The sequence below is a fragment of the Mytilus trossulus genome, chromosome 6 (genome assembly GCF_036588685.1).
Source record: "Mytilus trossulus isolate FHL-02 chromosome 6, PNRI_Mtr1.1.1.hap1, whole genome shotgun sequence".
NCBI classification, from domain to species: Eukaryota; Metazoa; Mollusca; class Bivalvia; order Mytilida; family Mytilidae; genus Mytilus; species Mytilus trossulus.
This window is the reverse complement of record NC_086378.1, coordinates 34,182,258-34,318,865: the sequence shown is the minus strand read 5'-3', so window position 1 is coordinate 34,318,865 and position 136,608 is coordinate 34,182,258. Positions and strand designations below refer to the sequence as shown.

The following is a 136,608-nucleotide window of genomic DNA, read 5'->3' as shown; positions in this document are numbered from 1 at the left end:
CAAGATAAATAAAGGCAACAGTAGTATAACGCTGTTCGAATTCATAAATCGATAGAGAAACAAGCATGTGTCCACAGTACACGGATACCCCACTCGCACCATCAATTTCTACAGTGGACCGTGAAGGTGGGGGTAAAACTCTAATTTTGCATTGAAATTAAAATAATCATATCAAAGGGAACGTGTGTAATAAGTTTCAAGTTGATTGGACTTCAATTTCATCAAAAACTACCTTGGCCAAAAACTTTAACCTGAAACTTGCACTCTCATTTTATATGTTCAGTGGACCATGACATTAGGGTAAAAATCTAATTTGGCATTACAATTTGAAAGATAATATCATAGGGAACATGTGTACTTAGTTTGAAGTTGGTTGGATTTCAACTTCATCAAAAACTACCTTGACCAAAAACTTTAACCTGTAGCGGGACAACCGAACGAACTATGACTATACAATAGATATACATGATAAAACTGAAGTGGTGACTAGAACAAAAACGGATGAAATACAAAAAGTCACTGTCTTGTTAGCAATAACCAGTGTTACGCTTAAAGTGACGTCACATTTGAATTAAAAAACGAGTTCCCAAAATTAAGAAAGAATTAAGATTAAGTTCAAGATTAGATTTGTATGACTTTTCTAACGTTTATTATTAACTGTGAAAATTGCAATACAAATTACTATCAAATTGTAGTCGAAATTTGATAATTAATTGTATTATTTAGCTATGTCGGTGTTCCTCTGAATCCAACTGTAAACCAAATATATAGTGCATATTTTGTTGATCCAAACTATAATCTAATAAATGAACTGGATGATCAATTATCTTTACCATAATACACGAATATAATAGAAAAAAATAATAAGATGTATAACTACAAACGTTAAGACATTCGACAAAATCCGATGACAATAACAAATATAACATCGAAACTAAATAAATGAATTTGGGATGAAAAAATATCATGCCACGTCTAATAGCAATGCGAATTCACACTCAGCAAAACAGTCACAATCAGAAATAAGTCACGTTCGGTAATAAAAACTGGTGGTCACAGACCATGTTTTTTTGTAATCACAGCTGTTTCATATCGATTATATAGGGAAATCGTAATTTGTCCTTATTGGGGAAACATTAAACGATAGAATCGGTTAAAATAGACAACTAACGAGATTTTTGTCTTTCAATCAAAAACTTTGGTTTTAATAAATAATGTCTGATGACGAATTTACCGATGAAATAACCCAAGTCCGAAATATCAAACAAATGGGTCACGGACCTATTTTTTTTTTTTTTGATAAAATCCTATAAAACACGAGCTGTAGAGTAGTGCAATCAAATTTAATACAACAAACAATTAGGTATATATGCCCTTGATTTTAAAATGTCTTTTTCAAAACAAAAATTAAAAACGGTTAACGAAACTCAACTTTATTTTTTAGTCATTCTTAAAATTTCAAGGTGTTTCCGTTGCGTGCTTAATGATACTTGGTAAACTATTTTCAAACCAAAAACAAAACAGTATGTCTGCAACATGCCCAGAAAATGTATTACCTTAATATACATATATTGAACCAATTATCATCAATTTAACTTGATCCCGTAGACAAATAATTACCCAACACGATAATGTCATCAGCACAACGGAATGCACAGATTCAACTCAAAAATCAAAACTAAATAATAGTACGATCGATTCAACGAGGGTTAATTGTATAGATTGTAAGACTGCTTATTGTGCGAATTCCTTTTCGGCCAAAAACTGTTTAGCCATTCCATAAAGAATATAGGCACCTTCTGTAAAATTACAATCAGCGATTAAATAATTTTCCTTCATAACCAATTGTAGACAATGCAGAGAATTTTGACATTGTTTGACATTATTGAGATGAAAGTGACAAAGAAAATTGAGGAAATAAGCATAGGCTTCAGATGAAAATTTTTCTGGGCTCTCCGAGTTGTTCATTTGTAGTTCATCTGGTGATAACGTAGAATTGATCTTAAATAGTATATAATCGACAAACATTATTTTCTGTAAATAAGCAAAACTCTTCTTCTGGAATAATGGCATTTTTAGCAACTTGAAATGGATTTCCGACATAGTCCTGTGCCGATGAAGTTTATCGGAAGTACATTTCGATACAGAATAAAAAATGATGCGTAATGCTTTTGTGTATTGTTTTGTCTTATAGAAAAGCGAAGCTACCATCAGCCATCCAGATACAGCATCATGGTAGATACTCTGTAACAGAGTACTTAGACAGAATTTGTACTGTTTATATTTGTATTTGTTATGTCTGATTGTACTGTCCAGATATACTGGTATACACTGAGCAAGTCCATGACAATATATAGATGTGTAGTATGTATGTAAGTATTGAATTGAAGATTGCTGACTCGAAAGCTTCTGCATTATCCTGTTGTTGTTTGTGTTAGATTCATCTTGCATTAGAGAACAAATTGCCCCTTCTAAAGACTTAGATTCCATTAATTTTCCAATTTCCTTGACGAATAACGTATGTGGTTCGCTCTCATTACTCCACGTTGTAGCAGAAATTTGATCTGAAAATAAGATGCATCTCCAACCATAACTATTTAACGTTTTCAGTTTCTCAAAAGTATTTCACGAGCGCGACCCTCTATTTTGTTCTCGAACATGTTGTTCTCTATAATGAAATAGTGCGAACAAACTGAGTGTTCAACACAATAAAGCAGCCTGCTGAAACATTGCATAAAGCAAGGTATTATGTTATCAGGTTTCCATACGTAATATGGCAGTTCTTCTGATATCCAGAAAACAATTGTTTTCATAAAATAAGAATAGAGTAAATCTTTACATTCCGAGAAAGAAGCTATTACATCTTTCAAAATAATTTTTAAGAGAGCATAACACAGAAGTTGAGTGTGTGCAAATGTATTTACTAGAAGTTTTTCACCAACGGAAAAAGATACTCGGCATTCTAGATCCTCTTTTGATGACCTCTTAACTCCGATCGGTACAAAAAGGACTCCGTGTTTTGTTATACATTTTTTGACATTATCACTTGGCCATGAGTTACTTGATCTCGTTATCCATTGTACTGCAGGTGATATCCACGTTTTACAATGTAAACAAGAGGCAGCGCCAAGCGATTCATCTTTGTCAGTTATACACGGTCCATGAATTGTAGCTACTTTATTCATTTCATCAGTTATAAGCCACTATTTGTATAATGAACTCGAAAAATAAAAATTACCATTATGTTCTACATAGCAATCAAAATCAGCCAGATTTCTGCTACGATCTCGTCTCAACTGAGTATAACCAGGATTTGTATACTTTCTTTCCATTGAAAAATATGTTATATTTGGATTAAATCGGGGTTTTGAATCTTCATAAACCTCAACATTTTTACAAACATACATCATATCTAGATCACTGCCTCGCATATCAAGTCCTTCGCCAAAGCTTCCACTTGTAATAACTATCATCGAATTGGTACTTGCCAAATCGTCCCTGACTGCGTTCATCAATCTGATTGTATTAACATGATCTTCTGTTCCAACTATATTTTGACACAGATAACGATACAGTGCTAGTGACATGTTTTTTGTGATAGTGTCTGTAATAATTTAGAAAAAAAACTATTTGAATAATATCTTTTCATACAACTTTAATAGCAAAATGTGTTTAGATATATAGATAGATTATAAAGCTTTCAAATATCTACTTTGCGTTTCACTCGAATAAAAATGTTTACTATTATGTTCACCACAGTATATAATATCAAAAAAAAATATATTCCCCTGGAAACAAATCGAATATTGAAATGAAATGTTACATTTATAATACTGAGTGATATTAAAGTTAAAAAAATAACTGAATTCAAGTCAAGAAAGAGCTCCTGAATTATAACAGGCAACTACAGTTTGTCGGTCTTCAAACCTGATAAAGCAATTAGATTAATTAATATACAAACTAAGGTAAAACCTTGTTGTTATCACATTTTCACGAATCAGAAAGACAATTGAAAGTTGACAAAAAACGAGAGTTGAAACTCTAAAATAAGGGAAAAGCATCAATTTTGTTATTTATTCACTCGGTTCTTATAAAGCTTTAACATCGCTATCAATAAATAAAAAAACAACAGCTATGAATGGAGACATTTTTTTTCTAATAATGATATTGATTGATTGGATTATTGTTAGTTAGATTCACAGTTGACATTACGTATTCAGAGACGCATATTTCATTTTATTGATGTTTGTGTGACATCAAGTGACACACACTTAAAGCACTGTCCTGATTGAAAGAATGTTAAAGGCTCACATTTTCCTCCTACAAATAACATGGAAGCAGGTTGACAATGCTTATATGAAGGGTACCATTCTGCTCTGTCACCTTCTGGAAACAAATCGAATATTGAAATGAAATGTTACATTTATAATACTGAGTGATATTAAAGTAAAAAATAACTGAATTCGAGTCAAGAAAGAGCTCCTGACTTATAAGATCTTATAACAGGCAGCTGCAGTTTGTCGGTCCTCAAACCTGATAAATCAATTATATTAATTAATATACACACTAAGGTAAAACCTTGTTGTTATCACATTCACACGAATCGGAGAGACAATTGAAAGTAGACACAAAAAAGAGAGTTGAAACACTAAAATAAGGGAAAAGCATGAATTTTGTTATTTATTCACTCGGTTCTTTAAAAGCTTTAACATCGCTATCAATAAATAAAAAAACAACAGCTATGAATGGAGACATTTTTTTTCTAATAATGATATTGATTGATTGGATTATTGTTAGTTAGATTCACAGTTGACATTACGTATTCAGAGACGCATATTTCATTTTATTGATGTTTGTGTGACATCAAGTGACACACACTTAAAGCACTGTCCTGATTGAAAGAATGTTAAAGGCTTACATTTTCCTCCTACAAAAAAAGAGGCAACATGGGAAGCAGATTGACAATGCTTATACGAAGGGTACCAATCTGCTCTGTTCACGACCATAGTACGATTCTAGCACGCCCTTGCCGTCTTCGTCACGATCTTCTTACGACCTGACTACATTCGTACTACGACCATCATTCTCATTGTCATTTTCACAAAAAAATTATTAAATTTCTCCAGGTTTTGTTTATAATTAGAACATCTTGTCCATTTTCTCTTACTGCTCAACCATGCCTCTCGTTTTAATATACTTGTAGATTAGACCGTTAATTTTCCCGTTTGAATGGTTTTACAATTTTTGGAGCCCTTAATAGCTTGCTGTTCGGTGTGAGCCAAGGTTCCGTGTTGAAGACCGTACATTAACCTATAATGCTTTACTTTTATAAATTGTGACTTGGATGGAGAGTTGTCTCATTGGTAATCATACCACATCTCTCGTTGTATATTTGGTGGGGATTGCTGTCCTCTGTTTATGTAGTTCATACGTGTTTCTCGTTTTAATATATATTAGACCGTTGGTTTCCCCGTATAAATGGGTTCACACTAGTTACACTAGTACTTTTTGGGGCCCTTTATAGCTTGCTGTTCGGTGTGAGCCAAGGCTCCGTGTTGAAGGCCGTACCTTGGCCTATAATGGTTTACTTTTATAAATTGTTACTTGGATGGAGATTTGTCTGATTGGCAAGCATACCACATCTTCCTATATATCTATTGACACATATGTGTCATCTCTGCTATCGTTTACTAAAACATCGTCATTTGAGTTTGATGGACCAGCAATTGGTTGACTTGTGTAATTTAGGTTGGATTGGTCGGTCTGACATCTCTGCTTGATCAGAATTCGTTACTAGCATACATGTAGCTCCCTCTGCCTCTACATCAAACCCTACCACCACGCCCATGTGTTCAACTATAGCAGTCATCACGTGCCTTTTGTGACGTCACGCATCACCCGTACCAAGCCCAAGTAAAATGTATAGAAATGCATAAGGGCTTTCTGGAATCGATGAAATACATTACTTTAAGTTCATGATACTAAAAGTGTGGGTCTATATAGTAATTCCTCGTATATTTAAAAATATAAGTATTCCTTTTGGAAAAGTTAAAATTTTGATCTTCTCCCTTCCAAATGCTTTTGAAAATTTGTCTTGTTGCCTCGATAGTTCACACTGTTAAATCATACAACTACGATAAATATTGGATTTTCTGTCGTGTTTAACCTTAAATTGCGATTCAAACAAAACAGATTGAATAATTGTGGGTCTATGTGCTTATTCTTATATTCATAAATATTTGAAATATCGTATATGGAATAGTTTAATTTTCTATTATGTCCCTTCCAAATTGATTTGAAAATAGGCTATTTTCAGAAAATCTGGTTTTTTGTGGCATGACTGTATTGTTTCCGAGAAATCTACGTATTAATCAGAAATAGAAGGAATGGAACTGTATCGATATGGAACACGTTCTTGACGTAATTGCCGAGAGAGTAATAAGATCGCGGTATGAACGTAGTATAATCGTGGTAAGAACGTGCTTTAATTGCAGTAGAATCGTGGAAAGATCGTGTTGCAATCAGACAACTCGTGGTATGGTCGTAGTGAGCACAAGATTAGCGTAGAAAGATCTTGATAAGCGTAGTGATGTCGCAGAATAAGTGCGGTGAGAACGTGGAATAATCGTAGCGGGATCGTTGTAGAAGCGTAATGAGGACGTACTTAGCATCGTGAAAGCAACGAAAATTTACATTTTCATGCCGCCCGTACTGAGACCTCACCACGATCTGAATTTATTTTAGATCGCGATGAGCGTGGTGCTATCGTGGTTTAGTGGGACTGGGGCTTGATATGTAACTCATCATGTTTAACTCACAAACTAAAATTCAGCCCAATATCTGAAAGCGTTTAAAACAAAAGTCCGCATAACTGTGATTTTCAACAATTTATCCAATTCCAAAGCCCGTATTTTCGTCCAAAATTAGCAGAGCGAATCGAACCTTAAACTTGATCTGTATCTCATCATTTTTAACTCACATACCAAAAACTTGGCTAATATCTGAAGGTGTTTAGAATAAAACTGCGTATAATGGTTTGTTGCGGAATGACTGAATGGCCGAATGACGGACAAGGATGAAACTATATGGCCCCAACAACTTTGTTGCGGGGCCATAAAAAGAACTATCTTACAAGAAAGCATTTAAAATTTAATTAATTCGGTTGATTTTTTCTAAATATGGAATATCTACGGTTAAAATGTTTATATCTAACCTCTTCACTTTCGTTTTGTAAACATATCTTCCAATGATTTATCATCTATGTTGAAAAACATCCAATAGAAACTTACACTAAAAGTAAAGAATGAAATATATTTTTTTAACATTACATTCAAAGATGTAAGAATATAAAGATTAAAGAAATTATTTACCTGCCATCTCAGTAGCCAGTTGAGGATGAGTTGTGAAAGGTGTATTCCGATGAATTCAATTTCGTTTAAATTGTAACAAAATGAAACATTAGACGTATTACGAAATAGTATTTTCTTCACGGTTGACATATTACACTATAAAAGTCCGTTTTTGTGGTGAATAAACTCATCATAGATACCAGGACTAAATTTAGTATATACGCCAGACGCGCGTTTCGTCTCAAAGACTCATCAGTGACGCTCGAATCCAAAAAAGTTAAAAAGATCAAATAAATTACGTAGGGTACTAAATAAAATTTGTAATGAAAAATTAATGTTTATTTTTTTTCTGAAAATCTTATACCCGCAAGCCTCTTTAATTAAGTCGTTCATCTGTGTCAATACTAAGGTAAAGCTCTCGGGGGGGGGGGGGGGGGGGAAGAAAGGGCACTTCAATACTTTATTGATAGGGGTTCCGCTGGTGTTCTTTACCCTACCCTTTTCATATAATTTAGATTTAGAAAATGTATACCTTTTTAGAGAAGTGTATTTGTATACATGCATATGTAGTTAAACAACACTGGATTGATGTCAAAGTATAATACTAGGAATATAAATGTTCCTTATAAAAGATCTTCTTCCGGAAACATCATTATAGACAATTTCTTCATAAATATTCAAACACGAAACCAAAACAGTATGAGAAACGGTAACATATTTACCAATAAAAAAAGAAGATGTGTTATGATTCCCAAATGAGACAAATCTCCACAAGAGACCAAATTACACAGAGTTAACAACTATAACAAAAAAATACATTGTTAAACAATTTAAACGAAAAAACTAACGGCCTAATTTAGGTAAAAAATTGAACGAAAAACAATTATGTAACACATAAACAAACGACAACCACTGAATTACAGGCTATATGAAAAAGGTATACATTTTCTAAATCTAAATTAAATGAAAATGGTAGGGTACAGAACACCAGCGGCACCCCTATCAATAAAGTATTGAAGTGCCCCCTCCCCCCCCAAAGATCTTTACCTTAATATTGACACAGATGAACGACTTAATTAAGGAGGCTTGCGGGTATAAGATTTTCAGAAAAAAATAAACATTAATTTTCCATTACAAATTTTATTTAGTACCTTAAGTAGTTGTTACTTTATCATATGGAACAAAAATCATTCCAAAAAATCCATTCGTATTTGCCCCAGGTGACTTTTAAAATGTAGATGTCATTAAAAAAGCTTCTTATTATCTCCCTTTGGTGCAGAAATACTATTTTTTGGCATTAAAATTGAAATATCTTTTTTAATTCATCGGTGACCTATATTTTTTTTATTGTTGTTTTCGAATACGCTGTACATAAACTAAATAATTGTAAAATTTAAGCGATTTCTGTAATTTAGTTCTTTTTTTATTTCGAAATTACCGCTATTTCTCCTATTAGCATGATTAGTTTAACAGAAAAAAAAGAAAATTAACAAAAATGTATGCTTCTTTCGAAGGCAGATTGTTCAGCGTAAATGAACGGTGACCCCATTTTTCATTTCATTTTTCTATTAAGTATAAGATAAAGTTCATTTACAGCAAAATAACTGGATAACTTCAACTTCCATTTTCCCCTTTCTAAGCAGTAACCTATTGTCTGCTTCATCGTATGGTGCTACATATCTCAACTTATAAGTCATCCCCAAGCATGTTCTCACTATACGGACTTCATATACAAGGTTTTGCTCCTTATGTAGAAACTGCCCCAAACAAAGTAATGAGGATGTAAGATCAAAATGACCCTACGAAATTTAATGAACACCATCACAAATTGGTTGATCCATACGACGAGTTTGTGTCGAAACTGACTAATTACATGTTACCAACGTCTTAGGTTGTGGTTTAACATCTTTGTCATCGGTATGCTAAGTACCGAACGTGACCTATTTCCAAGTATGACTGTGTTATCGAGTGTGAATTTGCATTGCTATACGACGTATCTCGGTATTTAATACATCCAATTGGGATGGTGTGTCATATCTTGGTTTGAGTTCTGTATTTTCGGTACATTTTACATTTGTCTTATTTGTCAGTATGACCGAGTCAATTTCCATTTTCCGTGTGATTAAAAAAAAACCATCCTCACAGCATTCATTTAAAATAATCTTATGGAGCTACCATTAAAAGTATTGAAGTGCCCCTCCAACCCCCCCACCCCCCCCCCCCCCCCCCCCCAGAGATCTGAAAAAGGTATACATTTTCTAAATCTAAATTATATGAAAAGGGTAGGGTACAGAACACCAGCGGAACCCCTATCAATTATGTATTGAAGTGCCCCCCTCCCCCCCGAGATCTTTACCTCAATAATGACACAGATTAACGACCTAATTAAGGAGGCTCGCGGGTATAAGATTTTCAGAAAAAAAATAAACGTTCATTTTCCATTACAAATTTTATTTAGTACCTTAAGTAGTTGTTACTTTATCATATGGTACAAAAATCATTCCAAAATATCAATTCCTGCTTGGCCCAGGTGACTTTTAAAATGTAGATATCATTTAAAAAGCTTCTTTTTATCTCCCTTTGGTGCAAAAATACTATTTCTTTTGCATTAAAATTGAAATATCCTTTTTAACTCATCGGTGACCTATATTTTTATGCCCCACCTACGATAGTAGAGGGGCATTATGTTTTCTAGTCTGTGCGTCCGTTCGTTCGTTCGTTCGTCCGTTCGTTCGTTCGTTCGTTCGTCCGTCCGTCTGTTACACTTCAGGTTAAAGTTTTTGGGTCAAGATAGTTTTAAATGAAGTTGAAGTCCAATCAACTTGAAACTTAGTATACATGTTCCCTTTGATAAGATCATTCTAATATAAATGCCAAATTAGAGAATTTATTCCAATTTCACGGTCCAGTAAACAAAGAAAATGATAGTGCGAGTGGGCAATCCGTGTACAGTGGACACATTCTTGTTTATTGTTGTACGCTGTACATAAACTAAATAATTGTAAAATTTAAGCGATTTCTGTAATTTGGTTCTTTTTTTATTTCGATATTACCGCTATTTCTCCTATTAAAAAAAAGAAAATTAACAAAAATGTATGCTTCTTTCGAATGCAGATTGTTCAGCGTAAATGAACGGTAACCCCATTTTTTATTTCATTTTTCTATTAAGTATAAGATAAAGTTCATTTATAGCAAAATAACTGGATAACTTCAACTTCCATTTTCCCCTTTCTAAGCAGTAACATATCATATGCTTCGTCGTATGGTGCTACATCTCAAATTATAAGTCATCCCCAAGCATGTTCTCACTATACGGACTTCAGATACAAGGTTTTGCTCCTTATGTAGAAACTGCCCCAAACAAAGTAATGAGGATTTAAGATTAAAATGACACAACGAAATTTAATAAACACCATCACGAATTGGTTGATCCATACGACGAGTTTGTGTCGAAACTGACTAATTACATGCTACCAACGTCTTAGGTTGTGGTTTAACATCTATGTCATCGGTATGCTAAGTACCGAACGTGACCTATTTCCAAGTATGACTGTGTTATCGCGTGTGAATTTGCATTGCTATACGACGTATCTCGGTATTTAATACATCCAATTGGGATGGTGTGTCATGTCTGGTTGTTTATGGTTTGAATTCTGTATTTTCGGTACATTTTACATTTGTCTTATTTGTCAGTATGGTCGAGTTAATTTCCATTTTCCGTGTTGTGTGATTCCAAAAAAGAATAACGTCCTCACAGCATTCATTTAAAATAATCTTACGGAGCTACCATTTGATTTTTATGTAGGGCTAGGATGAAATTAAAAAGGAGAAAAGGGGAGGACATGAGTTTTGAGTTAGAAATAAAGAAGGCAGTATGAGCAACTTGGGGAAAAAAGGCCGGATGATAATATATATGTAATTAAGTCACGATAAACTTCTTTAAATTAAGACAGGACCGAAAAATGTGAAACATAAATAGGCTGGCCAGAAATTACAACGAAAAATAAATGCGAGACTAAATTTTTCATTCTAGCCCCCCTTACTGGACCAACTCCTTTATCTCAGATAACAGTTAACAACACCTTGAAAAAGGCCAAAACAGGTTAATATAAAAATGTAAACCACCCCCACCCCTTCCCAACCCACCCCACCCCTAACCACCTAATTAATGTTCGGACAATCTTGGCTTGATAGTTCTGGTGTGCCAACGGTTGTTCTAGGCCACAAATAGTAAACGAAACAGTCTTGTTTTGACAACTTAAGGTGGTGAATTATTTTAATATCTGTATTATACCGGTAATTAATCTTATTTTTTTTATTTAATGATCTAAAACACAGCTTTTGAACAAGATTGGCATAAAAGTGTGAGGCAAATAACAAATCAAAGATTGCATCATTCAACACTGACCCAAATTCGAATTTTGTATTTTGTCATTTGTTTCTTTCAATATAATTACTAATATACCCCCGTTCCAAATACAATTATCAAACTCCCGTTCCCGTGAGGGGCATACTGTATGACCTATGTCTGTTCGTCTTTATTTATGTCCATCTAATGAAATTCCATCTCAAATTTTCGCATTGCACAAATCAAGAGCTTCCTAAAAGTTATCGGTCTCCGTGTGAAAATGGTATACTGTTTAATTCAGTTTCGAATTTGTCGATTCTCAACTTTCTATTTACCAAATATTTAGTTATGTGAACACATTATTGTCATGCATGACATTTCCCCGGCATTTTTATAGGAAACAACTAACAAAAACTTCCTGAAATTTATTAGCATTCTTTATATGAATATAATATATATACTCTGCGTCAAACTTGGAATCTTTTGAGTTAGAGGAAATGTCTATCACAATTTGTTCTTATTTTATATTATGGTCTCGAGATTCATGCTGTCCTCTCGCTTTATACATCGGAATCACTTAAGAACCTTACACCACTGGTTCTGCTGTTGTGCGGGAATCCATTTTCAATCTAGGGAGTTCTAATCAAATTGTCCCTTTGCCTTTTAGTTACTTTTCCAAATCTCCTTCGTGGAACATTTCTGTAAATGCATCGTACGTGCCTTTACGACAGATACTATAGCTACTCTGCAATCAATTCCAACTTCATTTTACTTTTTCCATCTTCATTTTACTTTTTTCCATCCTCATTTTACTTTTTCCATCTTCATGCCTAATAAATCATGTACTGTGTTACAACTCTAAATTCTACTGACGAGGAAAGGTAACATTAGGCCACTGAAAGCTGAATGTTTAGTTCAGTCTAGGTGGCCGTGTGGTTTAGAGCGCTGGACACAGTACATGCGATGTTTCTCAATATCCCAATAGCATGAGTTTGAATCCCGGTGAGGGAAGAACAAAGTTTTGCGTCCGGAAATTTGCAGATTAACATTGGTGTGCTGATATTTAGAGTAATTAATTAGAGTCAAAAAATACTTATATACACGAGTATTATTGAGTTTCAGATAATTGATCCTGAAAATTCTGTTTATCGATTACTTCTATATTCGATGTTCCTGATGGAAAAACATATTTGTAACTCGTATATATCGGACACATTAGAATCCTGTTAGCCATATCAGACCTTCAATCTGGATAAATGTAACAGTTGCATCACTACGTATGTACTTGTTCAGTACATTCATTTAGTGTTTATTTTTATTTTAATTAATCTGTTCTTGAACAGAATACCAAACTGTAATATCATATAAATTTATTATTCCTTTTATCTCTACGGTCAATATAATAGTGGAAGTTTCTGCGTTGATAATTGTGACTCTAAAACAAAGCAAAATACAAATCAAAGTTCACATCAAGTTACTGAACGCAGACCTGATATAAATCCCATTTCATCCTTCTCCTAAGGGTGGGAAATGATGTTTCGGTTGTTGCTCTTAGAAGATCCGGATATGATATGAATATCTTTCACGACAGTTACTGTAATGCGTTAAATCTGGCGTCCAAACATAAAGTGTCGGCATCTGAATAAATACTGACTGACTGTTGTAGGAACATAGACTGTTCATTAGGCAGTTTGAACTGCTTAAATACGTCATTTGCCTTCTTACTTTCACGACAGTTACTGCAATGCGTCAAATCTTGCATCCAACATCTCCTGACTTTGGCATTATAAGATATGGATACGACATCCTTAGGCATAGTTGCATATGAGAGATAGAGTGTCGGTATCTAAATAACTACTGGCATAACTACTGGCTGACTGTCGTAAAAACATAGACTATTTGTTATGAGGTCTGGACCGCTTACTAACGTCATTTGCCTTGTTAGTCTTTCGAGGGGTGGCATTAGTCGAGGTTATAGTTTCATATTCAATGCATACATCTATCGACCTTTTTGGGAATCTTAGATGTTGGAGATATCAGTAAAAAGATGCGATCTCCTAGTGTTTTGAGCAAGTTATGAGAGTTAATCAAATTTGCACACCCTTATATAGAATCTTGTAGCAGTCATGTAAACTCGTGTATGACTCTAGAAGAAAAAAGACATGGCTTCCTCCACCTCATTTTTATACATATACCTCGAATTTGAAATAAGAGGCTATCTCAGTACTAGATTTGTTTTCTTCAAATTACATATTTCCCCTCCCTTAGCAGCAGTATACAAACTTCACGATTCATTCGGTATTCCAAAGGTTTCTGCTGCTAATCACACTTTATTAAACGTCACCAGTGTCTGCGCAGAAAGTTGGTGTACCAGTGTTAATATTTAACTTGAGTTGATTAGAAAAATCCCATCCGTTATATCATATATGTAGAATATCGGATTCAGACGACGTCCGATGTTTTTTCATTTTATAAACAGAACCAGGTACCCCTCCGTCCAAGGGAGTCTATGGAATAGAATTATCGTCACTTAAGTCTTCTTATGACACGTCTACTGCTGGTCTTTTCCTTTTTAGCCATGGAGATGTTTATTTTCGACATATGAGTTAAAATGTACTACTAGTATCTTTCGCCCTTCTTTTGCCAAAGTATTATTTGTTTAGCTGTGCGGGATGAACAAGTACGAAGCCACTTCCAGTTAGGTTGTGAACGTTGTATTAGTAGCCTCATTTTCCAGTGGCATCAGTGCGTGTTAAAAAAGACATTCAGATTGTAAATAAAAGCAACAGTAGTATACCGCTGTTCAATAAACAAAGATATCGTAGTTGACAAGTCTGAGATTTCTAACATAAGTCTTATTGTATTGTACTGCTATAACAATTTTGTCAAATTCTTACTGCTCAAATGATCCTTGACAGAACGATATGTGGCCAGTTTTCTATAATAGAGTAGACTGGTCCTTTACCTGATTTTAGAAATGTGAAGAGTGTATGATGAATTTTGTTATCTATTAATCATGTGTTTCTTTGTCTAATATGTTCTCCTATTCATTTGTATTGTAGTCCTGTTATATCCTGTTGTCATTTCAATGTTATATTTAACATTGCCATTAAAGTGCGATATTTGGCATGCCACAAAACCAGGTTCAAACCACCATTGTTTTCCCATTAAAAATGTCCTGTACCAAGTCAGGAAGATGGCCATTGTTATATTATTATTCGTTTCTGTGTGTGTTACATTTTAACGTTGCGTCGTTTGTTTTCTCTTATTTTTGAGTGTAAATTCACATTGCGATAAGACGTGTCACGGTACTTGTCTATCCCAAATTGATGTATTTGGTTTTGATGTTATATTTGTTATTCTCGTGGGATTTTGTCTGATGCTTGGTCCGTTTCTGTGTGTGTTACATTTCAGTGTTGTGTCGTTGTTCTCCTCTTATATTTAATGCGTTTCCTTCGGTTTTAGTTCGTTACCCCGATTTTGTTTTTTGTCCATGGATTTATGGGTTTTGAACAGCAGTATACTACTGTTGCCTTTATATATCACGTTTATTTGTGATTATTTTATATTCAGAGTTGTTTACGTGCAGGGACCTTGGTACGGTAAAAAATAAGGAGTCGTCGAGATCAACTTCTTCAAAATGAATCCGTAATATACACCAGCACTGTTAAATGGGCCACCTCTGCATGACCTATATTTAAGGATAGTAGAAGTCGAGATGACAATATTTCTATATCAGACTCAATTCTTTTATGTCGAAAACCGAACCGTATAATGTGTATAATGATGGTCATTTCTTATCAACACAAGTTATCAGACATTTGACCTTAAATGTCATGGCTAGTTTATTCGTGACTAACAAACATTAATTCAACATTCCAACAAATACTCAGACCTAATGATACCCACAAACCAGAAAAATCCGATGATTATGAAAGTACGAACTTATTAACAATCTTCGTGAAATATCGTTTACGCGATATTAAAAAAATACAACAAGGTTATGCAAACGACCTTCTTGTCCCTCATCTTTTCTCATATCATTGTGTTGTGTATAAACAAATTAGTCCTTTATAGTACATCATAGAGACATAAACAATTAACAAATAACAGAAAGCACATAAAAACACCCAATATCAAATATGAAAGTTTAAGATTCAGTTACATAAAAAAAAAACATGTCAGTATCAACAAACTATTAAAAGAAACCAATTACATAAACTTCGCCCTATGAAAATAAAAGAGTGTACTTGAAACATTTTATACGTTTCCATTTTTTATTCCAATCAAATTTATTTTGAATTAAAATGTATAAAATGCTTTTTTCATTGATTGTCAGCATTAAAATTTCCATTGTGATTTTTCACTTCAAGAACTACCGTCCCTTCAAATATAGTACAGTACTATGGAAATTTGCCTTCATTCACAAACCATGGGAGTGTAAATATAAGTATCCATTTTTCAACTTTGAGATTACATGATATAGTCACTTTCTTATATTCTAAATATCAACACTATTCTTTAAAACCTAAATATGTATGTGAAACATATAAAGACACTAAAGGACTGTTACAGCATAAATGTCAATATATGTTTACACCCACTGGTAAGTAATTAGTGCACTCGGAAGTCGCAGAAATGTGCACGGGTGTAGGAGGTAACAGTCGTCCAGATAAACCTACTATAGGTCAAACACAATTCTACTAAGATATGCAAATTGTCTGACTTCTGTAATTGATAAGGCTTACATATATAAGCCCTTGTATTCCATTGATAAGAAAACTTTTTCGTTTTGACTTTTCGTAAACCGCCTTAAGATGTTCCGAAATATCGGATTTCTTCTGGCATCTTTCGCAGTGCTGACAACGGCTCAAGGTAGGATTTTATTAATTGTTCATGTTTATTTATTTAATTTTGAGGTAACCTAACTTCGTTGATGATTTTAAGACTTTACTTTCTTGTTGGCAAATTTTCACTAAATGATTTCAATAGAAATTTTATACTATGAACTATGTACTAAATAGTAAAGGTATATATTAAGTGTCTAAAATATAAGGGTTTGGATGATTGAAGTCTAATAAAGCCACTATCAGATCATAGGAACTATAATAAGGAACCTGATCACAAGATTCGCAGTAAAATATCAGAATATATTGTTTGAAACGAAGACTGCGCTCTTGTAACCAATGGGGAATGGATGACTCTTTACAGGACCTAGCCTACCAAACAAGCAGTTGTGTAATTACTGGGTGAAGGAATTATAAATCGGAGTGTTCATATACCTTTGCCAAAAGGATGAGTTTACAAAAAAGTGAACTTAAATGATAGCTATGCTTGGTGAATGGACATACATATAAATTTACAGTGTGATCATGATTGGCTTTGCTGCTTTATATTTGTTTTGCCATGCATTTCGTCCTGAGAGTAGCCAAACTCGCATCTGAACGTATAGCTGAAGTAATCATGACTACATGGATCGAATAAAGTTATGTAGCAGAATTTTAATAGTGAAAGGAGTTTAAGTCTGAAGTCTGGATCTACCAGAGGACCAAAATAAAGCATTGAATGGAAGAACACTTATTACAAGCTATTCTTAGCTATACATAGAATAGCACAGCGTTATTTGTTTTAAACATTGGTACAAGTAGTAAATGTTTTCATTATGTAATGCTAGTTTAAACATATTTTATTGTTCAAAATTACTAAAGGATCAGACACAAGTTATACAACTAAGTAATATTTATGGCCGTTAAGCTTAAAATACTTGTACGATAAATTGATGTGGCATAATAAGTTAGCTGCTTTAAGATAGTTGCTACTGTCGGATACTTGGACCATCGAATGTCAACTGTAATTGATATCGGTTTTACTGAGATACCCTGTGAAAACATTACATAATTGTTTGAATACTGAAGATAATTTTTAACGATTTTCCCTTCCATAGAACTACAAACCTGTGTTGTCTTTATATAAATGTATCAGAAATGATTACTTTTAAAAAAATAAAACGGATTTTTTTTTTCTCAATCGATTTATGAATTTCGAACAGCGGTATACTGCTGTTGCCTTTATAAATGATAAAAAATGACTTTCTGGAAAGTTATAATTGTACGGTCATAAGACTTCTGAAACAGTTTTACCAACTAGCTGTTTTAATACTTTGTATGAAACTAGTAAATTAATTCAGAAACCTGTATTTAAAATTAAAAATAAAACTACTTTCGTGTATCTGCTTTTACCTTATACATATTAATTTTTCATCCCTGATATTTATTAACTTTTTCCATATTTCTTTGTTTTTCTCCATTTAATTTTTGATGACAGTAAATAGAATTAAACTGGTTGTCATTTGTGTTAATAACAAATGCAATTAATTAAGTTGATAAGTTTTTGTTTCCATTGTTAAAGTTTATGCACTCTGGTTATCTAAGTATCCTTATCAGAGGTCTATTGACCTTGTCGGAATAATAGCATATGTAGTCGACAGGATTGGCTGGTATCACGAGTTCTGTTATCAAACTCCTCAAAAGGTTATTTCTAAATCAGTCCATCAAAACCACAGATATAATGTTCCTCTTCTATTGACCAAAACAATATGGAAAGGAATGTTAAGCATTTAGCGAATTTTTATTTAAAAACGATACAGAATATGACACCTAATGTTACCCATTTGTTTTTAATAATAAATCATTATTTGACAAGATGTAGAGAAAACAACAAATGTTTACCATAAATGTTTGACAACAATGTACGGGGGTCTGATTAGTGTCCCAATCCACTCATATCTCTTAGAAGCTAACAAGTTTTCAATGCATTGCATATTCTCAATGATAAACTATTATCTACAAGATATAGAGAAATTAACAAATGCTTAACATAAATGTTTCACAACAATGCATGCCAATGCATGCTCTGATTTTTGTCCTAGTTCACGCATATATCTTTATCAGCAAACAAAATTGTCAATGCCCTTTTCATTCTCAATGATGAACGATTATTTGACAAGATATAGAGAAATTAACAAAAGCTAAACATTAATATATATTTAACAACAATGTATGGTGCTCTGATTTTTGTCCTAGTTCATGCATATCTCTTTATCAGCAAACAAAATCCGTAGACAACGTTATCATCAATATGCCATACTTTATTGTTTTATATGGTGACTTTAAAAATGTCATTAACTATACAATTATTATTTACATAAAATAAAATATAGGACAATTTACAACATGTAAGTTTGAACATACGCTTTAAGCTTATCTCAAAAAAATAATTTGTACATGCTTTTTCTAGCATAAATTATGCTTTGAGCTTTTAATTTTTTTTTGGAAAACTTTATATATTGCTGAAGCTTATTGGTACTTGCGTTATTTGGCTTCCTTGTTTATCCATGACATTGATATATTGTGTTGAGCATATTTCTTTTACTTGTGAGAATTGATTGAAATCGACTTGTGTAAACCTTTTATTGTCCTTATCATGCATGAAACATTTGCCACTGGATGTTAAGCAACCAAAAATCAATCAATGTTGTTCAACACTTTTGATTTTGAGAAACAGTTATTTAAAGGTAACTTATCTTTTTAATCATAATTTTTTAAAATTTACGATATTTAAGACAAAAAAACATAAAATAATGTTCGATGATTATCCTGTCTACTCCTAAAATGTTCCAAGAAAATATAAATGTGGATGTTTTGTACAGTTAAAAGTTTGAATAACTAACTAACTTTCTTTGTGGGAATTTTGTCTAACAATGCAATTCTTAAGCTTTGCCTTTGCTTTATCAATATGCTGTGATATTGCTTCGTTGACGGAAGCTGCTTAACTATAACCATGGTTTGATTCTATTGAAATTGTTGAGATTTAACTTTTTCTATACTAGTATTCTTCTAAAAGCAGTATTATACGAATTCATTTGTGTTTACAAATTGAAAAGTGAATATAACATTGAATTATATCGAGCATAATCTATTCTATGAAAACACTGCAAATCATTTTTAAATTTTATATTCAACAACAATATCAAGTAATTTATTAGAGTCTCGCCTCTTTAAAACATTTAATATAAAATAATGAAAAAGAAAATATCAAAATAAAAACATATAACCTATGGAATTGAGAAAATTTCCATTTTACAATTCAAAATATTTTGGATGAGATTTGAGTTGCTATTTGTGTTCAACAGCATGTATACCTCAGGACATTGTTTTTATGGTGGATACCTCCGTCGGAGTTGGAGCAGACAATTTCCGAAAGGAGCTAGACTTTGTAAAATCTACTGTAAACAATTATAACATATCCCCGCAGTGTATTCATGTCGGCATAATAACGTTTAGTGGCCATGTATACCATAATATAAAACTTGGTTCTTATGGTACCAAGGCAGAAATTATGTCCGCCATCGATCAAATACAATACCAACCAGGTCGACGGTACACTACTGAAGCCATTAAGTATTTACAATCGAACGCATTTGGCCAACTTGCTGGTGGCAGGAGCAATGCAGCTCATATAGGCGTTCTAGTAACAAATGGACAGCCTATTAATAATCTAGCATTCCAACAAGAAGCCGGGAAAGCAAGGGACAGTGGAATTAGACTGTATACGGTTGGAATCGGACAGGGACATCATCAAAATGAACTAATGTTAGCTTCTACCTATCCTCAAAACAGACATTCAATGAGTGCTCAAAACTTTGACGCTCTCGGTGATTTAGCATATCCGCTTGCAACTAAAACGATTAAAGGTGAGTATAACAAAACAAATATTGTATATGTGTACTTATATTATGTGGGGGAGGGGGGGTCTGTTCGTTTATGAAAGCTCAGCTTGAAAGATGACAGATTCATAGGTAATCATAGGAAAAAAGAGAAAAAAAAATAAAAATTACTAGAAGCATGAGTTCCTTAATGCCATAACATGGCATATTTCTATTGATTGATGCTGTATATCATTGTATAATTATCTGTGTATGTTCATTTAAACATTCTTTTCAAATATTTCAGTATTCTTCAGAAAAATTACTTAATCCATAATATTCAAATTTCAGACGGCCAGCAACTTCCATCAGCATCAGGTCAGTTTAGTATAAACAAAATATGGACGCAGAGGTTTCTATTGTTAAAACAAAAATGAACATAGAGGTTTTTATTGTTAAAACAAAAATGAACATAGAGGTTTTTATTGTTAAAACACAAAAACATAGTATTTCGGCGTTACTCTCAAGTTGTGTATACACTGGTTAAAGTATATTATTCGCAATGTCGTCAAAGTTTTGTATACACTGGTTAAAGTAATGTTATTCGCGATATCCAAACTCTTAAATTTAAGAATACATACGGATACAAATTTTAGTTTTTCAGTAAGAGTATTAACCAGCGTCTATTTACTTATGCATGTCTATGTTTTCATGTTGACTAATAAAAACGTTAAACAGTATCAATTTAATGATCCGATAAAAAAAATGAGAAAAATAGCACAACCTTGAAACTAACACACTAATTAATATCAAAGTCTTTAAAGGATTCAATGGGGTCGAATTATTTACTTGCAAGTGAATGATTAATGAGCGATGTTTCTGAAATTATTTTGAAATAAATTAACTTAACTGACTGCTTAAAGCGAATTATTGTTTCGCTATTGCTAATACCCATTGAAAATAAATTCGCGTAGCTAATTCCCATTGAAAATAAATTCGGAATATTTTTGTAACTTATACGTTTTTTTTTCTTTAGGATGCTTACAAAAAGCAGATTTAGTTTTCGTAGTAGATGGATCAGGTAGTATCGGACCAGCAAATTTTGTAAAACTACAAACATTTCTAAAGGACATAGTTACTCAACTAAATGTCGGAAATAATGCTGTGCATGTTGGAGTCATGAAGTTTAGTAACTATCCATCAATTGAGTTCCCATTGGATATGCATTTATCACGTCAAGAAGTGATGAAGGCTATCGACAATATCAACTATGTTGGTGGTGGTACTAATACTGCTGAGGCTATTACCTACATGGACCATCAGATGTTCTCCCAAAAGAGCGGAGCGAGATCAAATGTTCCAAGAATTGCTGTAGTTATTACAGATGGTAGATCCTCTAATCCGACAAACACTGCAAATGCTGCAAATCAAGCCAGAGTTGATAATATCGGAGTTATGTCCGTTGGAATAGGCGCTGGAGTAGATCGATCAGAGTTGAATGCAATTGCTGATAACCCTGACAGTCAGAATTCATTTATGGTCAACAACTATGATCAACTGAAATCAATTGTAACACAGATTGTAAACAGAGCATGTCAAGGTATTCTTATATGGAGTTTTTTTTTCGAATTTTGCAAATCACATATTTTTTGGTAAATGTAATCATAACTGTTTTACTTATTCATCTCGTGTCTGTATTTATTATTCACAGCTGTAATATATTGATTAATATTTTTTCTTCGTTTTTTTTATCTTTCACTACGTCCTTTCAAAAGTTTTGGTTTGTAACCCGGATTTTGTTTTCTCTTAATCAGTTTATAACTTTTAAACACCGGTATACTACATGTACTATTGCCTTTATTTCTCACAACTAAAAAAACTACTATTATTTGATTTATTTATGCTTAATAATCAAGTTTTTTTGTTTCTTTACAGTAAGAGCTACACAACCAGTACCAACAGTAAGAGCACCAGGTTAGTATTTCAACTGACATATGACAAAACACATGGGACAATGAATAAATAGAAAATAACGTACAATCAAAATATATAGACCGAAAAATTATGCGGCTTACTATCTAAAATTCATTAGTTCTCTATAATTTAGATACTAATAATTCCTGCCATTCAGATTTTGTAAGTTTACAGTTGAATCAGGTGTACTGTGTTTTTATATCACATGCTTAAAAGTGCTGTCTCATAAATGTTTGAACAAAATCTAAGGATCTAGGAATGCATAAGCTTCACAGATGTAATTCGGTCGGAGACATTTAAATGGTAAAGAATGAAATCACTTAAAACCGATGTGGAATTTGCAGGAATGAATAAGTCCATTAGAAGTCCATTTATGTTCATCTTTTTTTAAAAGTTTTCAATAGGTGCATGTGTGAAGTTAAAAGTCATAACTTGTAGTTTAAAAATGTCTAGCTAAATAAAATATATGAACAGTGGGCACTGAATTAAATTAGTGTCTCCTACATGACAGTCTTGAACATTAGAACTCAATATTAAATACATGACACAGCTAATTTCAGTGGTTGGTATAAAGGTTGGCTGTCACTGTGCACCACAGTTCAACATAGAATCATATGGCGGAAAAACAGAGGACTCTTTTTGTCCGAATACACTGTCAAACATCCAAACAAACTATCCATACTGATCTGTGTTCACACTTGTTCTTCTTTTAAATAATTACTTAAATGAATAACGTTGTTGCTCACTTGTTATATCTAGGTGGTACCCTGCCTCCAGATCCATGCCAAGACGTACAGGCAAACTGTCAGAGTTTCCAAGACAACATGTGCTACGATTATGCACCATGGGCTAAAGATAACTGTGCAAGATTCTGCGGATTCTGTAAACGTAAGTAGTGATTTTTTTGTTTTTAGCAATGGAAAAGTAGAGAAGTAAGCTTTTTTCAATTATCTAAAAAAAATTGTGAAATATGCTATATTTTTTAATGAGATTATCTTTATATATAGATAAACTTATAAAGTTACATTTGTTCATTTTATTGTTATATTTTGGTGATGTTGTACCCTTTTAGCTGACTGGATAGATAAACTTATTTATAGAAATATCAATATTTCTTTATTTCGGAAACATATATTTACCCTATACTACACCTACTCGACGAAATTCTCATCGTCTGGGAATGACAGAGAAAAGTCATAAATTTTACGTAATGTTTTTTTATTCAACCTATTAAACTAGAAAGTTTTTATTTTGTGGTGTTTTTTAAGTCAAATATTATTTATCTATTTTTCTTTTCAGTTTATGAATCTTTTCTTGTTTGTGTCTTTTTGAATCTTAATGTTTTAATTTCAAATTTTAATCCACAGCCCTATACACCACCGCACCACCACCATGTATTGACGTATTAAACAATTGTGCTAACTATGGACTGTTCGTGTGCCATGATAAGAGATACAAATCTTGGGCTAGTCAAAACTGTAGGAGGTTCTGTGGATTATGTGGTAAGGATAACAATGCTCTTAAACGAGGGGTGAAAAGGGAGGGTATCTGCACGGAAGAACGCGAAATAAAATTGCAATTTTACGATCAATGAACAATTAAAAATTTCCTGCACGTTGATCTTTTTGGCGATTTCACGAAACACGGGGAATAACAAACCTTTTTCACGGCTGCACGTGAAATAAAATAGCAAAACATATTGCACGAAAATAACCCTTTACCGTGACCCTCTTCAAATTTGTACTTGTTTTGGCTTTCTAACTATTTTGATCTGAGCGTCACTGATGGGTCTTATGTAGACGGAACGCGCATCTGGCATATCAAAGTATATATATAATCCTGGTATCTATGATAAGTAATTAATAACTTAGGGTTTAACCTCACTGTCTGACTGTTTAACGGCAAAGACGTGTTAAAAAAGAGGCGTTTGACTGCCACCAGTTAGATTTATAAATATATGCAGCCACGCAGAAATCGAATGTTTAGTCTGATGCCTTTTCACAAGTTTGTTTCCATTGACTATCTCACTTGTGTTGATATATAGAATAACCAAAATATTTCAAACTTAGATGGATTTGGCTATACTTGTTGGTCCTTTTGGATTATAGCTCTTCATCTTTTATATAAGCTTTGGATTTTAAATATTTTGGCAACGAGCATCACTGAAAAGACATGTATTGTCGAAATGCGCATCTGGTGCAGGAAAATTTGGTACCGTTAATGTTATTGTACTCAAATAATAATCAGAAAGTAGATCATATTATATGGTTTGCAAGACCGAATGTTCCTTAATTACTCGCTGTATAATGTTAAATCTGTTTCTTTTCCTCAGGCACTGAGAATGGAGCAATCGGATTTTGTAAGTTTTTAACTTCTTTACTTTATAGAAAAACACTTTACGCCCATTTGGGCCAATACATATGTCAAAATATGATGTCGAAAATCATAAGCAATCCCCAACAATAAGTTTTACAAATTCATGTTTTTTTTTATCGCTAATAAATTAAAGTCATAAGAAACCTGAAATTAAAAAAAATAATGCATATGTTTTTTATAACTCAATGGATAGTTTTCATTATAAAACTTATGTACATATACCTTTTTCTGAAGAAAATTCTTTATTTTATTCATATTTAGAAGAAGTTTACTTTATTTTAATTTCCAGGAAGCAATTCCCCCGACATATTTTCCGTATGCAAAGTGACCTCAGTGTGACCCATCTCGTAAAAATCCGGTGATCGCAATACGCAAGGATGTCCTTAAAATAAACTATTATCTGAATTTACATGTTAAACACGTGCTCAATTTCCATGCTTTTTGTTGATTGTTGACAAACAGGTGACAATCGTTAAACTTCGGCTTCAAAACACGAACTTTAATTACTTGCCACATTTTCACAACAACACTGACCGATTGAAAAAAAATTGACGATTATACGAAATTTATGCGAAAAAAATGATAAATTCGTGCACAGAAGATTATGATGTTTGTATGCATTGGTTCAAAAATTGGAAGAACATTATTTTTCACCGGTCACTCGTTTCTTATGACTTAAACATTTTACAATAAAACAACAAGAGTTAAAAAAAAAACCCAACACCTTTGAATTTATCAAAGTACCGTTAAACAAGTTAATATCATCCTAGAACTGAAAACCGTATTTTCACCTCACCTCACCTATCCTATTCATGCCGGTTGGCAGTTAAGGCCCTAGATTACCCTTTTTTCACCTCACCTCACCTATCCTCTTCATGCCGGTCGGTATTTAAGGCCCTAGATAACCTTATTTTCACCTCACGCCCTAGATAACCTTATTTTCATCTCACCTCACCTATTCTCTTCATGCCGGTCGGTATTCGCCATTAAAGTGCGAGGTTTGGCATGCCATAAAACCAGGTTCAACCCACCACTTTTATTCCCCTTTAAAAGTGTCCTGTACCAAGTCAGGAAGATGGCCGTTGTTATAATATTGTTTGTTTCTGTGTGTGTGTTGCATTTTAACGTTGAGTCGTTTGTGTTTTCTCTTATTTTTGAGATAAGACGTGGCACGGTACTTGTCTATCCCTAATTCATATATTTGGTTTTGATGTTATATTTGTTATTCTCGTGGTGTTTTGTCTGTTGCTAGGTCCGTTTCGGTGTTGTGTCGTTGTTCTCCTCTTATATTTAATGCGTTTCCCTCGGTTTTAGTTTGTTACCCCGATTTTGTTTTTTGTCCATGGATTTATGAGTTTTGAACAGCGGTATAGTACTGTTGCCTTTATTTAAGGCCCTAGATAACCTTATTTTCATCTCACCTCACCTATTCTCTTCATGCCGGTCGGTATTTAAGGCCCTAGATAACCTTATTTTCACCTCACGCCCTAGATAACCTTATTTTCATCTCACCTCACCTATTCTCTTCATGCCGGTCGGTATTCGCCATTAAAGTGCGAGGTTTGGCATGCCATAAAACCAGGTTCAACCCACCACTTTTATTCCCCTTTAAAAGTGTCCTGTACCAAGTCAGGAAGATGGCCATTGTTATAATATTGTTTGTTTCTGTGTGTGTGTTGCATTTTAACGTTGAGTCGTTTGTGTTTTCTCTTATTTTTGAGATAAGACGTGGCACGGTACTTGTCTATCCCTAATTCATATATTTGGTTTTGATGTTATATTTGTTATTCTCGTGGTGTTTTGTCTGTTGCTAGGTCCGTTTCGGTGTTGTGTCGTTGTTCTCCTCTTATATTTAATGCGTTTCCCTCGGTTTTAGTTTGTTACCCCGATTTTGTTTTTTGTCCATGGATTTATGAGTTTTGAACAGCGGTATAGTACTGTTGCCTTTATTTAAGGCCCTAGATAACCTTATTTTCATCTCACCTCACCTATTCTCTTCATGCCGGTCGGTATTTAAGGCCCTAGATAACCTTATTTTCATTTCACCTCAACTATTCTCTTCATGCCGGTCGTTATTTAAGGCCCTAGATAACCGATATAACCTTATTTTCATCTCACTTCACCTTTTCTCTTCGTGCCGGTCGGCATTTAAGGCCCTAGATAACCTTATTCAGTCAACGATAAATTAACCTAGTGTATCTGTGATCTAATAATCTTTACTATATATTTCAGATGGCAAATGTTATTACAAGGGACAGTCATATCAGCATGGTCAGAAATGGACCGACGGATGTGATTATGAATGTGTCTGCGAAGACGGAGCTACTGGACGATACAAGTGTTACAACAAGTCAGTCTCGATAATTGCTTATCACATTATTTAATTTATTTTACAGTTTACATTTCAGTCTCGTATTTAATTTTGAAGCAATTTACCCACATTTTGACTATTTTATTTATTATGTTTGTTTAGGTCACGCATCATTGTAAATATAACGGAATTTGATGAGACTGTCAATAAAAGTGAGAGGTTTAGCGCTATAAAACCAGGTTTAATCCACCATTTTTTACATTTGAAAATGCCTGTACCAAGTCGGGAATATGACAGTTCTTTTCCATTCGTCTTTTATGTGTTTTGTCATTTGATTTTGCCATGTGATTATGGACTTTTCGATTAGATTTTCCTCTGAGTTCAGTATTTTTGTGATTTTACTTTTGCATAGCAAAAACAAGGGAATGTCATAATCGTTAAGAGTTCGCTATTGTTACAGATGAAAGCAACGAGTTATAACTGGATCTTTTGTATTTTTATGGGTTTAAGGTTATTTTTTTAACTTTTGACCAAATTCTGTGCCCTGGCTTAAAAGACATTTATCAGCGTGTTTGCGAAAAAAGACATTTACTAAAATCATATTCAACATCATTGTGGTAAAAAATTCAAACAATAAATATCGAAGAACCATTGCAAGTTTTTTTTGCAAAACATATTAAATAAACTTAACTACAATGTACCTAACTTATACAGTAGTTTCTGAGTTTTGTTATTTCAGATGTCCACTTTACTACAACCTTCCAAATGAATGTACTTTAGTACGAAGTCCAACAAAATGCTGTCAACAACCTGTTTGCAACTTCAACCAAAACATACAATCATTCCAAAGTAACTCAATGGGTCGTACCCCTGCCGGCTTACGTAAGTTTCTGTTAACACTTAATAAGAAACTAACGAGGAAGCTGTAGTATGGTGAAAATTAGAAGTTTCGTTAAAACGTTTTATGAATGTTTGGTCAACAATGATCTTCAACTTCGTACTTTTTAGGTCTATTAACTACTTTGAATATTATGTTACTTTAACTGGTGGGTTCGTTTGTACACGAAATTAACGTGCGTATGGCGTTCACAATTATAGCAGCCTGGTTTCCTTGATGTGTTTTTGATAAGTAACTCGGAATTATCTATACTTTCATTGTTGAAGATGGGTTCTTTTCTTATGCTTTCAACTTTTTTACAGATGACATTTTTTTGTGCATCTTTTCTATGTCTATTTGAATATGGTAATCGGTGATCGGGAATTGTGATGCGTGTTGCATTGAACAATTAAAATAGTTCCTTACATTTTTCTGGATAATTTTTTTTCCCCACATTTTTTCAATAATACAAAATATAATTAATGCTTTTTTTTTTACATATTCAGTTTAACCGTTATCATCTGTGTAAACATGTGTTGTAAAACAAAAATGTCCACTTGTATTGATACTTGTATAGTATGTTGATAAAGTCTCCGCTTCTAATGACCATCGCTGAATTAAACTTTAAATAAGTTCATATTTACTCCTTTCTTGTGGGTATAGGAAAGAGAGTGCAACTGAATGTCGCTGGTATATTTAGGTTTAATGTCAAATAATTGAATTATTTCTTCCGTTTTCAGCTGTCTGCGCATACAAAGGAAAACAATACATTCAAGGTCAATCTTGGCAAGATGGTTGTGATTATCAGTGCACGTGCACCAATTCTGCCACAGGAGCATACAAATGCCAGGACTTGTAAGTATTTGATCATGACTTAATAATATGTTACTATATCTAAAGTAATGAGACTAATACGTCGACGGTTCCCTGAAAAAGGTGATTGAATCAGTGACTCAATCACCTTTCAAAAGTTTCAGGGAACCAGTGATTTACTCAACATAACATTATCTTTGTCTCAAAGAATTTTATTAATGGATTGGTCAGATGTCCCTTTTTAAGGGAAAAGAAGAGGAATATAATTTATTGTAACATCTATCTTTTCGGTTTAAGTCCGAAGGCAGATTGGATTCATTATAAAATATGAACACCTTCAGGCTTGACTTACCAACATTTACTGTGAGGGTGTCCCATATGACTGAGCAGGATTTAAAGATGCACACTACCACAGACTTTCCATCCGATGTCCCATTTCACAATCATGTTGTAAACACTGTGAACATTTCCATACCGTAGAAGTATGCATCAATCGTCACTGGTCAACTCTCTGGTCACTGACGATTGCGTTCAAATTTGATTTAAGGAGTTGTTGATGAATTTATTCTTTGTCCAGAATATACTTAAATACTTGAGATAGAGTAAACTAGTTGACCGTGAACTGACCGCTTACTTCCAATAAACCGGATCCGCTCTACAAACATGGGTTAGACTGTTAGTTTTGTAACATAAAGGTGAAGAAGTTTTTTTTACAGCATAAATTTGTTTTGAAAAGTTAGTATTTAAACAATGTTTTCGATAATTTTATTATAATTTTGTGTAGAAATAATGATTTTTAAAGATAAACCGATTGTGTTGATTGTTTTCCTTACATTAAAAAAATGATACGTTTATTTAGAAATTTTAGATATATTTTTTTATCTGCCTTTTATTGACTTCCACAATAGTTTACATACTCACTGTGACCAGTGCCGGATCCAGATTTTTTTTCCTAAGTGTGGGCCCACTGGCTGCCCAAGAGGTGGCCCGCTCAAGACATGCTTCAGTGATTACCTAGCTATATATAAATCAAACAATGTTTTCCCAGAAAAGGGGGCGGGGCAGAGCCAGTATTACCAAGCATTTGTATATTACTAGTATAACATTCCTTGGTATGACAATAGCCATATGATACACCATTGATAGATGTATACCTTTTTATTGCACAGTGTATTGATAATATTCATGATATTAATTTTAGAATTATTTGTACCAGGGAAAGAAATTTGATTGAAAGTGAAGTTCACTGAATTTTCTCCAGTAAAAAGAATTCTTGTTTACCAGACAATTTAAGGATATAGTTTATAGTTTTAAATAAGTTTAAAAAATATATTTAAGAGGTTGTCTATTTAATATAGAAAATTAAAACTGAATGAAAATGGATGCCTAAAAGAACATCTAACCGAAGACATATATTATTATATGTCTCTGATCAAACTGAATTCTGCCTTGTGCTGTATTCTAACTTTTACAATTTGCTATACTACGAGATAAACTTTTTATAAGATAGTTTAGACAGCTTTAATACATTATATGAGTGTATCTCAAACTCTCTATAACCAAAGATTTGTATAGTAATACAATTTTTGGTCTGACAAACTAAATGTCAAACAAAAAGTAATTCAGTCAGACAGAATTTTAAACATTTTTTAGTTGAAAATTTAGTAGAAAAGTTAAATTCATTATTTCAGTCAGACAAACCCTCCATGTACAACAGTTTGGCACAAACTGTTGTAAAGTAAAATGTCTGATTGCGGTCTACACCCTTAGCCACTAGTGCAATGCCCCAGACTAGTAAATATTAGTAAATTTTATATAGTCTGATAGGGACAAATTTTGATATTTAGTTTCCTGACTAGTAGATGAAAAAGTTTTAGCGCAGACTGTGATTGGTCAATCATGTCAGCAGAAGCTAGAGGTAATTTTTTTTTTAAATGCTTTAATTTGACTCTTGATTATTGAACAGATGCCCTCAATACACCTCAATTCCACCATACTGTCATATGACCAAACAGAATGGAGAATGCTGTTCTAAACCAGTCTGTGATTTTACCACCCAACAAGGAAGCTTCTCAGGAACTGGATCAATTAGTGGGAAAGGAGTTGGTAAGATGACAGTTAATATTACTAGTGTTTCCTTTAGCTTTTGAAAAGGGCAGGGTATTTTTTCTCAGATAGCACTCTTAGCGTGATTGGCTACATTTTAGGGGCACCCTTTGCACGAAGAACTACACTTTTAACGCACTATTTACATAGATATATAGAATATAGATATGAAGGCACTGTAAAAGATAAGAATTTAATCAAATGTACCATTGTCTCATACAATTGTATTTATTGGTAAGAAATAAAGATATGTCAATTACTATTAGGTTGTTAATTTAATTCCTTTAGGTAATAAAATTATCACTTCTAGACTTTTGACCATGTTCATTGTGCAACTGCCTCATTTGAGACTGATTGCCCCCTTAACCTTTGACAGACCATGGACAAATTCACCATTAATTTAACATTGATTTTCTTGTTTAAAAAAATAATTAATGATTATGTGATTAAATTGGCATGAGGGGCCTCATCTTTTTTTATCTTTCTATTTTTTTTCAGCTTCCACACCAACAACACCTCCTCCATGTATTGATGTAGCTCCAAACTGTGTAAGATATGGAAAGAAAACATGTACAGACTTCGCTGGATGGGCAACTGACAACTGCAGAAAATATTGTGATATGTGTAGTAAGTACATGTACACTTGACCTAGGCTAAGATATACAGTGAAACCGGATTAAACCGAACCCTGAATAAACTGGAAACCTGTCTAATCCAAACTTGTTCTGAAGACCAATCTTATCACATCTTATGCAGTGTGAACCTGATGAAACCCAATACCTGCCAAAACCGAAAACAAAATCTCAAGTCCGGAAAGAGTTCGGTTTAGACAGGTTTTACTGTAATACAATCTTCTTTTACAGAGGTCACGAAAAAGTTTCAATCCTGTTAGTCTTGAGCGTCCAAAATGAGGTTCAGTAAACTGAATACTTCAATCAAGCTTTCAAGGGCATATACATGTATCCTCGTTCAATAGCTTAGTATATTAGAATAAAAACAATTATAATTTTTATGAGATTCGATAAGTTCCCTTTTGCTTAAAAAAAAACATTGAGATTTTTAGAAGCAGGAAAGTACATGTACATGTATGTAGGAATAATTATTTGTTTAAGATTGATAACTGGCCGAAAAATATATTTTTCAAAATTAAACATATATTATAATGATGTTACAAGTAATGGAATATTAAAAAAAAAAGCACAGATAAAATAATTTCTCTAATACTTTATCAATTTATCCCTTTCTGCACCTATTGTTTAAAAAAAATTTAATCAATGTGTGGTTCGTTTGGTCTCAGTACGTCATTGGTTAAAATCTGATTATGCAACAAATTTTCTTGCTTTGCTCTGTAATTCCTATTGTGACGGCATGAAAAAAGGCGACCATGCCTGATGACGTCACATAAAAAGAACACATCTTTTTGCAGATCATTCGAAAAGAAGGAATAAGTTTGCCTGCATAATGTTAGAAAATCATCAGAGAAACAGATTCAACCACCAAATCTCGAGACAGTTAAATTTTCAAATTTAAAGCGTGAGGCTTGCTCGAGCGTTTTAAATATTTTTAATTTAACTGTCGAAAGTGGATAAATATTGTATTACACTCAATGCAGTGGTAGAATCTATATATATATGAAGGCTCACTATTATTTCCTTCTTCATTAATAATATGTTCTATATCTTTTTTTCAGATACTAAACCAACACCTGGACCAGATGGTTAGTATTTTATTGGGAGAATGCATATGGGAAGGGACTCCACACCCCTACCCTCACCCCAACTAACAAACCAACCAACCAACCTACTTTGTGAGATTTTGCACTCAATCATATATGATCCTTAAAAAAATTGTCTCCCTTCCTTCCCATATAAAATAAGAAGTAGTGACTTGATTGTAAATGAGTAAACTATTCACCAGTTTAATGATGTGGATGTCAAAAATTAAATGTCACTTTATAGCCTTCAATATGACCTAAACTCTTACTGTATAGTCTGTTATAAAAGGCCCCAAAATAACATAATGTGATACGATTCAAATGAAAAAAACTAGGATAAAACAAATGAAAAAAAACCAATTATGACAGACAGCCACCAAAGGTAACCATTAAATAACAGGCTCCTGACTTGGGACAAACACATGTATAATGTGGCTTGGTAAGGCATGTTTGTGAGTGCTCAATCATGTTCTCCAAGACTTTTATATATGCATATATACATTTTGATTGAAAAACCTATATTGGGAGGCAGAGCAAAAATTTCAGAAAAGAGATGTCTACATTTATAAGTACATGAAGTGCTATATAAGTTATAATGGCTTCCTGAGAAGAATAGCCAAATCATTGAAAATAAATTTTGTTTCAGATTTTGAAAAAAAAATATAATTAAGCAAATTATCAGGTTAAACTTGACAAGGATATGAAAATCCCCCTTATGGAACTATATATGTAGGTTAAGTTAAGGCATACTGGGTAGATCTTTTACATATCCAACTCCTAGTGTGCCTAGTTTGAGGACCTTGTAGGAGCCCTTTTTTAAAATCCAAGATCAGCATCTAGGCCATCTATACATGTAAATAATGATTTGTTTCTCAACAGAAAAATGTATGTTCAATGGAGAAGAATACAGTCAAGGACAAGGTTGGATGATTAGCTGTGATACACAGTGTGTATGTGAAGATGCTATTTATGGCTACTACAGGTGTACAAATATGTAAGTTAATGTGTACTATAGGTGTACAAATATGTAAGTTAATGTGTAACTTCTAAGGATCTAACTCATTATTTTTCACTTAAAATTTGTTACATCCAAGATGTTATAAGGCAAACAAATATACATGTATGTTGGTTCCAACCCCTGGCTTATTTTAACAAACTTATGCATCAATATCTGAGAAATTAGGATAAAAGCTTTTAAGAAGTGGGAGGTTTATTAAAGATCATATAAAGACATATATATATACAACACCTAAAAGTGTTTCTGAAGTTTGCCAAATGTTTAGTAACTGTAGTGGCGCCAGCTATATTTTTTTATAATTATTATATACTTTGAATTCAGCTGCCCCAAATACAGCAATTTACCTACTGGTTGTTATGAAACAAAAAAATCTGGTGATTGTTGTGCCTCAGTACAATGTGATTCTGGATCCATACTGACCTCAACCAACAACCTCGGAACAATTGGCAGTGGAGGACTGATCGTAGTCAAAAATCCAAATCAGCCTCAGATCATACCCACAGCACCAGGTGGAGCCACTCCACAACCTGGTACAGGAGGAACTGGAATGCAAGCACCTACTCTTCGTAAGTAAAATTTACTTTTGTCTGAATAAATTGAGATGCTAAATGTTAAGGATGTACGTAGGTGATTTTTTTTTTAAATCAAGCTGACTCTGACTTTTACTTTATGTTTGCATTTGTATTATTGGGTCTCAAATCCAAAGAAAAGAAATTAAGAATCTTCAAAACTTTTGGTAAATGACCTTTTATGAGCTATTGGAGTCTTATAAGAAAAAAAATGGGTGTTATGGGGCAAAAGATTTTACACTGTATTGATGGAAAAAGCAAAGAGTCTGAACAATAACATCTGACACAAATTCCAAAACCTCAACTAGGTATATCCTTAATGTGGGTCTCATTGGGGTCTAAGCGTGACGCGGGATTGCTGATTTTTTGTAAGCGTGACACGTGAAAATCAAATTATTCTGTCGTGAAAAAGGGAAATGAGGTCCAGTGGGACCCGGAAACAACAATAAAAAAATGAGAATTGCTTACGTACATCTATAGTGTAAGTGGGATACGGGAATCTGACAAAACAGTAAGCAGGATCTGGGATCAGAACCCCCCAATGAGACCCCCTTAATGAGATGGGAGCCAGACAATTTGATCAGTCTTACATAGACAGCCAGAGCTTTTCCTCTTGAATTTTATAAATTTGGGATGAACTCTGATATATTTCCTACATAGTATGATTAATATTAAATTAAGAAGATGTGGTATGATTCCCAGTGAGACAACTCTCCTCCAGGTAGCGCTGAAAGTATCAAAGCATTAGTTGAATGTGTAATACCTTATTTATTTGCTCTAGCTGTGCCTTATATTATATATATGGGAAAAAAGAAAGGTAGTTTGAAATAAAAACACTAATTAACTTTTTATTATAAAATACATTTTTATTTCTTAATCTGCACATGCATTTCTTAGTTTGTAATTGTTTTCTTTAACAGGTGGTTGTTTGTACAAGGGACAACTTTATCTTCAAGATCAAATGTGGGATGATGGGTGCCAGTTTAGTTGTGTATGTAAGAGTGCACAAACTGGATTCTATGAGTGTTCCTCAAAGTGAGATTTTATTGAGTTTTCACTGTATTATTGAAATGACATGATTTTATGAATTTTATAGAATCCCAGATACATGGAAATATATACATGTAATATCCTTTTTATCTATGTATAGAATAGATCACTGAAATTGAATTGGTTGTTCAAATGCACTATTTTGAATTTAGGATTATTCATGATTTTGACTAAGTTAATAGTATTAAATAGATTAGATCCCTGTTTTGTTTACTAGACAGTAATTCTTGTTTAGTTTTCTTCATGTATGAAATTAGTATTACATTTTTCTCAGTGGCTTTTTATCATGGCTTTCTGTTCAATTTGCTATTGCTTAAATTGTAGATGTCCATCTTACCCTAATCTCCCAGTTGGCTGTCACATGGAAGCAGACGACAGTGAACCATGCTGCCAGAAACCAGTATGCATTGACCCCAAGACTCCAGTGATCCCAATATTTAACCAGGGAACTACAGGACAAGGTGTAGTACGACCACCCAGTATTACCGATCTCTACAACAACACTTACCAGGTTCATTACACAATGTTATATGGTAACCAGACTGTTGCCCCACCTACTGCCCCATCAGCAACAAATAGACCAGGAATTGGTAAGCACAATTGTATACTAATATACTTACAGTCTCTGGCTGCTATGGTAGTGTTAGGATGATGCCTGGGCCGATATCGAAACGGCCATGTATTAATCTTTTTTTAAACTCTCTCATGGGATCATATACAGGAAAATGATTGATTCACCTGGAGTTTAAATTTTAAGGAGTAGACTTGTTCATGATAACATTTTTCCAATTTTCTTTTCCCCTAAAATGGCCTTTTTCTAATTTTTTCTTTCGAATTAGAATAGCTCTAAAGTAAAATATTTGTGATTTTATTTTAATTCTTTAATAGCACACATTTTAAAGTACATGTTCTTTACAAAATTTCCACTATTCAGAATTTTTATAAGGCAAACTACAAGATGAAAAAGTTTGTGCAACTTACATGTTAGTGTGAAAGGCACACTTCAGTTCAGTTCATGAATATTAACCCAATACAAAAAGTTACTGCAATGAAATCAAAAGAAAAAAAAAACATCCAAAAAATTTCACATTTTTCAAATTGATTCACTAATGATCAGTTTGATTCAGATTTATTTATGATCTTTTTCACCTTTGACTTATAAAAAAACCCAGTTCTTTTCATAATTTGATTTGTTTTTATCATCTAGGATATTGTGAATATAAAGGCAAGAGATATAACCAAGGACAAAATTGGGATGATGGCTGTGATTATAAATGTGTCTGTGAAGATGCTTCAATTGGAAAATGGAGATGTAGAGAAAGGTTAGCATACACAAGAGATATCTTATACTGTGGATTCATTTATTTTCGTGGGTACCTATTTTCGTGGATTGCAGAATCTTGCCTCTTTGTTGATATGTGATTTTGTGATTCTGCCAAATTTTGCATACAACCTAATAGAAATTTGTATTTTGTTGAACATTTAAATTTGTGGTTGAACTGTAACCGTGAAACCTATGAAAAGGGGTATACAACGAATAATAATGAATCCACAGTAAATGTTGTTAAGACAACAGCTGTTTAACTTAAAGGGCTATTCCTTTAAAATGAATGTTGGAGGGTGGGCCGGAAAGTTTATTATTGAAAGTTGGTCATGGTTTTTTTTCAGTATGCTTCTATTACAATAATTCAAAATTATCTAAAAAAAAAAAAGGGTTCTTGGTTGTATGGGTATTTTGAATGTCCCTTTCTATCCTCACACATACATGCTCGGTGTAGTTTTGTTTGGTTACTAATACCATTATTTGTTTTTTGGTATTTGTTAATTTTTTGCCATGGTGTTATCACTTCATTTTTGACTTATGAGTTTGAATTTTGTATTTATTGCCTCGAGCTCTCTTTTACACAAAGTTAAATGGGAAGAACAGCCCTTAGATTCACATAAATAAACTTCCATGCATACATCGGTGTTAATGTTAAGTAACTCTATTACACATTCTTCTAGATTTAGATATACTGTAAATTTAGAATTTATTGCGGAAAATGAACAGGGTTATAATCCAAATAATTAAAATTTGCATTTTGAAATTTTTTATATGAATTAATTATGCCTTTTCTTGATATCGCAAAAATTTAAATCACATTCTACTCTAAAATGACACTTTCACAATAAATAATGCACGCACTAATTTCTGAATTTCACAGTTATGTAGCTAATTCTGGTATACATGGACATTATGAACCAGAATTTAATTTTGCAGGAGAAGTTTTGATTTATCAGATAGGAAACCTAATTAATCTTTGATCCATGATAACATAGATTTGAATTTAACCAAAATATTTTTTGCTGATTTGAACAGATGCAGGAAATATAATAACCTTCCACAGCAGTGTATTCTCCAACAATCTGTGGCTGACGCATGCTGTAACGAACCACACTGTGATTTCTCAGCTACTGGAAATTCTTTCACTGGTGCTATTACACGGACCATGGCACCAATTACACCACAACCAATCACAACAACACCAAGACCAACATCCCCTAAACCAAGTAAGTAAAACACATAAAAGTATAAAAAAAAAAGTTGTACATGTATTTACTCCTGATTTTCGAAAGTATTTGAAGGGAAGGGCGATATTGTCAAAAGTTTTAATTGTAGGGAAGAGAGATATTTAAATGTCAAAAGAATTTTTTGGGAAGGGAGATAATGTCATTATTATATGTGGGTAAGGGAGGTAATTTCATAATTATTTGTTGGTAAGGGAAATGATGCCAAAAGTTTGTGGGTAAGAGAAACAATGCAAGAATTAGTAGCGGGTAAGGGAGATAATGCAAAAACTATTAGTGGGTAAGGGAGATAATGCTAAAAGTATAAGTGGGTAAGAGAGATAATGCAAAAACAATTTGTGGGTAAGAGAGAAAACTGAGGATTAAGAGCAAAGACTGGCTTAAAAATGATATGTTCATATGCATTTAATTTTCCACTAAAAATGGGCGGAGAAAATATTAATTTGGTGTTTGAAGCACTTTTCGGGATTTATATTCATCAGTGATGCTCTCACCAGAAAATTTAAATGTATGAATAATGAAAATTAAACATTTGCCTACATCTCAAATTTACATGAATTTGGATGAATAAAAGATAGATTTTTCATACCTAAGTTATTCTATCAGAAATCAGATGTACATTGTTTTGTGATTTTAGAAATGTGTGTGTATGGTGGTAAACAATACTCACAAGGTCAGCAGTGGTATGATGGATGTAAATACAGGTGTACATGTGACAATGCACTCCTTGGCTTCTACAGGTGTACAAACAGGTATTGTAGGAATTAGAACATGTGATCTGGTTCAAATAGAAATTGACCTTATGCAAATGAATCCAAAATCATTTAAAAGTCTTATACATGTACATGTATCTGTGCAGTTGCATAAGGTCATTTTCTATTTGACACTGCTCATGGAATATTTTCTGTTTAACATTATCTCCCTTGTTGATTAGTATGGTATGTTTAAAACATAACGCTACTGGTGACAATTTTTATTGTAATATATTGTTTGATGGAGGTTTGCCATGTTTTATATGAGCTGTTTGAGGATTGAAACCAGTAGTTGATATGTAAAATGATTATTTATACATCTTTAAAAAAAAACTTTTTTTTGTACTTACATGGTTTTATGATTACTTATATATTATTTTTTTTTATAAAGCTCTAGCTGTAAAAGGGGCTGTTAAATTTTCAGCATGCTGGTTGTTTTGGTTTCACAATTTTATAAAAAACATTTAAATGGATGACGAAATGTGTTTATACTTGAGATAAACTTCGCAGTAAAATGTCTTTTTGCAAATATAGCGAAAAATTAAAAATGTAAAAATTTCCCAAATATATGGTTTAGCCTGCCATTTAAGAGTTGATAGGGGACAGGTTTCACCATGTATATTGGGTTTTGTATGTATATGTTTAATTGTATTACTTATAGAATATATTGTAGACTTCTTTAATAGGAATGTTTTAAGAGAACAAATAGATATAGGAAGATGTGGTATGAGGGCCAATGACTGATGAGACAACTCTTCATCCAAGTCACAATTTATAAAAGTAAACTTTTATTTTAAAATTCAGATGTCCAGAATACCAGAATGTTCCTGATGGTTGTTCCATGGTACCAGACACACAGGATCCTGTCTGCTGCAAAGTACCACAATGCAATTTTACTCCAGCTCCAGGTGTAAACACAGGAACTGGGGGCGTAGTAACCTTGTCACCAGGATCTTATCAAGGATCAGGCAATTCAGGAACAAATATTAACATTGGTGAGACTTAGTCTGTTGTTTTCTCTCAAAACTATCAGTTTCTGTGGATTCATTTATTTTCATTGGTACCAATTTTCGTGGATAAAAAAAAACTTGCAAATTCGTGGATATTTAATTTCATGGTTTTGCCAAAGTCTGCATATAGACCTAAACAAGTTTGTCATTCATTGAACATTTGATTTCGTGGTTCACCTGTTTTAACAAAATCCACGAAAATTGGTACCCCATGAATAATAATGAATCCACAGCATATGGGGGGGGGAATAAATCTAGTACATACCGGTACACCTATATACCTACCTTTAAGAAATCCTTTTTGTGTTTGACTAATTATATTTACCAGCACCTTTTTTAGTCTATTTGCTAAACTTGCTGTAGCTGTCTTATAGTCTACACACAAAAGTGTAATATGTCGCCAGTTCTTTAAAAAAAAAAATTGACTTACCCTCCTTTGGTATACAAGTAATGAGTCCCTGCCTTTGTGTGATAGAGAACTTTCCATATTCTAAAGCCTCATTTAAACATCTTACCAGTGGTATCTTAATACCATTCCAAAAGAACAAAAGAATTTATAAAACTTAACAGTAAATCCATCTATACCAGGTGATTTGGAGTTCTTCATAAGTTTAAGAGAAAAAAAAACATTCCTGCATTGTTAAAGGTCCGTCACAGGAACCCACCTCTTCCTCATTTGGTTTTGTAATAAAAGGATTATCATGTTAAAGAAATGTGTCCCTGTAAGTTTCAAGTAACAATGGTTTAAAACTAGTATATAATTTTTTAATTGTCTTTATACTTGACTCTTACTTCTTGGTTTTAGGTTATTGTTTGTACAAGGGACAGAAATATTCTCAAGATCAGAAATGGGATGATGGTTGTAATTACCATTGTTATTGTAAAGACGCAAGATCTGGCCTATACCAATGTGATGAAACGTAAGTACATGTACTGCAAATTTGTTTATTAGGCCTGACCTACAATAGTAGAGGGGCATTATGTTATATGGTCTGTTGGTCCTTTCGTTCATCTGTCTGTCCTTCTTCAGGTTAAAGTTTTTGGTCACGGTAGTTTTTAATGAAGTTGAAGCTCAATCAACTTGAAACTTAGTATACATAGATATAGGAAGATGTGGTGTGAGATACATGTTCTCTATGATATGATCTTTTTAATTTTAATGCCAAATTAGAGTTTTTACCCCAATTTCACAGTCCACTGAACATAGAAAATGATAGTATGAGTGGGGCATCCGTGTTCTATGGACACAATCATGTTCTTCATGGATGTCAAAAATTTGTGGATTCAGTAAAAAATACATTTTCATGGATATTTGATTTTGAGGTTTTGCAATGATTTCTTTACAAGCTATTTATATATTATTGAAAATTTGAATTTATATTTTCCCAAAGCTGTGAAATCAGCCAAAAATGGTACTCAACAAATTGTAATGAATCCATAGAATTATTTTTATTTTTTTTTAAACCTGTATTCCCTTATAGCACTTTATTAATAAGGGTACCAGATCCTTTCCTTATTATGTTTAATGGGAGGAAAGGAAATTATGAAATATTTCATATTTAGATTTATATATTTTCATGTAAGTAGAAATTATTTGAAGAGGGATTTTGTAAATATTCACATGTATTTGGAAAGGTTCTTATAGTACTTTATTAATAATATTATGAAATAGGAATCAAACTTTTTAAAATACGAAATTTTTTGAAAATTTATCATAATTTAAAAACAATCTATTTTGGCGTGGGCTTTAACATATAAAATTGAGAATGGAAATGGGGAATGTGTCAAAGAGACAACAACCCGACCAAATAAAAAAACACAACAGCAGAAGGTCACCAACAGGTCATCAATGGAGCAAGAAATTCCCGCAGCCGGAGGTGTCCTTCAGCTGGCCCCTAAACAAATATATACTAATATATGACCATACGGGATGAATGATAATTTATGTTCGGATTGTCTTTTTCAGTTGTCCTCGATATGGAAATCTGCCATACCCATGCACTCTAATAACAGACTTCAGAAACCCATGCTGTAAAGTACCAGACTGTCAGTTCAATGGAGGTCTTAATGAAATTACTGGAACTTTGACCCCTGCTCCACATCTTGGGCCTACTTTAGTGCCACCAATGCCAGGTCAAAGTGGACCATCAACACTAGCCCCAGTCCTGAGTGAGTAGTTAGAAATACACATATTGATCTTACATAATCATCCAAACTAGCCTCACTTCTGAGTAAGTAGTCACTACTCCACATGTGGGTCTTATATAGAAACTGTAAATATCAGGTCAGAATGCAGATTGGTTGTTCATCACTTTGTCCAGTGATCACTAACTTGTTAAGTCCTGCTTCACATGTAGGCATGATTGAAATTAGACAAACCTTCAAACCCTTTATTGGAATGGTCCTCTCAATCCTGGCCTAGAAGTCTGTAAGTAGTTCATCCTATTGAACACTGGAATAGCTTAGATTTCAGATAGATTAACATGAGTAAAAAAATTACAAAACACATGGAAATAACCAACATTTATAATCAATAGCTCTTGTCTTGCAATCAAAATAATGAGAGTGGCTGGGAAATTATCCAAGTTGACAACTTGTTATACTAGTATGCAGTGAGTAGTCTGTCCATTGCTAAACTTTTAGGTCTTTATGTGATGCTGCCAAAAACACTGTATTAATTAAATTGAGAATGGAAATGGGGAATGTGTCAGAGAGACAACAACCCGACCAAATAAAAAACAACAGCAGAAGGTCACCAACAGGTCTTCAATGCAGCGAGAAATTCCCGCACCCCGAGTCGTCCTTCAGCTGGCCCCTTTTTATAAATTAAAAAGAAAGCACTATTAACCTATTTTATAGAGCCTTTAAAAAAACTTTAATATTCTCGTTAAAAGTTTTGAAATGTTATGATTTGCGCAAGTGCTAACAATAAAAATGATTTTAGGGGAAAGTTTGGCAGAACTTAAATTTAATATCCTATTAAACAAACAATTCTAACTACTTTTCAGATTATTGTCTCTACAGTGGAGTTAGATATTACCAAGGACAGACCTGGGATGATGGTTGTGATAAGAGATGTAGATGTGATGATGCAACACAAGGATTCTACACTTGTAATGACAGGTAATTATCATTTAACTAGTTATTAAACCAGGTTTAATCCAACCTTTTTTACATTAGGACTTTACTAAATCTGGAATATGACAGTTGTTTTCCGTTTGGTTGATGTGTTTGAGCTTGAAATTGTGATTTTGCCATTTGATCAGGTACATTTTCCTTGGGGTTCTGTTTTTTTGTCAATTAAACCAGGTTTAATTCTACACTTGTAATGACAGGTAAATATCATTGAACTAGCTTTAACCCAGGTTTTATCCACAATTTTCTACATAAGGAATTAACCAAGCCTGAAATATGACAGTTGTTGTCCATTTGTTTGATACGTTTGAGTTTTTGATTTTGACAATTGACAACTGACATTACATTTTAAATTTTCCTTGGAGTTTTTGTCATTTGACTTTTTACTGTCAGTAAACTTTAACAGCAGGGATATATATATTGTGTATTATTCTTTATTTGGTTGTTTAATCAGTGAGTCTAGTGTTAATTATTAGATCATAACATGGATTTGCTATTTAATCAGATGAAACCGTATGAAAATGTTTGTTTTGTTTATCTGCATTGGAATTATGTACAGTTTGTTCTGAGCATTGCACAAAATTGTGTTTCTCTCTTTCCACAAGAATTCACACATGCAACCAGGTACCTCAAGAAGATAACTTATAAAATGCAGAAGTTCAGGATATGTGCATTCTATAAATTTTAAGTAAATATTTTATAATAACAAACCTTTTTAATTTATTTTTTTAGATGTCCAAAATATCCAACTCTTCCAAAGGATTGTACTTTGGTTACAGATCCCACTGATATTTGCTGCCAGAAACCAGAATGTAATTTCCAGTCTATCTTGAAAAATATCTCTGGAACAGTCCCCCCTAACTTGATTCCAACTCTCGCTCCACCTGCTATAATTACTGGACAGGTCAACACTCCAGCACCAACACCTGGCCCAGGACCAACACCAAAACCAATAAGTAAGTTTCAGATGTTTTTTTTCTTGTAAGTACATGAAGCTATTGTAAAGTAATCAATTACTGTAAACCAACTAATTTTCGAGAGCGATTTATTTTTGCAACTTTCGCGAGTGAAACAATATCGCAAATATAAATCGTTGCGAATATGTAAAACTTGGATTTTTACTTACATAACTTCACCGTGTAAATTTGAGAATTGCGAAATTTAATCGCTGTGAAATGGACTAGAAAGGGCTAAACGCGAAATAAAGTATCGGCAAAAAATAAATTGGTTTACAGTATACAGGAATATGCAAAAGATCAAGAGAAAAGTCACAGTATGGTAAAAACCAATTTAAGGTTGAAAAAAAATAGAATAATTTAAGAAGACCATTGGTTGTCTGCTTCTGCTATTTATCTTATAGAGTGATGAGTCCTTAGCCACATTTAGGGAATTTGATAATAGAACATATTTGTTCATTATTTGAACTATATACATATATCATAGTGGATTGCATTTTAGTAATAAGTTAGTTAAATGGTTCTTAAGATTTCAAGATTATGTCACAAGTGTAGAAATTGTAAAGATTTTCAATCACTTTTGTCTTGAATAATAGCTCAATAGAATAATCAAAAACACATCAGAAATCACATTGCACCAATTCTAACACATTTTTTTAAATTCATTTTAGCCAAATGTTTGTACAAGAATGCACAATACTCCCAGGGACAGAGATGGGATGACGGCTGCCAGTACACATGTGTGTGTGACGATGCAATGAAAGGAAAATATACTTGCACTGAAAAGTAATCTATACTTGATATAAACCTCCAACCTTATAAAAGTCGTTAAAAACATCCATCATCATACTTGATATTATCAAATATTTTAAACTTTCATCTTTAAGAAAGTTATGTTTATACCTCCGCTTTAAAAAAGGGGGGGTATACTTTTTTACCTCTGTCTGTTTCCGTCAGTCAGTCCGTCCTTCCCATGAATATTTTTCGTTGCATTTTTCTCAGGAACTACAATACAAGGATTTCTGAAATTTGGTTTCAGGGTTTATCTAAGTCAGCTATACCGTGTGATGCGTTTTCAGATTGATCACTCGACAACTTAACACTTGTATGATTTTACACATGATAGCCAAGTTGAAAATTTTCGTCACATTTTTCTCAGGAACTACAATACAAGGATTTCTGAAATTTGGTTTCAGGATTTATATAAGTCAGCTATACCGTGTGATGCGTTTTCAGATTCATCACTCGACAACTTCCTGTTTACCGAACACTTGCATATTTTTACACTATTAATATTATCCACTTGCGGCGGGGGTATCATCAGTGAGCAGTAGCTTGCAGTTTCACTTGTTTCTTGGTTGCTTGTGACTTATTGCTTCATATTTATAAACCTCAGATATCATATCTGATGATTATAATCTAGACCAATCAGAATGCTAGAATTCATTAAAATAATTTCCCAGGTAATGTTTAGTGATAGAAAAGTACCATTTTTTGTAGAATACTTTTAACTAAGATTAAGGATAAAATGAAAAATGGAAATACTGTTTAATGTTTTCCAATCAGAAACATATTGCTTACAAATAAAAACCTTTATATGTGTTAAATAAAACTGCAAACATTATATGTCTAAAAATAAATTGTGCTTACAGTATTTTGGACGTCAACAATAAGTTTTCTACTTTCAAGTTGTACTATTATTAATATTTTATTTATTGTTGCTTATATATAGGTGTCCAAAATGGCCAACCCTGCCACCACAATGTAGCTTACAGAAGGACCCAGCTAACCCATGTTGTTACAAACCAGAGTGCGTGTTCAACCCTAGTGTCAATGAATTAACAGGCAAAGGGACCACACAAGCCCCTCACCTTGGACCAACACTTGTACCCACACCATACACTGGATCACCCACAAGGGCTCCTTATGCTACACCAGCTTTACCTAAAGGTTTGTTTAGTGTCAGTGTGAATTATCATTGATATGGTCATAAATTAACTGTTCACAAAGCTTTGAATTTTTGAAAAAATACTAAGGCTTTTTTTTCTCACTCAGGAATAGATAACCTAAGCTGAATTTGGCAAAACTTTTAGGAATTTTTGGTGGTCAATGCTGTTCAACTTCGTACTTTATTTAGCCTTTTTAACTTTTTTGGTTTGATGTGCACAAATGAGTCTTTTGTAAACGTAATGTGGGTCTGGAGCAAATTGTAAATTTTAACCCTGGAATTCTATAATGAGTTTATTATTGAAAAACATGTAATGTGACTCATTAGTTCTTACTAGTTAGAGGTTAAATAAAAATAAAAATTGTGGATTTGTTAGTTTGTAGGGTACAGCTTTTTACAGAGTATTTATTTTTATTTATAGGCCATAGGAATATTTTTCGTGAAAATCAATATACACTAAAAAAAAAAAATATATAGACAGAAAATTAATAACTTGCAGAAATATTTCTTTGTATGAGCATTAATGGTTAGCTCTGTCCAGTTTATAAAGGAAAAAAATGATTCTAAGAATTTCTTTTTCTTCAATTAATGTATGATTCTTATCTATTGTAATTTATAAACTTTGTTATCAAAAAGCTTACTATAAGAAGTCTGTGCCAAACTGTTTAAGGGTTTGATTGACTGAAAAAGAAATTTGACCTTTTTACTATATTTTTAACTACTGTAAATTCAGAATTTATTGCATTCATTTATTATTGCAATTTCGTCATTCAAGACTAATATATGATTTTAATTTGGGCGATATTGAGAAAAATCCTCTGTTTAATTGTGATATAAAAAGAAATTAAAAGGCAAGTTTAAATTATTGCGATAATAACTCAGCAAATCTAAAAATTTCTGTCTGACATTTCTCGGTCAGAAAGTGTTGGGAGACCCTGCTATGTCATGTGATTTACTAAGTTTCATCATTTTTTGTTAATAAAAAACTGGATTTTCCAATTACCTTTGTAGCTGTATGTGTGTACAAAGGAAAGAGTTATACACAAGGACAGAACTGGTATGATAACTGTGATTACCAATGTACATGTGAAAATGCCATGCAAGGAATCTACAGATGTAGCAGAAGGTTAGTACTACTGTAAATTCAGAAATTATTGCGTGCATTTATAATTGCGATTTTGTTATTTAAGACTTAAATGCGATTTTAATTTTTACGATTTTGAGAAAAGTCCTGTTAAATTCATATAACATATTTCAAAATGCGAGTTTAAATTATTGCGTTTACAACTCATTCACATTTTTCGCAATAATAAAAACCTCGCATTAATTTCTGAATTTACAGTATATTTTTGTACAATGAGTCAGATTCTGAATTTATAATCACAATTATTCAATGGTTTTATAATAATAAACTGATTTGAAATTAAGATGTTATGTGTAAAATGTCAATCATATTTGAAAATCAAGCACATAATATTTTTTGAGCTACACCTCGTTTGACATCTAACAAATTGCTTTAATTTTTCTTCATTTATTTAGATGTGCAGAGTACACCAATATACCCAAGGAATGCACCCTAGTGGCTGACGATAGAGATCCACTCTGTTGTAAAGTACCACAATGCAACATTCCTCCCCAGTATAACAACCAGACTGGATACGTTCCAATCCCCACAGCACAACCGGGAATCCTTACCGGTGGATCTGTCACCAAGGCACCAACCCCAGGAACGACACAGGTACCAATACCAGGACAACCCAACCCAACACCAGGACCAACACCAGCTCCAAGAGGTTAGGATAAATTTATATTCAGATTAACAGTAGTACACAGGCACTTGTTTCTATCCATGGGAAGACCCACTATCAATGTATATTTATGTTGATAACTTTATAGTGGGTTTTCCCATGGATAGAAAAAAGTGCCTGTGAGTAGAAGTGTGGATTCATTATTGTTTGTTGGATACCAATTGTTTAGGGTGCAGAGTAATCACTCATACAAATGTTCACCAATTACAAAATTTTATATGCAGACATTGAAAAAATTCACTAATACCCCTGAAAGTAGCTTTGCCCAATCCACAAAAATTGGTATCCATGAAAATAAATAAATCCACTGTATATGTTTTTGCATCCCATCACATATTTTACTGTCAGAATCTCAGGTATATATAGTCTCTCTTGTACTAAAGTTCTTATACATTCTTGACTTGCAAATTTTTGGACTCGAGGGTTCCCAAATGCAGGTGAATCCAGAAAAGAGCTCCAAATATATGAAATCAGGCAATATTAACAGTTCTAGTTTCATCTTACCTTTTATGACACTTTATGTAACATTAAGTATTCTGTTTCTAATGACATATTTAAAGTTTAAAGATATAGTAAAATTGTGCTTATGTCCTTTTTAAGGGAAAAGACAGGTTTAATATGACACCAAAGAAAATCTTCCTTGAAATTGTCACGAGAAACATTAAATTGGTGAATTTATAAAAAAGAAATATCCAACAAAGAAAGCCTGTCTGTAACCTGCATAAAAGGTCATCTTTATCATGTGTTTTTTTTTCTTATTTTAGAAATCTGTATCTACAAGGGAAGAAGTTATACACAGGGACAGAAGTGGCAAGATGGCTGTGATTATGATTGTGAATGTACAAATGCTAAAATGGGTTTCTATAGATGTTCAGAGAAGTAAGTATTTAGTAGGAGGTAAACTTTTTTCCCCATTTTCATACATATAAACTTTCATGTCTAAGGATGGACTGTTTGCTGTGGTGAGTGTAAAGCAAACATATTTTTTCTTCATTTCAAATACTGTGGATTCATTTATTTTCGAGGATACCAATTTTCCTGGATAGAGGAAAAATTGCATATTCATTGTGGTTTTGGCAAAGTCTGCATACAAACCTATAGAAAATATGTTGTTTGTTGAACATTTAATTTTGTGGTTCAACTGTACCGACGAAATCCATGAAAATTGGTATCCAACGAATAATAATGAATCCACAGTATCCTTGCTTCAGCCAAGTCTATGTTCAACCAGTTGCACAATCCTCCTCAAAGATGATGAAGATATATGTACCTAAAAAAAATATCTTACTTTTTTGAAATTTAAGGATTTTGATATAAACTTTTTTTTTCTAAATTTGTATCACATTGTAGTCCACATTTTATCCCAGGGCTTGTTTTATGTAATATTTTTTTCATGTAAGATAGTAAAGGGTTTATTCTTTTCCAGTATGTGACTGTCTAATGGTTAATCAATGCATAGGTTGGTCCAACCCTTATCAGGATAAACTTCAGGTTTATGGCCATTCACCATGTAGTTATGGTCACATCAACTTGAAACAAATACATAGGTTAAATTTGTGAAATTTGAAAAAAAATGCTACTAAAATGTTTTAACTCAGATTTTGTGATTTGTTGATTGTTTGGGCACAGTGTCAAATGAACACATATTCTTGTTTCTTTTTGTATATAAATATATCATTATCTTGAACTACCTTGTCACTTATACTTTCTGTAATTCTTTCCATCTTAAAAAGACAACATTGTACACTTCCTTTGTAGATGTCCAAAATACACCAACTTACCAGCACAATGTCGATTGGTAGCTGACTATCTTAAGCCATGTTGTAAGAAACCGTATTGCGACTTCACAGGAACCAATGGACAGATCACTGGCACACTGACTCTAGCTCCAGGTATGGTTACGACCTTGGCACCACTTGCTCCCGGACAGACACGTGCACCAACTCCAGCACCTACTCCAAAAATGCCTGGTAAGATATTGTGTGTCATGATTTTTTTTATGCCCCATTTATGGGTTTTACATATTAAGGTTATTAAATACTATCAGATGATTAGAGTATTTTCAAGTTGCTCTTAATTTGGGTTGTAAACTATTTACTTGATTTTTAATAACATGAGCAACATGATAGGTGCCACATGTGGAGCAGGATCTGCCTAACCTTCTGGAGCACATGAGATCACCTCAAGATTTTGTGGGGTTAGTGTTGCTCAGTCTTGAGTTTTCTATGTTGTTTCTTGAGTACTAATATTTGTTTGTTTGTCTTATTCATTTTTGGCCATGATGTTGTCAGTTTGTTTTTGATTTATGAGTTTTGACTGTTCCTCTGGTATCTTTCACCCCTCTTTTAGCGTAGTCTGATTTAAAGTCTTTGCTGAAAGGATAAGTTCACCTTAAGAATTAACACTAGCAGCATGAAAGAGGCATGAATTAGCATTTAAGACATCTGGATGTAGTTTTGCAATGTATTTCTATGTTAACAATTCTTTTTATATAATTCCAAAATATTTTTGTAAACATATTAATTTCTGATGGATTCATGTGAAAATTTTAAGTATCATAGTTTGTTCTGAACATGCATGAAATATTTGCCACTGGATGTTAATCAACCAACAATAAATCAATAATGTAGTTTCTTTTCCTTTCGTATTTGTAGATACCTGTATGTACAATGGCGTACCTTTCAAACAAGGACAGACATGGGACGATGGATGTGATCTTAAATGTGTATGTGAAAATGGAAAGACAGGGTTCTACAGATGTTCAGACAGGTAAAATATCAACAAGTATAACAGTGAACTGGTTAATTCATTCATAAAAAAGATAATAGAATTGATCTTATATATTTAGCAGTACAACTGACCACACCACCCCTTAACAATCGAATCAGTAAATATTTTAACAACAACACATTGCCTTTCTTAGCACAAACACAATCTGCATGGATTGGAACCAAGAAATTGTTATTGAAAATTTCTCTGATGAAAGTTTGAAAAGACAAACCACTTTAAAATTTATGGCTACTAAGCAATGCTTGTTTCAGAAGCAATGTTTGAATGAAAAGTTTGCATTTCAATGTATTTCTCAGGTGAGCTAAATTAAAAATTAAAAATGAACTGTTTTTTAATTCAGATGTGCAAAATACCCAAGTGTACCTCAAGGATGTGTTTTAGTTACTGATCCATCAGACAGCTGCTGTCGTGTACCAAGTTGTAGTCCTCAGACACCACAACCAGGACAAACACCTTCTCTTGGCCCAGGAATGACACCAAATCCTAACCCAACACAGGTACCACCAATGATACCTACCGTACCAGCTGTTATTATTGGTGTGGGTGTGACACCTACACCACGCCCAGGAATGCCAACCCCTGCTACAAACAGTCCACCAATTCCAGTCTGTATGTACAAGGGAGTGACTTACACTCAAGGACAGAAATTCGATGACGGATGCGATCTTCATTGTGAATGTTTTGATGCCATCAATGGAAGATATAAATGTACAAAACGGTATGTAATATATATTGTTAGCTGTTATAAAATTTATAGAATATTTAAAAAATTTATATATAAACAATGATAAAGACACATACAAATGGTTTTTTTTTTAATTTTTCAAATTTTCTTGCTACATCTGAAGTACAGTTGAAAAATCTTTTCAATGTGTTATTTAGTGACAACCAAATTTGAGATTTCTAACTTTGGACTGACTGATTAACATTTAGAATGTGGAACTAGTTTTGTGAGAACTTAATTATGCTGTTTTGTCTTCATAATATACATTAACTTGTACATCCAAAAGTCGAAATAATAATGTTAACTATGATAACAAGATAATTGTAAAAACTTATTCCTTTTTTTTGAAATTTTGAAATTTTTGCTAATATAGTTATCTCCCCTGAACACAATTTGTCACATGACTATTTTATTTTTCAGTTGTCAGACCTATGTCAATCTACCTGCTGGCTGCAGACTATCTGTTGATCCAAATGATGCCTGCTGTAAGATTGCCACCTGTGCACCAACACCTGCACCAAACATGACACCTAATCCAATGAATACACTTGTTCCAAATCCAGGAAATACTGGTGGCCCAACTATTGCACCAAATCTTAGGACTACTCTTGTACCAAACCCATACACTGGAGTACCAACTTTAGCACCACAACCTAAAAGTAAGTCCTCATTAAATAATTTGTGTTTTAATTGTTTTCATTCTTTCATAGATATAAGAAGATGTGGTATGAGTTCCAATGACACAACTCTCCATCCAAGTCACAATTTATAAAAGTAAACCAAATACAATAGTTCAAAGTACGGTCTTAAACAGGGAGCCTTGGCTTACACAGCACAGCAAGCTATAAAGGGCCTCAAAAATCTCATATCTCATATTCATTTACTTATAAATGTAATGCCATAGCTTGAAATGTAGAGTCCCTTGGATGTGCAGGCACGAATATTCGGGTTCGTCGTGAATACAAATCAAATATTTGTAAGTAGATCTTAAATCAAGCAACAATCAGTTACCTTGTACTTAGCAAACCAAAAAAAAAAGTGTCACCTATAGGCAAAGTGATAAACATGTTTGTAGGATATCATCCCTCCTTCTCTACCTGTAGTTATGAATGTGTTCAAAAGTTTTTTAATTTAATGTACAATGTATTTGTTTTTCATTTAAAAGGATTTGCTAAACCTGTTCTAGTGCATGTATTAAAGGGAATAATATTTTACAATCTGTGTTTTTTGTAGATGTCTGTGTAATGAAAGGTCGTCAGTATACTCAAGGTCAGACTTGGTATGATGGCTGTGACAAGGTTTGTGTCTGTGAAGATGGTACAACTGGATTCTATAGATGTAGTGACAGGTACAAATGATTTACAGCAAAATTCAGTCATCTGTGCATCATTTTTCTAAAAAATCAATTTTTCTATTCTGAAAAAAAAAGAAAAAACTATTTGCTGTTGAATTCAGAGTTGTTGAAATGAAAAAAAATCTTCTGGTAACTTTATCTGAGATTTACTCAATGTCAGCTTATCAATTGGGTTTCAATAGTGGTAAAAAAAAAAATAATGTTTTATAGAAACCTAGAAGTTCTTGGGAAAGGGATTACAAAACATCTGTATGCAAATAAGTATATGCAAAGTAGAAAAAAGTTTTGAGAATTTGGATAAGACTCAAAATTGCTGAAAAAATTGTATTCCTGAAAAGTTTAATCAGTTTTATTTATATGTTATTGCTTATTTTACTTCCTAGCATTTTTTTTTCTTCAATTTTTTAAAAAAAGAAAATTTTGATAAAAGGTATATATATTTTTTTTATCAGATGTCGATCATACAAGAATGTTCCTCCTACCTGTACCATGGTACCAGATCCAAAAGACCCGCAATGTTGTCAACTTCCTCAATGTATCCCAGGAGTCAACGGTTACCCAACCCCCGTACCACAAGCCACACCACGTCCAGGAATGACTCAAGCACCACAGCTTGTGACAGGACAGCCATTAGGTTCAGTAACAGGCTTTGCACCAAGCCCTACACCAACACCTATGATTACCCCATCACCTATTCCAGGCCAGCCAACCCCATCCAGACAACCCACACCAGCTCCTAAAAGTAGGTTATAGTTTACACAAGTAGTTATTAAAGTGTGTAGTAATGGTCTTGCTCATGATCACTTCAGTTCATTTTTAATTAGAGTTTAAGCATTTTTTTTGTATTGAGGTTAATTCTGTTAATTCAGAAATTTTTGTGGAATTTATTATTACGATCTTTGAAAATGAATTATTTTGATTTCAGATAAATCAAAAATTGAAATTGTCTAGTCTTCATAATAAATATCTAAACTGATTAAAATTGTAATTGTTTAAAAGTCATTATGATAATAAATAATTAAAATGATAATATTTTAGTGGTATGTGTTATAAGTAAAATGATTATATTTTAGTGGTATGTGTATACAAGGGTAAAGCTTATGGACAAGGTCAGAGATGGCAGGATGGATGTGACTACAACTGTGAATGTACTGATGGTATGACAGGACATTATGAATGTACTGAAAGGTAAACAAATTAAGTCACTAATGTCTACTGTGGATTCTCTTTTTTTCGTGGGAATCTCTTTTGTAATTGATGAAAATTTGTTGTTGTATTGTCAAAGTCTACATACAACATTATAGTTACTGTGCCATTCATTGAACACTCAAATTCTTGATTCACCTGTACATATGAAATTCACAAAATAAATTGGTATCAATCCAATAATAAAGAATCCACAGTATTATTATAATCAATTATACTGTTCAATGACAAAATAATTGTAATCCAATAGAAATATTTTGTGTATAGTCTAACTTTATCAAATATGCAGAAAATTGACAATAACAAAGCTCTTTCAAAGAAAAAAAATATTGAAGGTTATCATATGCAAGTAAAAATGAAATGTGCAGTATATGTAATTAAAAGAGCAACCCAGTCAAACAAAAATCCAGATTCTCAGTGGAATGGTTAAAAAGTTTTGGAAATTTTGAAGCAATTTGTTTTTCTGACAAATTATTGAGTTTGTTTAGATATGGACCAAAAAGAGACAATTATCCACCAGTGACAAAATGACTTAGATGTAAGCAACTTTAGGCCTCCAACTGACCTTCATTAATGAACAGAAACATAAATTATAAAGCTGCATACAAACGAAGAAACATGTACCAATATCATAATTATGAATTTTTATTTTTGCAATATCTATCCAGTCGCCATTTTTGCAATGGTGAGTAATAAAATCATTGAAAAAACTTGTAAAATTTGCAATAGAGATTGATGCTTGTGTTATTTACTATTTCGTTAGACGTTCGTGTACTTATACTGGGTACTAAAATCATTGAAAAGAATTGTGAGTTTTAAGAGATTAAAATGTGTGGGTTTCCTATTCTTTTAGATGCCCATCTTATCCAGCTATTCCTCCATACTGCACCCTAGAGACCGATCCTAAAGATTTCTGTTGTCAGAGACCAGTTTGTAACTACGATAAACCAGTCATCATACCAACACCGGGACCAGTCAAACCAGTCACATTAGCTCCTAAACCAGGACAACCCACATTGGTGCCTACACCAGGACAGCCTGGTACCCAGACAACACAAGCACCACCTATTCTAGGTAAGATAAAATTAATATACCTATTATGTGTAATTTCAAGTAATAGAAAAATAATAATAAATTGATATTTTGATAAAAAAAAATCTGCCATCAGTATGAACTGACTACAGAAAAATTCTGTAATCTTGAAACTGTACAAATTAAGTTTTGGTAATACAATACAACAGCACCTAGTGTTTGTCCCGAACATGAAATCATTTCATAAAATTTGGTATCGTGTCTGATTTGACACTTTATATATATATAAGAACTGCACCAAAAAATAAAAGTGTTTTGCAGAACAAGTCAATTATTAATGTTTGTTTTGCAGCATTCTGTGTATACCAAGGTGTAGCATATAAACAAGGACAGAGCTGGCAAGTTGGTTGTGACAAGAATTGTAGATGTGATGATGCTGCCAGAAATATTTACAATTGTATGGATAGGTATGGATTTATATAACTGTCTGTGTTTGTACAAATGTAATGTGAAACCATTTTTGTTGTTAGAATATTGAAAAAAGACTGTATCAATGTTTGTCTGCCATTTTTTAAAATTTTGACACCTCAAAGCTAAAGGGATTATTGAATAACATCATTTTTACCAAAGTTTGGATCAAATATTGTAGAATTTTGTATAGCTATAAGGAATGCAGGATATGTTTGTATATTACATGACTATAATTCCCTCCTTTGATAATTTATCAAAAACTTTTCTTGAATTTTCACCCCTTTAAAAAATCCTATATCCAGGCCTTAAATGTTTCATTTATAATCATGTGGGCAATGTTTCATTTATTTCGACAGGGTTGTTAAAAGACCTTACTGAGGGTCTCACACAGTCAGTCAAAATTTGAGATTTATTTTTAAAGATAAATAGGCTACTGTAAACTGCATGGGCTTCCTAACTCTTTTAACTTATGATTTTTAATTCATCTTTGTTTTATAAAAATAATGAGACATGGTATGTTTGCCTATGAGACAACCATCCACAAAATATCAAATGAAGTGGATATAAGCAATAGATTGTTTTTTAATTGATTTTGTTTCTTCAAGCTAATATTAAAATATTATTTCAATATTTAAATTCTAATTCGTTAACTCAAACGAACATAAAATATTTATCAAATAACCACAAACTCTTACATGGGAGATGCCACTTGCAGAGACAAGCGCACATTTTATTATAAATATGAGTATAATATTGTTGAAAGTTCATATATCATATGTATATATATACAGCTATTAAGCAGCTTGTACTGGTTTCCCCATACTTGAGGTCCACGAATCTGAAAATAAATAATATGATTAATAATATTATTTATTTTGCAAAATGCTACTGTACACTTTGACTGCAATGGCTCGAATGACTTAAAACCATCTGAGTTCACTCGTGCATGAACTCAGTATCCCAATCAAACCGACCTTACTATAATTAACCAAACACGTGTTAACTATAAACAAACAACACTTTACATGTTCGACTTTGTACAACTTTGATAAATACATTTCAGATGCCCAAGTTACCAGTTACAACCAGGATGCACTTATGTAACAGACCCAGCAGATCCATGTTGTCAAGTACCCAGATGTCTCTCTACTCCCACACCTAAACCATATCTTACTCCAGGACCAGGACAACCAGGAATACCCACAGCACAACCAGGACAACCCACAATACAACCAGGACTTAACCCCACCGTTGGACCTAACTTCACACCTACTGTCACACCCTACCCACAACCTCTGGGTGTTACAGGGTCTGTCATTGGAAAACCACAAGTACCAAGTCTCCGAGGTAAGATTGCTGATCTCTGGTTAGTGGTTATGTTTTTACAAAAACCAGGGGTCTCTGTCATGAAACTCAATACCCAGGGTACAAGATTTGTGCCGGAATACCAAATCCAGTATTTTGATTGGTTGATTTCTGAGTCTAAGTACTTCAATTGTGCTCAAAAGTTTTACCTTGCAGGACCAGATTTTGACAAGTTTTGGTTATCTGGGATCCATTTATCCAATTTATGATTACTTAAAATTAAGCAATTATTCTATGCATGTTTTATTGCAATAGTTGGATAATCAACACAAATAAAAGTCTAAATATTGCAATATTAGAAAATGGTGCATCAAAATAATGCTATCAATTATTTTTTTTTAATAATCAATTTTTGCAATAATAAAGACATAACAAAGAAATCTAGATTTGCAGAATATGAAAGGTAGACACAGTTCATGACTGAATTTTGTAATTTTCTGTAATATTTTAAACTTTTACTCTGAATCATTCTGTAAAAAATTAAAAACTTATACTCTAAATCAAACTTCTAGAAATATTTTCTGCAGATAATCAGTCTGTCGTTAATTTACAACTGAACACTCATATTTTGTTAAACCTAAAATTGTTATTTTGAATTGTTTCACTAGACCTAATGATATTTTACAGGAACATGTGAATACATGGGTAAACAATATACCACAGGCCAGAAATGGGACGATGGTTGTAGATACCACTGTGTATGTACTGATGGCATGAGTGGTCAATACAAATGTGACGAAAGGTAAGATCTTCTTCTAAACAACTGAACCATGTTAGGACTATTCCATTAAAATGTATGTGGGAGGGTAGGAAGGCATGGGCCTTTTTTCAGAATGTGTCTATTAACATTATGCAAAATTTTCCAAAAAAAATGTTCTTGGTTTTAGGGATATTTAAAAGTCCCTTCTTTAACTCCCACATACATTTTAATGGAATAGCCCTTAGATATAGTAAACTGAGCAGGGCAAAAATGTTCATATTGCCATTATCTATTAAATTAGCTAGTAAATCTATCAAATAGTTTAGTCATATGATATTGGATGTATGACCTTAGTTGAGATTATTTTGCTAGTTTATGGATTTTTGTCTTTTATGTGTGTAAAAAACTAAGTTGAAAGTCTTTAGAATTTGGTATTGAAGGCTCTCTTCAGGTACACAAAAATACCTCCATCAGTAAAAACTGGATGCCACAATGTAACCAAGAGTAGTGAAAGTGGCATTAAACACCAATATTTATAATCCATCAGATTTTAGTATCAAAGTCAACAAAAGCAGCATGTCAACACACATGAATTAAATCTGTCAGAATTAGTCATAAATATATTGTTTTCCATTGTCTTATTTCAGATGCCCAAGATACCCACAGATCCCATCATACTGTGTTTTGGTACAGGATCAGAACGATCAGTGTTGTAAAGTTCCATCATGCAGTATCTTAGCACCAACACCAAATCCACCATTCAGCCCATCACCAAAACCAGGACAGCCCACTTTAGTACCAGGCTTGGGAACCACTTTGTCACCAATTATGACTCCACCAACTCAAGCTCCACAACCTGTCGTTAAGGGTGAGTTGTATGTCTGCTGCCAGATGTTGTTATCTGTTGAGAAATGATTAAAAGATGTATTTGTTTTCAAAGCTAATAACGCTACATGCTTTGTATTCGTATACAAAATAATAGTTTTTACTAATGATAAAAAAAGAGCCTTGAATAATATATATAACATTGCTATGAAGTCCTGACAGTAAATTAATAAAAGTTTTTTTCATCTTATCCAGGACTGTTAAAAATATTTTAGGTTTGAATATATTGATCACAGAATTTTTATGAATTGTCCCATTTGGTCCTTTTTGGGGACATTTTATCAAAAGTCAAGTCGTTTGGGAATGAAATGAATACTTATTTTATCTTTGCTTTTAAGGTGTCATTTAACAGGAACCTAGGGATCAGTTGTATTTTTTGTCTTTTAGATGTTTGTATTATGAGCGGAAAAGCTTACACTCAAGGACAGAAATGGGATGATGGATGTGACAGAATTTGTGTTTGTGACGACGGTAAAACTGGTCATTACTCATGTAAACAAAGGTCAGTTTGAATTGTTTATTTACATAATTTTATAATGTTTATTTTTCAAACCTTTTTATTAAAAAAAAATTCATAAAAAAAAATGGTTTATTACTGGTATTCATTTAGTTTTTCCTAAAAATAGTAGGACATAGAATCAAAGTCTTCTAAAATCCTTGTAGATAGCAATTGTTCTGAAGGTCTACATCATAAAAAAATTAAGAAAGAAAAAAGAAAGTTTGTGCAAAAATTGGTTAAAATTTCACAGGTTAACATTTTTTCTAACAAGAATAACTTGCTTAATTGGTTTTATTTAATTCTTTGTTTAGATGTCCAACCTACACAAACATCTCACCAACATGTATAATGGTAGCTGATCCATCAGACCCTGTCTGCTGCAAGATCCCACAATGTGCCAGTCCAAACAATTCCACCATTCCACCAGGAGTATTTGGACAAGTCACCGGACTCAACCCTACACCAATGCCAAACTTGCAACCAACACCAGGAGGAATGAACACACCAGTGCCACAGCCAAACCTTAACCCCACACCATACCCAGGTGGCACCTATGCACCAGGCATGATTCCATCACAGATTCCAACACTTGTACCAAATCCAAATTTGACACCAAACCCAAATCCAACTCCAATGCCACAGCCAAGTAAGTTTGTAGTCAAAAAATGTTTATTACATTATTAAATGTAACTAACAACTTTGAACTTTGTTTATAATTGCATATTACAAACAAACAAAAAATAGATAAAAAAAAAAAATTATCAACTTTAATGTCAAGATGGTTTATTTGTTGATTTTACTTTTTGGGGCCTAGTGAAAATATAATGTATACATGTTTTTTTTTAAATTTGTCATTTAAAAAAACCCATCAAATTTAAATTAAAAAAATCGTTTTAGTGTGTGTTAAAATTCACAGTTTTGATTTATTGAGTAATCCATAAAAAATATAGTACATGAATGATTTAGTTTCATTAGGAGCTAAATGTGTGGTTTGTTTTTATTTGTTTACAGAAGTGTGTGTATACAATGGCCAACAATATACCCAGGGACAGAAATGGAGAGACGGTTGTAAATATAACTGTGTATGTGAAAATGGCATGACTGGAAAATACACATGTACTGATATGTAAGTACACTTATAAAGATGTCTTATTAATTTTGATTACGTTTGTGTTTATGTTGGGTGATGGAACAGGGTAATTTATTAAAACTCCAACTATTTTTAAGGGTAAGATTGCATTCATGCAAATCAAAACCCTTATGTTGGTGGCTTGAAAGTTATCAAGACTTTTTCACTACTTTTGACAAATGCAAAACATAGCACATGAGCACACATTCTATACATCTTCTCCAAGATCATTTCAACAAACTCTCTCAATAAACATAAACTCAGATTTCTCAAACATAAGTTTTTAAGAAAATTACTTAAATTGTGCATTGTGCATTTATCTAGTATCTGTTGATTGTGAAAGCAAGATTTTGAATTGGAGTTATCTTTCTTTGTTCATAAACAAAATAATGGATTGACTTGTAGCAGTGCGATCAGCATGAAAAAAGAGTTAATATGTAATCCTTACATCTGTCTTCCATCTCAATAATACTGTTCATCAAATGTTTTACATGAGAAGTTTATTTACTGTCTCACTTTGCTACACAGTTGCTAGATAAACTCTATTTGTAACAGTAAAATCTACATTTTTCAATACCAAGCTTAAATGCAGTACAGTTTTCTCCAAAATTTCATTGCAATTTGATACAGATAATTGGTTAGAAAACATGTATAGAGCAATGAAACAAAAGATATGCCTGTTTATTCAATACTTTGATTTAATATTTTCAGATGTGCAAGATACCCACCACTACCAGCCAACTGTAGAATGGTTTATGATGCTTCAAATCCATGTTGTAAGAAACCAGATTGTTCCAACCCAACACCAAACCCTCTGACACCATCACCAGGACCTAATGCTACTCCTAATCCACTACCAACATTGGCTCCAAAACTTGGTAAGTTAAATATCAGAATTTGACTTAGTGCATAAATAATTTGTTTAATAAGAAACGCTGATATGATTGCTTAATAAGGCAACTCTCCACCAGAGAGCAAATGATGCAGAATTTAGAAACTATAGGGCATGGTAGTGCATTCAACAATGAGCAAAGCCACAACTGCAATGCAATCTATGAAAGGCCCAAAAATGACATATGAATAAGCTCATTGGTGTAAACTCCCCAGGTGTAAAAGGATGCCATTGATTGTTTTCTCTAAAAATAAAATATTCTAAAGCCTGCTGAGAACAAGGTCCAAGCTCTTTCTTTTCTCTCATTAAACATGTAGCTGCTTGTCCAGTTAAATAAAAACAGATTGATTAAAGGCATTGTTAATGTCTGCAAATAAGCTAATGAAGCTACTCACATTTTGTTTTATAATGTTTGAATTTTTAATTTCAGAATTTTTTGGCCATAAGTTATTAAATGATACAATATCATAGATAATTAAATATGAAATGGATTCTGTAAAAGATATTCTGCCATTACTCATGAAAAGATTGTCTCCCTTGTCATCATTAAATCAAAAAGCAATGGAAACAAAAACTTGACAATTAATTGTCTCTCATGTTATTTATTCAGATTGTGTATCAACACACAAATAATATTAATGTATACCTATGATTTCAGAGTTCTTTATTTACAACGGTATACCCTACAGGCAGGGACAGAGTTATTAATGTATACCTATGATTTCAGAGTTCTGTATTTACAACGGTATACCCTACAGGCAGGGACAGAGTTATTAATGTATACCTATGATTTCAGAGTTCTGTATTTACAACGGTATACCCTACAGGCAGGGACAGAGTTATTAATGTATACCTATGATTTCAGAGTTCTGTATTTACAACGGTATACCCTACAGACAGGGACAGAGTTGGCAGGATGGCTGTAGTAAGGTCTGCAGATGTGAAGATGCTGCTGCTAAACAAGTCACATGTAATGACAGGTAGGATCAAGATTCTTTATTGTCAAGGGGGATGATTCTTGGGTATTATGTAGTCCTGTATGGTCAAGTAAGGCAAGAATTCAAAGTTTGAAAAAAATACATTTTATTTTCATTTCTGTCAAATACTTTTTTTAAAGTTTTGTTCTGTTGAGTTGATCATTTGACACTGTGCGTGATGCATTAGTTTAATAGAGATAGTCCCTTCTGTAATAATGACAAAAAAAGGAAAAGTTCCTGATTTTAACATCTTTATGTCAAACAATTTAGGAAAAAATTGAGAAAAAATGTGAATAAATTTATCAGAAACATTCAATGACAAAATATTAAGATATGACTAAAGACTCCTGTACTTTAACTTTTTTTAGATGTTCAACATACCCACAACTTCAACCAGGATGTACATACATCACTGACCCAAGTGACCCCTGTTGTCAAGTACCTAGATGTGTACCAACCACCAATACCTCAGTTGTTGTCACTGGACCAAAGGGTACCATTGATGGATCTAATATTGTTAAACCAAATCAACCAAACTCAGGAATTACTGGTAGAACTAGTAAGTAATTGGGATTTAAATTTGGGTCAATAAGCACAATTCGTTTTAGGTAAGAAATGATGGTTGTCTTTTGTTCTATTCTTCTGCATATATCTTAAAAGTTGGATAATTATGATGGCTTGTTTTGAAGCTGAGACATTTTCATGTGTTAAATTTTCACAGTACGAAAAAGGGAGATATTATTCCATATTGACACTGACTAAAACTTTGATAATTCCAGTATTGGAAGTTTACCATTGAGGACCTAGCTTTAATTATATAAATTCTAATGTAAATATATTTTGTATGAAAAGATTATTATTCTGTTATTTCAGACGTATGTTTGTATAATGGTAAGATCTATACCCAGGGTCAACAATGGGACGATGGCTGCTCCTACCGCTGTGTGTGTCTCGATGCTTCAACAGGACATTATCAATGTACAGAGAGGTCAGTGTATAATCTTTAACTTAGTCTTAAGGTGGTACCCAACACTTTCACTAAAATTATTTTGGCTCGTTTAATTTTCATAACATTTTGCCGAAGTATTTACTTTGACACTTCAACAAGTATATAAAAAAAAAATTAAATTTTGAACCAACCGTTTTGTCAGAAAAATTGCACTGGTTATATAGCATTTTGACAAACACTTATTTTGATCATTGAGAAGCTTAATATTCCCTCAAAACACAACCTTATTTAAACATTTAACTTATCTCCCTGTAATGTTAGGTACCACCTTAACTTAGTCTTAGGATACATTATCTAAGAGATTTATTCAGGTCGAACTTTGGATGCATGAATATGATTATGATTTATTGTTTTTGTTTTTAATTATTTTATCTTTGACTAAAATAAGCTAAATCATAATTATTATAGTAATAAACCAATTTTCTAGACATTTGGCCATTGCCATTGGCCTTCTTCAGTTTCTGTATTTTTCTTCTCAACTAGATGGTAGACATTTTTCCTTTCACAATCATTTTAGATGTTATAGATGGAATGTCATTAACAATATCTTTAAGACGTCTATTGTTTAAGGATGCCAGAGGAGTAGAAATTCAGGATTAATTTCACATGTGAAACTAATGTCTTTTGTTAATGAAGTGTTCTTCCATGGGTCTTTACATCCCAAACTATCTCATAGAGTTAATGTTGTAGATATTTATGAAGACCTTTTCTGTAATCTAACTTTAAAACCCCTTTTGACTCGACTTGTTGGAGCTGTGATGTCTTGATGTTGTATACATAGCTTAACTATTTTCTTTTCAGATGTTTCAAGGTACCCAAGCTTCCACCATACTGTACTATGATCAGTGATCCAAAAGATCAGTGTTGTCAGCTTCCATACTGCCAGAACCCACAACCCACACCTAATCCAAACATGCAACCCACACCAGGAGTTACACTTGTACCAAACCCTAACAATGTACCAACAATAGCACCTAAACCAAAGAGTAAGTTTTATTTTCAGATGGAAAAAATTAGATTGGTTGCACTAATTTTGTTTTTTTAATAAAAAGAATGTGAAAAAAAAATATTTGTGCTTAATGCTTCATCACTCTTGAAAATCATTCACATTTCACATTGGAATTATTGGAGTGGAGGTAAACTTTACATTTGCTACATTACATTTGAAATTTTGTATAGGTGATGTGATTTTTTTCATTTGCTGCTGTTCTGTGTACCTTATAATTGTATTGAACTGGAATTTATTTTCACACAAAATAAAATACAAATGTAGGTTTTCTAGGCATTATATAGCTGTGTCGGTTTCAGACCTTTAACTTATGTTAGTTGAACACTTCGTAGAGGAGATGCATACATTTTTCCTATGGACATCTTTATTTTATATCCATTATTATAAAATAGACAAAAAAAAAGTATTCTTCATTCCTCCCCTAAAAAAAACCCATGTTTTAAGATAAAAATTTCTATAGATCCCCATGAATGATACCTATACATGTATCAATAACTTTTGTAGATGTATGTGTGTACAAAGGAAACATGTACCAAGAGAACCAAGTATGGTATGATGGATGTAATGCTAAATGTAGATGTGAGAACTCTAACACAGGATATTACAGATGTCAAGAAAGGTAGAGTTTATTACATATTCTATAAAAATGTTGCTGAGAGTATGGACTTTGCTCATTGTAGAAAGCCATATGATGACGTTATGAAAAAAGGGTTTCATGCCTCATGATGTCTCATAGAAAGAACACATCATTTTGCTGATCATTGGAAAGGGAGGATTGAATTGTCGGCATATCGTTTAAAAATCAGATTTCACCACCAAATATTCTGCAATACAATATTGAATGCTGACAACAGTAAATATAAAATATTTAAAACCCTTGACAAAGGTCTAGGTTGAAATTTGAAAATTTAACTGTCTCAAGTAAATAATATTGTATCACACTCTACACAGTAGTAGAAATATACGATATTTCCCCTCTCAAGACAGTTTAATTTTAATATTTAAAGTGCAAGGCTTGCCGAGCTTTTTAAATAATCAAAATTTTGCTGTTAGGAAATTTAGAAGAAATCCGAATATTTCGACATCATAATTTAATTTGGTCTAATCATTTGCTGATAACAGATATTTCACTAGTGCGATGCGAAATATTTTCACACGCCTTTCAGAAAATGTGAAAATAGCACAAATAATTGAATATTTCAGATGTGCAAGATACACTGCTATTCCATCAAGCTGTGTATTGGTAGCTGATCCTACAGATCCAACATGTTGTAAGGTTCCAGAATGTCCAGTCGTACCAACCGGTGGACCTACACCAACACCAGGATTTATACCAACCCCACTGACCCCTCAACCTGGTGTCCTTACAGGTCTAGCTCCAGTCATAACACCAACTCCAGGTATCACTCTTAGACCTCCTCAACTTGATGGAAGGACCACCTTAGCTCCTCAACCCAAAACAGGTATACTAAAAATCAAATTATTTATTTGAGAGCGTGTTCTACTGTGGAAACACTAAATCAAAAATGCATATAAATACAACATTTTCTCAATCCAGGAAACAATGTACCTTTTAAAATATTTGAATCCACAGTATTTTATTCAAAACTGAGTCTCATGAAATATTTTATAAGTAATATTAAAAATGAAATGAGAAATTCTTTGAAAGATGTTGAAAACTTCATTTTCTGACTTACACCTTTTCTGTAAAAAAATTTTTGTGTGTTTTAATCTACAAATAATTAATCCATCATCTTTATAACAGGATGTTCCTACAGAGGAGTTGTTTACCAGAAAGGAGCCCAATGGGATGATGGATGTACATATGAATGTGAATGTTTGGATGATATGACTGGTCAATACAGATGTGTTGAAAAGTAGGTCACTGTTTCTCATTTGTAACATACTGTGGATTTATTATTATTCGTTGGATACCAATTTTTCGTTTGGTACAGGTGAACCATGAAATCAAATGTTTAACAAATAATATATTTTCAAAACCACAAAATCAAATACCCATGAATATGAAAGTTTTCAGCAATCCTTGAAAATAAATGAATCAACAGTAATTAGAATTTGGCTAATATAAAGATATGTTGTACGCAAGCCTCATGTTTCAATTTTGTAAAACATTTTAAAAAAAGTTGGGCTAAACATTAGCTTAAAACAATTGTACTGACATTTATTTCAATGTATTCCATTTGCATGTTTTCATTATTTTATAACAAATTTTTGTTTATGATTTTATATAATGAGGACTTCAAAAAATATAAGAAAATAAATAACTGAGTAACCCTCTGAAATTATTTTGTTGTTTTTGCTACCTATTGAACATAATTGATTTCAACATAATTTTATTATAGCTTTAATTTTTTGTTGTTGTTTCCTACCAAACATAATAGATTGTCAACATAATTTGATTACAGCTATAATATTATGTATTATAGGTGTTCTAAGTTCCCTAACTTGGATAGCAGATGTGTCCTCATTCAAGATCCACAAGAACCATGTTGTCAGAAACCATATTGTGATTTCGTAAATCCAACACCATTCCCCAACGGTATCCCAACACCAAGACCAAATAATGCTCCCACTCCACGACCAGGACAGAACACAGTTGTTCCAACACCAATGCCGTCCCCCACCCCCGGTAAATGTGTGTACAAAGGTGTGTTCTACTCCCAGGGACAAACATGGAATGATGGTTGTGATTACTCGTGTCAGTGTGATGATGCCATGAATAACCGATACTCTTGTCATCAAAGGTAATTATGTTTGTTAATTATTAATTATGTGACTACTCGTGTCAGTGTGATGATGCCATGAATAACAGATACTCTTGTCATCAAAGGTAATTATGTTAATCATGAAAATCAGCATCATTTTATTGGCTGTTTCAGATTCTAAAGGACTATGGGTAATTTCATTATTCCTTCCCAAAAATTAAAATATAGTCAAATCATTGGCAGAATTTACTGAGAATTTTATTATATACATCTTATAATCTATTACATACAGTATATATTTAACATTATGCATATTACAAGGTAAAAATCTAGATATTGTTTTGATCAGTCCAAATGCAATATTGTTTAAGTCTGAATGAAAAGATTAAAGAGAGATATCAGATTCTATTATTGTTATTGATAGGTTTGTATGCAGAGTGTTGCAAAACCATTATAATAAAAAAAATATCTATGGAAATTCAAACATTGGTATTTGCAAATATAAAGGAATCCACGGTATATTCAATTTATTGATGATTTTAGATGTAAAGTCTATAGCCAAGTACCAGCTGGATGTAAACTAAGCACAGATCCAAATGACCAGTGTTGTTTGGTCCCCAACTGTAACATCAACTTATTCCCCAACACCCCCGGAACAGTTGTTGGAGGTACCACACCTAAAGGTTATACCCTCAATCCTCAATACAACACAGGTCCATCTGGAACTGGTCCACAATATGTCTATCCAACACCAATCCAACCAGGATCCTTTGTCGGTCAAGGCGGAACTGGAGGACAGAATCCACTGATGCCTAACTCAGGAAACAGCTTCACAGGAAGTGGCAATAGTAGGTTTTATAAGAGTGAATTGATTAGTTACACAATCGTTGAGAAATGAGCACAAACACATGGCTAAATCAAACAGTGAACGAACAAGAATTGAATACATATTTGATATTAAGAGCATTATAAATTATGATGAGCAAACAAAAAATTCTCAAATTTTGACCAACTTATACAAAGGTCAAGACTGAATCCTAAGTTTTTTAAGCAGATGGTATCCTACTTATAGTTGGATTGACTTTAACTCGAGTATCAATGGTAATGAAATTTGTCTTATTTACCAATCATGTACATTGGGAAAACATTTTGTTTTTTCTGTATTTTATAACCTAATTACAGATTTTTGGTACAAATTTATAATTTAAGTAATATTATCAATTATTGTTTGACATGTAAAGTTTTCACTAGCTGGAAAGCTTTATGCTTTGAAATTATGAAAATACCCCTGTTTTACAATATGAATTACACTTTTACTTACATAAAAAAGTGGTACATACTAATTCCCAATTCTTAATACACCTTTCATATATATTTCTTTGAATTCTAGATATGTGTATATACAAGGGAGTTGCCTACCAACAAGGTGCAACTTGGGATGATGGTTGTTCATACCAATGTGAATGTTTTGATGCAGCAAGGAGACAGTATAGATGTACTGATAGGTTAGTACACTGGTTAAATTGATATTGTGGTATGTAGGATTAAGTGCAGAGAGTCATCAATTTGCATTCAGCTTCTGTAAATTCAGATGTTGTAATGTTTTTGTTATGGCAAATATTGTGATTAGATTGGTGGCACAAAAAATAAAAATTATGATGGCATTATTTGTATGTGGTATTTTTGAAATCAAGATCTCGCATATTTATACGTTATTAAACAATTGTAAAAATAAATGCACTCAAACATTTCTGAATATATAGTATCAATAAGGACACTCAACAGCTTAGAGATTTGGGCCATTATTAAAGATTATGCATGACCAGTGAACCTAATTAGTATATGTTTTATGTTTGGAGTTAATTTACATTATGTCTTAAGAAGAATCAAGATTGATACAATAATTTAATAACAACTAAATTATTTGCTTATACCATAAGTAAAAACATGCACACAATTTTCATATTTAAAACAAAAAACGGAAATAGATTTTTTTTTAAACTTGATTTAAACCCAATTTTTTTCTGACAAGCACATGGTACATTGTTATTTCTAAATTTCAGATGTCCATCCTATCCATTCTTGCCACCACAGTGTAAATTTGTACAGGATCCTAAAGACCAGTGTTGCCAGATGGCCAGATGTGACTCTACCTTCTACACACCAGTACCTAATCCTACCATCATACCAACAATTCAACCAAACACACCCACATTTAAACCAAACACACCACAGCCACAGACACCACAGCCTCAGACAACACACAAACAGATTGTCGTCTCACCAGGACAGAATACTGGACCAGTCGGTACCAATAATCCACCTACACCAAGTGTTAACACAATAACAGGAAAAGCAGGTACCAGTCTGATTATTCATATTTTGTTAGGATTAAACATTTGACCAGTCTGCATGATTAGCCACTAGTCTGATGCCCCAGACTAGAAAAATTTCTTTCAGACTAGTGAGTTTTTGCAAAACTTTGTTTGGACTGATAAGAAAAATGTCAGAATATTGGTCTTCGGACTAGAAGTTGAAAAAGTTTTTGGTGCAGACTGTTTGACTGTTATATATTTTTTTCTCCATACCAAAAGTACCCCATATCCTTTGTTTTTATATTGTAGTAATGATTTGATATATTTCAACAGGTTATTGTCTATACAAGAACCAGTTGTATGCTAGAGGTCAGAGATGGCAGGATGGATGTGACTTGAATTGTATATGTCAAGATCCTGTAGGAAATGTCTTAAGATGTACAGCCAGGTGAACGATAATATTGTTTTCCTTAATTTTTTTACATAAATAAGGACATAAGTTTTCTCGCTTGAATTGTTTTACATTGTATTAATAGGGCCTTTTATAGCTGACTATGTGGTATGGGCTTTGCTCATTGTTGAAGGCCGTACGGTGACCTGTAGTTGTTAATGTCTGTGTCATTTTAGTCTTTTGTGGATAGTTGTCTCATTGGCAATCATACCACATCTTCTTTTTTATATACTTTAGAATCATTTATTTTTACGGCTTTCAATTTCGCGGAACTGACGAAAATTGTTTTTTTGTGGTTGATATTGGATTTTGTGGTTTTTCAAAATTTTTCATACAAGCCTATAAAAATAGAAAATTAAAAATCAAACCTATTTGGTAAAATGCAGGAGTTTGTATCTCATATGCATTTTGTCAGTGATTTCACTCTTATGACAAGACAGTTTAATTGATCCTTCATGCAGCTGAACAAAGTACTAATTTTCTAATTGGTTTTATATACCTTTAGTTTACGTGTGTGTATATTTCAAATATAAGTCTGCAAGATATCTAAAAGCACTATAGAAAAGAAATGAAACTAATCTTGTTATTTTTTCCAGATGTAAAGCCTACTCCAGTATCCCAAGCTTCTGTACACTGAAAAAAGATCCTAATGACCAGTGTTGTATGACAGTCACATGTATGGCTAACGGTCAACAATTGACACCACTGATCCCTGATGGAAAACCCACACCTTCACCAACTCTGTCACCAAGCATGATTAATGTTGTACCCCTAGGTACCCATTCTGTCGTCACAGGATCTGGTCTACCACCAGGACAGACACCAGGCATGACAGGAGGAAGAAGTAGGTTATCTTCTAATCAGATACCAAGGTGGAGGGGGATAGGACCTTTATCAGGACTCCTGGATCGGGTGTTTTTAAGCTCGGGATTTAGGGATTGACCCTTTCGGGATCCAGAAATTCTTTTTTCGAATTTCAGGACCTCAGGATTTTGTATTTTTTAAGCCTGAGATTTCAGGATTTCATGTTTTTAAGCTCGAGATTTCGGGATCAAGACCCCTCCTAACCTCCCTGAAGTGGGTATGGGAACACTCAATGTGCACCTGGCTAAAATTACTATGATCTTTACAGTATTTTATTAATGAAAATCACAAACTTCAGTTGTTTGGTTGTTTTAAAACATGATTTAAGATTTTTTTTCACATCAAATTGAAGTTGAAATTGAAAGTAATATCACATGTTCGTTATGAAGTGGATGATTTAAATATATGCAAAATTAGGAATTTAACCCAGATTTCATGATTTACTGAGCATGGAAATATAAAGTGCAAGTCTAGCATGGTATCCTACGGACAGATATTCTTGTTTTTTTTAAAGATTTAGTAAACAGGTAAGTGAAGTAGGCAGAGTAAGATTTTCTCCATATGTTGAACACCCATTGGTGGCTTTCAGCTGTTTTTTGCTCTTTGGTCTGATTTTGGTGGCCTCCAGCTGCTTTCTGCTCTTTTGTCTGATTGTGTTGGCCTTCAGCTGTTTTCAGCTCTTAAATCTGGTTGTCTCTTTGACATATTCCCCATTTCCATTCTCAATTTTGATTAATTTGGTTTCATCTACATCATATTTTTTGTTATTTACAGGTGTGTGTTTGTACCATGGTAAATTGTACAACCAAGGAGAGTCTTGGGATGATGGATGTAAATACGTCTGTACCTGTGAAGATGGAAGTACAGGAATGTACAAGTGTACATCAAAGTAAGTACAGGAATGTACAAGTCTACATGAAAGTGAGTACAGGAATGTACAAGTCTACATGAAAGTGAGTACGGGAATGTATAAGTGTACATCAAAATAAGTACAGATGGTTTGATGGAAATAAGCTTTTGCAGGAAAAAAATATGGATAAGAAAAACTGGTTTTGTTTATTTTATTACTACCACTGAGTCAATGCTGAAGGACTGATAGTCCCAGAGGGTATCAGCTGATGTGTATGTAAGCAACTATATGTCATAAACATGTTGCCTTCAACATTAGCAAAAATTGTAATGTGAAGTAAATTATAAAAAGCACAGGCATGACAAACTATGCAACCATTCAAACAAGAAAACTTATCTATTACAATATAGTAAGCAAGAAAAATGTCAGACACAACTAGCTAACGACAATCACTGTCTTCTCACTCTTCTCACCTTGAGAAGTCACCAGGTTTAAGCCTCACCTTAGCTATTAGAGGGGTAATATTAGAATTTATGATAAAAATACAAAAATTATATAATATTTCTTATTTTTCAGATGTCCATCCTATCCAGCTATACCATCCTACTGTTCCTTCACCCAGGTACCAGGTCAATGTTGCCCTTCACTTCATTGTAACAGTCCAACCTTTGGTAACTACAACCCTATTCCTCAACTGATACCCACTCCAAGACCAAATATTGCACCAACAGCTACCAACCCATACTTAATTGTACAACCTGGACAGCAATCGGTCACTAATGGTCAAGGAACAGTTGTTGTACCTGGTCAAGCTCTCACCTCATTCACTGGAAATACCAACAGTAAGTTAAGACTAAAAAGGCATTTTTTTTAACTTCAGAATGCTTATTGTTTTTGCTTATTTTCAACAAAGTGTTTTCTGGTTTGTGCATTCAATTTTGTGAATCATATTTTGAGTGCAATTTATTGTAAATCCTGAGATTTGATTTTTATGCTTGCTATTTTATAGGTTTTACAAAACTAGAAGCTTGCATTTTGAATTTTGTTTGCATTATTTACATTCAGTATTTCCTGAAACTTGATGCAAATAAATGATCAAGGAAAATTTACAAAATCAGTAATCTGAAATTATTTACAAAGGGAGGTAATTTTTGTATCTTGAATTTATGCAAATTCTAGCATAAAGTTGAAAGATCAAAAAGGGTATATTGACAAAGGAAATATTTTTTGTATTACAGATTTATGTATCTACGAGGGTAAAGTTTACAAGGGAGATAATTTTTGTGTTTCAGATTTATGTATCTACAAGGGTAAATTGACAAGGGAGATAATTTTTGTATTTCAGATTTATGTATCTACAAGGGTAAAATTTACAACAAGGGAGACAAATGGGATGATGGATGTGACTTCTCTTGTGAGTGTCTAGAAGGACAAAGTGGATTGTATCAATGCAAAGCCAAGTAAGTAGAAAGTTATAAATACATGTAGTGTCAATTTATTTACTTATTATTGAAACTTTTTTTAATGACCTTAATGCAAGGGTTGATTATGCAGTTCCAGTAATAATGCATGGTATATTCATTCCATTTCTGGTATATCACAAATTTGAATAAACACATATACCATATATGTCGCTATGTGCTTGAGAGGAATTAAGTTTCTGGAAATAAATTAACCAATCAGAATTTCCTTTTAAATTGTGAAGAAGAAAAATAAAGTGGGGAAAAAAAGTAATTTTTGCATAAACTTCTTTTTGCTTAAGAAAAATATGAATTGTAAATTTAAATTTACCAATTTTTTTATTTTTTTTTATTATGGCCAGTATATCCAATTAAATGAAAGTTACAATTTAAAAAATACATAATATCAAAATATACACCCAAAATATCACTATTTTCCCAGTCTATACAAAAAATGGCAGAATGAAAACTAAATAACTTATGTAGAATTAAATAATCTCTATTATTTCATTATTTTGTAACTATTTTCCCACACCACAGATGTCCAACCTATCCAAAGATGCCAGCTCAGTGCTACATGACCAAACAAAATGGTGACTGTTGCTCTAAACCAATGTGTACAGGTCCTGATGGTAGCCAGATCAATCCTCTCTTACCAGGAAGTAAATACCCTGTTTACGGTAGCTTTGGAGGAGGATACACTGGATTCAGACCAAATTACACCCCAGGCCAAAACACCGTCACAGGAAATAGAGCCAGTGAGTATAATATGATTCAAAAGTCTAGAATATTGACAGAAACTTTGCTGATGTTCATGCTAATTAAATCTGTTAAGGTGAACAAAATGGGATAATGTTATGTTAATTTGTTTGTTCGTAAATGTTTATTTTTAGTTTTTTACTAGTGTTGAAAAAGTGGGAGCAAGTTTACCATGTAACTGCTCTACAATGTCTATCCATCTGAGAGAAAACTATGGTCAAAGTTGTCATGGCTTCTATGAAAGACATGAAAGGCAATCGTTAAACACTATGTTTAACATCCATGACATTAACATGTTCTTGTCCAATGATATGCATATGATATTTGCCACTGGACATTAAACACCTCATCAAGATATTTTCAAGTCTTTTGTGAATTACAGATGTATGTATATACAAAGGGCATGTCTACCAACAGAACCAAAGATGGGAGGATGGATGTGACTTCACATGTGTGTGTACTGACTCTACTAATGGACAATACAGATGTTCATCCAAGTAAGTACCTCATAGATTGTAAATGTGTGTACATGTAAGTGTGTGTACATACTCCATAGATTATAAGTGTGTGTACTGACTCTACTAATGGACAGTTTAGATGTTCATCATAGTAAGTATTCCATATGTGGTTAGCAGTAGACAAAAAAGTAATAAGTTAACCACAAACTTGACATATTTGCTCTAATCGTTGAGAAATACTGTAATTCAGAAACTATTGTGGGCATTGATTATTTTGATTTTTTAGATGATAATATGATTTAAATTGTTGCCTTTTCTGGAAAATCTACATACAGCTACAGATATTAGAATGTGAGTTCTTAGTATTTGTATATCCACACATTCACATCATAAAAACCATGCTATAATTGATGTATTTACAGTAATATAATTGTAAGTAAATACTTTACAAGCAAGTCAAAATGATATTTGTCCTAATCACCAATTAATATCTTTCATTAAATTTATATATGAATTTATGTTTTAGGTGTCCAACTTACAACGCACTTCCATCACAATGTAGAATGTACGATGTACCGGGAGACTGTTGTAAGGAGGTCCGCTGCGACATGAGCCAGGTACCACCAACACCAAAGGTCCCAACACCACAACCAAATACACCTGCTCCACATGTAGATCCTAACTGTTATGATGTCCTCGATAACTGTAAGGCCTTTGGAAAGCAAGCATGTAGCTCCACATATGAGACCTGGGCTAGAAAGAACTGTAACATGTATTGTGGATTCTGTAGTAAGTTTTCAGATGATCTATTAGAGAGCTTTGTTAACGTGAATTACATTTATTTTGTGGATACCAATTTTTGTATATTTTAAATAAATTGTATTTTCATAGATATAAGATTTTGGGGTTTTGCAAAATTTGCATACAAGCATATAGAATTTTTTTACTTCGTTAAACATTGAATGTCGTGGTTCACGTAGACTTGCCAGAATTTTTCAGATTTTTTTGTCACATTGAAATCACACCATTTAAGGCCAAAAGAAAGGCATACTTCTCTGTGAAGTGCAATTCAATGCAATTTGAAAAAGGAATCAGGCATTTTTGAAAACAAAACCACCCCAAAAAATTGTCATTTGAATTGATTATTACAATAATGCTGTTTTCCATATATCCTACCATTAACCCCAAAATAAAGCATTCTTGTTTATAATATATTCTGATATGTAATCTTTTTATATATTCTAGACTCATCATTTACAAATGCTCCAACAACATGTTCAGATAAACTTTCAAATTGTCCTGCTTATGGCAAATCAGCATGTCAAGGACAATACGAACCATGGGCACGAGACAACTGTGCACAATATTGTGGTTTTTGTAAGTACTATTTTTAGATCACACATGTCAACTTTTGAATACTCCAATACTGTAAACCAAGTTATTTTTGTGAGCTATTTATTTCTCGTGACTTTCGCAAGTAGAAAATTAACGCGAATATAAATCGGCGCGGATATGTCAAACTGGGATCTTCCTTGTTAAACTACATCAAGTAAATCAGAAAATCGCGAAATTAAATAGCCGTGAAATAGTCTAGAAAGGGTAAAATGTGAAATAAAGTATCCGCGAAAATAAGTTGGTTTACAGTATATATTTTTTTTCTTTTTTTTGTTGTAATTTCTAACAATTAAGGCATATACATGACATTCAGACAATATCATACATGTAAGATATATACACTATGTAATTATTATAAATACATTACAATTTGAAATCTGTGACATTTTCTTCACATCAGGTCAAACGAAAAAAGTTTCTAGTAAGATTTAATCTAGGGGTTTATAAGGGTTAGGGGAGGGGGCTCTTGGAAATAAATTAGAAAATCAACGAAGATTGGCTGAATAAAGTTATAATTGCTTAAATAATAAGTTTTGGTCATATTATTTAACCTTTAAAACGAAAAATTGTCTAGTACAGTATAAAATATGTCAAGTATGTAATTTGAATATCATTATCATCATCGACTTCAGTCTAGATTGACAAGGATTGTCAGTTTTTCTATCAAAGATAGGTGGTTCATTTCGAGCAATCTTGCTTCCTTCACCATTGAAAACTGATAGCCACAAAGTAACCAATAGTGCTGAAAGTGACGTTTAAAACTGATAATTTATAAATACAATTATTTACCCCCTTGTGATGTGTTTTCAGATTCATCACTCGATAACTTGCTGTGTTCCGTCAAATATTTGTTTCACTTCTTATTTATAAATTAAGATAAAAATGCTCTATTTTTTAAAATAACCATAATTTAATGTTTTTCTTTTCAACAGGTCCTGGAACAGGTTCAGGAACAGTACAACCTCAAACTGGCCAATGTGTGGATAAACTTACCAACTGTAATGAATTCGGAGCTTACGCATGCAAACAACCATACCTCGCCTGGGCTCAAGATAAATGCCCAAGATACTGCAACTTCTGTAGTAAGTTAGATGTATTGATAAATTTACTCATTTTATCCAACTGAAATACTTTTGATATATTAATAACTATTGGATACCAATTTTCCTGGATATTGTGGATGATAGGTAAAACTATGAATTTAGTTGCTCATTCATTTTTTTAAGGGACCAGCTGAAGCCTGCCTCTGATTTTGTCAAAATCAAAATTCTGAACAAATTACAATTTGTTTTATAAAGTCAAACTGTACAAGTAGCCAGAAATTTAAACAAACTGCTGTAGAAAACACAGTCAAGTCGTGAAAGTGCAAGGTGATAAAAAAAAACCTGGAAGTTGAATTTTGCATGAAAATGAAATGAAAATAGAAATATTTAAAAAGTAAATTAAGTTTATGCTTAGTATCATGACTGATTATTTTGTGTCTATTGCAGATGGCCCATCACAACCACAAGTGGCACTTCCAGGTCAAGGTAAATCATTGAATTTACTTACTCATAATTTAATCTTTTCAACTTTCATGGGTTATCTATAATTTCATGCATTCTCTCCAATTTTTGAAGAGATATCTTTTATATCAGTATTTCAAAAGTAAAATAACAAAAATACTAAACTCCAAGGAAAATTCAAAACAGAAATTCCTTTATCAAATGGCAAAATCAAAACTCAAAGACATCAGGCAAATGGAAAACAACTGTCATATTCCTGACTTGGTACTAAGTCGAATAATTCAAGCCCTTTCCGTGTCTGATTTTCTCCCAAACGAAGGCTTGAACTCCTTGTGATCATTGGCCGCGTCGCCTGCTCTCTGTGAGAGAGAGCCAATCAGCGCCGATCAGGATAATGAGTCTGCGCAACTGTCTTGTAATTGTCTTATCAAACACGCGTGTTCAATTAACACAAATCAGATAATAATTAATTAACATCAATTAACATTAATTAACATCAGTTTACATCGTTTAACATCAAGTAACATCCAAAACTCCTCCTTCTTTAGCTGCCAATTTAAATCAAAATTCCCATATTGCAAAGCGGTGAGAATTTTCTGGTTGACGGTCTTGATCGAGGAAGACGTTCAGGCATTAATGTAGCCTTCGTAGATCAGCGGAATATAACAACTGAATTATTCGGGTTAACTTGGTACAGGCATTTCCTAATTACATTAAATAGCTGTAACAGACAAAAAAGAAAATTTTACAGTATAAATCATCTATTGTATGTTTAATATATATTACTGGTATGATTGCCATTGAGCCAACTATCCATCAAAGACCAAAGGGTGTAGACTTTTAAGCTACTAAAGGTCACAGTATTTCTACATACCTGCCAAGTTTTCAAAATGCCCATGGGGGTTTTGCATGCAAAATGGCTGCCACACTACTAAAAAAACCTTCAAGGGGCCTTCAAATACAGTGTACTGTTGTTTTTTGGCTTCTTCATACTTTTATAAGCCTAAATTCATTGTAAAATTAATTGTTTTGTTCAAATTGTGGACATAATTGCTCTTTAAAATTTTCAATTTGGGAGCCTCCATTGGGGAAATCCCCCACAAATAGTGACAGTTAGCAGGTATGTTTCTATAACTTTATATATGATTACAGGCTGGATGATTATGATGAAGGGTGTAGCTGGTGTACCAGGTAACTTGTACCAGATGTGGCAGAGCCCAACAACAGTGAACGAGAATGTACCACAAGCCATGTATCTTACTGCTCAATACCCAGGACACTACAAACCAGACTTGGCTAATCACTGGTCACAACTCTGTATAGATAAGGTATATAACTTTCTCCTCATTACTTTGAATAACTTTGTATTGTCCAATTTAGTACTTTCTAATTTTGAACATATAAGCAAACATTTTAAGCTCACCTGTCATAAATTGTTCTTGTTATCCATTCATCAATCCAAAGAATAAGTTTAAATCCACAGTGTATGTTTATAGGACAGCAAATCAATTAAGACAACCAAAGGACATCTTTGAAAATACAAGTGTCTTTTCAAAATGCTCAGCTCGAAAAGTAAACCATTATAGGTCAATGTACGGCCTTCAACACAGAGCCTTAACTCACACCATGGAAGTATTATATTGACAGGAACTCCAACAAGCAGACTTCAAACGTTTATAGTGCGATGCCGCAAAATCTTTAAGTATCTGTTAATTAACTCGACATGTCTTATGGATGCATGGGATCCTATCAAATTTTTGGAACCTCGTGAAAGATCGTAATTACGGAACATACCGAAATAAACGGATGTGTACTTAATTGTCAAGGAAATGACATTTACTGACAGTGTGAATGACAAATATATCAATATTTACGGTTTTGCTGCTTTTGAAAAAACAAATAAAAAAGAAATGAAACGAAACGAAATTCTGGCAACTGTTTTCTACACATAGAAAAAAAATATATAGAAAAACCCTGAGGAGTAAAAATACTCAGAAGCAATACACATTTAAGTATAAGTACAAATGTAACAATCAATCTTAAAATAGTATGATTTTTATTCATAAGAGGATCGTTGGCTAATCACGCGTAGCTGTATATTCTAAGCTTGAAAATCATAAAATTTTCATGTAAAATAAACGGAAAAGTTATCAGTAATAATTATTGATATTTCGAAACTGTTTAGCTTTTTTAAAAACACACCAATAAATTTAAATATGATTTCCATGATAAAAAAAATAACTGCTCAGACCCAATTAAAGTGATCGTTCTTCAAATGCATTCAGAAATATTTAAAGCCATCCGTAAAAATAAATCTGTCAAACATCAGAATATTCTCGGACAATTTGAATGTTAAGATTAGTTTACAACGAATTATCATAAAAGGTGTAAAAATTAATCTGATTGACTCGTAACCTGATATTGCTATATAGAGGAAATCACATGTGTGTAATTATTTAAAACATCTTTAGTCTTTAAAATATATTTGATAAGTAAGTTAAAATCATTTTACGATATTTAACGATAGAGAAAAACATATATCTTTGCGTTACACTCGATAAGAGTTTACGATCTTTTACTTGAAATTTAAGTTATCTGGCGCCATCTGGCACACTTCACGCGCATCACATTATTTTCTGCTAACACTCTACTACAGACTCATTTAATTTTTATAACACGATATTTTCCGATTTTCTAGTTATATTGATAAAAATATATCTAACAAAACTAAAAATAATCTTAACTTCTTTCCAAATATAGTTAATTTTCTTATGTCATTCTGTGAAATAAGGACCGATTTTTTAGATTGTTTCAGCTGTAGTTTTTATTTATTGAACAGAAACAGGTGTCGTTGTCCATGTAGCGATTCGCAAAAAGCCACAGGAGTTTCCGTGTTTATTTACATTGGTAGGTAGACAAGCCCTTCGATAACAGATCACGTGATAAGATCAGTTTCTGTAAACTTTACAGGCGACAGCGGCATCGCAGATACCCCACAAAGGAGTTATCACGTACTTGACAAACTGAGTCGGAAGCTTTTATTTTCTTAAAGAAATCAGTGGGATCCGAATTTGCTAATTTTTCGTTGGAGTTCCTGTCAATATAATACTTCCATGCTCACACTAAGTCCATTTTTGTTGGTCAAATACGAGTAAGAAATGCATAAAATCATTAAAAAAGACTGAATGTATGTCTTGGTTTTATAGGTGAAAGTTGCAATTTACAACAATGGTGTAGAGAAGGCCAACATTGTATTCAATGCTGTTGGTGCTGACAAGAACAATTGGTTTGACAAGAGCAGAGTCATCTCCTCTACATACACAGATATACAGAATGCTCCTTCTGAATTCTTCAGCATGATTGGGTAAATATCTTTATCTGAAATCAGTGAAATAAAATTTCTTTTTGTATTGAAAGACAAGAAAACCATATATGTATACAGATAACAGTTTTCTCTATCAATGAAAAACTACCTGTTGAGAATTTCAAAATCAAGAGTCAAATGTTGGTCCATACAAAATGGTCTATAAAGGAGGTCAGATGTTATACAAAATTTCTTACCCTTTTCCATATGCCCTTGTTTTCTAAATGTTATTTTATCCTTCCCTCAAGTGCAACTTCTTTGTAGATCATACCAAAGGATGATTTGGTAAACTGGTTCTTATTAAGAAACCAAGGGATGTTAAATAAGCAGTAGTCATATTTCAAACATATAACCCTTGAAGATACAGATTACATTGTTGATAATTTATTTCTTTCCGCTGGGAAAAAATGACCCCCTAATTTTGAATTGCAGAATTTTTGTTTTTAATATTTTTGAATATTCCCCTTCTCCTCTGTTCATTTTCTGTTTTCTATTTTTTTGCAGAGATCAAACAAGTGGAAGACAATTTTACATGAGTAGTAGTTCTAACAATAAATGTGATTCTAATGGTTGGATGATGGTATCTACTCAGAATGGATGTTCATACGAGACCACTAGTGGTGCCAAACCAGCTTTCTTATATGCACCTGGTCAAACCATGACACACTGGAGTCAGAGTAAGTATTTTACTTAATATCAAAACCTGATCTATTTGGTGCCAAACCAGCGTCCTTGTATGTACCTGGTCAAACCATGACACACTGGAGTCAGAGTAAGTATTTTACTTAATATTAAAACCTGATCTATTTGGTGCCAAACCAGCGTCCTTGTATGTACCTGGTCAAACCATGACACACTGGAGTCAGAGTAAGAATTTTACTTAAAATTAAAACTAGATCTATTTGGTGCCAAACCAGCGTCCTTGTGTGTACCTGGTCAAACCATGACACACTGGAGTCAGAGTAAGAATTTTACTTAAAATTAAAACTAGATCTATTTGGTGCCAAATCAGCGTCCTTGTATGTACCTGGTCAAACCATGACACACTGGAGTCAGAGTAAGAATTTTACTTAATATTAAAACCTGATCTTTATTTTAAGTGGTGCCAAAACCAGCATTCTTAAATCACCTGGACAAACCATGACACACTGGAGTCAGAGTAAGAATTTTATTTAATATTGAAACCTGTTTTAAGTGGTGCCAAACCAGTATTCTTATATGCACCTGGTCAAACCATGACACACTGGAGTCAGAGTAAGAATTTTATTTAATATTAAAACCTGTTCTAAGTGGTGCCAAACCAACATTCTTATATGCACCTGGTCAAACCATGACACACTGGAGTCAGAGTAAGAATTTTATTTAATATTAAAACCTGTTCTAAGTGATGCCAAACCAACATTCTTATATGCACCTGGTCAAACCATGACACACTGGAGTCAGAGTAAGAATTTTATTTAATATTAAAACCTGTTCTAAGTGATGCCAAACCAACATTCTTATATGCACCTGGTCAAACCATGACACACTGGAGTCAGAGTAAGAATTTTATTTAATATTAAAACCTGTTCTAAGTGATGCCAAACCAACATTCTTATATGCACCTGGTCAAACCATGACACACTGGAGTCAAAGTAAGAAATTTATTTAATATTAAAACCTGATATACTTTCTGAAGCTTTTTGAGAGAGATTCCTGCATCAACATAGTCTGATGAATAAGATTAAAAATATTAATATTTTTTCCATAATGACAGGTTTAAGCATAACCTAAATAATTAGAACGATTAAAGGACAGAAATTCAACTTTCATTTTGTCAATAACATCTCAGCAGCCTAGTTTGTAACCTCATGCATTTTTGTCATTTCTGAAATTGAATGTATGGATTCAGTGAAGTGTTTCAGTGGCTTTTTTTTTTGCATTTACCTAATTAAGTTCTTTATTTACCCACCTGTAGAAGTAGGGTTTTTCGGTTATTTTTGTTGTCACCACAAATGAAGACATCTGACCTTACAATAAAACAGCAATTTCTTCATGACACAGGCACATAATCTTATGGTTTACTAGTTTCTAAAAAAAAGACTTAAGTTACATTCAATCATAATATTGCAAAAAAACTAGATATTTTGAATTGTATATTTCAAAACAAAATATTTAGAATTGTATATTTCAAAATTGAATGTTTAACCTTAAATATGGCCTTTTTCTCCACTTTCTTTAAATTTCAACAATTTTGATATATCAATATGTATCTTCATCAAAATGGCAAAAATCTACATTTTTTTCTTTTTTGCCCCTTTAAATCGATTTTTAAGAGATAATTTCATTTTCTTTTACAGCCAGTGCAGGCAAAGGAGATGTGTTTGCCATTCTTGCCCATCAAGATTGTTCTATCAGATCTACACCACAACCCACAGGAATTATTGGAACGAGTAAGTACATGTTTCACCAGGGAGAGAAGTAAAATGTCAAAGAGACAACAACCCGACTAATGAGCAGATAAAAGCCAAAGGCCACCAATGAATCTTCAACCCAGTGAGAAAATCCTGCAACCTGTAGGTGGTCCTCAGCTGGCCCCTAAATAAAAATGTTTACTAGTGCAGTTAGGGCATTATGTTTTCTGGTCTGATGGTCCTTTCGTCCCGCTTCAGGTTAAAGTTTATTGTCGAGGTAGTTTTTGATGAAGTTAAGTCCAATCAAATTGAAACTTAGTAGTCATGTTCCTTATTCTTTCTAATTTTAATGCCAAATTAGAGTTTTTACCCCATTTTCATGGTCCACTGAACATAAGAAAATGATAATGCAGACTGGGCATCTGAGTACTTGGAACACATTCTTGTTTTTCTCATTACGCTATTTTCAAACAGTTCACTATTAAAAAATCTGTATTCTACTGATATAAATTTATTTTTCATGAGCATACTATAGTTTCCCAAAACATTGAGAATTTGAACAACTTACATAAATGGACTCATTCAAGCAATAAAGGACCCCAAAAATGACTATTGTAAAACCATTCAAACGGGAAAACTAATGGTCTAATCTATATAAAAAACAAGAAACACTTATGATCCACATCAACAAACTGCAACTACTGAACATCAGGTTCCTGACTGGTGCAAACAGATGCAGCAGATTTAAACGTTTTCTTAGGTACATACCAACCTTCACCCATACTTGAAAGTATATATTTGAATTGTTTGTTTCAGCTCATGCCTGTATTTACAAACAAAAGATTTACAGACAAGGAGAACACTGGGTAGATGGTTGTGATTATAACTGCACATGTGTTGATGAGAACGCTGGACGTTATGTCTGCAACAGTTTGTAAGTTTTTAAAACTAGTTAATGTGATTATAACTGCACATGTGTTGATGAGAATGTTGGACATTATGTCTGCATTTGTAAGTTTTTACACTAGTTAATGTGATTATAACTGCACATGTGTTGATGAGAATGTTGGACATTATGTCTGCATTTGTGAGTTTTTACACTAGTTAATGTGATTATAACTGCACATGTGTTGATAAGAACGCTGAACGTCATGTCTACAACAGTAAGTAAGTTTTTACACTAGTAATTGTGATTATAACTGCACATGTGTTGACAAAGTGGTGGACGTCATGTCTACAACAGTAAGTAAGTTTTTACACTAGTAAATGTGATTAAAACTGCACATGTGTTGACAAAGTGGTGGACGCCATGTCTACAATGTTAGTAAGTAAGTTTTTACACTAGTAATTGTGATTATAACTGCACTTCAAAAAATTTCAACCAACCATTTTATCAGAAAAATTACACTGGTTATATAGCAGTTTGGCAAATACTAATTTTGATCATTGAGAAGCTTAATAAAGAAATAATTGATGTGAGCTATACTTTATTGTAGTTTTAACATGGGTAGGCATTATACTCGTGATTATTTTTGCCCATGCGATAGTGAGGGCTAAAATAACAAGAATATAATGCCTACCAATGTTAAAACTACAATAAAGAATAGTTTGCATCAATAATTTGATTAGGACAATTAAGGTAATTTCTATGTCCGATGTGTATGAAGTGTTGAGCGTTTGTGTAGGCTCTTCCATGAACCTCCCTTTTTTGTTTGTAATCAAACCAAAGACTGATTTTTCAGAGCGAGGATTTTGAACAGCCAGCATAAACGGTTGTCATATCTTGGTCAAATAGGTTAATTTTGAATTGCAATACCTAACAGTCATGATAAATGAATTAGTAACAACATGTGCATCATTTAAAAGTTTTGAAGTGTTTCAAGTGAATGAAACATATAAAATGCATGCCAATATGATAAAATTCATTATTCTGCAGTACTCAATATATACATGTGCAAACAAATTTTAGAGCATGGGTTTATTCACAAAGCAAAGAATCCCGTCATTTTAGAATATTCCCTAAACTACACAATGCAATTAAATAGCTGATTTTACAGATTTATCTCCCTGTAGTATTAGGTACCACCTTAATAAATTATTTTTTTCTTCAGATGTGCAACATACAACAGTTTACCACCAGGTTGTACTTTGAAGAAACAACCAGGACAGTGTTGTTCAGTACCAGACTGTATAGATATACATGGACATTTCCCAGGTATACTTAACAAATTAATAGGCTGTCCAAGTAAATATCAGGCAAATCTTATGATATGGGTGGCACAATATAATTTTTTTTCCCACTGAATTTTTGGTTCCAACACAATGTTTATATCATACAAATGATATTATGTCAAAGATGTGTTTGAATCAACAGTGGATGGCTCAAAAATTAAAGTTCACTAACAATGCAACAAAATTTTGTACAAAAGGAAGAGTTATATCCCCTTTTCAATGAATTTTCAGTGCTCTCTATGTATTTTTTTTCTCTTTATTTTTTGCAGATAATTAACAAACAAAATTAAACTTAGAGAAAGGATGAATTTGTGATAAGAAATAGAAGAAAAAATTTTGAAAACAAAATATGTTATGTGCCATCCACTGCCTGGTTTTTCCATGGACACCCTCTTTAAAAAATATGTCATTTAGAATCTTTCTAAATTTTGGTTCCTCAATCTTTCACTTTAAACTTTATTTGGTCTTTTTAGCGTTTTCAATTGGAGCCTCACTGATTAGTCTTTTTTAGATGAATGGTGTGTCTTGCATAGTAAATTTTAATTCTAGTATGTATGATGAATTTATTTCAAAATGAAGAAAACCAAATTTCCTATGTTCCAAGCACTTTTCTAGATTAAAATTCATTAAAGTCTGTTATAGCAAATACAGTATTAACTGGGTCTTAATCTCCAAATGTGTCTTAATCTCCTAACATTTTTTATTTTCTTCGTCTTCTACCTTTTTTTATTTTCTTCATCTCCTAACTTTTTTTTATTTTCTTCATCTCCTAACCTGTTTCTTAATGTAAACTTAACAACCAGGCATACAGAATGTCAGAAATTGTAGCAATATTTGCATTTAGACTCACTGGGTACTTGTTCTCTTTTATGGAAATTGTTTGTGTCAGAATTGCTAGCAATATTGTATATTTTTTGTATTTTAAGGAGTCTGTGTGTACAAGAACAAGACATATTCCGAAGGTCAGAAATGGTCAGATGGATGTAAATATAACTGTGAATGTGTAGATGGCAGTGCTGGAAAATATGTGTGTAAAGAAAAGTAAGTATCATTGTCACTGTTTTACCAAATTTTTCTTTGATCTTGCTGACTCAGCGGATATTGAGTGATATAAAAATTATCGCTAGAAACTAAGGGAGTGTGTGGTGTTGTTTAAATGAAATTGACATGAAATTGACAACGTTTTCATAGGCAAAATAGCGATAAACAGTATATCATTGGTCATCTCAATTCGATTGCTTTTCTCACTTTTGCGGTATTGGCTCAAGTGAGTAAATTAATCTTGTTGACATGATCAACCATAATCTATATATGAAAAAGAATTAAAATCTATTTGTATGTATATTGAAGAAGCTCTTGATTTGAGAGACCACCATACTTTTTCATCAGATAATAATCTTTTACTGTAGTTCGTGCATATACATATATCTCATATTGTGTGTTTTAAGTAAATTTATGAAAATCTAGAATAATACTGATGTATAATTTTATGAAATCAGTATCAGTTTATAATGTATTGGTATACATAGAATTGGCTTATGACTTGTTACATGCATCTTTATTTCATTTATATGTTGTTTTAATATTATAATTGTCTGTATTTGGATCACGCCTCTATTGTGCTCTTTCCAATAAAATATTGAATTGAATTGAATAATTATTACATTGAAGAATTTTTGATACCTGCATACTGAATTATATTACAGTGTAACCTGGGTTATCCGACACTCTGGGGGGCCAGAAAAAATGTCTCATTAAGCAGGGTGTCGACATACTCAGGTTTTTTCTGCAATGATCTATATATTTGGGGACCAATTAAAATGTTTCAGTTAAAACAGGATGTCGAAATACTCAGGTGTTCGATTAGGCAGGAGATATCTGTATTTATTTGGATTTTTTTCTATAAATGCAAAAAATGGATATTTTTGAAATCTCAAGTAGATATTTTATATGAATTCATAGGGTAAAATATACTTACCACATATTGTATATTATTCTCAGTATTATAAAGGAAAAGCAGTTGTATACAGTGGCAGATCCAGAGGGGGGTTTCAGGGGTTGGAACCCATCCTTTTTTTTTAACAATTAATGCATTTGAATGGGGACATATGGTTTGGTTGGTACAAAAATGACATAATTACTAAAGGTCACAGTACATTCTTCAACAATGAGCGAAATCCGTAATGCATAGCAAGGTATAAAATGAAAAATGTTAAACAATTCAAATGAGAAAGTTTGTTTCTTAATTGTATATCAAAGGTATTGCTTGGCCTAGGTCCACAAAATTAATTGTCTGTCAATATTTGTTTGATTCTAAATGTTTGCTGATTATAAAATCAGGATATATGCAAACAACAGTACATATTGTAGACAGATATATGCCATTATCATATAACATATTTGTATAGTAAAAAATAAAAGTTTCATTTATTTTCTAAGTACCAATTTTCGTCTATTAAGGAAAAACTGATGCTTGATTCAGTGGTTTTACCCAATTCTGCATACAAGCCTTTAGAAAATTTGAAATTTGTAAAATACTTTCTGTAAATTCCTGGTATTAAACCTTGATGCATAAATTCTTAGAAAATTGGTACCTCACCAATAATAATAAATAATGCACTGTATGTAGCTGATTGAAGCATAAACTTAATCATTCCTATCTTATTTTTCAGATGTTATACATGGAATTTACCAAGCGTATGTTCATTAGATCCACCAGCGGCAGGGTTTTGTTGTTCTACACCTAACTGTCCGAGTTTTGTACAAATAACATACCCACAAGGTTATGTCAAACAATAGTGTAGTGTTAGCACGTAGAACCTTGACTTATTAGAACAACTCATTAAAATCCCATTGTTATCATTTTCTTTTGTTTTGTTTTAATTGAAGTTGCCTTTATCTCTTCACAATGGAGGAGAGAAAACTTATCTGTAATACAACAAATGTACAATGCAATGTAATGTTAATATGTTTTTCTGTATACCTTTGTTCAACTTAGGTGATACCAGATTAAAATGATATACAACAAAGACTGATATTACTGTAACTTCAGAAATTATTGCCTGCATTTATCATTTATGACCTATTAGTGCCATTGTGTCAATATAATTTAATTTGATGCAACTTCCATAAAAGAGGTTTAGCATTATAAAACCAGGTTCAGTCCACCATTTTCTACATTTGAAAATGCCTGTTGTCCATTTGTTTGATGTGTTTATCATTTGATTTTGCCATTTGTTAGGGACTTTCTGTTTTGTATTTTCCTATTTTCCACAGTATTTTTGTGACTTTTTGAAAAATGGACAAAAGTGGGAGATTGATTATTGTGAGTCAGAAAATATGTATCAGATTTCAGAATGTGATTTTGTATTATTGCAAAACTCACACAGTTGCATCAATAAGAACCTCACTATTTCCATTTTTACAGTACTTAAATTTTACTTCAATATTCACTTGTGATCAAGAACTCAAATGATGCACAGGTTTTTTTAGCTGTTGGTTTATTTTCATCAGGATTTATTGATAAAACTGGTATGCCCATTCAGGTTGGTCATAATTTGTGATGCAACTTACAACCAGAAAAATTTCACATATTTTACCAAATTTGCCATTTCAAAATCTAATGCATTCTAAGTAATATTTTGACTCACTGTACACCAAAACATTGTGGTTGGTTTAAGACATTCAAAATAATGGAATTTCAACCAATGATGTAACATTATTTTCATTTTGGTGTGAACAATAGGTTTACCGATAGTCCTTTAGGTTCTGAAAAGGCGAATGTGGAATTGTCTAAGAAAAGTATGGTCGTTATCTGTTTTAGACATTAAATATGTTGGATGAAATCCAGGGAAATATATTCATTCTAGAAATTTAATCTACCGGTATGGCAAATGCTCTTCTTTTATACTTGCTGTGATAAGATTTTGACAATGGTCTGTTAAAATCATTATTGCATTTAATAACATTGTGCTAGCTATTCATTCTAGAATTTTAATCTAAGCTAATGCTCTTCTTTTACCTTTGATACAATAACATATTTAACTATGGTCTGATACGCCCGACATCTTGTGTGGAAGTTTTATGCAATAATCATAAATAGTTTCTGAGAAAGTTTTAAGCAATAACCATATATTGTTTTTGAGACACGGCGGGACATGTAAAACCCCCAACCCTGTTTTTTTTTTTACAAAAAACTAAATATCACTTAAATAAAATTTTGAATCAAAACCAAAAAGTATACAGATCTTTAGATTAAAATAACAAAGAAGTGTGTAAAGTTTTAAGCAATAATCATAAATTATTTTTGAGATAAGGCGCAACATGTAAAAAAACCTCCCTGTTTAACAAAATACTCAATAACTCCAAAATAAAGTTTTAAATCATCACCAAAAAGTATACAGATCTTTAGATTAATATAACAAAGAAGTGTGTAAAGTTTTAAGCAATAATCATAAATTGTTTTTGAGATACGGCACAACATGTAAAAAAAACCTCCCCCTTTTTTACAAAATACTCAATAACTCAAAATTAAAATTTTGAATCATCACCAAAAAGTATACAGATCTTTAGATTAATATAACAAAGACATGTGTAAAGTTTTCAGCAATAATCATAAATCGTTTTTGAGATATGGTGCGACATGTAAAAAAAACCTCTCCCTTTTTTACAAAATACTCAATAACTCAAAAACAAAATTTTGAATCATCACCAAAAAGTATACAGATATTAAGATTAATATAACTAAGAAGTGTTTAAAGTTTTAAGCCATAATCAAGAATCGTTTTCGAGATACAGTGCGACATGTGAAAAAAACACACCCCTGTTTTAGTTACAAAGTGCCGTAACTCAAAAAGTTTTAATCTTATTTTCACCAAAAAGTATACAGATCATTTGACCATCATAAGAAACAACTATATTAAGTTTCATGAAATTTGGATAAGTCGTTCTCAAGTTAAGGTGCGACATGTTTACGCCGGACAGACGGTACGACAGACGGACGGACACCGGACATTTGTATACCATAATACGTCCCGTCAAAATTTTGGTAAAATGTTTTAACCAGGCATTTCATAATAGCAAGTCAGCAGTTTTAGAAATTTAAGAATTGACGCTCATTTCACTGAACTAGTACATTTTTATTGGGGGCCAGGTTAGACCACATCCAGGTACAGGATTTTTTTGCTGCTTTGAAGACCTATTGGTGGCCTTTGGCTATTATCTGCTCTTTGGTCAGGTTGTTGTCTCTTTGACATATTCCCTATTTCCATTCTCAATTTTAAGAAGTTGACATCACAACATTTGATATGTACTCTACGTATGGTTGTTTACAAGAAATAACAGATGGTTAAGGGTAACATGAACAAAATTGTAGTATATAAGAATCTGATGTAATAATTACAATAAAATTATGACCAATGAACCATGAAAATGAGGTCATGGCCAGGTGAATTAAACAAGTGGGATATTTTCATTTTAGAATTATTCTATACACCAAATATAGTTTACCTATTACAATAGAATACCATAACTTGGCATAATACTGTAAATACTTCCCATAAATAGGTTTATAAAAATTACATGGCAATTTTTTTTGGGGGGGTTATTTAACCATGAAAGTAAGGTCAAGAACAACAGAACATTCAGACCATGCAGTATTTTTTAACAAGATAGAGATTTTCCAGCTCTTCTGCCTTTAGCTTTACACTAAACTTCTACAAGGCTGCTTCTTGATTAGTCATTTAAATCACACATTCTTTGGCATGTAAAATTCAAGATTAGCACTGTCAAATTGATATCAACAAAGGTTTTCTGTATTTTGAAAGAACTGTCACTGTCATGCTTGCTTGAACTGCCACACTCTGCGCCTATTTCAAAATCTATCAAATACCATAGCTGCTGAAGGGCAAAAGTGAAATATACCACCAAAATCTTTACTGCAACTTTACAGTATATATATATATATAAACAAGAATGTGTCCCCAGTACACTGATGTCCCATCCACACTATCATTTTCTATGTCCAGTGGACATTGGAAATGAGGGAAAATCTCTAACTTGGCATTAAAATTAGAAAGATCATATTATAGGGAACATGTATACTAAGTTTCAAGTTGATTGGATTTCAATTTCACCAAAGACTACCTCGATCAAAAGCTTAAACCTGAAGCGGTAAGACAGATGGAGAGACGAACAAACGAAAGAACAGACACTGACCAGGAAACATAATGCCAATAAATGGGGCATAAAAAGAAGTCTCCATGAATTTTTTCTTCTATGATTTTTACATTTCATAAAAATACACAAATAATATGCAGTTTCATCCTAGAAACAAACAAGTTGGCAGATCAATACACCTTGTGTACAACAATTCAAAGATAACAAATCTACTAGTATTTCACAGGTGGAAAACTTGTAGAAAACATAAAGTAATGGAAACTGTCACTGTTTCAGATATAGATGTGGAATTCTTGTAGGAAACATATACCGATAGACATTGTTTCAGATATTGACAAAAATTGTTTTTATGTTTTTATTTTCTTCTTTGGAGGTTCGTCTTTAGATTCTTCTTTAATGTCTTGTTTAGGCGCTGGTGGTACACTGAAGCCAGATATCTACAATTTATAAAATAAAAAAGTTTCAATAAAAGCTATCTTTTATCATTCTTTTGATTAAATAGGTTCTTACACTTCTACATCTTTACATATCCCTGGTTGTTTAATAATGCCTGGTTGTTAAAAACTGCACAGGGCTCACGCTACCAGGCGACTTGGGCGAAGAAGTCGCTTTCCCGACCGTCACTTCGCTTTCCCCGACCCCCAAAAGTGAAAACAAGTCACCCTGTTATTGACAATACTCGCTTTCAGTCGCTTCTGTCACCAGACATTTTCAATTTTTACCAAGTTGATGAAACATCAATTTTTTATTGATAATTAAAGAAATTAAGACATAAAAGGTTCATTATCTTAAGAAAAGAGGTTGAAGCATTGTATGCCCAGTGTGAAGCAGGTTATTTGATAAAAATACAACTTTTTGTCACTTCGTGCATTTTTGCAAGTTACGGTGTTTGTTTTTCTCGAAAACATACATCAACCTTAATTTTGGCAACAAAATAAGTTTGTTACTTCATTTAAACGTGATAAAAGTTGCCTCCAGTAAATGTTTAATCCATTTATTGCATTAAAAACGTCATGTTCCTTTCCAAATAACTTGTCAAACATCGTTTATTTTTGTACATTTTGTCCGCCATTGACCAATTTCTAAACTACGGATCTGAACCAGACCAGTTATGACCGAAATCTGTACTTTACAATAATTACTACGGACGCACGGATGGAACAGCTGACAGAAGAATATTGACCCTAAAAGGAAAACTTACGTATTCCACATGCATTAAGAGACTTTTGGTTACTTTTAATTGATTGGTGTATATAATTCCCTATATTTTTTATGGATTGTTATGGATTGTTTCAAACTATTGATTAAAGTTGCTTAACTCTGAGACTATTGCACTAATATCAATATATTTTTTTATGAGAAACACTGAATTTCATACATAAGATAATTTTGAATTAAATTGTAATTGATATATTATAATTTCTTTACAATTTTTTTTTATAGTGCTAGATATTAAATGTTTAGTTGAAAGTTTCTCACAAGAACCTTAGTAAAACTTAACAACTTTTAATTTGAAATTTTACTTTAATTGTATACTCAAATATGAATTGAACAATATATGACCCTTTATACTATAGTAAAATCCAAACATTGTAGCGCACCGCGCAAATGAGCACTTCTCTTTCAAATATCACCACTTCTCCCTATCAGTTTCAAAAAGAGAAGTCACTTCTCCCTATAATGTTGAAGTAGTGTGAGCCCTGCTGCATTATAATTATTCATCACAATCACACTGAAAGGAAGAGTTAATTTAAAATGAACAATTCTGCATTTATCCTACTTGTATAAAATGTTTTGAAAGTTCTACTACTTTTCAACATAATACTATAAAATACAAATATTTCTGTTAGAATACAAATGAGGTTATACCGTAATGCAAACATTTATAATCTAGAAAAGTAAAAGAGTCATGAAAAGAAGATTACATGTTTAGGTGTTGTTAAACAACAAGTTTCACTTCTAAAAAATGTTGATTTGGAAAGCCTTCACGTTATTGCCAGTTATTATGATTTTCGAATTTCCTATAAAAATTGGCACTTTTGGTTTCTTTGATGTTTTCCCTCTCAAATTCAAATAGCTTCCATAAAATTTTGAGATGACATCTGGTATAATAGTACATTACATGTATAAATATGCTGACCAATAGCTGTAGAACATAGTGTACTAACCTCAGGTTTAACTAATTTAAGACAAAGTTTTAAATGTTGGACATTAGATCGGTCAATACTAATCTGTATCACAACTCTATCAAACACATGTAGGGTAACATCTCCACATGACTGGGTGTTTTCCTAAAAGAATTAAAGAACATTCCTTGAAAAAACTCATGTCATGATCTGACTTAAAAATAAACATGCTTTCTAAAAAGAAAAAACATTGTGTAAAAATAAGTTACAATATTCAGACAAATCTCACACATATTAAAGGATGTCAAAATTACCACTGAAAATTCTTGGAAATATTTCCAATAATCATTTTTTCATAAAAAAAACCTTGCAGAAGGTAACCCAGTTTTCATGTGTTGTTGGTGGTGTTCAAAGTAAACAAACATTCTCACTTAACCCATTTTACATTGGTTCAAACAAAAACTCAAGCCAGTACAGAATCAATATAAACAACTGCACCAATAGCCCATGATACACCTGTATTGCACATATTGAAATCGTTGCAAAAATGAATTGGGATGTTCTAGCATTAAATCAACAAAATCAAACAAACCTCTTCATTGAAGGTGAATGTAACACCTGACTTCTCTTTGTTGATGTAAAGTGTTCCCTCTAATCCATACTTAGGGATCAATATCTGCAGAGCATTCTTACGTATAAATAATACATAGCCCTCTTCATCAACTGCTCTGTTCTTAAAGAAAATCTGTAGAAGAATAAACAGAGCTATTGATAATAAAAAATAATAATAATAGCTATCCAGCAATGAAATAAAATTAAACTACTGGTACTCAATACCGTACAACTGCATTAAAAATATTTTTTTCAAATTTCACTTGACATTTGCTAAATTGAAAAATAGTCTAAAATTTTGTTGTTGTGAGGAGAATAACTTAGAAATACTGTTGAAGTAACAAAAATATTTGCTCCTTTTACATGATTAAAAAAAATGTTGATTCTTTATGACAGAAATACAAATGTAAAATTTGTTCATGTAAATGAAATAACAGATGAGAATTGCAAAGCAATTATGACTTATAAAATTTGTTTAAATTACAAAGTTCATTATTTTGGACAAATATAAATTGGCAAAAAGTTAAGTAAAAGTAAAAGAACGTTAATACCTTCTCTTTCGCAATGCATGATTCAAATATAAACATATGTCTTGTAATTGTACAAATGTTTTTAACATACATGTAAGCCATTTTTAACTGTTGTGTGAATTTTTTTCTGGGTTTTCGTTCCTCTTTAAATGTGTTTAATTTGAAGTTTTTCTTTGAAATTGTTTTAGATTTGTGTCTTGTTTTCATCTTTTTCTGTGTTTCATATGCATTAAATCTCTGTTTTTATCAGTTGGAAATAAGTCATTTTGAAATTTCACGACATTTTATTATAAATTTTTGGTAATATAAAATAAACTAGATATTTTCTGGTGATTTTCATGTATTTGTTTTTTTAGCTAAATTTATAATCAACTCACGTGTGTATGGAGATTGACAGAAGCTCTCCCTGCGTACTGTGCCATCTTATGTCTGTAGTTCAGATTGTTGCTTAGTAACTGTAAATAAAATTATACAGACACTTATTTTCCAGAATAAAAATTATACTGCTAATTTAGTTTTAACTTACATTCATTCTAAGGCAGAAAAAAAACAAATAGTTGAAACAGAAAAACGATAAAATAACTGTCAGCAGTGGTTGCCATTTGTTTATTGAGTAATGTTTATGCCAGGGCATTCAGTCATAAAACAATACTCATTCCATTGAGGGCTATTCCAGAAAAATATGTATGGGGGGGTTGGAAGGCACATTGTATTAATAATACATGGGTGATGGGTATCAGAGCAACTTTTCACACTATAATGCACTATAATTCTCAATTACACTTGTCTGGGTGGTGGGTGCTGACAAAAACTGCCTTCCAAAAAAAATCTTTAAAATTTGCTAGAAAAGTACACATCTAATTCAACATGGCGATCTATTACAAGGCAGAGCTCATTACCATATCATAAAAACATATCAAAGCCATACAGTTGCATGTTATATTTGATGCAGATTTTTTTTCATTTATATTTGTTGGATACCAATTTCCGTGGGTTTTGTTGGAACAGGGGAAGCACAAATATTTTGATCAACGAATTACAAATTTTCAAAAGAAATGTTTGCAGACTTTGCCAAAACAAGGAAATTTAATATACATGAAAAATACAAGTTTTCTTCAATCAACAACAATTGGTACCCATGAAAATAAATGAATCCATAGTACGTGATTTCAATCAATTTTTTTTTCTCAAATCAAGTGGCAATCAATGGCTTTATATTTCCTATATTTTCTTGTTACTGCATTTAAGTCTTTACCTGACTTTTATGTTTTTCTAATAAGTCTGGATAAGATGTATCTGCTCCAATACAAACGGCTAGCAATCTGTGTACAATTATATCAGAATATCTGGAAAATAATTTACTAAGAATTATCTCCCTTTGTCCAGCATTAATCTCCACATATTTTCAGCTTTTTGTCAACTTTTTGTAGTTTCATTGTTTTGTAATATTATTTATCTGACAAAGATTATTAAATTGAAGAACTTTTTCATATTGAAATCAGGAATTTGTCAAATATTTTTAAAAACAATTGTAAAACTGAAGAACATTCACCCATTTGTGTTTTTTTTAAAATTCATAATCCATATCAAGGTTTGGAAAAACTATAAGTTATGTTAAATATCTGATCTATATTTATTATATATTTATTATAGAAGTTCCTTCACAATCTGAAAATGCATCATACAGGTATCAAATAATTTGATATTTTGTCAGTGTTGAAAATCCAACTTTTTATGTCGCATGATTGTCTTCAGCTAAGATCTTAAAAATTATTTTATTATTCATATTTATTCTGTTTTTACACATTATGTACAATGGAAGATTTTAACGACCTTGTTTGGCTACATGGTTGGTTCTGTTTGAAGAGGTCTGTGTCCTCTTTTTTAAAAACATTATGCAATATGTACCTAATTGGAGATTTCAATAGTCTCTTTTTAAACATTACATTATATGTACCTTCTAATTGGAGAGGTAAAATGTGTATAAATAGGAGCAGCTAAACCATAATGGAAATATTCTGATTCTGGTAACATCCCACTACAGAAATACACAGCCTGCATCATACATCGTGTGGCCATCATACGTAACATAGTGTTAAAGTAAGGATCATTTGGAATCACTGCACCTTTTATACTGTCGGCAAATGTTTTTCCTTTAGACACATCTAATTTAAAACCCTGTAGAAATGAAATAAAGTAAAAATGCATATTAAATATTAGATTAATGAAGCTTAGGGCAGTTTGAGAATGAAACAGAGAACAGAAAAAAATAAAGTTTCAATTTACCTATGATTATTTATACAAAATTGTCAGTAAACTTCAACCGCAAATATCTAACTAATGTGAGTACCTGAACTCCCCCATCTGATAAATTTTGGAACAGCTCTAACAACAGTGCATTTGAACTAACCAACGTATTATTAGTTATTCGACTATTTTTTATGCTTGGCCATATGCATGGTTTTGAATGGTTTTACACTAGTAATTTTGGGGCCCTTTATAGCTTGTTGTTCGGTATGAGCCAAGGCTCCGTGTTGAAGGCCGTACTTTAACCTATAATGGTTTAATTTTTTAATTGTTATTTGGATGGAGAGTTGTCTCATTGGCACTCACACCACATCTTCCTATATCTATGGTATAAAACATCAGACAGGGGTGTTTTGGTGTTGGCAAACATGTTTCTAACACATTCTGAATGTGTCTGTCCCAAGTGTGTAGTCTGTAAAGCAGTGGTTGTTGTTTTTGTTGTTGTATATCATATTTGTTATTTTGTATATAAATCAGGCTGTTAGTTTTCTTATTTAAATTGTTTACATTTGTCACTTTAGGGCCTTTTATAGCTGACTGCTGACATGGTTTTGGCTCATGGTTTCAAGCTATACAGTAATACAGTAATTTTCTAAAGGTTGTATGCTGACTTTGTCAAACAAGAATGTGTCCCTAGTACACGGATGCCCCACATGCACTATCATTTTTTATGTTCAGTGGACAGTGAAGTTGGGATCAAAACTCTAATTTTGGCATTAAAATTAAAAAGATCATACCATAAGGAACACATGTACTAAGTTTTAAGTTGATTGGACTTCAACTTCATCAAAAAGTACCTTGACCAAAAACTTTAACCAGAAGCAGGACGAACAGACGTACAGATGGACAAACGAACAGACAGACGGATGAACAGACATACAGATCAGAAAACATAATGCCCTCTACTATTGTAGGTGGGGCATAAAATGAATATGCACAAACTACAATATTTTCTCAATCCAAGAAAATAAATAAATCCGTAGTATTTTACCTTTGATTCTGCTGCTTTGATCAAAGGTTCAAAGTTAGACGGAGGTGGTGCAGGATGTCTACGTAACATGGCACAGTTGGGGAACTCCCTTAACGTCTTCTCTGCTGTGGCAACATTAGCTAACAACATGAACTCTTCTACCATTGAGTTTGTATCTCTGAAAAAGTTGACATGAAAATTTTTAACACAGTTTTGCATGTGATAAGCGTATTTTAATTTTTTGGTGCACAGCTAGTAGACACCAATTTAAAGAAGATTATGTGTCCTTAGGACACTAGGTCCATCCATGCTCTACTCACATTATCACATTCAATGTTTACTGCAAAATCTTGGTCAAAACCTTAATTTTGAGTATTCTACAAAAAATTCCAATCATAATGAACTAATTTTCATGTTGATGTTCCGACATGGTTTAAAAAAAATCACCTTAAACTTACACCTGATACCGAATTAACAAATGAGCCTATATAAAGAAAAACATACTATTAACATAACAACCTCCTATTGTAATGCAGGAAATAAATCTATCAGTACATCAAAACTATATTTCACTTTAAAACTAGATGTGTCAAAACGACACAAATGGCCCTGTTCCAAAAATTTGAAAAATCTGCAATTTCAACAACACATGCGGACACAAACAAGATGGTAGTCTCACATATTCTAAATCTGCTCAAAATCTTAAGGCATTAAAAAACACCATATAACCGAGATTTTCAACATTTTATCAAAGTCCAAAGCCTGTAATTTTTCGACAAAAATCAGTGAAGTGGAACGAAACTCAAACTTGATCTGTAACTCATCATAGTTAACTCACATATCAAAAGTCAGTCCAATATCTAAAGTTGTTTAGAAAAAAACAACATATAATGGTTTGTTGTGGAATGACGGAATGACAGAATTACGGAATTTTGGAATTTCAGACAGAGGTTAAACTATATGTCCCTGACAAATTTGATGGGGGGCCATAAAAAAAACATTTCTGTTTATAGTAGACATAACTAAATTTAAATACAGTGACTGATTAAAAAGAATTATGATAATAAATGAATCCACAGTACAAAATTAAATTTCAAACGTCAAGGCCCAAGTGGCAGAAGGCCTTCTTTTTCTCTTTCCCTTTATGATACCATACCTGATTTGTTTTGTCTGTACATCGATTGGATCATGGGTTTCACTGTCAATGTTAAATCTGACTTCAGATGAGGCCAATGTCAAGGCTCTGGATAAGAAAAGAAACAAACAATTAAACTATATTCAGAATTTTTCATCCCTCCTTGACTATTGGTTTCAATATAAAAAAAATAAAACTCATTTCAAATAATTATTTGTTACAAAATTTATCCTTGTTATCAAAGTTCCAATAGGGAACATTCATTATAACAAAATTTATTAATAAAATCTTTCAATCCTTTTCAATATATTTCAAGAAAAATAAGTTTAATACAATTGACTGAAACACAAATGTTTTAGGTGCTTATTCCTTGCTAATTTACCCGTTATCAATTCTTCTTTGTTTCAGTATCTTTGCCAGTTTATTTAACCACCGTAAACTTTTAGTTGTGTTATCGGTCATGGCAGGATCATCTATCCTCATTTGGGCTTCAGCGTAGGTAAGGGATGCCTGAAAAATGTAATATTTTAATAACCAGATGCTTGTTAATTATGCTTATCAATATTATTTTTGTCAAATTATAGTTGTATTATTTGTATGCTCAACAAAATAAAATAATAAATATACATGTCTGAAACCAAGAAATGCAGATACTTCAGCTGAAATAAAGTAGGCCCTATCCAAATCAATCAATCAAAAAATGCTGACATGTATGAAAATTTGTAAGGGTTCGGCGGAACCCAGTGTCTCGCCTACTTTTGCTGTTAATCACAGGCTCAACAAAAATGAGGCAAAAAATCAATAAAAATATTCCTCTTGATACTATCCTATGATTGTAAGAAGGTTCTGTCAAGTTTGGTAAAAATCTATGATAGTTAATGAATCTAATAAATGTTTTAAAAACTTTAACTGCAGACTGTATGTAATGTTAACTGGAAGAAAATCTAAGTCAATTTAAAAGTAAAATACAGAAAGAATGGAGATATCTTTATACAAAATTTACTTCTGGATACTATCTAATGATCATAAATAAGCTTCTGTCCAAGTTTTGTACAAACCCAAGACAGTTTAAGAAAGTTATTTAAATTTTAAAAACTTTAACTAGAGTGAATGTAATGTTTCCCTGCAGAAAAGCTAAGTCTATTTAAAAGTAAAATACGAAAAAAATGGATCTATTTTTTTACAAAATTTGCTTCTGGATACTATCTTATGATCATAAACAAGCTTCCGTCTAAGATTGGTACAAACCAAGGATAGTTAAAGAAAGTTATTAAAATTCTAAAAACTTTAACTAGAGTGAATGTAATGTTTCCCTGCAGAAAAACTAAGTCCATTTAAAAGCAAAATACGGAAAAAATGGATTTATTTTTTCATAATATTTGCTTCTGGATACTATCTTATGATCATAAACAAGCTTCTGTCCAAGTTTGGTACAAACCAAGGATAGTTTAAAAAAGTTATTTAAATTTTAAAAACTTTAACCACAGAGTGAATGTAATGTTTCCCCGCAGAAAAAACTAAGTCCATTTAAAAGTAAAATACGGAAAAAATGGAATTTTATTTTTACAAAATTTACTTCTCGATACTATCTTATGATCATAAACAAGCTTCTGTCCAAGTTTGGTAGAAATCCAGTATAGTTTAAGAAAGTTATTAAAATTTCAAAAACTTTAACCACAGAGTGAATATTTGTGGACGCCGCCGTCGACGACGCCGACGACGACGGAATGTAGGATCGCTTAGTCTCGCTTTTTCGACTAAAGTCGAAGGCTCGACAAAAATCAAAATTCTTTTTAATTCTTTGAATGAAGTTAAAACTCTAGCTTTATTTTTTTTTATTTTTTTTATTTGGATCTCTAATCAATCAAGTTTCAATTTGTTTTCTATCTATACTTTTGGTGTGGTGTATAATTTTTCGCATTAAACTGATTTTTTTTATTAGAATTTTCACACTTTTTTTTCACAATTTCTTGATACTTAGGATTTATTTATTTTTCATGGGTATCAATTTTCGTGGACTGAGGAAATTTTTCATTTTTGTTGATATCTAATTTTGTGGTCTTGCAAATGTCTCTGTACAAACCAATAGGAAATTTGAAAATCGTTGAACATTTAAAACTGTTATATATATACCAATACACATAATTAACAGCGCCTGGTGATGTTTCATAGCCTGACCAGTTACGGTTCAAAAAGGACTTCATCAGAGGCAGAATGGTGGATTAATGTTTGCATCCTATTAATATAGATATGGTAACTGGCGGTTGAGTTAACCGGCGATTAAATAAAATGGCAGTTCAGATTTGACCCGCAGTTTAGATTTAACCGGTGGTTCAGAGTTACATTTTTCTCACTGATACACATAGTTAATATGGCTTCTACTAACGAAAGCTCCATTTGGAGTTAATGTGTTTAGAGACTACTTATGTCAATACACCTTTCCTATATTGCCATTTAAAAATGTTGGTTTACCTGTACCCATGAAATCCTCTAAAGTTTGTATTCCACAAATAATAATTAATCTACAGTAGTCAAAAACACTTTTTTTCACATAATTTGAGTTACTGCCTTTTCTATATATCCTCTCCTCTTAATACTGCATCAGTTTTGATAGTAATGTACTATTTTATATGCGAATTGCTGTTAAACAATTTATTGAAATACAGAGTTGAATTAGACACTGTTGCATTGTATGTGCTCTTTGAAACCATATTAGATAGCTCTTAATAACATGTAAAATAGCACTTACTTTAGATAATATTATACTCTTTGTAAAATCTATCTTAACTATTTCTGCTTCTTTGGTCATTTCCCATAACACTGAGAAGGCAAATCTAAAAATATAAAGTTTTTTTAAAACATCAAAAAATTTAATGTTATTAAAACAAAATATATTCCTTTGGTGTGTTTGGGTTTTTGTCTTATTGAGTTTTAACATCACATCTCTCTTAAAGGCTGAAATAATCAATCATGCATTACTCGACCCTAACAAAATAAAACAAAAAAGATGGTTCATTCATCACAGCAATTTTGAAATTTATGGGGAGGTTGTTATTTAAAACAAAGAGGTTATAAGATTCAGTGGAGGTTTGTTAAGACAAGTTCTTAAGATTCCTTACTTCACTGAACTATTAATTTCATCACGTCTTGTATCCAAAAGAACAGATTAAATTTAGCATATTTAGGTAACGCTTTCAATAGATTTGATGAGACAAAAAGTAAAATAACAAAAATACCAAGGGAAATTCAGGACGGAAAGTTCCTAATAAAAGGAGACTAGAATATCAAAATGAGTTTTTTCTTTCAAAAGTTCTATTAATGAGTTTTATTGGTAATTTGTATATTTTCCCTTTGATCTTACTGCCTAATATTTTCGAGTATCAACGTACTGGCTGTATTACTGAAAATATTAAGCCATACATGATGTGACGTCATAATTATCTATAAACAGAATAGTAGGTAGTTTTGTTTTTGAAACTGACTGAACTAACGGGCTCGTCTAGATATTCCACATGATATAGTCAGTATCAAAAACAAAACTAGTTATTATTCTATATATACTGCTTTTCTTTTATCACATATTCATACACTTCTAAAATGTTGTTTAACCTACCTTTCCACATTAGATCTCAATGAACACAAATTAGAACTGAGTAATTCTGGAACCATATCTATTCTCTGCAAGAAAGCAAAAAAAATTGAATTTTGTTTTCTGAACAAGTGTAATACCTTATCTCTATTTGTAAATCTGTCCTGCTTGAACTTTTGAAGTCCTACAACAATCAATTTTCCATTGTGGCGTCAGATATTTTCTATTATGATGTTAAAAAAATTTCACAAACTTTTGTGATGTCCAGTAATGATGGACAAAAAGTGATAAGGTGTATTCTAATGACAAGATGAAGAACAGCAATAAACACATTTTTCTCAGGTCAAAATTTGATTTTTCGTCAGATATTTCCTGCTTCCATCTGTTACCTTTTTTGCTCAATTGTGATCACTAAAAGGATAGATGGCAATGCTGATGACCACAGTTCATAATGTTATTCATAACCAATGGTACACATTGTTAGAAAATGTCAATGTATGGTAGCGTACTAGATAGGTTTATCAGTGACTGATGTTATTTATTCTATTTCAGTTACAAAAAAGGTTTTGTGTATCTTATATCTAATTTTCATTATAGTATAGTTATTTTTAAATTTTATATTACCCGTAGTTAAGTGTTTATTCTGATTTATTCATTCATTTATTTATTCTCTAAATACAACGCATCTTTAAGACATTTATTATTTTTATTTGATTCTGCAGTTTGTGTAAAGATTGATCAAGCAACATTCTTTATAAAAATATTATAACTCACATTATCAACTAAGTAAACTGTGGTCCCTCTCTTGGCAGCTTCTTTATCCATGGCATTTCCTGGTCTGATAAAATGTGAAACATCAGCTATATGTACTCCTACCTAAAAAAATAATTATAAAATTTATTTAGTCTGTCTGCAGTATTATTTTTATGCACATTACTTCAAATCTTACTTCTATGTTAAACTGATTTAATATGATTTTATGAAAGCTTTTTTTTTTAGCCAATCAAAATTACAGATTATAATGAAACATACATGTAATGTAACCATTCACAAATAACATTAATCATTTATCAAGTTTATAATATTCTTAAAATTTCACACATCTGCAAGACATATTTGCTACCAAACATCATAGAAGCCAAAAACATTAAAGTAATAGCACATCTGCCATTAAGGCAAAAAGATATTACAAAATAATGTCAATTTTAAACTGAAGCCGCAATACGGCCTTATGTTTTCTTTAAATGAAATTTTCTATAAACAATGTATTGCTAGAACTTTGTTCTCCAGTGGAAATCAGTCCTTTGAACTTACCTCAAGATTACCATTGTCCAGTTCTCTACAGTGTAAAGCATCATCTATATCAGTACAACCAGGTGGATCTACACTACAAATATCTATATGTCGTAAATCTCGTCTTTTCTTCCTGTCCTGTTAAAATATAGATTAGGTACAAAAATGAGTTAGAGAAGTCTGGTGAAATGTTTAATCCTGTTGAATAGTATTTTAAAAATCTAGCTCAGTATAAAAATAAGGAGATGTGGTATAATTGACAATAATACAACTATCAAATTCGTGTGGACCAACCACTGTTGTTTTTGTGCAAAGCAGGGTTCATAATTTTATCACATTAACATGTCCATGTCCTGAATACACATTAATAACTATTCATGGAAATTAAACAATAGACCATCCTTTAAGACACTTTTAAAACATACTTTTCAAGCATCAACATTGGTGTGTTCAATATTATAAAAAAATTGTGACAATATGCAGCAATTTTGACAATTATTTCTTTAAAAAAATTAGAGATAATTACATGGAGATCTGACGAACATCAATTGGTGAACTAATAACACTTAAATATATAATTGCTTGTATTTATGTTTGCTAATCCTTAACTTAACCTTAAATTATGCCAAATCTAACAAGTAAAACTGTGAGCTACTGCTCACTGATGATACTTCCGCCTAAATATTTCAGTTAACAGGAAGTTGTCGAGTGATGAATCTGAAACACATCACACGGTATAACTGACTTATATAAACCCTAAAACCAAATTTAAAAGTTCCTTGTCAAGTAGTTCCTGAGAAAAATGGGACAAAAGTTTTCAACTTGGCTATTACAGTTGACCCTCGTTATCTTGAAGTCAGTCGGACCAGAGAAATATTTCGAGATACACATAGTTCAACTCAAACCAAAACCGGAAGTTTGACAAACCAAGGGACACAACTATTGCTTAACTTGGTTAAGCTAAAATAAATCCGGGGGAATATGGGGAGGGGATCAATATTCTTATATCAGATCGATGTATTTAAATGTCATGGTCTTTCATTATTATAATAACATTATTTTTACTTATTCTATTGTTTCAGTTACTACTTTTTCCTATGGCTTTTTTTCGAGAGAGTAATTTCCAATTGTTAGTTTCGTTATTTAGGTCGGTTATAGTTGACAAATTTGTTTATTCTGGGATACATGAGATTTTAGAAAATTTATATTTCTCTTCATTCTGTTTAATCTCACTCTTTCTTTTCAAAAGAAAATATAACAAGATTAAAGACGCTGATTAAGTAGTTTTAGGTGATTATTTACGGAAATCATAATCTCACTTTATACGCACCCAAGCTCATTAGTATAAATCATAATCAATTGTTTTGTAAACATTTTAAATACTTTTTCATGAATATTAACAATGTATCACTAATTATTTATATAATTTCTTAGTAAACACTTATGGAAATAGCATGTCATAAATCAATACAGTGGTCAGTGACCGGAAATTTACCAGTGTATTGTCAGATTAATTCTTCAATCCATTTAAATCCCGGAGGTCATGTTTTGACATATGTGTATTAGTTCAAGATAGATAATGAATTTTGAATGCTTTTGTTAACCTTGGGACCATAAATTTAATTCGACTCAGCTGAAATTTCGACTCGTCCAATTTCGACTCATCAGGAGTTGAATTACATACATTTATATGGAACAAAGTTCGGGACCAAGTGAAAACATCGACTCATCCGAAATTACGAGTCAACCGAGTTCAAGACAACGAGAGTTAACTGTATGTGTAAAATGATACATGTTTTCTGTAAACAGGAAGTTGTCGAGTGATGACTCTGAAAACACATCACACAGTATAGCTGACTTATATGAACCCTGAAACCAAATTTCAGAATTCCTCGTCAAATAGTTCGAGAAAAATGTGACTAAAATTTTCAACTTGGCTATAATGTGTAAAATGACACATATTCCGTAAACAGGAAGTTGATGAGTGATGACTCTGAAAACGCATCACACGGTATAACTGACTTATATAAACCCTGAAACCAAATTTCAGAAATCCTTGTCAAATAGTTCCTGAAAAAAATGCGACAAAAATATTCATGGGACTGACGGACTGATGGATGGATGGATGGATGGACAGACAGAGGTAAAACAGTATACCCCCTTTTTTCAAAGCGGGGGTATACGGGGGCATAATTAATAAGATTACATAAATTAAATGAAGAAAAATCCCTACTGAAGTTATGAATGCAAGTTTTTATTATTGCTAACCTGATCCTTTATATTTTTCTGAATTTACTATTGGCTAAGAAATAGTGACTCTAATGTTTCTCCTCCTTATACAAAATGGAAATTATTGAACAATTACATTTCTTTACCTCGTCTGTGATGGACCATGGCATCTTTGGCAGAAAACTCAACACTGCTTCTGAAAATTTACTATGTGGAACATCATGTTCTAGTAACAAAACTTCATTTTCTGTATCTTTATCTCCTATGTTACCTAGCTTCCTCACAAAATGCCCCTAAAAAAGAAATTACATGAATAAGGCCTTCTTCTGTTTTATTATTGTTTAAAGTAATATGGTGCCTTTGAATTTTGCTAATTTTTCTATTATTTATTCAAGGCAGTTGGTAGAATATTTTTAAAATCTTTAAAATTTAATTTTTTGAAATACAAAGCATATTTGTTGTAAATGTAAATATTCTAGGAAAACCTGTTCCACAATATGAATAGTGACAGATGTTTGGACCTTCTCCATCATGGGTCTCGGAATAGTCTGTAAATACTACTGAATAGTGGGTTATTTTCACATGTGTAAAATTTCACGATTTTCATTGAATAAGGTATACAAAACATTTTGGTGGATTCAAAACTTTTATCAATACCTTTGCATGTATACTTTTAAATTGAAGGAATTAATTTTGGCAATTTTGATCTATCCACGAAAATTTTGCACCCAGCGAAAAATCATCTGGTATACGGTATATGGTAATTAGTAATTGCCAAACACAAATGCACCATTTTTTGTACAATTCTGTTCCCAGATATCTAATTGCTGTTTTTAATATATTGTTAACCAACTTAATTACTTGTATACAGGCTAACTTTGCAGTTTCAGATCAATTTTCATGAGCGGCGTAAAGAAACCAACAATCAATCAATCAATATTCATGATTTTCTCAATTTCTTGATATTTTTATACAAGTGAAGATTCAGGTTTTAGACATTTGAAATAGCTTATATGTATGTTATACTACTAAACATGAAATAAATTGCTTGCAAAAATCAGTTGGTTTGAAGTCTGAAATGAATATCTTAAAAAACAGTTGAAAATAAGACATGGTATTTTCAAATAACATATGACTATGAAGTAATAAGGGTCAAAACATTCTACCAGCAGTGGTACTAACGCCCCTTCTTATCTCTTTGACACATTCCCCATTTCTATTCTCAATTTTATTAGACAAGAGCTTTACCTGAGGATATCTTGAATTCCTTGGCCAGTTATCAATAGCTACTACAATTCTCTGACTAGCTAGATCATGTGCTTGTCTGGTTTCTATCCTAATCCTAGGGATTCTTCTGTCAGCAGGCGTAAAAATATGTCTGGTGCTCTGTCAAAAAATAAATATCAAATGAATATAAACCAAAGTTATACATTTCAAACAATCTAGTCAAAATATAGTTTTCAACAACAGACAAGCTTCTAAACCATGTATAAAACTTTAAATCGATATGTGTCTACTAACTAACACTGTAAGAAGGTTTTTTATGCAGATATGTGTACCTGTTCTCTTGTTTTCGAAATTTGTATCCCTAATCTAGATTTTACTCATATTTTGAAATTTGCAAATTAACCAGAGCAGTATTTTTTATCCACCTTCATGATCAGACTACAAATAAATCAGGTTTTGTTAAAATAATAAATACAATGTCTGAATAAAAGGCTATCTGGTCAGATCTGGTGATCTTTCAAATATAAAAATCTTTAAATTCAATTCCTTCGGGGAAGAAAAAAACATGGGACTATTTCAAGGCATTCTTTAGACCAAAACCACCCTTGTAAATAAACCCATATGTAGATGTATAATCCAAAGTAGGATCACTACTGAATTAGACTTATTCAAACTGGTGTGTTCTAACATGAGAAACATGACAGGTGCCACATGTGTTCAGTAGCAGGATTTGCTTTCCTTTTGGAGCACCTGATATTACCCCAAGTTTTTGGTGGGGTTCATGCTGCTCAGTCTTTAGTTTTCTATGTTTTGTTTGTGTACTATTGTTTGTCGAACTTTTTTTTAATTTTCCAGATGTCCCTCTGGTGTCTTTCACATCTCTTTTCAAGTACTTCTAGTATATTATGTTCATCCCTCATTATTCAGTTATACAAATAAATTACAATGATAAATGCAACAACCATAAAACAAGGTGTGTGTGAAAATATTTGTTTGAAGATATATGTTGAACCATGCACCAATATATATATAGCTATTTGGTACTTGAAACTTTTTATTTCACCAAAGGCCTCACATGAGGCATAATAGTACAATAAAGGAGTAGGGGCAATAAGGCCCTTATTTGGCCCAAAATTACTGCAAATTTAAAAGTAACTGTTATCATAAATATTTTCAAATTACTGAAAAGTATCTAAGGTGAAAGGTATTCAGAAAAATAAAACAATTTTTGACATTGAACAAGTTACCATGGCAACAAATCATGACTTCATTTGCATATTTTGTCAAATTTCGTAATTTTCCTTGTTTTTCATCAAATTTTTAAGTATATTTTAGATTGAAAAAAAAGTATGTGCGCACCCAAGAAACAACTTAAAATTTGGTGAGATTTTGTCAAAAGTAATAATAAAGCCACTGTTAAATTATTTTTTTGTTTCAAGGCTGCGCACGATGTTTCCACAACAGAAATAAAGATAGAAAACAGCCTTAATTCTGTATTTTTCATCGTTTTTGTGAAAAACAGTACATAATATGACGTAATTGTGACGTCATCACATTAAAATCTTAATGTTTTTCATTTATATTTTCTTACCCTATGCATGTCTGAACATTATGTGCCAATTGGAAAAAGTCATCAAGCATTTTATTTTCTTGGGCCAAAACCAGGTCTTAATGCCCCTACTCCTTTTACAAACAATAGTAATGCATGAACTAACATACATACATATGAAGTAGGTGTATGCAGATGAAAGAGTAATATCCATATACCGTATAGCGGGTTATTTTCGCGGGTGTAAAATTTCGCGATTTGCATTGAATAAGGTATACGAAATATTTTTGCGGTTATTATTTTGGCGGTTTCGAAACTTTTATCAATACCTTTGCATGTACACTTTTAAATTGGCGGAATTTATTTTGGCGATTTTGTTCTATCCGCGAAAATAAGCGAAAATTTACACCCCGCGAAAATAACCCGCTATACGGTATTATCATTTAAATACAGACATAACCATTTTGCAAAATTTTGCCAACCCAACAAGTACATACTTATCTTGACTATTCATTATAAATTGGAAAACACTAAGAGTTACTTCCCTTACACCATTAATATTTTCATATCTGGGTACCAAAAAAAATAAATATATAGTTTATAACTGTCAGCAACACTTAAACATAATCTGTTTACACTATACACTATGGAAACTTATTATTCTTATGTTACATTGCACCACTTTGATGTTTTTACAAAAACCATATCAAATTTCTTTACAGTGGGGTTGAAAGCAAATTTTACATACACTTATATGTCTTAACCCACCTCCTTTAATGCTGATGGTTGTAGGATACCACAATACTGCCTCCAGTTTCTTTTAATAATTCCCACAATTTTCCCTGTTGGCTGTCTTAACTCTTTAGGCACTTTGTTTTTCCTCATTTGTTTTTCCTGCAAAGTTAGAATTTCCCATTAGTCATGAAATGTTTAAACTGAAAGAACACATAATAATTCAAGCCACATAACGATGTTAATGGGATTTTTATACCACCCACCACCACAACCATCTCATTCCATGCATTGAAAGCATTTTAAATGTTCTTGCTGTTGACTTCTATTAAATTGATATCTAGTAAATTTGCCAAATCATTTCAAGACAACTGATATAAATACAAGACTTTTTAGACAATAAATCAGGTTTATTAGTACAATCATACACAGTCATACTTGTTGGACAACACACAAATGACTGTAAAATATATGCCGTTACTTCTTTTTTTTTATTTCAGTAATCATTTAGCCAAAATGAGATAATATAGGGAATGTTTTTAATTTTATAATATATCTGTTGCCTCCATACTGAACAAAACTGCATTTTGTACACCCATAAACATTTAGGTAATAATTAGTAATTAAACGTCAGACCTCCAATAATGACTCTCATCTAACCTCAATTTCCATATTATCTTCATCAGCTTTTTCTTCTGTTTCTTCCAACACCATTGAAGATGGACAACTCCATTCTTCCTCCGGTAACAGTTCAATAGCTACAATATCATCCTTCACCGCTCTGTTTAAATTCTGGTGACCTTGTACAAAAATCTGAAATGGAATACATTTTTGTACAACAGCAATTTGTATATTTGAGAAGCAATAGTAATCCACAGTATACCTATTTGAATACCTTGATCAGAGTTTTCTATTGTAATTCAGTTTTAAGATGAAGCCAAAAACACCTAATTTTGCCACTTTTGAACTAAATGTAACACCTGTGAAACAATCAACTTATGCTATATTCTATCAATTGAAATATATCATGACTTTATATGTTAAACTAATGCCTTGTGTTTATGGGAATCAAGTAATTGTATAGATTTTTTTTTACCAGAGAGGGTGGCCTAATTGTAATTTCTCTTTTATTACAAAACCGGCAAACTAAACAAATGAAATTTCAAGACCAATAAGCTTGAAGTAAAGTAAATGATATCATTTTATCTTCACATATATACTGTGGATTCATTATTATTCGTTGGATACCAATTTTCGTGGCTTTCGTGGGTACAAGTGAACCACGAATTCATATGTTCAACGAATTACAAATTTTCTATACGCTTTGTACACAGAAATCAGCAAACCACGAATTCAAATATCCATGAAAATCTAAGTTTTCCTCAATCCACGAAAATAAATGAATCCACAGTAGTATGAATGACTGGTAAATCAATCAACAACTAAGAATGGAACAAGCTCTTCATTTGCCATTCAATTTTTTGAGACAGTGAAATTAAAGGGAGACAATTGTCAGACAGTGAAATTAAATACGGACAATTGTCAGACAATGAAATTAAAGGGAGACAAATGAAATCCTACCATTCTATCCTGATCATGAACACTGACGTTAGCTTCCAGGTAATTCTCTCTGCTAGCCATGTAACTTCCCTGTAAATATTTCCCAGTTTTTATACCCCTCTGTATTGTGGACAAAGGCAGGTGTTCAGGATACATAATTTTGTCTCCAAATTTCTGAAAAAATAGATCTATTAATTATATAACTTTCTTAATATCACAGGAAGCAAGACAATCCTGGTTTTTTTTCATGCTAAAGCAGCTTTTTTTCATACTTTGGTTTTGAGTAATTTTATTTCTGGTTTAGCTTTATCAATTCCTAACCATTGAAAAGAACATTAATTTAATTTTTTGCTGTGATTATCTACAATGCTGGAATAATAATTCAACAAATCAAGAAAAATTAAAAGCAACTTTTGAGTTAATGAAAAGTGAGTTTTTTGCTTGATTTTTAAAATAGAGGTATCAGAAGTGTATATAAGATAGATGATATCACAGATTTACAATACATGTAAGTGTAATTGTCAATAAAAATTTCCATTGAAAACATTTAATTTACAATGCCCTTTTTTCATTTAAAAAAATAACAAAACTTACCATGTGAGAACCAGTACTAGAAAGACGATCAACAATAGAACCACAATCTTTTAAACTTTTAACATATTCTTGAACTGTAAAACAAAAGAAAATATTTATATAAAATTGAGAATGGAAATGGGGAATGTGTCAAAGAGACAACAACCCGACCAAAATAAAAAACAACAGCAGAAGGTCACCAACAGGTCTTTAATGTAGCGAGAAATTCCCGCACCCGGAGGCGTCCTTCAGCTGGCCCCTAAACAAATATATACTAGTTCAGTGATAATGAACGCCATACTAATTTCCAAATTGTACGCAAGAAACTAATATAAAAATAATACAAGACTAACAAAGGCCAGAGGCTCCTGACTTGGGACAGGCGCAAAAATGCGGCGGGGTTAAACATGTTTGTGAGATCTCAACCCTCCCCCTATACCTCTAACCAATGTAGAAAAATAAACGCATAACAATACGCACATTAAAATTCAGTTCAAGAGAAGTCCGAGTCTGATGTCAGAAGATGTAACCATAGAAAATAAACAAAATGACAATAATACATAAATAACAACAGACTACTAGCAGTTAACTGACATGCCAGCTCCAGACTTCAATTAAACTGACTGAAAGATTATGATTTCATCATATGAACTTCAGGCACAATTCTTCCCGTTAGGGGTTTAGTATCATACCATCATAACATATATGAAAAGAACATAACCCGTGTCATGCCAACAACGGTTTTTAGAATAAATGTCTTTAGTTCCGACGCAAAGACCTTATCAGTGACTCAATATTTACGCCAAAATATGCAATCTTTAATGACTTGACAACAGTATCGTAATTATATCCCTTCTTAATCAGTCTATTTAAAGGTTTTGTAAGTTTCTGAGGTGAATACTGACACCTTTGTGCTTTATAAAGAATATTTCCATAAAAAATTGGATGTGAAATACCTGAACGTATAAAAAGTCTGCATGTTGAGCTATATTTACGAATGATGTCTTTATACCGATGATAAAATTTAGTAAAAGTTTTGACTAGTTTGTGATATCGAAAACCCTGGTGTAATAATTTTTCAGTAATACATAAATTTCTCTCGTTAAAATCTAAAACATTGTTACAAATACGAGCGAATCGTACAAGTTGAGATATATAAACACCGTAAGATGGTGACAAGGGAACGTCACCATCTAAAAACGGATAATTAACAATAGGAAATGAAAAATCATCCCTTTTATCATAAATTTTAGTATTCAGCTTTCCGTTAGTGATATAGATATCAAGATCGAGGAAAGGGCAGTGGTCATTATTAGTATTAGCTTTATTTAAAGTAAGTTCAGCAGGATAAATTTCATTAATATACATACTGAAGTCGTCATTATTGAGAGCCAAAATATCATCCAAATATCTAAAAGTATTATTAAATTTGTTTATCAAATGTTGTTTTGATGGGTCTTTGCTTATTTTTGTCATAAATTGTAACTCATAACAATACAAAAAGAGGTCCGCAATAAGTGGTGCACAGTTAGTTCCCATTGGAATTCTGATAATCTGACGATATACGGACTCCCCAAAGCGAACAAAAATGTTATCTAGTAAAAATTCAAGGGCATATATAGTATCAAAGCATGTCCAATTAACATAGTTTTTTTGTTTATTGCTACTAAAAAATGACCTAAAAGAGTTTGAACATATATATTCACATTCTGATTTTTTGAATGCCCATTTAATTAGGTGTGTGAATTTTTTCTTAATGAGAATGTGAGGCAATGTGGTATACAGGGTAGAAAAATCAAAACTTTGAACAGATTCAAAATCACCAATATGAGCATGCAATTTATCAAGTACTTCCAACGAGTTCTTGACACTCCAAAAGTAATTTATTCCACTATTTTCGAAGGCCTTATTTGAACAATTTATTATAAGGTTTTTAATTGTACCAAGTGTGCTGGTAAAAAGAATAGACAATTTAGTAGTTGAACAATGGCTTGAAGACGAAATAAATCTATATTTGTAAGGGGTTTTGTGTAGCTTTGGAAGCCAATACATAGTTGGGACTTTCATTGTATTTGGCTCTGCTTGTAAAGCGGTGGCTAAAAGTTTATGTTTGTTACAGATTTCGTTTTCTGAAAATGGAGTCAGTTGGAATGTTGGTGAATTGGTGATTTCCTTTTTCAGAACCTCAATGTAAAATTTACGTCAAACAATATTAATATTATTAGCAGCTTTATCGGCCGGGACAAAAAAGTCTATAGACTATAAAAGTGACAAGCTAGTATCATTCAAGTCTGTTTATAATATGTTATATACAAATTTATTTAGATATTTTAACTAATTTCTTCCTATTAAACAGTAGTTGTGTAGAGTCTTTTACACATATACCAACTTATTTTATTATATGTGCAAAAGTTGATTCTATGAATTTTTTTTGGTTTAAAACTACATTTGGGTAAAGTTTTTTTTATTTCAGAAAAAAAAAAGAGAACAATCTGTACATTTGTACTGGTATTTCTTTACCTGTAAATGACTGCAGCCCTTCTGCTTTGGCTTTTGTTCTGTTGTCTTCATCGTTTGTAAGTAAGACAATATCAATATCTTCTGAAGAATGGTCCTCTAAATGTCTTTTGTACCACAGACTGGCCTCCCTTATAGCCCTATCATTTCTGTCATTGGCACTCTCTCCTTTCTGTCTTTCAACATATGTATCTCTAAAGTGAAAGAAACCAAACAGATAACAATATTTCAAACTTGTTTCAATTCTGAAAGCAGTAGCGGATTCAGATATTTTCCATTGGGGAAGGGGCCCACTGGCTGCCTAAGAGGGAGCATGATCCAGTCATGTCTCATTGATTCCTTATATAATCAACCAATTTTCCCCACAAAAATCAGCCTCTTGAAATTCTTCAAACAGAATTATCATTCTACTTTTAGACACTAATTCACCTATGATTTACCTGCTTTAGGCTAGCAACAATGTAGTCGGGTAGAGGAAAAAATTAAAAATCCTACATGTTTTGAAATTTAAGGTTCTTTTTTATCTTACTTTTAAGTACATATACACTGTTAGGCTACATTTATTATCAATCACAAGACTTAAGGCCTTCCTAATATTTGAAATATACATGACGAGATTTCTGAAAAAAAATGGATCCTTTTTACGGTGATACATGTATCTATCATGTAATGACTGTGAGTAGATTATCAAATCTTCTTGACGAAGCAAGAAACATACAAATGAAAAAAAATGTTTATTGATGTTCCAAGTGACATACCTGCCAACTTTCACGATTTAGTTGTGTACTACACGATTTTGACCCTTTGTCACGATTGCACGATCGTGTTCCTGAAAAAACCTCTAAAACACGATTTGGTGAAAATCTACACGAAAAATATTGATGTTCCCGATTTTGAACTGTGTACAATGGAGGACAATCGTGTTCAGCCAATCAAATTGTATGTTTCTTATGATTAACTTGATCAACCAATCAAAAACGTTTTCTCTCAAGATTATTTTAACATGCTAGATATTGAACTTGTGTTTGTATTCCTCTGTTTGTTGGTCAGAAATGTAAAATCGTGAACATGGCAAATGATTTTTCAACTGCAAGGAGGTTCTTACACAGAATAAGAAAAAAAGCATGGCTGATTGACAAACTTAAATGATTCAGTACTTCCATGAAGATAATAAATAGTAGTTTATTCACTAATTTATTGACATTACATACACTTGCTGTAACATAATTTTATTTATGAATTCAATTAAATTACCAAATCATTTAAAGTATAATGTACTATTCATTTTTTCACATGGACCCCCCCCCCCCCTCCCCCCATATTCAACATGAGGAATCCCTTAAATGAGAGACTACCCTTAGTCAAGGGGTCATTTTACTCTTGTAAAAATAACAATAGAAAAATGAAGATTTATTAACTTAAAATTGGGAAATTCTGACATTATTTTTGGAAAAGGGTCAGATTATTTTGAATAATAAAGAAGATATAATCATGATAATACCAGATAGATCATAAGATGTAGAGTTCTTTGGGAAAAGTTTCTTCAAATAATATGAATGTGTGCTCATTTGTACTTAAAAGTGTTTTTTTTTATGTCCGAACATTGAGGGGGTATCTTTAGGTGTTGTTCCCAACATGATAAATGTCCTTCTTTGTGTATAATTTTGAATTTGAAAAGTAAACAACTATTTAGTATCCTTACACATGAAAATAATGCCTGGTCTTACAGCTACATGTTCATATTTTCTGCTGATATAATAACTAGAATCATGCAAATAAACTTAAGAAAAAGACATGTAAACTCATCTTACAAATATGGCACTTTTTCTAGACCCGCGCAAAATAGTCGTCGCAAAGAATTGTAACCTTTGAAATTGTTGTTGCGCGCTAAAACCCCCATGGGCATTTTCAAAAATTGGCAGGTATGCAAGTGATACACATCAGACATTTACTGGAAAAATCTATTATATCCTTCAGAAATATATCTTGTAGCTGCCAAACACATGGAGAAAAATGTTTTTGGAAAATTCTTATTCTAAATCATAAATTTTAAATATGAACTTACTTGTTGAATTCATTACAGAATGTGTAGAAATGTTTGTCTGGATTTGCTATGAAGTCTTTCACTCTCTTGTAGGCAGGAGCACTTCTGTGTCGAATCTGAAAACATTGCAGGACATGTAGGTTACTGATAAATTGACAATACTTACTACTAAAATAATAAATCTTATAGCTTTTCAACAACTGGTACTAGAACTTTTGCATAGAAAATAAATGTTTCCGCTTTATTACATGTACTGTAGATTTATCATGATTCCGGGGTTACTAATTATCTTGGATTTCATTGGTAAATTTGAATATACAATCCATATTATATTTATAAAAGGCTTCAATGCAGACTTACGCAAAACCATGAAACCAAACATCCACATAAAAAATACAATCTTTTGTCAATCCAAATAAGGAGGGAGATACTGAAAATATTTAAATAATATAAGTCATATCTTTATTTGGTATCATTTAACATGTTTAATATACATGATATAAATTACCTCCTCTAAAACTGTCTGTAGAACTATCACATTCTGAATGGAGGGATCTTCAACTACATCGATCTAAAAAAGAAAGAAAAAAAGGTTTAAAAAAGAAACATTCAAGACAAATGTAATTTGGAATTTCGTAATGGTTCATCTGATTGTCAACCATTTTTTAAAACATGTAAAATCCCTTGTTTGTTTGTGCAAAATATTTCCAATTAATCCCTACAGAAATAATAATATAAGTAACAATTCCAATTAAGGCGGCAACATGTCGACTGCATTTTTTTGAAACGTTTATCTGATTTCTTTTTAGGAGATTATAAAATAATTTTTACACCAAACTTGTTAAAATTTGACAGACCTGAATTTCCGAAACTTTTGTTTTACATTGTCTGGAAATTAAGGTCCGTCAAAATGTACTAAGTTTGGTTCAAAAATATATTGTATACCCCTAAAATGAAGCATCTTGAGGAGAAATCAGCTAAACATTTTAATAAAGCAGTGAATTCTCTCTCACAGTCCAACTGAAACTATGAGTTCGGCGTGAGGATGTCGAAGTAAGGCATCAAAGAAAACAAATTATAATAGCCTTTCAAGACGTCATAATTATTTGGACTAGGGATGTCAGAGATAATTCTATATCAAAATTGTATATTTGCCCATCTAAAATACATGTGCTGCTTCATTGCTTCTGGAGCTGGATGACGGTCTTTCATCTATACAAATCGGCTATCAATTTGTTTATTTTTCATTTACCTTTTCATTTAGTTATAATCTAAAAACTGCATTTTACCCCTATGTTCTATTTTTAGCCATGGCGGCCATGTTTTTTGATGAAATGGGAATTAAAACACAAACTTTATTCTAGATACCCTAAGAATCAATCAGATGAAGTTTGGTTTGAATTGGTTCAGTAGTTTCAGAGGAGAAGATTTTTGTAAAAGTTAACGCCGGACGACAGACGACAAGTGATGGGAAAAGCTCACTTGGCCTTTTAGGCCAGGTGAGCTAAAAATAATAATAGCCTTTTAAGACGTCATAATTATTTGGACTATGACATTCCATGGTCCCAGCTTGACTTATGTCAACACATAAAATTATGTACCAGTGATGAACAGGTCAGGTGTGTGGGTGAAACTACCATGGATTTAAATAAATAAACAAAGAACCTGTTATTTGTAATACCTGATGAAATACAACATTGGTATCCAAGATAAGATAGTGTGACTTCTTGCATAATTTGCTTTTGTTGACAGGCTTGCTTTCCAAAGGTTTGACATCGTTTTTGTCGCAGATTGTACAACTCTGACATCCACATGTTATGTCATCACGAAGATAATGTTCTCGAACAATTTTTATAATACTCCCTTTCTTTGTCTTCTTGATAAAAGTCTTTGTTGTTAACATTTTCTGCGATTTATTTCATAAAAATGAAAAATTCACATGCGTTTATTTTTACCGGAAATTATATTTATTCGTACCTCCAACATCGAAGAGTATCTTACGGTATAACAAATGACACAATCTAAACACTTGGTAAAACTAAGACAGCTATGTTCCATAACGAAATGAGCCATAGATGATAGAGATATCTCAGTCTTATTTCAATGCAGTTTACCAATAACTGGATTGCATACATAACAATCAATGAACTTTCTTTGTAACATTGTTATTTGTTAAAAAAAAGGTTTGCAAATAAAACAAATAAAAAAAAAAAAATTTTTTTTGGGGGGGGGGGGGGGGCAAATGATATTGTCCTGCATGATTTTATCTAGATGCAATCTTTATCCTGACTTTTTATTTTTCACTCTCCACCCTTTTTTTTTTAGTTGATCCTGGCTTTTTTTTTTATCATATATTGTCATCAAACCTTTTCTTGCCAAGTTACTCATCCTGCCCTTTTATTACTCAAACTGACTGCTGTCCTGTATATTTACAAATTCATCCTAGCCCCCTAAAACATAAAATGGTAGCTCATTAAAACCATCCTCCACTAAAGCATACACCTTGTGTCCGAATCGACATCTAATTGTATGCTTGATTTATTGTTTGTCATGTTTGATTTTAAAATTTAGTTTCTTGTGTATATTTAGGATTTTTTTAGTATGACTGGCGTCCATTATCACTGAACTAGTATACATTTTTGTCAAGTTATGGGTCAGATGAAGCACGCCTCCGTGTGGGGGAGATTCTCGCTGAATTGAAGACCGTGGCTTTCGGCTTAGTGTTGTCTGTGTGGCCGGGTTTGTATCTTAGACACATTTCCCATTTCCATTCTGAATTTTAATCTCTAAAAAAAATATTGTCTCGAGACCGAATGCAATGCAACTTCTGATATCATAATCAGACATTTTAAAATTATTTCAATGGACATAAATAACCCATTTAAAAAATATTCGGCCAATAACAACGCAACGCGCGGGAATGGGGGCATTATAAACTCAATCAAGATAAATTGTCTCCCGGCGAACTCGTTGACAATCATAAATAGCTTTAAGGAGAGACTGGTAACCGGGGCATTAGGCTTGGCAGGTCACAGTGCATATCCTGTGAAGGGAAACCCATTTTACACGCTATGGAACGATATATACTAAGATACCCTCGGGGCTGTGCGAGAGCTAGGGAGGATGAACAGCCCATAGGACAGGATCAGGAAACGATTATGGAACCGACAAGGACAACGAACCAGAACAACGGATGAAAATGTTTTTGTGGTAAAGTCTGTAAGAATTCTAGAGGTTTAAAGATCCATCAAAGCAGAATGAAATGTGTGCAACCCCATTCTGGCAATCATCGCACAGAGATATCTGGTCAGACGGCGGAAGAGACCATCCAGGAAGCAAACCACAGTGATGATAGCCTCCCTGTGACCACTAACATCTCTAAGACCATTTATAGTCATTTGGTCACAGGGAACTAGGCAGGCGGTCTTGCTGGAACTGACAGTCCCATGGGAAGAATAGAGGAAGCTTATGAAAGAAAGTTGCAAAATATCAGCAGCTAGTAGAGGATTGCGGCAAACAGCGGGGATGGAGGACGTGGTGTTTGGCAATAGAAGTCGGATGCAAGGGCTTTGCAGGACAGTCAATGTGGCGGGCACTAAGGACCTTGGGAGTGGTAGGAGCAGAGAGGAAGAAACTGTTACAGAAGTGTGTAGAGAAGCAGAAGTGGAATTAATCACAGTGGATTTGGAGGAAAAGAGACGAGGTGTGGAAAAGTGCAAAGTGATAGAACAATGAACAGTTATTGTGTAGATAATGGACAGATATAGATATTCTGAACAGCATTCAGTTACAGAAGAACAGCAATGACATCAGCTGAGACATCGGAGCCGTGTTCAAGGTTCAGATTGATCACCTGAGCCGGCGCACCTCTGGAGGTTGTTGTGGAATAGCGCCGAAACAGCTAAGGAAGGAAGACTCCACCTGATGATGGAATTGGATCAGCATTCCTTTGATGTTTACAAGGTAAAAAAATAAACAGTTGAAAAAAATATTAACAGTCAGTACAAATTTTACTACACCAGATAGTGATTTGGAATTCTACAAACAAAGCTTGAATACAACTATTAAAACAAAATTCAACTATAAATGTTAGAGACCTGATTAACTGACCAAAAAAGGACCTTGTTGAAGGCCGTACTTTAACCTATAATGGTTTAATTTTTAAATTGTTATTTGGATGGAGAGATGTCTCATTGGCACTCATACCACATCTTCCTATATCTATTATATGTATATCTGGAAAGGAATCAGAGCTTTGCACGAGGGAGACACATACTCCGTTATAAAAACAATAGACGGTTATGCATATAAGAAAGATATAAATTAATTTGATACAATCTTTTTAACCTTTACAAAGGTGACTGTTGACAGTGCATTGTGTGTAATATTTGATCTGAAACAAACAACACAAATTTAAATGTATCTGAGGCCACAACTAACTTATGTTTAGTCAAATAGTTCTCTCTCAGATTTAAACAATACCAGAGTTACAATAAAAACATCTCCTTTTAACTAACGTAAAAATATACATCGATATGAGTTCCGCAATAGGAGCAAGCAAGCTTACCATTGATTACTCGGGTCTCCGGTATAAAATATAAAAAAAATAAATTAAAAAAAATAGATATTGTAGAACATTTCCTTCTTTAACATCCCAATTCAAATGTGGGTGTTAAAAACACCAAAATGCACATGTACGTGGCCTAATGACATAGAACCACGAACACATTAAAGCATTTATTAAATATGTGCACCAATAGGCAATATGTAAGTTTTTATTCATTTAGTATTCTCTGCTTCTTTTAATGATCACAACTTTAGAATATTGATTTAGGGTATACGTTAGACAAACCTTTTCTTGATGCCATTGTTGTAATTGAAAAATTCTACTAAGTTATAGAATTTAAAATGGAAACGGAGAGACGAACAAACGATCAAAGATCAGAAAACAGACCAAAGCCACCAATGGGTTTTCAATCCTACAGCTAGCCTCTAACCTGGAATGTATACTAGTTCGGCGAAATAAACAGTGTATTAATGAGATTTTCTTCAGCAGAACGTCCACATGGCAAACCTATTGTCCTTATGCTTCTTATAGCAGTTAATGTAATATAGTTACTAACTGAACAATCCATAGCAGTTAAAGGCACTTGGCCTTATTCTATTAAATCACAATTGTAAATAGTGGTACACATAAATAGTGTACCCACAGATGGACAGACAGACGGACAGACACCCATGAATTACATGCTCGTAAATTATTTTTTCGGATAATTTTCTCGTATTCCGTGGAGGCTTAAAAAAAACGTTTGAAATATTGAAAGAAGTTAACATACACGTGTATCTTTCCTTCAACAAATCCAATTTAAATTTGAAATAATGAAAACATATTTTAATCAAATTCCGTTCAAATATACAATTCTAAAAATATTATTCTATGTTTTCTATTAAACTCATATTGCAAATCTTTTTTCAGAAAATGCAAATATACACAACGTTTCAACTTTACCACTACAAAGTGCACTCAACACTGTCCATAATCCGAAAGAGATGAAAACTCACGAACGCATTTTGATATTCTTAATTTTTATCGGAATATTTAAAATATTATTGGAGCAAATTCAAGTTACAGAACTTACTAAGTATTATATAGACAAGAAAGTACTCCCTGCATACCAAAGCATATTTGGCTCTAGGAAATCTTCGCCACTGTTAATACTATTTACTACATGGACTGCAACAAAAGACAAATATTTGTGTCATAACAATACAGTTAAGAACTGGAAATATTTGTCACCCTTTGTAACACCCGTTTTGTTTTCGGATGAGGAGTTGGTAAGGGACGAAGCTGAATCAAAAGGATGGAGAGTTCTGCCTGTAAGAAATTCTTCTATCGGCTTGCCGATTCTAAAATATATGTACATGGAAATTCAAAAATCTTTCTCATCTCCATTTATAGCTTATTCAAATTCAGACCTCCTTTTCACAGATTCAATAATTAAAACTTTAAATGTTATTTCGCAAAGTAATTTATCAAAAAATAATGAATTATTGCTGACTGGAAGAAGAACAAATGTTGTCAATGTGACATCAATTGAAGCATCGTCTGCTAAAAATATTCTGAAAGCCTCCAAAAGAGGAGAGCTATATGATGGGGATGCACTCGATTATTTCATAACAACGAGTGGGTATCCTTGGAAGGACGCACCTGATTTAGTTGTTGGACGACCTGGATTTGATAACTGGATTGTGGCAAATGCAAGATTGATGAATTTTTCAGTTATAGATACGACCGAAACAATTATTGCGGTTCATCAAACGACAGAAGCCGGAAATAAAGAAGCCCACCAACAACACAATGTATCATATAATATAGAGTTACAGAAAAAATTTAATGAACGACTCAGATATAATCTGGGTGTAACAAGTTGTATGAAATACAAAACTGTCTATTCTAAAAACGGTTTTGTAAAACTTGTGGAACAGGCTATCAATCAAAGCTGCTTTCCAATTCTATTGACCGACTCAATGATAGAAATGGCCAAGAAAATCAACAGATTGAGAAAAGAACAACAAGAACATAGTAGAAATAAGACACAAACTGTTAAGTAAAAAGAAATAGGTAAATCGAGGAGTTAGATATAGCTACAAAGAGAGATATATATTTAATACATATGTATTAAATGTCGCTGCTTCAAAATGGAGAAAATATTTTAATTATTCTCTTAATGTTATCGAATTTAAGACTATCGCATCCTTCTATTTTTTATTCGCAATAGTGGCCCTTTTTTATGTGTACAGCTATGTGGACTGTGAAAGTCATTGACTGATGAACCATGAAAATGAGGTTAAGGTCAGATGAAACCTGCCAGACAGATAAATACACCTAAATTCATTCCACCCAGCAACTATAGTTGACCTATTGCTTAAAGTGTCTAAGAAACAAACTAAATGAGGAAAATGAAGCCAACGTCAAATGCTACCAGCCAGACACGTTTCAATCATTGCGTACATCAAATATAGTTGAATATTGCTTTAATAGTTGTAAGAAAAAAAAGACCAAAACACAAAAAATTACATTTAGCAATGAACCACAAAAATGAGGTCAAGGTCAAACAAAACCTGCCAGACTTACGTGTACACCGTAATTATTTTTCCATACACCAAATATAGTTGAATTATTGCACAAGCGCAGCCTGATAGGACTGCAGAGGTTGAACCCTGGACAGCTGAGGCAAAGGACAGGCTATCAATCCAAGCTGCTTTCCAATTCTATTGACCGACTCAATGATAGAAATGGCCAAGAAAATCAACAGATTGAGAAAAGAACAACAAGAACATAGTAGAAATAAGACACAAACTGTTAAGTAAAAAGAAAAAGGTAAATCGAGGAGTTAGATATAGCTACAAAGAGAGATATATATTTAACTAGAGCACACCCGTGATACCGTGGGTCCGTGACTGATTTAAAGTATATAACTATGCGCAAGCCTTATTTTAGTATTAGTATTGTCATCTGATAAAGATCATGCCGATTATAAGATACAGTTTTCTCTGCTTTCAAATCTTTCTGTTTGAACCCGTCGAACTGGAACTTATCAATTATTGGTAATATTAATTATTTGGAAAACAAAAGGTCCTGGAATGGAGTATTTTTTAATCAACAGCATTGTCCTATATTAGTTATAAATAAAGTTGAATTCTTTGATTCGCTGTTATACGTCATGCCCGCTAAATTTATTTTTAGTATTCATATTGTTATCTTAGAAAGTCTGATTAAAATACTACAATAGGTAACAATTTGACAATTTAGTAGTGTCAACCCTGTGATAATGACCCGTGTATATAGCATATTAATTCTGAATACACCGTTTGGTGGTGCGCCTGTCAGATGCGGAACGTACAGATGAGGTAAGGTAACAGGTGAATATACTATTGGTATCGGTATCGGACTCGACCCGGAACTTCTTAATTATTGGCAATATTAATTACGTGGAAAACAAAAGGGCCTGGAGTGGTGTAATTTTTAATCTACACCTTTGTACTATATTAGTTATATATAAAGTTGAATTCTTTGATTCGTCGTTTTTACGTGATGACGGCTGACAAATTGGACCTCGTAATTTTAGTATTATAGATACATATGTATTAAATGTCGCTGCTTCAAAATGGAGAAAATATTTTAATTATTCTCTTAATGTTATCGAATTTAAGACTATCGCATCCTTCTATTTTTTATTCGCAATAGTGGCCCTTTTTTATGTGTACAGCTATGTGGACTGTGAAAGTCGTACTCCTACATGTGTCTCAATTTGAAGAAAGTTACCACAACCCCCTGATCAGTCACAACCATACTTTAGTAATACTTTTGATATATTCAACCTGCATCAAATGGACATATATAACCATAAATGACTGATGTCCAAAACAAGAAATTTCCTATACATCCATTTAAATGGAATAGCCCTTTGACCAAGGACTACAGTAGACCAACGTATGAAAAAAAGTCACATCAGTCGTTCAGACAAAACCAATTGAAATGACGTTCTAAAGGGATTGAACATTTATTTAACAAGCGTGATTTCAAAGAAACAAACTTAACTAGGAAAACTTAACATTGAACATTGAAACCGATGCCAAGGTCAGATAAACCATGCAAGACAGACACATGTGTACCTTATAATCAATCTGTGCATTACATAACATATAGTTGACACTTTGCTAACAGTATCTAAGAAACAAAGTTAACCATAAAACTTTGTCATTGACTGATGAACCATGAAAATAAGGTTAAGGTCAGATGAAACCTGCCAGACAGATAAATACACCTAAATTCATTCCACCCAGCAACTATAGTTGACCTATTGCTTAAAGTGTCTAAGAAACAAACTAAATGAGGAAAATGAAGCCAACGTCAAATGCTACCAGCCAGACACGTTTCAATCATTGCGTACATCAAATATAGTTGAATATTGCTTTGATAGTTGTAAGAAAAAAACGACCAAAACACAAAAAATTACATTTAGCAATGTACCACAAAAATGAGGTCAAGGTCAAACAAAACCTGCCAGACTTACGTGTACACCGTAATTATTTTTCCATACACCAAATATAGTTGAATTATTGCACAAGCGCAGCCTGATAGGACTGCAGAGGTTGACACACTATTCAAGGTTGATACTGTCTGAATTTGGATTGTTACAAATTTTGACATAATGTAGGTTTGTGACACAAAACAAAAGTGAAGATCTTACAAATCTATTGTGCAATTAAATTTCTTCTTGAAACTTTTAAAAAATTTGAAAATTGTAAAATTTTGAAGAAGAAAAAAATTGGAACCCCCTTCCCAAACTTTTTGAATCATCCCATGGAGCAATTACCCCAAAATTGAATCCTGCCTTTCCTTTGTAGCATGGAACATTGTAGTACAATTTCAGAGAGATCCATACACTTAAAACAAAAGTTATTATCTGGAAACTAGAAAATGCTTGTTTTTGGCCTGCATGAAATGGCAATAACCCCAAACTCAATTCCAGCCTCCCTTTTGTGATATGGAACATTGTGGTACAATGTCACGAGAGATCCATACACGTACACACAAGTAATTCTCCTGAAACTACAAAACTCCTGGTTTTTGGCACCATTTTGGTCCTTAATTCCTATACAGTTGGCACCATAACCCCTAAAATGAATCCAAACCTTCTACTTGTGATATTTAACATTGTGGTACAATTTCAGAGCCATTGAAATATTTATACACAACTTATTATCTTGAAATTAGAAAAATGCTTGTTTTAAGCAACTGACCATTTTTGTGGTGTTGACTTATTTGTAGATCTTACTTTGCTGAACATTATTGCTGTTTACAGTTTATCTCTATCTACAAAAGTATTCTATTTTTAGCCATGGTGGCCATCTTGGTTGGTTGGCTGGGTCACTTAACACTTTTTTAAACTATATACCCCAATGATGAATGTGGCCATGTTTGGTTAAATTTGGCTTAGTAGTTTCAGAGAAGAAGATTTTTGTAAAAGTTTATGGACAACGGATGACAGTTGAGCTAAAATCATGTTTAACCCCTCTACAATTTTGCGCCTGTCCCAAGTCAGGGGCTCTGGCCTTTGTTAATCTCGTATGATATTTAATTTTAGTTTCTTTTGTATAATTTGGAGTTAAGTATGACTTCCATTATCACTAAACTAGTATAAAATTGAGAATGGAAATGGGGAATGTGTCAAAGAGACAACAACCCGACCAAATAAAAAACAACAGCAGAAGGTCACCAACAGGTCTTCAATGTAGCGAGAAATTCCCGCACCCGGAGGCGTCTTTCAGCTGGCCCCTAAACAAATATATACTAGTTCAGTGATAATGAACGCCATACTAATTTCCAAATTGTACAAAAGAAACTAATATAAAAATAATACAAGACTAACAAAGGCCAGAGGCTCCTGACTTGGGACAGGCGCAAAAATGCGGCGGGGTTAAACATGTTTGTGAGATCTCAACCCTCCCCCTATACCTCTAACCAATGTAGAAAAATAAACGCATAACAATACTCACATTAAAATTCAGTTCAAGAGAACTATATTATACATATTTCTTTAGGGGCCAGCTGAAGGGACGCCACCGGGTGCAGGATTTTCACACTGCATTGAAGACCCATTGGTGGCCTTCGGCTGTTTTCTGCTCGATGGTCGTGTTGTTGTCTCTTTGGCACATTCCCCATTTCCATTCTCAATTTTAATATGTGTTCAATCTAACTGTGAAGTTTCAAGGTTCCAATTGTAAATTGTATAGGAAATTGTCTTTTGTAAGTTTCTATTAAAATTATGAGGTTCACAAGTCAGGAAAAACGGAACAAGAATGTGTCCAAAGTACATGGATGCCCCACTCAGACGATCATTTTGTATGTTCAGTGGACCTAAATTGGCGTCAAAACTCTAATGTGGTATAAATTTGAAAAGATCATAACATAGGGAAACTGTAACTTTGTTTGAGCTTTTGATTAGAGACTTTCCTTTTTGAATTTTCTTTGAATTTAGTAATTTTGTGAATCTACCTTTTTATTTTTTTTCAAGTTGATTGGACTTACAACTTCATCAAAAACTACCTTGACCACAATCTTTAATCTGAAGTTGGACTGACAGAACAATGAACAGACATACAGACTGAAAAACATATAAATGCCTCTAGGTGTGGCATAAAAATTCCTAAAACAATTCATTTATACAGTTGAGTACTAAGCATGTGCATATTTTGATAATGTTTGCAAACATTCTATGAAGTTTCAGTGATCTAATTGATTACACAAAGTAGATACACACTTTTCACTGTTGTCTCATACCATCACCATACAACTGGCTGGTTTGGGACTTTGCCTATTCTAATCAAAATTAGGGAAAGTCCAGATATCTTTTAATTATTTATTTTTTTACCAATTGTATGAACATTTATTTACATCAACAAGTTTTTACAGAAGTATTCATCAAACATGTCTATCTATAAATGGTTATGGTAAGTGTAGTTTGATAGTATGAATAATCTTTTGTCTTTTCTCCATTTTCAAAATGGCATATTGTTTATTGTTTCCAAATGATCTTTATGATTATTTTACATTTCCATCTTTGGTTGCTGTATTGGGTGAATGCCAAATCTCTTCTTGATTGTGTTTCTATGTCTTGAATATTTATCATCGGGTGAAAATCTTGCTGGATGTGCGGACAATGTAGGTCTGCCTTCTGGATCTATTTTCTGAAATAAAACATGAAATACAATTAAAAGAGACTTGTAACTTTAAATTTAAAAAGGATTATGATGTATAAGTCTCCAGTCGATGCTTCAGTGATTCCCTATTTAATCAACCAAATTTTTCCCACAAAAGGGGGCAGGGCCCAGCCCCCCCTGGATCCGCCTATGGGTTTATAAAGATAGTAACCCCTATTGACAGTAAAACGTTGTCTGACGCACTAAACAAGCCACTGTGGTTGATATTCTTCAAAAAAAAAAATTCATAATTCTATAAATTAGATTTGATAGTAACAAAGTGATTTCTTTACCTGGGTAACATGTAAATGTCCTCAATTTTAATAGAAAAATTATCAAAAATTATTTTGATGTACACAAAGTTCTGCACAATGCAAATTTTTCAGTGTGTATAATTACAGTATAATTGTATATTACCATTGTTATCACTATTTTCTCTATTTGATATATCATACGTATGTTTCATTGTAATTATCCTTGTGAGCGCTTTGCATATAAATAAAGTATCTGTATAAGTGTGCAGTTACAACAGTAAATTGTATTTGTTCTGTACAACTAGAAAAATGTAATCATTTACCAAGTCAGGAATATGACAGTTCTTGTCCATTCGTTTTTGATGCGTTTTGATTTTTGATTTTGCCATGTGATTATGGACTTTCCAAATTGATTTTCCTCTGAGTTCAGTATTTTTGTGATTTTACTTTTTACCATTCATTGTATATAAAATGTTTAAATTTTAATTGATACGATTGACTTATTAATTAATTACCTTTAAAGTGTACACACGTTCCCCGCTTTCATTTTCATAGTACATTAAAAACATCGTGAAATTCTTCAGTTAAACTCAAACACGTGGAGAGACAAGTTTTGTTGTGTAAAGAGAGCTTTGAACTGAACTAGAATAACAGTACATTCAAACGCATATCCGACCATATTATGAAAACATAGGTGCGTTCGAAATAACAACTCTAACCAAGAACTCGAACGATCTACAGTTTGTATTGGTTCTCATTCGTCATAACTCGGCAAATTCCGTACCTTCATGAGTGAATGACCCGAGGATTGCCTATAATAAGTTCAGACGGACATGTTTAGGGAGCGATGATTTGAACTTCAAAAGGCTGGAGAGTAATGGTTTTTTTTCTTTAAAATATTCCAATTCCCAAATTGACAAAGAAGGAAAAAATTCTGTTTTAGCTAAGGACAAAATAAACCTAATCAATTGAATCCCTTACCATAAGTTTACAATAAATGTAAGCCCTAGGATATATTTTCCTAGAAAAAATAAATGGAATGAATAGCTAGTAAAACGTATGGTACATCTTTTCACAAAAAAAAATGAGTTTCTATCAAACCTAGAACAAATCATAAAAAAAAATAAAAAAATATTTGAATAATTAAAAATCTGATTTAAAATCTGATCTGAAAAAAAAATCCTTTAAAAATGCTCATGACATTCCTTAAACACTTTTAAAAGAGTCAACTCATAAAGAAATATATAAGTCATATAAGCACTTGAAATTTTGTACAATGTTGGATTTCTATGATTTATTTTTTACATTTTCAGTGGTTATTTAGAATAATCATCAACTTCAAATTATTTCTTTGTTCTAATAATCATTGCAGATTCAGAGAGGGTGTAAAATATGACAGAAATATGCATCTGTTTTATAAACATTTATAGTGGTTTTGAAAATGATATACGTAGCCAAGAGTACCCTCCGTGAAATTAACTAACACACTTTATGAACTAAGACAATCTTTTTAACTCTACTTTTTGTTTAATTGGCTAAAAGAGGGATAACAGATACCAAAGGGACAGTCAAACTCATAAATCTAAAATAAACTGACAACGCCATGGCTAAAAATTCAAAAGACAAACAGACAAACAATATTACACATGACAAAAAATAGAAAACTAAGGAATAGACAACAAGAAACCTCACCAAAAACTATCTCAGGTGCTCCGGAAGGGTAGGCAGATCCTGCTCCACATGTGGCACCCGTCGTGTTGCTTATGTGATAACAAAGCCGGTAAAAATAGTCTAATTCGGTATGTCACATTCATGAAAAGGAAGGGGATTGTAGGAACATATCCGATATCATTTGTGAAACGGTTATTCCATAATGGTCAACGAATTCGAACTCGTGATGACATCCGTAAAATTTACGAAGGCAGAGGCGGATTTAGGGGGGGGGGGGGGGGGGCGTTCCCCCTTTTTGGGAAAAAATTTGGTTGCTTATATAGGAAATCACTGAAGCGTGACTATAACGGCCCCCTCTTAGGCAGTCAGTGGGCCTAACTTATGAAAATTTCTAGATCTGCCAGTGGAAGGGATAATTTCAACTTCACCATTTGGAACATTTGGTTTAATAGCTTCCTTGTGAGCATCAACACCTCTATCAAGAAAATCATGATAGGAAATGCATGCACGGGAATATCGTATCAATTGGGAGATATGTACCCCGTATACAGGTGCAGTTGGAATGTTGCTACTTAGAAATGGAAAGTTCACAATTTGAAAGCTGAAATCATCTCTTTTGTCGTAAAGTTTTGTTTTCAACCGACCCTCGTTGTCAATTTCTAGATGTAAGTCAAGATATGAAGCCGACTTAACTGTATCTATAGTATTCTTTATCTCTAATTCGATGAGATAGATGCGTTCCACATAGTCACCAAATCATCAGTTTGAATTATTTAGTGAAAGAACATCATCTATATAGCGGGAAGTAAAGTTTAAGGATATTGCTAACTTCATATCTTTTTTCTTAAGAAGTTCCTGTATGAAGTCAGCCTCATAATAATAGAGAAACAAGTCGGCAAGTACAGGGGCACAGTTTGTTCCCATTGGAATGCCTACAGTCTTTTTTTAGTATTTACTCGAGCCAAATAGAACTTTGCGAGGTAGATTTTCAAATTGTTGTAAAAAGAAAGACATTCTAGCAAACAGTGGGATTCGTCTTCAAAATTACAAAGATTTCAAAATTATCAAAATATCTATAGTTTTGATTTTTTCCACAAGGCAATCATGTTAGGAGACCAACTACAGGTACGTTTATCAGTGCTAATATTTTCGAAAACGTTTTTTTGAATGTTCAATTATTCAATGTTCAAATTGGTTTATTTTGATTATACCAAAGTTGGGTTGTATTTACTATGGGACACACAAAAATACTGAAAAGAAGCATATATACTTCGCTGTTAATTTCTGTGTAATTTGATCTCAAGATTGCGGAGGATATAAATCATGTTTCATTGGAAATCATACTACATCTTTTTCATATTTACTGTTTCATAGATAATGAAAGGACTGGACACGCATTTGTTAATTTGATCTCTTGCGGAGAGTTAATAATGTTTCATAGGAAATCATACTACATCTTTTTTATATTTACTGTTTAATAGATAATGAAAGGACTGGACACACATTTGAAGTTTTTTCCTGTCAGGCCATATAAAAATTAGTTGAAGTTTCATTTCTACCATAAAATGGGGGAATAATATAAGAACGGTGCAATATGGCCAATAGCATTTGATCGCAAAAATGTCAGACTTCGTAGGTCCATATCGTTTGCTGTCAACGTTTTTTTTTTATCGGATACTTTATTTTTTACTATCAATGCTGAACCACAACGTATTTATGGGATATTTTGGTTGTCTCACAGTGCTGGATAACGTAAAATGGGTTCAAAAGCAAATGCCATGGACCTATACAAAGTCTTTATTATACTTCTAACAACAATCCTACCAAGCATGAGGCTCGCTGTCAAACGTGTGTTCACAAGTAGACATTGTAGTTCAATAGTCTAAATACATGTATGCCGGTTCAAAGCCACATAACTTTCATTTACCAAATTTCAAAAAAAAAATTACCCTGAAAATGTGAAATATTAGATTTAAAATGCTTTCCAAACAAAGTAAATAAAATATTCAACCGTTTTTTAATAAAAAGTTGCAACAGACGGACGAAAACCTTAATCAGCTTATAGAGCTCTCTATTTACCACTAGCATGGAGAGGGTATACTGAAATAAACCAATAGCACTCAAATAATTCTGTAACTGATGAGAAAAAAGTTGTTTGCTGAGGAATACATACCAAAAATATCAACACTCTAGTTTGAAAAAAAATAAGCACGCTTTTTACTAAAGCTAAAAAAAAATTGTATATCCAAATTAGAAAAAAGTATAAAAATGAACAATTAACAATGCATGCACTCTATAATGTGTATCAAAATTTCGTGTGTTTTTGTCTTAACGTCATCTAATTAACTTTCATGATGACCTTCGAAGACAACTAATATGACCCGATATAAACATAAATATAGATATAAACAGATAGCGACCACGTGCAACTGGCTTTTTTTTTTTAGTTCTATTTAATTTTATATTGTTAATTAAAAAGTATGGTTATCATCGTTTTAATCTGTATGGGATTTGTTTTTGTGTGGGTCGAATCAGTAAACCAAATGTGTATTCAATGTTTCACTTTCAACTTTCAATGTTGACATTCAATAGCTGATAACGTGCGTTGTCAACGTTTATTTGTTCCGCCTAATAGAAGTTCCAATGTTGGAATAAATATTCTATACCATTTATTCCGTTAGGAACATAAACTGTAATATTTATTCCTGTGGAAATAATATTTTAGAATATTTTTTTCCTTTGGGAACTTATATTATGAAGGAATTTCTATTCCGTGACAGCATAACCCATCTCCAGCTAAGGGGTTAAATTGAATATGTCATGAATATTGATTCAATTGGGTCGAATTATGTACTTGCAAGTGATGAATTCACCAACGATGTTTCACAACTCATTTTGGCAAAATTGACCCAAACTGTTCGCTAAAAATCTAATTATCATTTCGTTATTTCACTTTAATAACTCATTGACATTTTTTTTCAAGTTATATATCTCGTAGCTTATGCCCTTACATTGGTCTCGTGATTTGTTTTTGTTCAAACCATACTGAACTATATACATAACAGACTTATTTGTTATAATGTATTGTTTTGATTGTATTGTAAATTCCATTGGACATTTTGTCACATTTCCCGTTTCCATTCCGACTCAATTCCCTCAGCTTGACCAAAGAGTGTTCAGACTAAGAATATACATTTCAGATAGTTCGGTTTGAAGATTGACATGTTTTCCTTCTATGAATGCTAGTACACTGGAGTACCTTAATTTTTTTCTAAAGGGGTAATTTTCTTATTAAAGCATTTAACATATCTTTCATAATTTGCAGCTTTCTAACACGTTTAATGAAGACAACCTGATTTTTTTAATGTAAATTTACAATGTAAGTAAATATTTTTAGACTACTGTTAGTAATGTTCGAGGTGTTTATTCAAACGCACCTTTATATATACTAAAATTTAATTTGAGTTTTGGAATCTATACATGTATTAAATGTTAGCAATGACTACAGGTAGATAATATTTATATGATCCGATATCGGCTAATGCATGTTATTGCTTTAAATATTTACATTTGTAAATGCTGAAAAATGCTACCTTTTGATTGTTTCAAATTTTCATAAATTATTCTACCGAATATTTAATTGTTCTAGAATTTGACCCACCACTCTTAAAAATTATGATCTTTAAAAAAAAGAAACACTGTAAGATGCACTGGCTGGTTTTCAATCGCCAAGTGCTTTTCTCTCCCTCTCCTCAAACTTATACATGGCATATCTGACCCGGCTGACACACTGTCTTTATTTTTAAGTTAATCATGTTAATATAAAGTCTATGATAGGAAATTGTTAGGGTCGGGTATTGCAACTTTAGCCGGAAATTAAATATCTTTACAATTAAAGTTTCCCACCTCCATTTTCACCAATTTCTTTGATACCAACTACCGTTCGCCAATTTTATTAAACAGTCAGTTGTCCATGCAGCCTCACTGCCTTATTTTCAGAAACAACAGAAAATAATATAGTGAAAAATAAAAGTTATTTACTGAGAACATGGCTTGACTAATTTAACAGATGCGTTAAATACGCCCATTAGTACTTATTGTCGTATCTGTCACAATCAGCTGTATTTTTATAGAATTTCCCAATACTATTAGGCCTATTCAATTTATCGCAATTCTTCTTCCTCCAGGAATGGCTCATCAGATGAGTGTCACTACTCAAGGCTCACTAGTACTTACTTGTCATACAGCTAAACATTTAAAATGTATAACAGTCGATCTTCTGCTCTAAATACTTTGCACTAAACAGAGTCGGAGAAGCAGCAAATATTGACCTAAAGACTCAAAAAAAAAGGGGGGGGGGGGTAAAGGCAAAATAAGCCGTGAAATGTCGCAAATATAAATGTATCATTTCAGAAAAGTTCTTATATTTTGCTTATGGAAGCAACTTACTGAAACAACGTCTTCAACTTAAGAATCCTACTGCAGTTTACAAAACAACAGCTAAGTTAATGGTAAGATAGTCTTTACATTGAATTTCTATGATTCAAATATGTATTAATTTTTAAGGAGACTTAGAATAATATGCAAATATGTGACATAAAATATAATGACCGCTTTACTATTATACAGTTATCACTAGCCGTTTAATTTTTTTTAAAACATTATTGTCATGATAGGTATTTACATATAGTGGTACCTTGACCAAAAACTTAAATCTGAAGCGGAACATACGGACGAACGGACATACGACTGGACGCCCGACCAAAAAACATAATGCCCATAGGTGGTGAATTAATAAACAAAACATATTAGACCGTTGGTTTTCCCGTTTGAATGGTTTTACACTAGTAATTTTGGGGCCCTTTATAGCTTGTTGTTCGGTGTGAGCCAAGGCTCCCAGTTGAAGGCCGTACTTTAACCTATAATGGTTTACTTTTTAAATTGTTATTTGGATGGAGAGTTGTCTCATTGGCACTCACACCACATCTTCCTATATCTATAAACATTAATTAAGAGTAAGATTTAGTTTCGTTGTATTTTACTCCTGTATACATATAATTTTATATTTAGGATTTTAGATTATCATTCTTTATTACGATAAATCCGAAAACATCAAGATGGAATGGTGCCGCAGCAACAATAGCACCTGCTAAAGGAAGTTCTGTATGGGGAACAGTTTGGGAACTTGGTGTTGAGGACATACCTTCTTTAGACAGGTATCAAAGTATATGTATAAGAAAGAAGAAAGTATCTGAGCAATCTAATTAAAAACCTATCTCTCATCGCTCCCACGCGACATAGATCAGAAAACGGGAGCGAAAATAATAAAGCTAAGACGTCTTCGGGGAATTTTATTTATTTATTAGTTGTTATTTGTTATAGCTATCAGTAACTTCGAGTCCTCTTACTTATGTGCTTCGTACCGATCTTTTGAGCAAAGACAGTTGCTTACTTTCACTTCACTAGTACTTTGGTGGATATAAATCATTTTTGTAAATGTCTCACTGGCAATCCGGCATACCACATTTCATTATTTTTGAAAATGGCTGGATCCACCCTTACTCTTTTATGGTAAATAAATGAAATTTAAGAAGGTACATTTAAGTTACAAATCATTGCATTTATATATTTATTGAAAATAGAAATTTATTGTTACTTTGAACCTGTGTGTTGTGTGTTGTTTCAGGCAAGAAGGTATTTACAAAGCTTTAAATGTTGATGTGATATCCGAAGACCGAAGTCCTCTTACTTGTAGAACTTATCTATTGGAACCAACCACTGTCCCTAGTGACTGGGATATGAGGCCATCTCCACAATATATGGATATTATAATAAGAGGTGCTATTCAGAGTAATTTACCAGAGGAATATATCAGTCAACTTAAAAACATAGAACACAATAATTATGCTGGGTCAGTGAAAGTTTATGATGAAGTGTTAAAACTGTTGAACACTAGTTCCTGATATTTAAAGAGTTTTTGCTTTGTTTTAGACAATCGTTTTGGTCAGCATTTTTGTTATTTTACAATGATGTGAATTAGTCAGAATTTTTTTTTAAAAGCATTATTATTCATTTTATTGCAATCTCTATAATTACATTGCTTTGATGTGTATACATTTATTTATATAAAAAGAACGTAAAGTTACTGACGAACTATTGAAATATGAAAATTTAATGTTTCATATAATTTATCAGAAAGTTGTCCTGACCATGCATGCAATATTTCACCACAACATCTGCTACAACCCACAGGTTAATTACGATCCAGCTCCATCAGCCCTCAGAGGTAGTCTAAGATTACTCTGACATCCAACGGCTATTGTGCCAGACAAGCTGCGAGATTACTGTGAGTCCTACGGCTGTTTTGTCAGACAAGCTGCGAGATTTCTCTGACGTCCAACGACTTTTTTGCCATGTGTCTTGTAAATTAGCCGTTGGAAGTCAGAATAATCTCGGATTCGCAGTTTGTCTGGCAAAGCAAAAAGCTCATCGAAAATAACAGATTTGGTACGCTAGATGTGATTTGCGTCTACAAATTTACAGACTCACAAGTTGCAGTGAAATAGATTCAGTTTGAAGGCTTACTCAAATTTGAAGATATTTTTGGAACATTGCAAACAGAAAATTATGTCTTGTAAATTAGCCGTTGGAAGTCAGAGTTATCTCGGATTCGCGGCTTGTCTGGCAAAGCAAAAAGCTCATCGAAAATAATAGATTTGGTACGCTAGATGTGATTTCGTCTACAAATTTACAGACTCACAAGTTGCAGTGAAATAGAATCAGTTTGAAGGCTTACTCAAATTTGAAGATATTTTTGGAACATTGCAAACAGAAAATTATGTCTTGTAAATTAGCCGTTGGAAGTCAGAGTTATCTCGGATTCGCGGCTTGTCTGGCAAAGCAAAAAGCTCATCGAAAATAATAGATTTGGTACGCTAGATGTGATTTCGTCTACAAATTTACAGACTCACAAGTTGCAGTGAAATAGAATCAGTTTGAAGGCTTACTCAAATTTGAAGATATTTTTGGAACATTGCAAGCAGAAAATTATGTCTTGTTAATTAGCCGTTGGAAGTCAGAGTAATCTCGGATTCGCAGCTTGTCTGGCAAAGCTAAAAGCTCATCGAAAATAACAGGTTTGGTTTGCTAGATACGATTTTCGTCTACAAATTTACAGACTCACAAGTTGCAGTGAAATAGAATCAGTTTGAAGGCTTTCTCATATTTGATGATAATGAACATTGTAAACAGAAAATCAGTTTCAAAAGATAACTGTTTCATAGGACCTCTGTCATTGGAACCATATTACAAAGGGTGATTACAGTGAAACATAAAACAGATTAACACAAGATTTAAAAACCATATTGAAACTACCGGGAACAGGTGAACAAAAGTGCACACGCAGAAACATTTTGCATGCTTTACTTATTGGTTATATGCATGCTTATTAGTTATATGCTGAGCATCCTAAAGATTAAAGTTTTACTATAAGCATTACAGACCTGAACATTTTAAGTATATGACAATGTTGAGGTCACTTAATTGTA

At 32.7% G+C, this 136,608-nt stretch overlaps 4 protein-coding genes and 1 long non-coding RNA gene across 5 annotated transcripts; 3 read left to right on the top strand and 2 right to left on the bottom strand.

Moving 5' to 3' along the window:
- The first annotated feature begins 16,497 nt into the window (after positions 1-16,497).
- Positions 16,498-87,064, top strand: LOC134722673 (uncharacterized). The gene is made up of 78 exons (XM_063586292.1): positions 16,498-16,572; positions 18,917-18,931; positions 19,889-20,449; positions 20,753-20,779; positions 21,438-22,001; positions 22,337-22,375; positions 23,135-23,263; positions 23,743-23,877; positions 24,708-24,734; positions 26,984-27,101; positions 27,802-27,944; positions 28,680-28,794; positions 30,719-30,858; positions 31,357-31,485; positions 32,549-32,575; positions 33,452-33,566; positions 33,912-34,156; positions 35,080-35,194; positions 35,534-35,799; positions 36,417-36,531; positions 37,569-37,759; positions 38,415-38,529; positions 39,334-39,524; positions 40,345-40,459; positions 41,506-41,708; positions 42,548-42,662; positions 43,407-43,630; positions 44,302-44,416; positions 45,363-45,580; positions 46,590-46,704; positions 47,118-47,371; positions 48,151-48,265; positions 49,145-49,356; positions 50,041-50,155; positions 50,517-50,894; positions 51,321-51,559; positions 52,134-52,248; positions 52,707-52,996; positions 53,328-53,442; positions 54,314-54,534; positions 54,845-54,959; positions 56,027-56,310; positions 56,956-57,070; positions 57,676-57,896; positions 58,301-58,415; positions 58,724-59,058; positions 59,424-59,538; positions 60,253-60,419; positions 61,299-61,413; positions 61,779-61,969; positions 62,284-62,398; positions 63,221-63,405; positions 63,933-64,047; positions 64,632-64,891; positions 65,194-65,305; positions 65,876-66,193; positions 66,698-67,002; positions 67,545-67,659; positions 68,218-68,513; positions 68,803-68,917; positions 69,517-69,764; positions 70,559-70,673; positions 71,211-71,476; positions 71,980-72,094; positions 72,635-72,852; positions 73,236-73,350; positions 73,838-74,100; positions 74,557-74,688; positions 75,639-75,788; positions 76,197-76,235; positions 77,364-77,539; positions 79,418-79,575; positions 80,080-80,252; positions 81,915-82,007; positions 82,785-82,902; positions 84,080-84,183; positions 85,127-85,241; positions 86,873-87,064. The coding sequence occupies exons 1-78, from the start codon at positions 16,515-16,517 to the stop codon at positions 86,997-86,999; spliced, it is 13,173 nt and encodes a 4,390-aa protein (XP_063442362.1). The 5' UTR covers positions 16,498-16,514; the 3' UTR covers positions 87,000-87,064.
- A 3,397-nt stretch (positions 87,065-90,461) lies between these two features.
- On the bottom strand, positions 90,462-117,341 carry LOC134721209 (exosome complex exonuclease RRP44-like). Its single transcript, XM_063584014.1, has 23 exons — positions 117,052-117,341; positions 115,879-115,941; positions 115,392-115,486; positions 113,330-113,520; positions 110,831-110,904; positions 110,258-110,410; positions 109,337-109,489; positions 108,713-108,838; positions 106,417-106,554; positions 105,315-105,461; positions 102,961-103,077; positions 102,421-102,522; positions 101,671-101,735; positions 100,807-100,891; positions 98,440-98,567; positions 98,079-98,165; positions 96,944-97,100; positions 95,603-95,823; positions 94,901-94,991; positions 94,023-94,100; positions 93,096-93,248; positions 92,546-92,668; positions 90,462-90,814 (listed from the first exon to the last, which is right to left on the bottom strand). The coding sequence occupies exons 1-23, from the start codon at positions 117,271-117,273 to the stop codon at positions 90,725-90,727; spliced, it is 2,859 nt and encodes a 952-aa protein (XP_063440084.1). The 5' UTR covers positions 117,274-117,341; the 3' UTR covers positions 90,462-90,724.
- Positions 117,342-120,852: 3,511 nt separating this feature from the next.
- On the top strand, positions 120,853-122,031 carry LOC134723385 (uncharacterized). Its single transcript, XM_063586999.1, has one exon. The coding sequence runs from the start codon at positions 120,921-120,923 to the stop codon at positions 121,980-121,982; it is 1,062 nt and encodes a 353-aa protein (XP_063443069.1). The 5' UTR covers positions 120,853-120,920; the 3' UTR covers positions 121,983-122,031.
- A 4,740-nt stretch (positions 122,032-126,771) lies between these two features.
- LOC134723384 (uncharacterized) lies at positions 126,772-128,141 on the bottom strand. The gene is made up of 2 exons (XR_010108049.1): positions 127,906-128,141; positions 126,772-127,124 (listed from the first exon to the last, which is right to left on the bottom strand). It is a non-coding gene; the product is annotated as an uncharacterized LOC134723384 (long non-coding RNA).
- A 4,350-nt stretch (positions 128,142-132,491) lies between these two features.
- LOC134723383 (gamma-glutamylcyclotransferase-like) lies at positions 132,492-135,089 on the top strand. Its single transcript, XM_063586998.1, has 4 exons — positions 132,492-132,569; positions 133,475-133,572; positions 134,132-134,277; positions 134,748-135,089. The coding sequence occupies exons 1-4, from the start codon at positions 132,551-132,553 to the stop codon at positions 135,022-135,024; spliced, it is 540 nt and encodes a 179-aa protein (XP_063443068.1). The 5' UTR covers positions 132,492-132,550; the 3' UTR covers positions 135,025-135,089.
- Positions 135,090-136,608: the final 1,519 nt, after the last annotated feature.

Bases quoted from the DNA above. Each gene is read 5' to 3' on its own strand.
- LOC134722673 (XM_063586292.1), top strand. From the start codon at position 16,515: ATGTTCCGAAATATCGGATTTCTTCTGGCATCTTTCGCAGTGCTGACA. The intron at 45,581-46,589 runs GTTTGTTTAGTG...TTACCTTTGTAG, and splicing joins TACACCAGCTTTACCTAAAG to CTGTATGTGTGTACAAAGGA. The intron at 63,406-63,932 runs GTAAGTTTTATT...TAACTTTTGTAG, and splicing joins AATAGCACCTAAACCAAAGA to ATGTATGTGTGTACAAAGGA.
- LOC134721209 (XM_063584014.1), bottom strand. From the start codon at position 117,273: ATGTTAACAACAAAGACTTTTATCAAGAAGACAAAGAAAGGGAGTATT. The intron at 108,839-109,336 runs GTTAGATGAGAG...CTAACTTTGCAG, and splicing joins AAGATAATATGGAAATTGAG to GAAAAACAAATGAGGAAAAA. The intron at 98,568-100,806 runs GTAAGTGCTATT...TACATTTTTCAG, and splicing joins AGAGTATAATATTATCTAAA to GCATCCCTTACCTACGCTGA.
- LOC134723385 (XM_063586999.1), top strand. From the start codon at position 120,921: ATGAAAACTCACGAACGCATTTTGATATTCTTAATTTTTATCGGAATA.
- LOC134723383 (XM_063586998.1), top strand. The intron at 133,573-134,131 runs GTAAGATAGTCT...TTTTATATTTAG, and splicing joins AAACAACAGCTAAGTTAATG to GATTTTAGATTATCATTCTT. The intron at 134,278-134,747 runs GTATCAAAGTAT...GTGTTGTTTCAG, and splicing joins GACATACCTTCTTTAGACAG to GCAAGAAGGTATTTACAAAG.